The sequence below is a fragment of the Sciurus carolinensis genome, unplaced genomic scaffold, assembly GCF_902686445.1.
Source record: "Sciurus carolinensis unplaced genomic scaffold, mSciCar1.2, whole genome shotgun sequence".
Lineage (NCBI taxonomy): Eukaryota > Metazoa > Chordata > Mammalia > Rodentia > Sciuridae > Sciurus > Sciurus carolinensis.
Window position 1 is genome coordinate 65887 of NW_025920210.1, and position 144179 is coordinate 210065.

A 144179-nucleotide genomic window follows, 5' to 3' on the forward strand; every position below is an offset into this window, starting at 1 on the left:
ATCTATAATCAGATACATTTATATATATATGATCTTACATATATTCACATATACCATCACAAATATGTTCTTATATTTTCATATATGCATTCATGTAAAAACCTAAATTTAAACCAATACTTAAATACTGTTCTAACCAAAAAATGCACCTGCACCATCCATAAAGTATTCACATGTAAAACCACATGTATTTATATAAATAGCCTTTTATATTTTGATAAATATATTTATATTTTCACTTATAATTGTTATATATTTTCATATATATTTCTATATATATTCATAACCTACCTCTAAACCAAATTATAAATATCCATCTGAATGAACACTAACCATATAACAAAACCATATACATTATTATATTCTCATGTATATGTTTACATATACATTCATATTTCTGTGAATATATATGATACAGATGACCAAACCCTAACCCTAACCTTATTTTTAAACTGTTATATCCCAACCACTACACCAAAACAGAAACTTCTATATATACAAACTAATATTTTACATAAATATACCTATATATTTGGGGATATAAATTTATAAATTCACATAAAAATCCAAAGAATTGTTCATATATATTCATTTCCATAGGCATACTGCAGATTTGACATACATCATAAAAATAGCACTTACCTTAAAACTTTTCATAGATAAAAACATATACATTTATATATTTTCATATATAATTTTAGTTATATATTCATATTTGTATTCATATATATTGATATATATATTCATATGGTAACCCTCACCCAAATCTAGTCCATTACTCAGAACTGATCCTATCACTACACATAGCTGTCAGTCATTTATATATAAACTATAAATATTATTGTGAATATTTATAAATTTTCACATATACTTTCACATATATCTGTATATACATTCATATGTATGTGTGTGTGTGTGTGTGTGTGTGGACCCTAACCATAACCATAATCTTAGCCCTAAATGAAACCCAAACCTTAATCCAAAATGAAATCCTAATGCAACAGAAAATTCTAATCATGCTCATGTATATTTATAAGCTTATTATTTTAAAAAAATTTTAGATGCATCAACAAAAGTATTTATATATAAATATATTCATGTGTTTACATATACAAATTACAACCAAAACTCTAAATGTATCCCTAAAATTAAGCACCAAATCATAATCCCTATGACTAAGCCCCCACATTCCCACCCTTAATTATAGATACTAAATTTTAAATGTTATACATACTTTAAAATCCTTCTAATTCTACCCCTAACCTTAAATCTAACCCTACATATCCACAAATATACACTTAAATATGCATATACATACAATTACAGAAATATATATTGAAAATTCAAGTGTGGAATTGCTGTTAAATATATAATTACTTATAAACATAAAAAGTCTAATGCATAGTTATGATTATATATATTATTTTTATTTTTATGCATATAGACACAAATACTTTTACCTTTCTATTCAGGTATCCAATCATATATATTTTTATATACACATACATTATTGTAGCCTAAACTGGAAACTCTTACACTAACACTCTCTCTGAACATATTCATAACTATAATCAGATACAATTATATGCATATATCATATATGCAGTCACATATTCCTTCACAAATATATTCATGTATATTCACATGCATATTCTTGCATATGGTTTGAGTCCTAACCATAACACTACCCCATGCATAAAATATTTACATAAAATGACAGGTTTTATATGAATATTTATATATATTTGACATATAGTTTTTTGTTCAATTATGATTGCTATAAATTTTCATTTATATTAATATATTTATATAAATTTTCATATATATTCATAGCCTATCTCTAAACCAAATTGTCAACATCCATCTGAACAGAAAACTAACCACATACAAAAATATATATTTATATATAAGAATATGTATATACATACTTACATACATATTCCTATTTGTATTCATATACATGACTAGAAATGTTCAAAACCTACCCTAACCCTAACCCTATTTCTAAACTTAGTCCTATCCCTACCACCACAACTAATCAGAAACCCCTATACATATACACCATAACACTTTATGTGAATGTACTTACATATTTGGGGATATAAATTTATAAATTCACATATATATCATTTATATGCATATTAAATATATATTTATTTATATATTCTTTCCCATAGGCATACCCTAGCTTTAACACAAAACATAAGACTCCCCTTTACCATAAACTATTCATAGATAAAAGTATATATGTTTATATATTCACATATAATTTTATTTATACATTCATATTTACTTTCATTTATGACATATATGTTCCACCATTGACCTTCCTCCTAAATCTAGACTGTATCTCAAAACTAAACCTAAAACTACCCATATGTATAAACTATATTATGTTGAATATCCATATATATTCTCAAATATACATTAATATGTTATATAGATATATATATATATATGTATGCACCATAATGATTATAATCCTACCCCTAAATGAAACACAAATTTTAATCAAAATCCAAACCATTTTTATACCTCCTCTCCTAAACAAAAAGATGTACCCCATTTGTGTACAATGAATCAAAATTCTGTAAAAATTTAAAAAGAATTAAAATAAATAAATATGAAATTACAGTAAAAAAAACAACCATCAGGTGTGCCTGTGGCAATCCAAGATGGCGGCCTAGAGGGAGACTGCACCCCCTGTCGCTCCAGAACCCAGGAGTTAAGAAGGGGAGGCATTGAGAGACTCGGACTGAAATAGAGCCACGGGTGAGTCTGCCCACTGGGTAAAGCGCAGCCCGGGTGGCAGGTCCAGATAGAGGTGGCTTATCGGAGCCGGGCAGGGCAGCTAGAGTCATCCACAGGCAGCCCTGCGCACTCCGGCGGTGGGCCCCGCCCACACAGTCAGCTTCTCCAGGTTCTCCGAACGGAACTGGCCCGCTAGTGAGAGCCTTTCTGACCAGAACAAGCTCCGAGTCCCGGAGCCAGCGCATCGCAGCGTACTCCGGCACGCAAGCAGATTCAGGGACCAGATAGGGCAGCCAGAGACTTCCCCAAGTAGTCTGGACCCCTGCGGTGGGAGGTGCCGTTCAAGGCTAGTTTCTCGGAGCTGACCGCCCAGTGAGAGACTTTCTACATAGAACCAGCCAGAAGCCCCCAAACCAACAGAGAGCCTCGATCCGCAAGCAGCCTCTGGGATCAGGGCAGGGCAGCCAGAGACCTCTTCAGGCGGCTCTGCCCACTCCGGCTGCAGGCTCTCTTCACGGGGCGATCCAAGATGGCAGCCTAGAGGGAGACTGCACCCCCAGTCGCTCCAGAACCCAGGAGTTAAGAAGGGGAGGCATTGAGAGACTCGGACTGAAATAGAGCCACGGGTGAGTCTGCCCACTGGGTAAAGCTTGGCCCGGGTGGCAGACCCAGATAGAGGTGGCTTATTGGAGCCGGGCAGGGCAACTAGAGTCTTCCCAAGGTAGCCTTCCACACTCCGGCAGTGGGCTCCTCCCACACGGCCAGCTGCACGGTGCAGGCCCACAGTGAGAGCATTTCAGCACAGAGCCAGTTCCAAATCGTGGAACCAGTAGGGGACTAGGGGCAGTTTTCTTCAGATGCGCTGCTTTATCAGATTCCTCCAAGACATCAGGCTACTGAAGGCTGGGAGGTGATACACTGGAAATCTACTGGGACACTATAAGCCAATAGCGGAAAACTGCAATATCTCAGGGTCCCACTGACAACTGACCAATATGAGAAAACAAGGGAAGAAAATGTCCCAAACAAACCTAGATACTACATCAATAAAACCCAATGACAGCACAGCAGAAGAAATGTCAGAAAGGGAGTTCAGAATGTACATAATTAAAATGATCAGGGAAGCTAATGAGGAGATGAAAGAGCAAATGCAGGCATTGAAGGTGGAGATGAAAGAGCAAATGCAGGCATTACATGATCGCACCAATCAACAGTTAAAAGACCAAATACGGAACGCAAGAGATCTATTCAATAAAGAGTTAGAGATACTGAAAAAAAAAAAACAAACTGAAATGCTTGAAATGAGGAAACAATAAACCAAGTTAAAAACTCCATAGAAAGCATAACCAATAGGATAGAACACCTGGAAGACAGAACCTCAGACATTGAAGACAAATTATTTAATCTTGAAAGCAAAGTTGGCCAAACAGAAAAGATGGTAAGAAATCATGAACAGAATCTACAAGAATTATGGGATATCATGAAAAGGCCAAATTTAAGAATTATTGGGATTGAGGAAGGCTTAGAGAAACAAACCAAAGGAATGAACAATCTATTCAATGAAATAATAACAGAAAATTTCCCAAATCTGAAGAATGAAATGGAAAACCAAGTACAAGAGGCTTATAGAACTCCAAACATACAAAATTACAACAGACCCACACCAAGGCACATTATTATGAAAATACCTAACATACAAAATAAAGACAGAATTTTAAAGGCTGCGAGAGAAAAGAATCAAATTACATTCAGAGGGAAACCATAAGAATATCAGCAGATTTTTCAATCCAGACCCTAAAAGCCAGAAGGGCCTGGAACAACATATACCAAGCCCTGAAAGAAAACGGATGCCAACCAAGAATCTTATACCCAGCAAAACTTACCTTCAAATTTAACGATGAAATAAGATCCTTCCATGATAAACAGAAGCTAAAGGAATTTACAAAAAGAAAGCCAGCATTACAGAACATTCTCAGCAAAATATTCCATGAGGAAGAGATGAAAAACAACGATGCAAATCAGCAACAGGAGGCGCTAGCCTAAAGGAATAGCCAAATAAAGGAGAAACCAAATCATGTCAAAAACAAATATGAGTCAATTGACTGGGAATACAAATCATATCACAATAATAACCCTGAATGTTAATGGCCTGAATTCATCAATCAAAAGACACAGACTGGCAGATTGGATTAAAAAGAAAAATCCAACAATATGCTGCCTGCAAGAGACTCATCTCATAGAAAGAGACACCCATAGACTAAAGGTGAAAAGATGGGGAAAAACATACCATGCACACGGACACAGCAAAAAAGCTGGAGTATCCATCCTCATCTCAGATAATGTGGACTTCAAACCAAAACTAGTCAGAAGGGATAAAGAAGGACATTACATGCTGCTTAAGGGAAGCATAAATCAGCAAGACATAACAATCATAAATATCAATGCCCCGAACATTGGCTCATCCACGTACGTCAAACAAATCCTTCTCAATTCCAGAAATCAAATAGACCACAACACAATCATACTAGGCGATTTTAACACACCTCTCTCACCACTGGATAGATCGTCCAAACAAAAATTGAATAAAGAAACTATAGATCTCAACAACACAATCAGCATGTTAGACTTAACAGACATATATAGAATATACCATCCAACAAAGAACGAATACACTTTCTTCTCAGCAGCACATGGATCCTTCTCTAAAATAGACCATATTTTATGCCACAAAGCTACTGTTAGCAAATACAAGAAGATAGAGATACTACCTTGTACTCTATCAGATCATAATGGATTGAAATTAGAAATAAATGACAGAATAAAAAACAGAAACTTCGCCAATACCTGGAGACTAAATAATACACTATTATATGATGAATGGATAACAGAAGACATCAGGAGGGAAATAAAAAAATTCTTAGAAGTAAACGAGAACAAAGACACATCATATCAAAATCTCTGGGACACTATGAAAGCAGTACTTAGAGGAAGATTTATTTCATGGGATGCATTCAAAAAAAGAAGTAGAAATCAACAAATAAATGACTTAACACTACAGCTCAAAGCACTAGAAAAAGAAGAGCAGACCAATACCAAAAGTAGTAGAAGACAGGAAATAGTTAAAATCAGAGCCGAAATCAACGAAATCGAAACAAAAGAAACAATTGGAAAAATTAACAAAATAAATAGTTGGTTCTTTGAAAAAATAAATAAAATTGATAAACCCTTAGCCACACTAACAAAGAGAAAGAGGGAGGAAAACTCAAATTACTAAAATTCGGAATGAACAAGGAAACATCACAACAGACACGAGTGAAATACAAAACATAATTAGAAGCTATTTCGAAAATCTATACTCCAACAAAAAAGAAAACCTCAAAGACATCAACAAATTTCTAGAGACATATGAATTACCTAAACTGAACGAGGAGGACATACACAATTTAAATAAACCAATTTCAAGCAATGAAATAGAAGAGGTCATCAAAAGCCTACCAACAAAGAAAAGTCCAGGACCAGATGGGTTCTCAGCCGAGTTCTACAAAACCTTTAAAGAAGAGCTCATTCCAATACTCCTCAAACTATTCCATGAAATAGAAGAGGAGGGAACCCTCCCAAACTCATTCTATGAAGCCAATATCACCCTGATACCTAAACCAGACAAAGACACATCAAGGAAAGAAAATTTCAGACCAATATCCTTAATGAACATCGACGCAAAAATTCTCAACAAAATTTTAGCAAATCGCATACAAATATATATTAAAAAGAGAGTGCACCACGATCAAGTGGGTTTTATCCCAGGGATGCAAGGTTGGTTCAACATTCGGAAATCAATAAATGTCATTCACCATATCAACAGACTTAAAGTTAAGAATCACATGATTATTTCAATAGATGCAGAAAAAGCATTCGATAAAATACAGCATCCCTTCATGCTCAAAACACTAGAAAAAATTGGGGTAGTGGGAACATTCCTAAACATTATAAAGGCAATCTATGCTAAACCCATGGCTAATATCATTCTAAATGGTGAAAAACTGAAAGCTTCCCCCTAAAAACTGAAACAAGGCAGGGATGCCCTCTTTCACCGCTTCTATTCAACATCATCCTTGAGACTCTAGCCAGAGCAATCAGACAAACCAAAGAAATTAAAGGGATACGAATAGGAAAAGAAGAACTCAAACTATCCCTGTTCGCTGATGACATGATTATATATTTAGAGGAACCTGGAAATTCCACCAGAAAACTTTTAGAACTCATAAGTGAATTCAGTAAAGTAGCAGGTTACAAGATCAATGCTCATAAATCCAATGCATTTTTATACATAAGTGATGAATCTTCAGAAAGAGAAATTAGGAAAACTACCCCATTCACAATAGCATCGAAAAAAATAAAATACTTGGGAATCAATCCCACAAAAGAGGTGAAAGACCTCTACAATGAGAACTACGGAACACTAAAGAAAGAAATTAAAGAAAACCTTAGAAGATGGAAAGATCTCCCATGTTCCTGGATAGGCAGAATTAATATTGTCAAAATGGCTATACTACCTAAAGTGCTATACAGATTCAATGCAATTCCAATTAAAATCCCAATGATGTACCTTGCAGAAATAGAGCAAGCAATTATGAAATTCATCTGGAAGAATAAAAAACCTAGAATAGCTAAAGCAATCCTCAGTAGCAAGAGCGAAGCAGGGGGTATTGCAATACCAGATCTTCAACTCTACTACAAAGCAATAGTAACAAAAACGGCATGGTATTGGTACCAAAATAGACAGGTAGATCAATGGTACAGAATAGAGGACATGGACACAAACCCAAATAAATACAATTTTCTCATACTAGACAAAGGGGCCAAAAATATGCAATGGAGAAAAGATAGCCTCTTCAACAAATGGTGCTGGGAAAACTCGAAAACCATATGCAATAGAATGAAATTAAACCCCTATCTCTCACCCTACACAAAACTCAACTCAAAATGGATCAAGGACCTCGGAATCAGACCAGAGACCCTGCATCTTATAGAAGAAAAGTAGGTCCAAATCTTCAACTTGTTGGCTTAGGATCAGACTTCCTTAACAGGACTCCCATAGCACAAGAAATAAAAGCAAGCATCAACAACTGGGATAGATTCAAACTAAAAAGCTTTCTTTCAGCAAAGGAAACTATCAGAAATGTGAAGAGAGAGCCTACAGAGTGGGAGAATATTTTTGCCAACCATACCTCAGATAGAGCGCTAATTTCCAGAATCTATAAAGAACTCAAAAAACTCTACACGAAGAATACAAATAATCCAATCAACAAATGGGCTAAGGAAATGAACAGACACTTCACAGAAGAAGATGTACAAGTAATCAACAGATATATGAAAAAATGTTCAACATCCCTAGTAATAAGGGAAATGCAAATCAAAACTACCCTAAGAGTTCATCTCACCCCAATTAGAATGGCGATTATCAAGAACACAAGCAACAATAGGTGTTGGCGAGGATGTGGTGAAAAAGGAACACTCATACATTGCTGGTGGGGTTGCAAATTAGTGCAGCCACTCTGGAAAGCAGTGTGGAGCTTCCTCAGAAAGCTTGGAATGGAAACACCATTTGACCCAGCTATCCCACTCCTTGGCCTATACCCAAAGGACTTAAAATCAGCATACTACAGAGATACAGCCACATCAATGTTCATTGCTGCTCAATTCACCATAGCCAGATTGTGGAACCAACCTAGATGCCCTTCAGTTGATGAATGGATAAAGAAACTGTGGCATATTTATACAATGGAATATTACTCCGCAATGAAGAATGATAAAATTATGGCATTTGTAGGCAAATGGACGAAATTGGAGAATATCATGCTAAGTGAGATAAGCCAATCTCAAAAAACTAAAGGACGAATGATCTCGCTGATAAGCGGATGAGGACATATAATGGGGGTTGGGAGGGGTTAGCATTAGGTTTAGGGTTAGGTTTAGAGTTAGGCTAAGGAGAGCGGTAAGAATGAAGGAAAGAAGGACTGTATAGAGGGAAAAGAGGGGTGGGAGGGGTGGGGGGGAAGGGAAAAAAATAAACATCATTACCCTATGTAAACGTTAAAAATAAATAAATAAACAAACAAAAAAAAAACATAACGATCAAAATCCAAACCAAAAATTCTGTGTATTTATAAATTTATTTTCCTTTTCAATAAGTACTTTATATACACATACAAAATATCAATCTCTCTATATATTCATATGCATTTATATGCAAATTAGTACCATAACTCTCACAGTATCCATAATATGAAACACCAAAACTTAATCCCTATTACTAGAGACAAAGTTCACAGCTCTAACTCTAAATGCTAAATTCTAAAAGTTATACAAGGAATTAAAAGCTATTCTAATTCTACCCCAACCCTAAATGTAACCTGATATTTTATTAAATGTACATATATATGCATATATATTCATTTGCACAAATATATATCCAAACTCAAGGGTAAAATTAAAGTTAAATTGACGCCATCCAGTGGAGTCAATTTGGCGGGGGGGACAAAAGAGTAGCGAGGCTCTTGAATTCAGAACTGTTTATTGATGAATCAGGAAACCTGGGAACTGGAACCTCGAACCTGGAACCTCCAACCTCAAACCTGGGGCCTTGAACTTGAACCCCGGCGCTGGAGGAGAGCTGGCTTATATCCCCTCCAGGAGGTGAAGGGTAGGACTGATGCCAATTATGCAAAGATTAGGCAAGGAGCTAGCTGCCCAATCATGGTAAAGGTCAAAACGAGCAGGCACAAGCAGGAGCACCTGTGCACACGTTGTGTGCTTGGACTTAATTGAATAAGGCCAATGACAAATCACCTGGGTGTGCTTATGTTAATCAACCTCCTCACCACCCATGTGATCAAAGCAACCTCTGACTGGCTGCCAGGCACCATCCTGGCGCAGTCCGCATGGCATAGCCCCCAACATTAAATCTACAATTACTTCTAAACCTAACCAGTCTTATGCATATTTATAAATTTTTTATACATATTCATTCATATTTCCAAGCATACATAGTGACAAATACAATCATGTTTTCATTCATGTATCCAAAAATATATATACTTTGACATATTCATACATTATTGTAACTTAAACCTGAAATAATGTGCTATTAGTACTAACTCTGAACATACTCATATCTATAGTCAGATACACTTACACATATAATTATACATATATTCACATATATCTTCAAAAATATATTCAAGTGTATTCATATATGTATCCTTGTAAAACACTTTACTTAAACCAACAATTAAACATTTTCCTAACATTAACACTCCCTCAGCCATAAAATATGCACCTATAAAACCATGTGTATTTATATGAATATTCACATATATTGACATAAATATTTATATATTCACTTATATTCATACATATTTTATATATTCATTTATGTATATATAAGTTATACCTATATCAAATTATAAACATCCATCTGAACATAACCCTAACCATACACAAAACCCATATGCATTTATATATTTTCATGTATATTTTACATATATATTCATACTTGCATTTATTTATATAGATATAGACATTCAAACCTTAACCCTACCCATAACCGTATTTCTAAACTTAGTCCTATCCCTACCACCACCCCAAGCATACAAAACTTTACATATAAACCATATATGTACATGAATGCACATATATATTGGGATATAATTTTATAAATTCACATAAAAATCCATGTATATTTTTACATATATTCAATTCTACAGACATACCTTATCTTTAACACAGAACATGAAAATCCCCCTTACCATAAACCTATCCATAGATAAAAGCATATATATTTATATATTTTTATATAATTTATGTTCATATAAATTTATATGTTGACATATATGATATATATCTTTACATCCTAACCCTTACCTGAATACTGTTCCTTAAGTCAGAACTAAATATAACACTGTGCTTTAACATAAGTCTGTTATATTTAATCTTTAAATATTATTTGGAATATCCATATATATTTTTACATGTATATTCATATATATCCTTATGGAATTTCATATATTTATATGCACCCTAACATTGACCATAATTCTAGCCCAAAATGAAATTCAAATCCTAATCCAAAATTGAACCCTAACACAACACAAAAACCTAAACTTTCTCATGTATATTTTGTACATATTTTATATTTTTGTTTTATATACATATACATACATTCACATATACTCATATCTATTTATATACAAATCGCTATGTTACTCTAGTTACCATTATTCTAGGCTCAATGTACTCTCCGATATGTGTATTCCACCACATGATAAGGGGCGGGGATGGAAGAATACAATTCACTGTTAGAAAAAGTAGGATGAAGAGAAGCTCGATGGAAGGGGTGTAGAAAAGACAGTAGAATGAATCAGACAGCACTTTCCTGTGTTCATATATGAATACTTGACCAGTGAATCATGTACAACCACAAGAATGGGATCCTAATTAGATAAGTTATACTCCATGTATATATCACATGTCAAATACACTACAATGTCATGTATGCCTAAAATGAAAGAAATGAATTTTTAAAAGCTAGTATATAATGAATTTGAATGTTTTCACCCGAAAGAAGTGATAAACATTTGAGGAGACAAAATATGTTTAACCTTGTTTAAACATTAAACAGTGTACACATGTAAGGAAGGAAGAATTACATGGTACATCATAAATATGTGCTCTCTGCCACATCCTGTGTGGGGAGGGAATAAGTAACTCTCAGAGGTGTGGGCCAGCTGAAAATAAAAGTCTGAAATGCAGTATTAATAAATAAAGCACTGGTGCTCTTAGTGAGAGGATAAAGTAAAATTCATGTTCACACAAAAGGTTCATTGACAAATTGTAAACAGAATGAGTTTTTTCTTGTTTGACAACATGAGGGATTTCTCTGCCTTCATCATTCCTTTGTTGAAAATGAAGACTATGCAGGATATATCATTCCACCAGCACCACCAAGGCCTGATTTTGATGCTTCAAGGGAAAAACTACAGAGGCTTTGAGAAGGGGAAGGATCAATGGCAAAGGAAGAATTCACAGACACGAAACAGGAGCTGGAAGCTGAATATTAGGCACTATTCAAGAAGACAGTTACCGAGCCCGAAGTGTTCCTATGTGTGTGGCAGCACATCCTAGGTTGAGGAAAGATCTAAATTTCCATGTCTTCTTGGAATATAATTGAGATTTTAGTGTGCAAGGAAAAATTTAAAAAGAGAAACTTGAAGATTTCTTTAAGCACATGGTCAAATCAGCAGATGGAGTAATTGTTCCAGGAGTAAGGATGTAGATGATTTCTTTGAGCATGAAGGAACATTGCTTTTAGAATATCATAGCTGAGTTGAGGATGCACCTGCTAAGTCTGATAGGATGACAAGGTCCCACAAAAGTGCTGCAGTTGGTTACGGTAGAATTGGTTCTTCATTATGTGCTTTAGGAACCCAGGATTCTACAGATATATGCAAATTTTTCCTTAAAGTATGACAACTGTTTTATGAAACAAGAAAAACAGAAGCAAGGGCATCTGCTGATGAGGACTTCAAACCTTCTGACCTTCCGAGATATTACTTAAAAGAATCTCAAACAGTTAAGGATCTCCTTTACCAATGATCTCGGTCACTAGTGGATTATTAAAACACTAACAAAGTACTGGATAAAGCAAGAGCAAAAAATAGAGATGTTCTATAAGCTGAAACTTCCCAACAATTATGTTGTCAGAAGTTTGAAAAAATATCTGAATTTGAAAAACAAGAACTTAAAGATTTTCAGACAAGACAAATTGCTGCATTCTGAAAAAAAAAAATAGTGGAACTTGCAGAACTAGAACTGAAGCATGCCAAGGGTAACCTCCAGTTACTGCAGCACTGCCTGCCAGTGTTAAATGGAGACACATAAGCCACATTCTCCTTGCTCTTAAAAAGGGCTGCCTTCCTTTAAATCTTATTTTTGTTTTCTTAATGATTTTAAAGCATTTACACTCACTGGAAACTAAGCAGCTGACAAAGTTCACCTACTTTTCTTTTTCTGAGAAAAGTGGAGCAATGCTGTGCACAGATAATGCCAACCCGTGTGACCTCACTCCGCTCCTCTGGACCCGTCTGTCCTCACACACTTGTTCCACGCAGAAGCCCGACATTGTCTTTTTTTTAAACTAGCCTCTTATAATTGTGTTTATTTTATAAATAGTACTCCTTATGGCTGCCAATCTTATGTACCTTTAAATAATTTCTGAAGTTTAACCTTTCTAAAATATATTGTTCAAATAAGATAAAGATTGCCTTTCTGAATTTTTTTCAGTTTTGTTTTTAAAAAGCATTGTATATTTCAGTCATTCATCTTGTAAAGCTTCTTAATCAAACTTACTTTAAATTAATCAAAATAGAAGGTTTGGGCCAGGTTATGTAATCTTTTAGAAGTATGATTTCTGAAGGAAAACAAATGTTTTCCTTGAACTTGTACACTAAACCAATTTTTGTAAAATAACCAGTGATAACAGTGGGGGGGGGGAATAAAGCACCAGGTGTGGTGGCACACTTGTAATCCCAGTGGCTCAGGAGGCTGAGGCAGGAGGATCGTGAGTTCAAAGCCAGCCTCAGCAAAAGTGAGATGCTAAGCAACTCAGTGAGACTCTGTCTCTAAATAAAATACAAAATAGGGCTGGGGATGTGGCTCTGTGGTTGAGTGCCCATGAGTTCAATCCCTGGCACACACACACACACAGACACACACACCAAAAAAAGTAAAAGAAGAAGAAAAAAATAAAAAAAAAAGAAAAAGAAAGAAAGCAAAAGATACAGAAAATATTTTTTAAAGTGGGTGCTTGACTGGTGGAAAAGACCTGATGGATCTGATCCTAACAAAGGGAAAAGCCCATGCATGCTTGATTTATAAGGAAACACCACAGGAATGCATTGTGAGGAAGGGTTCTTCAAGGCAAAGAAGAAGTCAGAAGCCATGGGGAAGTTGGTCTGGCCACAGACTTAACATGTGCCAGTCATTCTTCCTCCTCCAGGCAGCGGGCACCTCCAGGCTGTTTAGGCACATTGGTATCTCTTTGACCTAAGGCTGGCAGGCATCTGGATTTAAAGCTAAGGAATTCATAAATCCCACACCAGGCACAGAATCTGCCCCATGAACAGCAATCACCTGCAAATGGGCCTTTCAGCACCGTTGTATGAAGAGAAACCCACAAGGGCAGCCTAGCTGTCCAAGGCTATGGAGATCAAAGCAATAAATTTATTTGCTATTCCTGACAATGTACAGCTTTATGATTTTATGAACCACTTAAATAAATTTAAGCAAAAATGGAAATTCTTATAAATATACAAATTCATTCACATATTCTTACTGAATCAAAACCAAACCATAAGCATACAACTCAATATTACCCTAACATATATAAAGTCATATCTTTCTGTGACTTCATATATACTTTCACATATATCCAAATATACACACATATATACATATATATGTTCACATCCAAACACTAAACCTCACCCATACTAACCTTAATAACCCAACCAAGAAATACTCATATATAAAACCATGTATACCTACATGATAGCCATGAATATTTTTATCTATATATTTAGATTTTCACATATATGTTCATAAGCATGTTTATTTATATATTTATACTGTATGCCAAATCCAAATTGTAAATCTACATCTAAACATTAACTTATTCATGCACTAAACCATATTCATTTATAGGTTTTCATATGTATATTTTTAGATATATATGCATATTTATATTTATATATACTGACATACATGTTCGCACATTAATACTAACTCTAATCCTATTTTGAAAGTTATTCCTAACCCTAACACTAGTTCCAAATATTAAAATATTTATATACAAACCATACATATTTACATGAATATTCATACATATATACCATACATATTTACATGAATATTCATACATATATGTATTTATAAATTCACTATAAAATTATATCTATGGTCATATATATTCATTTATATTGCAAGAGCTCTTTAAATCAAAATATAACAATTCCCCTAAATACAAAATCTTCTATATATAAAAGCATATATACTTATATTTATATATAGTAACATATATATTTATAATCATATTCATATATGTGAATCTATATGGATATATATGTGTATATATACATACATACATATTGATACATATGTTCAGTTTTACAAAAGCCTGTACCTTTTCTACCTTAACCCAAAACATAAATTAAAATGTATGTAGACATATATATTATTCATACATATCCATTTTATATATATATGTATATCCAAACAGTAATAGTATCATTATCTTTTTTCTATAATTACCACTAAAATTACCCACATCATATGCCTATTTACATATCTACATATTTGTATTTTCACACATTTTGTTATATACCCATTCGTGTATCTATTCATTTTCTTGTTCATACAAATATTTTTACATATTTATATATAGTACCCAACCTAACTTTAATATTAACCCTAACCCTGCACATAATTGTATTTATAATTATATACACTCATATATAGTCATGTATGTTCACATATACATTCACATATGGTATTCACATGTGGCCATAGTATGGTTATGATAATGGTGATGTCACAGGGCAGCTCCTGCAGTACATTAAGAGGCTGTTGTACACACTCTATTTGTATTTGAGGCCAGCTGGGCCTGGTGGTGCACACTTGTCATCCCAGTGACTTGAGTGACTGAGGCAGGGGGATTGCAAGTTCATGACCAGTCTTGGCAATCCAGCGAGGCCCTAAGCAACTTAATGAGACCTTGTCTTAAATTTTTAAAATTTGAAATTGGGGATTTGATTCAGTGGTTAAATGCCCCAGGTTTCAAACCTGGGTACAAAAAATAAATAAATAAATAAAAAGCTATTAAATCTACAGTTCAGTCATTAAATTAGTTTTATATGCTAAACTGTGTATACCTTATTGGTATAAAGTTATTATATTAGTTTAGATGTCAGTATTTGGATATTATATTGCTATTATATGCCAGATGGCAGCACTTTGGATCATTCACCTCTTAATATTTTAGTAATATTTACCCTGTGAGCAGGGCTATCTTACTTTCTCGTGAAGCCTGACTCAATTTAAAAGAATCCAGTGTTTTATATTGAGGTAATTTCAGGTGAACACTGAGTCAGGAATGGTGCAGACAGACCCATGTGCCCTTGACCCATCCTCCCCTAGTGACCCCATCTTGAAACCCTGTGTTGCAGTCTCATCAGGTCCTGCTAGAAGCAGTTAGGATGCAGAAGCCTCCGGGGCTGAGGGCCCCTCCTGTCTCCTTCTTGCTGTCAGCTCTGCCCCTGCCCAGCCTGTCCACGTCCTTAACCCCTGACAGCCTTGAAATGGTCCTCCACATCTATGACCCAGTCATCTCAGCAATGTCGACTGAGTGAACTCAGGCAGTGTGTAGACTCTTGGATTGCTCAGTGCGAGTCTCTAGGGACTTATCCAAGTTGCTGCTGTGTTAACACTTTACTTTCTCTTTGCTAAGTGGTGTCCCAAGCTCTGGACGTACCCACTCCTCTTAGTTCAGGAACCCATATGGCTAAGGACATTGAATGGCTTCCCTTTGATTCTATTCTCTTTGATCAAAGCCCCTTAAGTCTTCTGCATTTTCTGTAAGAATCACTTGTTTTTGTTTTCTTGTGTTTTGAGACCTTACCCTTGCGAGATAGTAGTTCTTTGCTCAGTGTGTTATGATCGCCCACCGCCCGCGGGGACAATCACAACGCATATGCTCTTCTTGATCACAGGAACCAAAAGGGCTTTATTCCGCAAGTCTCAGACTTATATTGAGAACATCAGCCTATCAGAGAGTAGACTACCAGGAAAGTCAGCCTATCAAGGAACAGTCTCCAGGCAGATACCTGGATTGCCTCACGTACAACAGCCAATCAGAGTTACTTCCTAAAACTTGTATATGAGTGCAGCTATGTCTGGCAAGCTACCAGACGCCATCTTAGAGATCAGGCCACGGTGCGGCTCTGGGGCCCTCAGAGCCCACCCCTGACAGTGTGTGTTTTGAATCTTTCTCTTTTCTTTGAAGGGGGGTTACTGGTTTTTGAACCCAGCATGTGTTACCACTGATCTACTTCCCTGGTCCTATTTATTTATTTTTTTTTTATAGATATGGGTCTCACCAAGTTTCTGAAGCTGGCCTCTAGCTGAGGCTGAGTTGATCTTATCTCAGTCTCTTGAGTCACCAGGATGACAGGTGTGGCCAACACACCCACTTTGCATTTTTCTCTCAGTCTGTAACTTTTTCTCTCCACTGAACAAGGACTTTCACTGAGCAGAATATTATCAGTTTATCAACCTTTCCTTTTCTAGATTGTACTTTTTTGTCAAATCTGAAATGCTTTGCTTAAATCTTTGGTTCCACAGATTTTACTTCTTAGTTTTGTTTTCCTAAATGTTAAGAGCTGAGCAGCCTTCCTCCCTCATGCCCACTCACCATGATGTCTCTGCAGTGCTGTTGGCTGACCACTCTGATTCCATGAGTCAAAATAAACCTCGGCTCCTCCGAGGAGTTCTCGTCAGGCATTCTGGTTCGTGATGAGGAGCTGACCAACACTGTTTTTCATCAGGCCCATGGTCCACTTGGAGTTAACTCCTGTGGGATTTTGTGACTTAGCTCATTTCCTTTCAGACAGTGGTACCTGCACCATTGTTGAAAGACCACCCCTCTTTCTCTGAATTAATCTCTTGACTCTGTTAAGTCAGCTGGCACGTTCCCGTGGGTCTGTTTCTGCTGCTCTCTTCCAGTCTGTTGTCCTTGTCTCTCTCCCTCTGCCAGTTGTAGCAGGCGGTCTTTAGAACTGTGGTCACGTGATGAGTCTGAAAATTTGTTGGACTAACGCCTTCACGTTATTGTTTTTCAAACTGCTTCAGCAGTTATCTTTCTTCTGACTTTCAATGGAGAGTTGACAGTGATCATGTTCGTATCTGAAAAGGCTCACTGTGATTTTGACAGAATTTCCTGGCCCACATGCACTGGTCTTCAGTATTTTCCTACATTAGGTGGTGCCATGCTTTATGCATCAATCATTAAACAAGTGCTACTGACTTGAAGAGGGAGCCTGTCATATCAACATACACTTCTGTTTCTGGGGTGTTTTCTTCTTGCTGATATGCCCTAGCACCTCCTCTCAATGTTCCCTTCTGGGCAGAGACTTCTTGGGTTGTTCCACAGGGCAAGGCTGCTGTCTAAAACCATGTGCTTTTCTTCACCAGGTAATGTGTCGATTTATTCTCCATTCTGAATGGTGTGGCCACCTGATTGAGAATTTTCACAGCTCTTTTCAACCTGATAGTTTTGTGCTGCTCTCCTCTGGCCTTCATCTTTGTGAGGAAAAGTTTATTGTCATTCAAAAAACTGCTGGTGTGGAGAACTCAGATCATGCTGTGATGTGGAATAGAACTGGGACGCAGCTGGAGGGCATGCTGAGCTCAAGTTCTGCCTCTGGGTGCTTTTTCTATGATAGGAGACATCTGGTGTCTTGACCATCTGATTCTCACAGGAAGGGAAATGGCAAAGAGTTCAGAAGGTAAGAGTCATAGTCTTGCTTTTCCTAACAGACAGAGGGTATAGCAGACAGCAGTGGGCTGACTCCTTGGCACTGGTGTGCCACCCCAGAAGCAGGTGTGCTGGTGTGGGGCGGAGCACAGGGACGCTCTTCTGGTTGTTTAGATTTTCTCATGAAATAAGATGCAACAGAATGGAGGTGTTGGAGACTTAAAGAGATAGAGTTCAGGATGCTTGCCACAGGACAGGAGGAAAACATGAACTGGGTCCAGGTGGTGGGCTTCTTGAGCAGCAGGAGGACCCACTTGCAGGTGAAGCAAGGTGGCCAGTTGATGGGAGGGTGTTCTCAGCTGTGCATATTTGATGGGGAACAGAAAGAGCATTAGACCTGTCCAGGTCAGGGTTCTGCAAGATGAAGAGGGAAATGGAGACAGACTCGAGGGGAGGAATGTAGTGAGGGGTCAGAGACAAAGCTGGAAATGAAGTTGGAACAGGGGTGAATGTTGAGAGTGAAGGGGTGGCATTAAAAGCATGTAGGTCCCCTGTTGTCTTCAAAATTGTGGAGACTGTCAGATCTTTGGCATATTCCTTCTTCAGGATTGTTTAGAGAGGGTCTATTTGTTTGGATACTGAAGGGAGCAAGGTGGTTAGCAGGTAGTGGTGCTGCAGAACTCAGTTACAGGTGAGCAGAGAACAGGGGTGAGATCACTCAAGCAAGTTGGTGTTAAGACCTCACCTCAACCTTGGGCTCATGTGGACCTCAGTTCCCTGCAGTCTCAGAGTACAGTAGCTCAGTCCTCAGGCAAGACAGAAGGCATCATGACCAGAGGGCCTACAGGTGAGTTTGGGTTCCACAGTGCAGCACAGTCCCAGGACCTTATTCATGCAGTGGTGCTTGTGGAGGGTTCCATATGCACAGGCACCAGCAGTAGCACTGGGGCTGTGGTGTCCAAAGGGGAAAGAGCCTGAAGTCTCATCTGGGTTTCTCCATGACTCCTTGAGTGTCATAACTGGTGAAAAGCACATGCATCCTGAGCTAGTAAACTTGATGTGCTGCTCAGTGCAGGTCCCCTTGACCAAGAGGAGTGGGTCCCCACCTGTGGACTTAGATGGTCACCCTGGCTTGATGTGCTTGGACCTGTGTTCTGCCTGAGGGAATAGTTTGCTGCAGTGCTTGTTCCTGATCTGTAGAGCAGGCATGACATCTCTTATTGCACAGTGATAAGACTTATGGCCAGAGAGTGCTGCTGTAGTCATGGGATTTCTGAATCATTCCTGACAGTGTGGAGAACCTGGAGAGAGGCCGAGGTGATAAGCAGCCTGCAAGTCCCACACATCCCAGCCTTAATTTTTGTGACCTGTTAGAAGACTTGAAAAGCTGGGTATGGTGTCTACAACTTTTATGCCAGCAACTCAGAAGGCAGAGGCAGGAGGATTGATACCTCCAGGCCAGCTTGTGCCACTTAGGGAGATGCTGTCTTACAACAAAATGTAGAAGATAAAGCTTGGAAATAATATATGAATTTCTTACCTCTTCATGCTCCTTCCTGGTGGAATTTTCACCTGGAGAAAATGCTGGTTCTTTCTGTGGAATAGTCAAAAATGCAGTGACTCAGGTGTCCCAGAATACTACAAGCATGATTGCTCCAAGAAGCCACTGTGGATCATCAGCCTGGCCTGTGTGGGCTGGTGCAGGCAAACATGACCTTCCACAAGAAGGGTTGCTCAGCCTCTTTATGTTGGCATGCAGACCAGCAACCACATTTTTTACCTGGGGGCAGGGATGAAGAGGACATGCCTAAGTGGGTGCAGACCATCTAACAGATCAGCGGCTTTCATCAGTTGGCAGAGAGCTCAGGTATGCAGATGCCAACCTTCTCAGGAGGCTGCAATGGTCCTCAGGTTCCCTTTGTAGGAAGAGCAGACACCAGCAGAGACTAGGTAACTGGAGGATCCCTGACCCTCCCTGTGCTCAAATGGGAAACCAAGGAATGTGGATCATGATGGAGAAAAAGGTGTTCTGTGACAACTCCTCAGAGTCCCCCTCAAGCCCCCTCCACTTCCAAGGACACCACCTTCTTCCTCCCTCTGTGGTCACACCTGCTTCTGAGATGGACTGGCAGATCTGGCTCCATGAGAATGTTATAGGCTAGACTCCAAGGGAAATGACTAAACAGACTCCATTTTGCTCTGAGACTCCATGTTACATAGGAAGTAAGCTTCTCCCATGGGAACACCCCACCTCTGTGCCCATCATCAGTTACTTAGTGTGACATGTTTAACAATACAGAATGACAATTCCTATGTAAAGAAAAATTGCTCTCTTTTGATTTCTATTGCTCCTAGACAATGTACCATGTGAACAGTGATTGCGTGGATGTTAGTAACCATTCTTTAGTTTGTACCTAGGTAAGGGTCATTTTGACCCACTTCCCCCTCTGTTGATGATTTCATGATGTTAGTTTGTAATTTCAAATCATAGCAAAAGACACTTATGATTGATGTGATTTTTGGTATAAAAACTTCTACAACCCTGTGGTCAGGGCTGTTCTCTCAATAACCATTTTTGGGGGCACTATGAGACAGTCACCTGGCCAACTTAATAAAGACTCTCAAATTTGGACTTCTCAGTGGTGATCAGTCTGTTCTTAAGTTGCATCCCATAACATTTGGAGGCCCAAGCAAGATCCTCGCTGCCTGGTGGGCAAACACCACTCACTACTGACCTGGAAACTCCTGTGGAGGGGAGAGGCCACAGCATTGCTCCTAGGAGAAGGCCTCTGAGAGACATTCCTCAGCCCCAGACTGCATGGTTGGTGGAGTTCCACACCAGGACTGAACTAAATTCTCTGAGAGTCACCTGTTTCTGCACCCCTGGGGGACTGGTAAGTCTGTTTCTGGTGGATCCGCATCTGGGGACTCAGAGGAAGGCTGGATGCAGCATTACTTCCTGAGTCTGGGACTGGCAAGATGTTGCCCAGGCCCTCAGGTCAGGAATCAGGAGTGGCCACTTGCCATTGTCTTTGGTGTCTTGCCTGTTCTGTGTTCATCTTTTTCTGTTTTTTGTTGCCTTGAGTGTGGGCGTGGGTCAATCTCCCTCATATTCATCATATACACCCTTCAATGCATATTGACAAATTTCCAGGAATTCCAGAAAAGGGCCACTGATGACAGGACCCACTGTGACATCTTTTCTCTCTCTAAATTCTGTGAGAGAGAATGACCAGCTTTCGAGGTCAGATGGCCTCCTCGGGGGACCACCAAATTGTCTTTGGGCAGCCTGAACAATCTGATCAAATGTTTTATAGTCAAAATTGGAAAAAAATGTCTAAAAAGGTTTTTAAAAATCTTCACCAAAGCTTACATTAAAATATAAACTGCTGCCAACTGGAACTTCTAACTACTGGAGTTGGTCCACCAAAATGTCAGGCTAACATTTTGATGGCTGCTATCCAAGAGACCAGAAAAACCAGTTGAGAACAAGACCCCAACCTGAGGAGGCTTTCCCAGGAGACCATTGGAAGCAGCTCCCTTGCTGTCTCTTTGGGAAACTCCTTCAGGGAGGGATAGGGCATAACCTTGTCTATATTCTCTTAATCCTTTTCATCTCTGATGAGAGAGACCACATCAGGATGGAGGCCAAAAAGACTTTTAAAATTCTATCTTTTTGAGTTCATGATTTTGATCTGGTGTGCCTAGGTTAATTTTTGATCAGACCTATTTTATCCAACTATAAGGTTTTCTTAATGCTCTGTTTCATTCAGAGGTCAGTTTACAAGGGTTAACTGTCAATCTAATGGGTTTTTAAAAATAAGCTATAAGGCCTTTGTCCATCTATTTATTATATGTATATGTAAATTGGTGTATTGTCATGTCTACTTATATTTGGTACCAAAATTGACATGTGAGCTCATAAATTAAAATTTTTAAAAAATGGATCCAAATTCTTTTGATTCACATGATTTAAAAGGTCTCTTAATTGGGTAAACAAAAATATGGCTTTCAAGTTACTAACACAGTTTTGTTTCTAGGTGGTCAAAAATAATAAAAGATTAATTTTATAAAATTCTACTATCCATTGTTTCTTGATTTTTCTTCAAAAGGGAAGAAATGACTGATACAGCCCAATACTTCTCTGATATCTTGGTTTTTAAAAAATAACTAAATTAGATTTAACATATATGGGATTGATCATGTTTGTTAGAGACATCTGATTGGTTTAGAGAGTTAAAATGCTAATTGTTAAATATAACATCAAGTACTCTTAACTCCTTAAATTTCACAGAGTAACATACTTAAAACATTTTTGGTGTTTTCATAAATTGGTAAATAAAAAGAGGATTTAAATTTACTTTGTTTTATCACTGAAAACATGGTTACTAAAATCTTAACAGGTATTATTCTATATAAAGGGTCCAAAAGTTTCAACTATATTTGAGTAGCGTTCTACAACTAACAAAGTATTTTATCTGATTACAATGGAGTCATTTATCTAAATTCAGAAATTTATAAGGGTTGTTTCAGAATGTAAATTTTAAAAAAGGGAATCAACAGATTAAAAATTAAAACATTGCAAGGTTTCAGATATAAAAATATATTTAGTAAAATAATGTTTCTAGGTAAAAAATTCTTTATGTGATAAAATAAAGTTGTAATACAGCAAGAGGGTCTAATTAAGAGATTTTAAAAAGTGTAAATTAAGGATACATTTTAAAAAGTTTATGTGTATATATAAGTAACATAACAGTTAAAACTATTCAAGGTTTTTTTCCAAGTTCAAATATTAATGCACTGATATAAACCAAATTTAAGTCTAGATGCTAAAATGACCAATAATTCTTAAAACATTAATTTACTCTTAACATTGTACCTGTTAAGTTTTACTCTCTAGAGCAACTAGTCTTAAAAATTGGGGGTTTGTACAATTCTGGTTAAACAGCAACTGATATTTTAGAGTATTGTACTACATTACAAAGTCTAAATTTTCTTTAAAAGCTAAACATGGCTAATATAAAAACATCAATACAATTATTAATCTATTACTCTTCTTTATATATTAAATGTGTTCATATCTTCCAGGTATACAAGTCTTTAAAAGGTTTAAAAAAAATGTTTTATCAAGTTGGTGCTCTCCAACCAAAGTTGTAATGGTAATTTTAAACTTATCAGAATAAGAAATTTTATTGGGGATTTATTTATATCATTTAGTGTTCTGCAACTGGACCTGAACCTTATGTTACCTTTTGCACTGGGATAAAAATGTAAATGTATTTCTAAGAGATAATGAGAGCCTGATCTGTTTATAAGTTAATATCATGAATCAGGAAAACATTTTGCCACTTTAATACACAAAAGGAAAGTTAAAAGCTCTCTCAGCTTTCTTTGGTTCATGTTTCAGATGTAATATCCTACTGTGTTAACTAACACATATAAACTTAGAAAACAATATATGTGAATTTTATAAAATGATATTTAAAAAGAAAGATCAGCTTCAGAACTAGACTACTTTACCTAAGATTTATGAAGAGCCCTGCCTTACCTGAGATAAGGCTCTGCCTCCCACCTTACTACATGTTACAGTAGCTCCAAAATAATCCAGACTTCAGCTCATTTAAAGTTATATTAAAAAGATTGGGGTTTTTTTTGTTGTAAAATTACTGTGATCTAAAACAGGGGATATAATATATAGCTCAACCAAAATTTAAGATACCTATTACACAACTAAAAATGTTTTTACTATTGTTAATTCCATTTTGTATTTTCCTTGTAAACTCTACAACTGTTGCTTAATTAATGTTTTGCCAAGGTACTGCTTCAAGAATGATCTGAATTAATTTGAGATAATAAGCCATCACCTATAGGACAGATATATACCCCAATTAAATAAAAGTGAATAAGTAGCTATAAAGTCATAGACATTAAAGTTAAAGCCCAGTACTCTTATTGTGTGCCTGGTGAGATTGACTTGCTAGATACTTAAGATCAAAACTTAAAGACTGAGATTAAAATAAAGGGATCAAGAAAATAAATATTTGACTCTTGCCCTCAGAGTCAGCCTGACACAGGGAACAAGAGAAGTTCTCTAAGGAGATTTGCAGCTCTGGGCCACATGACCTCCCCATCAGGGAGGTTGATGAGACCACTAGAGGATAAAAGGCCAATCAGTGCACCTGCTGCAGAGGAGGGTCCTTGGAAAAGGGAGACATCCCTAATGCTTCCAAAGGAAGCCACCTCATCAAGGAGACCCTGCCTAGTGAATGGCACTAAAGGAGCTAAGAAGCTGCTCTCAAGTTCCCCAAGAGTGACCCCTGTGGGAACGCAGCTGACTCTTAACAGCAGATAGGAACAAGGTCAATTTGATAATCTTCATCTTAAACACCTAGCAAAAACAGTTAAAACCAAAACACAGTCATTCCTGGACATTTAAAAACAAAGCAATAGTTATTTTAATGTAAATTGAGATGTACACTTGTGTTAGCCCGCCCAAAATAAGTAAAACTGAAGGTGGCAAAAAAGATTCTTAGACAAAAATGCCTGATAATTATCAAAAGAAGCTGCCAGAGTTATAAGTTCTTAGTCAGTATAAGGCCTACATATCTTTCTAACCTCTCATACAGGTAGACTTAATCAATGTTTGCTAGTATGATTCTCTAACCCTAAGTAACAAAAACAAAGGGATCTCTACTAAACAAAGAGACATGCCAATAAAAAGATATTTTACAAAAATCGGATGACAGTAAGTAACTTAACTAAATGTTGTGTTTACATTCCTGATAACTCCAACAGAGTTAAGATTTACAATTGAGGGCTTATCCTCTCCAGCCTTGTTAGCCTTTGTTAGGCTTTTTTATGTGAATAACATTCAGCTCTTCCACCTCCTGGTAAGAGATTATTGATTTCTATCATCTTCATGATATTCATTGACATGTTCCAGATGCTATTTATTTTGTACTCATGTTTTTTGTTTCTTTCATAAGACTTTTACCACTAGAAAGACCCAATTTCTAAAAAGAAACTTTTTACTGCTTGCTCCACCCCACATCGCCCCCTCTCAGCTGGAAGCAGCAAGAGCGGCCATCACCCCTTTTCCTTACAGCAGTAAAAAGTCCCTAAAATGAGAGGGGTTATAATAAAAAATTTAAAAGACAGTCAATATAGATAGGTAAATTGGGTTAAATCACAAAAATAAGGGCCAGTTTGGGTCCAGTAATTTGGAGAAAAATGACCTCTGAGAGATTAAAATGTTAATGCTTCCAGAGCCTTCCTCCACCCTTACCAAGAACCTGCTCCTGTTCTAACCTGTTGTTAAGTCTCTCCAACAGGCTCAACTTATGAGAGAATCAGCCCCAAGAGACCACTGATTTCCAACACCCATTTCAGTTAGATTACATTTATGTCAAATGGTTCCAAAAAGGACTAACACCCTGCTGAAATGGAAGGAATCTTACAACATGGACTCATCACATCTGAGTCAAAACAACAGAAAAATGAACAGCCCTCAGAGACCCCAACCACTGTCTAATGATAAAACTGAAAAAATGTTAATCATTGGACTACATCAGGAATAACTCTGTGCTTAACCATTCAACTTTTTGAGATTACCAAATGGAATAAATTCTGTATACTATTATGATGGAAAGAGATAAAAGGAACATATGGGGCTAATATTTAAATGAGTGACCCCTGTTCTAATTTCCCTCCTAGTGGGAATATATATATAGCTGACTCCACAGCTATAGGTACCACTACACTCATTACAGGAAACCCAAATTCCAAAACCTTAAGTAGACAAGTAGATCTGAATTTTAAAAACCCTGTAAGCCACTTAAAAATTCCCTTGATTCACCTGGTGAAGTGGTTTTACAAAACAAAAGAGGGTTAAATTAGCTGTTTTTAAAATAAAAATATTATGTATGGCCTTAGGGGAGACCTATTATTTCTATACTAACCACTCAGGTGTCATTCATGATAGTTTAACTTTAATTTTTAAAAAGGCTCAAAAAAGTTAAAAAAAAAAAAAAGCTAAAAACCTGAGAAAAATTGGTACCAAAATCTGTTCTCTTAGTCCCCCTGGTTAACTACTCTAATAACCACAATGGTGAGACCTCTCATCCTAGTTATGTTGGAACTTTTAATCAGGCCATGCATGATAAACTGTTCAACTAAATATGTTAGAGACAGAATCCAGTCTGTTGAGTTAATGGTGTTGCACACTCACTACAATCACCTAAGAACTGCTAGTGAAGCAATGATTTGATTATGTACAAAAAAAAAAAAGCAGTAGGGAATGTGATGGACTGACAGATCTAACTCCATAAGAATGTTATAGGCTTCTCCCATGGGAACACCCCACCTCTGTACCCATCATCAGTGACTTAGTGTGACATGCTTAACAATATAGAATGACAAAATGTAAAAAAAAATTTGCTCTCTTGATTTCTATTGCTCCTAAATGATGTACCAGGTGAACGGTGATTGTGTGGATGTTAGCAACCATTCTTTAGTTTGTACCTAGGTAAGGGTCATTTTGACCCACTTCCCCCTCTGTTGATGATCTCATGATGTTAGTTTGTAATTTCAAATCATAGCAACAGACACTTATGATTGATGTGATTTTAGTATAAGAACCCCTACAACCCTATGGTTGGGGCTGTTCTCCCAATAGCCATTTTTGGGGGAATTGTGTGAGACAGTCAACAGGCTAGTTTAATAAAGACTCTCAAATTTGGACTTCTCGGTGGTGATCAGTCTGTTCTTAAGTTGTGCCCCCAACACTTCCTATGGGCCATCCTCAGGAGGACCTCCTGCACCTCCTCTGTCTAGCTGCCTCCACTTCCCAGAGTTCCACCTCCCCCTCCCTCAGTTCTCACACCTGCTTCCTGTGGGCATGCTCAGGGAAGACCTCCTGAGGCCTCCTCTGTTCAGCCTCTGCAGTTAGGCTTGGCCCTCTTTTCTATGTGATGACTGGTGATGTACATTCCTGGGCTCCTCTACATCCACCTGGGAGAAGACAGGTGTGAGGGAAGTGGTGATTTATGTTTGGGTTTTGATGACATGTTTCTTTATGGAGTGGACAGGCAATCTGGAGTTAGTGAAAACATTTTTACTGCTGTGTGAGTATACTAAAAAACAGATTTTTATATTTTGAAATGGTTGCATTTGTGGCATGTGATTTATATATCAATTTTTTTAGTTTTACTTGCTTTTTAAAATTTGTTCTTTTTAGTTATAAATGACAGTAAATGCATTTTGACATATCATACATACATGGAGTATAACTTCCCATTCTTGTGGTTGTACATGATGTGGAGTTACACTGGTTGTGTATTCACATATGAACATAGGAAAATTATGTCCAATTCATTCTACTGTCTTTCCCATTCTCAACCCTCATCCCTTCCCCTGACAACCTCTGACCAATCTGGTTAACTTCTACTCCTTTCTGCCCTCCACCAACCTATTGTGAGTCAGCATCCACATATCAGAGAGAATATTCAACCTTTCCATCCATTTACCGCAAAATGCCCTAATTTCATTCTTCTTTATGGCTTAGTAATACTCCATTGTGTATATATATATTAAATTTCTTTATCTATTCATCTGATGAAGGGCACCTAGTTCTGTTCCATAGCTTAGCTATTGTGAATTGAGCTACTGTGAACATTAATGTGCCTGCATTCACTGTAGTATGCTGGTTTTAAGTCCATTGGCTATATCCCAAGGAGTGGGATAACTGGGTCAAAAGGTGGTTCCATTCCAAGTTTTCTGAGGAATCTCCATTCTGCTTCCAGAGTGGTTGAACCAGTTTGCAGCCCCACCAGCAATGTATGGGTATACATGTTCCCCACATCCTTTGCAACATTTACTTTTACTTGTATTTTTGATAATTGACATTCTGACTGGAGTGAGATAAAAATTTCAGTGTAGTTTTAATTTGCATTTCTCTAATAGCTAATGGTGTTGAACATATTTTCGTATATTTATTGATCATTTGTGTTTCTTCTGTGAAGTGTGTGTTCAGTTCCTTTGCCCATTTATCAGTTGGGTTATTTGTTTTTTGGTGTTAAGTCTTTGAATTCTTTATATATCCTGGAGATTAATACTCTATCCTAGGTGCAGGTGGCAAAGATTTTCTCCCATTCTGTAGGGCTCTCTCTTCATGTTCTTGATTGTTCTTTGCTGTGAAGAAGTTTTTAGTTTGATACAATCCCATTTATTGATTCTTGATTTTACTTCTTTCACTTTAGGAGTCTTATTGAGGAAGTCGGTTCCTAAGTCAACGTGATGGAGATTTGGGTCTACTTTTTCTTCTAGTAGGTGCAGAATCTCTGGTCTAATGTATAGGTTCTTCATCCACTTAGAAATGAGTTTTGTGCAGGGTGAGAGATAGGGGTTTAATTTCATTTTGCTGTGTATGGATTTCCAGGTTTCCCTGCACCAATTTTGAAGAGGCTATCTTTTCTCCAATGAGTGTTTTTGGCACCATTGTCTAGTATGAGATAATTGTATTTATGTGGGTTTGTCTCTGTGTCTTCTATTCTGTACCATTGGTCTTTTGTTACTAGAGCCCTGTAGTATAATTTAAGGTCTGGTATTGTGATGCCTCCTGCTTCACTTTTCTTGCAATTATTGCTTTGTCTATTCTGGGTCTCTTATTTTTCCAAATGAATTTCATGACTTTTTCCTATGAAGAACCTTCATAGTAATCTCATTAAATCTGTATAGTGATTATGGTAGTATGGTATTTTGACAATATTAATTCTGCCAATTCAAGAATGTGGGAGATTTTTCCATCTTCTGAAATCTTCTTCAATTTCTTTCTTACTTTTTTCTTTTTTTATTTAAATTTTTATTTTTACAGACTGCATTTTGATTCATTGTACACAAATGGGGTACAACTTTTCTTTTCTATGGTTGTACACAATGTAGATTCACACTATTCATGTAATCATACATATACATAGGGTGATACTGTCTGTCTCATTCTACTGTTTCAATTTCTTTCTTTAGTGTTCTGTAGTTTTCATTGTAGAGATCTTTCATCTCTTTTGTTAGTTTGATTCCCAAATGTTTTATTTTTTCTTTGAGGCTATTGAATGGGATAGTTTTTCTAATTCCTCTTTCATTTGAACCATCAATGATGTATAGGAACCCAGTTGATTTATGGGTGTTAATTTTATATCTTGCTACTTTGTTGAATTGAATTATGAGTTTTAGATGTTTTCTGGTGGAGTTTTTTTGGGTCTTCTAAATATAGAATCAATGTGTCAGCACATAGGGATAGTTGGAGTTCTTTTCCTATTTGTATTCCTTTAATTTATTTCTTCTGTCTAATTGCTCTGGCTAGAGTTTCTAGGACTATGTTGAGTGAAATTGGTGAAGGAGAGCATCCCTGTCTTGTTCCAGTGTTCGGAGGGAATGCTGTCAATGTTCTTTCCATTTAGAATGATGTTGGCCTTCGTTTTAGCATATATACCTATTACAATGTCGAGGTATATTCCTACTATCCCTAGTTTTTCTAGTGTTTTGAACAAGAATGGATGCTGTATTTTGTCAAATGCTTTTTCTGCACCTATTGAGATAATTGTGTGGTTCTTGTTTTTAAGTCTATTGATGTGATGAATTACATTTATTGATTTCCATATGTTGAACTAACCTTACATCACTGGGATGAACTCCACTTGATCATGGTGAACTATCTTTTCAACATGTTTTTGTATGTGATTTGCCATTATTTTATGAAGACTTTTTGCATCTATGTTCATCAGGGATATTGGTCTAAATTTTCTTTCCTTTATGTGTCTTTGTTGGGTTTTGGTATCAGGGTGATATTAGCTTCATAGAATGAGTTTGGAAGAGTTCCCTCCTTTTCTATTTCATGGAGTACTGGAATGAGTTCTTTGAAGGTCTGGTAGAACTCAGCTGAGACTCCATCTGGTCCTGGACTTTTCTTTCTTGGTAGGCTTTTGCTAATGTCTTCAATTTCATTGCTTGAAATTGATCTGTTTAAATTTCTATGTCCTCCTGATTCAATTTGGGTAGGCCATATGTCTCTAGAAATTTGTGGATATCTTCAAGATATCCAAATTTCCAATATCCAAATTTCTTCTATTTTATTAGAGCATAAATTTTCAAATAGTTTGATTATCATCTGTATTTCAGAAGTGTCCATTGTGATATTTCCTCTTTCATCTTAAATTGTAGTAATCTGAGTGTTCTCTCTTTCTCTTTGTTAGCTTTGCTAAGTGTTTACCAATTTTATTGATTTTTTTCAAAGAACAAACTTCTGTTGTTATTTTGGATTGTTTCTTTTGTTTCAATTTCATTGGCTTCAGCTCTGATTTTAATTATTTCCTGTATACTTCTTTTGTTGTTGATTTGTTCTTCTTATTCTAGGGATTTGAGATGTAATTTTAGGTTATTTATTTGTGGAATTTCTATTATTTTAATAAATAAGCTCAATGCAATGAACTTTCCTGTTAGCACCATCTTCATTGTGTCCCAGAGATATGTTGTACTGGTGTTCTCATTTACCTCTAAGTATTTGTTTATTTCATCCCTGATTTCTTCTGCTATCCATTTGTCATTCAGCAGGGTATTATGGGGGCTTGGGTTGTGGATCAGCAGTAGAGTGATTTCCTAGCATGTGTGAGGCACAGGGTTCACTTCTAGCACTGCATATAAATAAAATAAAGGTCCATAAACAACTAAAAAAATTTTAAAGATGACTAACCTTTTAAAAAATAGTCTATTATGTAGTCTCCAGTTGTTAGAGTAGCTTCTAATTTTTATCATTGATTTCTAATATCATTTCTTTATGATCTGATTGAATGCAAGGTGTTATCTCTATTTTTTGTATTTGCTAAGAGTTGCTTCATGACCTGAGGTATGGTATATTTTAGAGAAGGAACCATGTGTTGCTGAGAATAAAGTATATTCAACCATTGATGGATGAAATATTCTATATATGTCTCTTAAGTCTAAATTATTAACTGTATTTTTTAGTTCTGTAGCTCTTTATTTAGTTTTTGTTTGGAGGATCTATCCAGTGATGAGAGGGGTATGTTAAAGTCACCCAGTATTATTGTGTTGTGGCTTATTTGCTTTTCTAGCTTTGATGGTCTGGGTTGAGAGATCTGCTGAGATCTGCATTGATTTCCTTCTAAACGTTACCTGCCATTTTTCTCTGGCAGTCTTTAAAGTTCTATCCTTACTCTGTATGTTAGGCATTTTCAAACAATGTGCCTAGCGGTGGTTCTGTTATAATTTTGTATATTTGGGGTTCCATAAGTCTCCTGTATTTGATTTTCCATTTCATTCTTTAGGTTTGGAAAATCTTTTGATATTATTTCATTGAAAAGATTGTGCATTCCTTTTGTTTGTATCTTTGAGCCTTCATCCATCCCAACAAATCTTACATTTATTTTTTTTTTCAGGTTATCATATATTTCTTGGAAGTTTTGTTCATGGTCTTTTCTCCACAGTCAACTTTGTTTTCAAGAGTATATATTTTGTTTTCATTGTCTGGAACTCTCTGTCTTCCAAATGATCTCATCTGTTGGTGATATTTTCAATTGAATTTTTAATTTGGCTTATTCTTTCATTTTGAGGATTTCTGCTTTTTTTAGAATCTCTATCTCTTTATTGAAGTGATCTTTCACTCTCTGTATTTTTTCTCTGATTTCATTCCTTACATCAACCTAGACTTTACAGATCAGTTTAACTACATACATTCTAGACTCCTCAGACATTTCTTCCACTGTGGATTCTGTTATTGGAGTATCTTGGTTTGTTTGGTGCAATTTGTTTTCTTGCTTTTTCATGTTATTTGTGTGCCTACCCATCTAACAGTATGGATCTGAGGCAGTAGAGTTTCAACCCTGTGGAATTATAGTGTCCCTGAAAGTTTCCAATACCTCACTGTTTAGGGGGATACAAATGATAACAACAACCAATGCAAACTATATACAGCATTAAACCAAATAGTTCCTACTATGATGTCTACAATGTTAATTATCACAATAAACAGAAATGATATGATCAGTTATGCCTATAATAAAAACAGCAAGTTTTCAAAAGGATTTACATTTTCAAATGGTGGACAGGAAGAGAACAAAAGTGATATAGAATGTGATGATAATGATGGAAGAAGAGAGAAGATATAATAAAAAATTAAAGGAAGAGTGAAAGAGAGAACAATAGAGGTTGTTAGTGGAAGAAAAGAGAAAGAATAAAGGGAAACAGGTAAGAGAAAAATATATATGTAAAAATTTTAAAAATTGAAAATAAAAATTAAAGAATACAAAATAAAACTAAAATATATTAATCAAACATCCTAGTCCTCAAAAAACTGATCCATGAAAAATAATTGGTTTCAAAAATGCTATGATAGTGGAGTAAAACAGACATCATTACCTCATGTACATGTATGACTGCATGACCAATGTGATCCTGCAATATGTATAATCATAAAAATGAGAGATTACACTCCATTTATGTATAACCTATAAAAATGTATAAATGCATTCAACTGTCATGTACAACTAATTAGAACAAATAAAATTTTAAAATTATTAAATGCTAGAATGAGAAAAAAATAAATATATGTATAAATGTCCATGTGCCTTTAAGTTCATGATTAAACAGAAAAAAAGGAAAAAAGAAAAAAATCTAGTTGAAAAGTTAAAGAATTATTTTTTTGGAGTTCAAAAGATTCTGAGCTTCTCTTCTCAGCAATTTGAGGTAGGATCATATGGAACATTATGCTCCACCCTCCAGACTGTTGGAGTGAGAGAGGTAATCCTGTAGGCAGAATTCTTGGAGGCAGGGTTTACATTTAGGTGGGCTCCAGGTTCTTTGCTGAATGCCAGTAGATCTGAAGATTTTAAATCAGTACACCTCCAGGGGCCAGACTGCCAGTCCGTACTGGAAGACCACCTCAGGGATCTCCCCTACATTCCATTTATGTGGTAGAAAACAATTCTTAGTCCTCTATGTCACCTTCAGACCCCATTTTCCTGGACTTGGGTTCAGTCTCCAGTCTCTCCTGTCCCTGTCCTTCCAAGTTCGTGGCCAAATGCATCTCTCCCAGAGGGTCGTGCAAACAGCAGGGCTGGAGGGGGAAGGGTAGAATCAGGTGGGTTTCCACGACCACTTGTCCCCTGTGTAAACCTCTTTCCACGTTTGATTTTGTCCTGGTCATATGAACACACTCTATGGCATGCGATGTGTGTTCGGGCCAAACTCAAGTTTGCCATGAATTGGCTCCCTCAGCTGCCGGCCCCAGTGCCATGGATGCAAATGGTTACTTCCTTTGTCCTCTGCACACTTCCTGGAAAGATGGAAGCCTCTTTCCTGAATGAACAAGGATACTGTGCAGAATGCATTTCAGTTTAGTTGGGCAATACTGTTGGTCTCTAAACATTCTGTACACAGGAATGATGATAGAAAAGGAGAAGGGGTTCCTAGAATGAATATGAAGATTCTGTATCCAATTTGGCGTGTGTTTCTGTTTGTTTTTTGGGGGGAACTTTGCTATCTCTAGAGGGCTTGGAGGGCAGGCAGGAGAAGCCTGGGTGTACACACAGCAGGGCACATTCCAGGGCCTGGGTGATGAGACCTAGTCAGCAAAGCTGGCAGCCGGGGTCAAGTCCTCCCTGCCCAGGGGTTGACCATGCCAGTGTCTGGGAGCCTCCTAGACCAGGGTGAGTGTCGTGTCCCTCGCCCACAAGAAAGCACGACACAGGAATCTTCCTTCAGCAGTTTAATAAGGACCTTAATATTATAAAACCATGGTTTTTCTTCTTCTCCCTCTTGAGCCGAATTCATACACTTTTATACTCTTGCAATAGCCAATCTACTCCTGCCACTTGGCCTATGTTCATAGGTGCTCCCATTTGCAACAGTTAGCTCAACCAAATATGGGCTTGTTTACCTAGAAAGCACTTCAGGAAACCAGCGCCATCTTATCATGGTGGCGAGGCGGCTCGCCACAGCTCCCCCTTCTTTATTTTATGAACACAGGTGAAGGTAGAGGCCCTATCCTACTGTGCAAAAGTGGCAAATAGTGAACGTCAGTCCCAGAGTGGCGCCTTCTCTGGGCCTAATATCACCTAAGCCGATGCCTTTTTTCATAGGGTGGGACGTGGACATCAAACCCACATGCAATAGGGCATGCCTTCCTTGAGGTTTAAAAATAAAACTCTCAAGTGCAGTGCTTTGCCTCGCATCCTGTGTCCATGAAGACATAGCGGTATGGAAAACCATACTAGGGGGAGCTTATCCAGCTTACGCAACTGCAAAGGCCTGAGGTAGGAAAACACATTACCCTTCTTGCCAATGCTGCACAATACAGGGGCACCATAATGAACACAAGGCATACAGTAACAGTTCTCTCCTCCAACATTATTGTTATAGCTCAAGATTAAAGGTGGAAGTTACAAGGTAATTGAAGCTTTAATTAGTACAAGAAATCCCCAGGATGTAAATTCACAGTCCTCAAAGAAAAGTACATAGTAATTACAGCAGTACTCTGCAGACACCTAGCGTAAATGATAATTCTAACTCTAACAGAGATATATTAAAAATGTCACTTATTCCCATGCCAGATTAGCCAACCACACAGAAGGTGACACCCCTTGTTCAATGGCTAACACAGCCTGAATTAACACCGCCTTTTCACGTGCTTGACGCACTCTTAGCTTGCAAATAAGCCAAAGGCAAAGGCAAATGCCTGCAAAACAAACACATCCAAAAATCCCCACACCAACCCATTCTTTAAAATAACTAAAGACAGAGGTGAGCCAGCTAGAGAACTGACTCAAAGTAACAGGCTCAACACGGGTGTCATTTAAAATCGCAATCTGCAATAATTGTTGAGTCATCATCTTTTCAGCTTCTAGGGACCAATTGCCTGCAAGAAAGGCGGAAATCAAGTGGCTTGATTTTTTGCTTCTTCATATCTTACTGGAGTTATACACATGTGTTTATGATTCCCGATGCATCCAACTTGTGCAATGTTGAAAAGTTCATCCAACTGTACTTGTAGTAAATCTATCCTTTGATTCGCCGCCAAGATCCCTGATAGGATATGTCTGTTGATGCGGGCCTGGGATTCTAGCACCTGTGCAGTTTGCTGTATGACTTGATTAATGGTTTGTGCTGTTTGAACTTGATTGGTCATGGCTAGAGCAGCGGTAGTGGCTGCAGCAGCAGAGACAGCAATAGCAGTTATTATGGCTGTGGTAATGCCAAAGTCTCTCTTTTCTCTGAAGAGGTTCACCAACGGAAAATTATCTGGATTGACCTCCACTGGGACAGGTACAAAGGTGGGTACTTTTACAATCACAGCAACAGATTCACTACCGTTCCAACACTCTGAAAGCAGGCAGGTAATATTGTCATTAGAACAATTTAAAATCACTTCTGAACTGTTTGATAATAGAAATAGAAAAAGGGGGGGCAGGCGGCGAACAATGTCTGTCAGCCGCAGAATTATCATGTGCACCCAAAGTTAAAAAATTAATGGTAAAAAGAGCCAAAGACAAACGCTCTTTAGGAGTACGGCTTGCTCCTATTCCCCCTTTTTGTCTTTGCAAAAGTTCTTTAATCGTTCTATGAGCTCTCTCCACGATTCCCTGACCTTGGGGGTTGTAAGGTAAGCCATGAGTCAGTTGCACTCCCATAGTGGAGCAGAAAGAGGTGAATTGTTGACCAGTGTACGCCGGCCCATTATCTGTCTTCAAGGAGCATGGAAGGCCCCAGGCGGCCCAAGCCTCTAGGCAATGGGAGATGACATGATGGCCTTTTTCTCCTGCCAAAGCAGAGGCATGCATAATTCCAGAAAAAGTATCTACTGAGACATGAACATATTTTAGGAAACCAAACTCTGCAATATGAGTAACATCCATTTGCCAAATCGTAAGAGGTCGCAAGCCTTGGGGGTTAACACCAAGAGAAGGGAGATGATGAAATGGAACACAATGGGAACAAACTAAGACAATCTGTCTCGCTTCTGCTTGAGGAATAGAGAAGCGCTTACGAAGTGTTTGGGAGTTAACATGAAACTTATTATGAAAGTCTCGAGCACTGTCAAGAGAAGAAAGAAAACAAATTGTGCGGGTAGCGGCATCTGCCCTTGTGTTTCCTTCAACAATAGGTCCAGGGAGAGACGTATGAGCTCTTATATGTACAGGATAAAAGGGTGCAGAACGGCCCAAAATCAAATTTTGTAACTGAGTAAATAAAGATGAAACTTTGTTGTTAGGATTGATGGCACCTACAGTTTCCAACACCTTAAGTGCTCCTTAGAGAAGTCCTCTTATTCCCTGGGTTCAGGCTGACTGAGGGCAAAAGATCCAAATACTGGTGTATCTTGCCTTCTGTACTCCAATCTCTAAGTTTGATCTGAATCATCCAGCAAGCCAGTCTCACTAGTCATAAAGTAAGAGTACTGGGCTTTAACTTTAATGTCCATAACTTTACAGTTATTTACCCTTTTATCTAACTGGAGTCTGCATTAGTTCTGGAAGTTACCACTATTTGTTCTGGTATCTGTTACCACTATTTGTTAGGTGATGGCTTATTATCACAAGTTACCTAGGTTGCATGTTCTTGAAGTAGCTACTTCTGCAAAACATTAATAGGTAACAGTTTTACAAAATGAAATAAGTAAGAGTAAAAATATATTCTGCTTGTATAATAGCTATTTTGAATTTTGACTGAGAACCACATTATATTCCCTATTTGAGATCATAGTAATTTTACAACAACAAAAAAAAAACCAATCTTTTGATTATAACTTTAAATAAGCTGAAGTCTGACTTATTTTGGAGTCACTTTAACATGCAGTAAGGTGGGAGGCAGAGCCTTATCTCAGGTAAGGCGTGGCTCCTTACAAATCTTAAGTGTTCTAATTTTGATGTTGATCTTTGCTTCTTCCTTAAATATCATTAAGTAGTCTACATATACTGTTTCCTGAGTCTATATAAACTTTATAATTAACACAATTTAACATTGTATCTAAAACATGAATTAAAGAAAGGCTGAGAGAGTTTTTAACTCTCCTTTTGTGTGATAAAGTGGCAAAATACCTTTATGTTTCACAAAATTAACCTTTAAACAAGTCAGGCTCTAACTTTTATAAATACATTTATATTTGAAGTTCTTTATCTCAATGTAAAAAGTAACAAATTTTACATGTACCCCATTGATAGCAGGTCCTATAATAGAACATTAAATGATAGAAATAAATCCCTAATTAAAATTTACTCTTTATAAGTTTAAGATTACCATTACAGACAAGTTTAATCTGGAGAATAGCAGAGCTTAATAAATTCCTTGCTTTAAAACTTGTGTACCTGAAAAATATGAACACATTTCATATACAACTAGAAACCATTTCACAATTACCTTGACACTTTTTTCTTACCAAATTTAGTTTCTTAAGAAAAATGTAGACTCTGTAACACAGTACAATACTTTAACAGTTGTTTAACCATAATTGTATACACCCCAATTTTTAAGACTAATTGTTCTAAAGAATAAAACTTAATAGACACAAAGTTAAGAGTAAATTAGTGTTTCTAAGAAATCCTTGCCATTTTACCATGTCATTTTACCATGTAGATTAAACTTTGGTTTATATCAGAACATTAGTATTTCACCTTAGGAAAAACCTTTAATAGCTTTAGCTGTCTCACATACATACAACCAACTTAGTTTCACACAAACATGTTGAAACTTGCCCTTTACTTACATAGACTTTCTTAGCACTTACTTAGACCCTCATGTATTTCATCACACAAGCACTTTCTTACCCAGAAACATTTCCTTTTCCCTTTTACTAAATATATTTCCATACCCAGACCCTTTTATTTTCTCTTTCCTATCTGTTGACCCCTTTTTGTTCACATTCTGAAACAAGTCTTATGAAATTTCTGAATTTAGATAAATTGCTCTATTTTAATAAGATTAAATATTTTGTTGTTTATAGTACTCTAATTGAAACACAGTTGAAACCTTTAGAACCCTTTGTATATAGAATTGTACTTGTTAAGACATAACTCTTAGTAACCTTGTTTTTAGTTTAGTGATGACACAAAGCAAGTTTAAACCCTTTTTATTTACCAACCTATGAAAACACCAATAATGTTTAAGTATGATACTCCATGGAATTTAAGGAGTTAAGAGTACTTGATGTTATTTAACAATTAGCATTTTAACTTTGCAAATTAATCAGATGTCTCTACAAACACATTTGAGTAATCCCATATATGTTAACTCTAATTCACGTATTCTGTAAAAACCAAGAAAGCAGGCAGGTGTCCTGAACAGTATTTGCTGTCTCTTTCCTGTTGAAGAAAAGTCCTAGAAACAATTGATATTAGACATTGTTTAACATCAACATTCCATTAGTTTGACCACCTAGAGACTTGCAAGTTATTTTTAAAGACATTTCACTTTTATTAGTTTACTCAATTAAATTGAACCTTTTTAAATCACGTGAATAAAAGTATTTGGATCCATTTTTAAATTTTAATTTTAGGAGCGCTCAGTTTTGATACAGACAAAACATGACACCAGACAGCACGACATACAAATAACACAAAATCAAAGGCCTTGTAACTTTATAGGTGAATCTCCATTGCAATGTAACAGATGTTCAAAAACTTTAGTTGAATAAAAAATAGAACTGATCAAAAAGAAAAAAAAATCATTAACCTAGGTATGCAGGATGAAAATTATGAGCTCAAAAATACAGCATTAAAGAAAAACAAAACAAAACAAGAATCCTGGAAAATGAGTTAGTTCTGTGTAGCAACCCAGAAGTTTAAAACAGACACCCTTTTGTTTTCTTTTTCTTATCTTCAGGTTACCCCCCTTTCCCGCTGAGACCGTTGCAGTTTACATTCCAATGCAGGCTTCAGCAAGGCCAGGCAGGGGGGAGGGAGGATCACCCAGGACTTTTTAACCCTTTTTCTTCCTGGTTGAGAAATCAGGTTAGGTTTGAATGCAGGAAATCACAAAACATTATTTCTTACTACTTTTGAGGAATGGAGCTGCTGAGATCTCTGCCTAGGGGGAGGACTGCTTCAAGGACATGGGTGTTCCCTCCCTAGGTGGCCATGGAGCTGCGTGGAAGGGATCAGGAGGGGGGCCTTTTTCTGTCTCTTGTGATAGTTTCTCTTGATCCAACAAGCCCTTATCTAAAAACCAAGGGGCTTTGTCTTCTACAGTTTTTAAAAACTTCCTAGCTGAGGAAACCTCTAAAGGTGCTCCATTAGCCTTTAATAAAGCCTTTAATAGTCCTTCCATGCGAAGGAAGGCAGCGGCTAAGCCTGCATTTGTTAATGGGCCACCTATTTCTCTACAAGCTTTCATCCATGCCTCTATGTCTTTGCTTTTAAATGGATTAATAGCATTTCTGCATTCTCTTGTACATTGTTCATATACTAATTGTGTAATTAAAGGCATAGCTACATCAGCATCCCCGAAGATCTTTCCTGCTGCATTTACCATTCTAGTCACGAAATCTGAAAAAGCTTCTGTGGGGCCTTGGACAATTTTTGTTAAGTTACCTCGCACTTCTCCTTTATTAGGGAGTGCTTTCCAGGCAGCAATGCAGATCTTATTAATTTGTTCATAAACCTCTAATGGAAAGCCTGTTTGCTGATTGGCAAATCTACCCTGCCCCAGAAGCATATCCACATCCCAGGCAGGTTTGCCCATAGCTTGGTTGCGTGCAGCCTGTTCATTGGCCCCCTCTAACACGAAGGCTCTCCAGTCTAAATATTTACCCGGGGAAACACAAGCTTTCACTAAACTGGCCCACTCCGAGGGGGTCATGCAGAATCTATTGAGCCCCTCTATTTGGGCAATAGTAAAAGCAGCATCCACACCATAAGTGCGGACAGATTCTGCTATATTCTTTTTTTTTTTTTTTTTTTTTTTTTTGGTGCTGGGGATCGAACCCAGGGCCTTGTGCATGCAAGGCAAGCACTCTACCAACTGAGCTATCTCCCCAGCCCCAAGATGTATTTTTTTTTTTTTTTTTGCAGTACTGGGGATCGAACTCTTTATCGTTTTAAATTCTATGGGTTCCTGATGTCTTCCCCCATCATTGTCCTGGAATACAGGACAAGCAAACCTCAACTCTACATGGGCAGCCCTCCAAGCTGCAGAGTTAAAAGCTCTACCCATGCCTGGAACACCTCCCACATATGGGGGAGGATCATAGGCTAGAGCTGGTTCCTGTTCTTCCTCATAGTCCTTTTGTCTAAAATCTTTTTGCCTCTTAGTTCCCCCTTCTTTTATCTTCACCTTCCGTAAGTGCTGCGTTAGCTCTTTCACTTCCTCATCACCGTCTGATTCTGACTCCCCTGTTTCTTCTGGTGTTCTAAGGGCTTTTAAATCTGGGTATAGTCTCCTCTTTGGAATAGTTCCATAAACCTGCTCTCCTGCACTATGTTTACTGGAAGTACTCATAGAATCCTCGGACTTCTCCTCATGTAGTTGTTCAAGAACTTCCTGTCCTTTATGAATAGCTTCCTGACATCTACCATCAAGAATACATCCTTTTATTAATTTCCATAGCGGTATCACCCCTTTCTCCAATTGTCCCTGCTCCTGAAGGAAATCCAAATCTTTTCCCAACTTATCCCAGCTGGCAGGAGTCAAGCTTCCGGAGACAGCAAACCATGGGGCTGCCTTATCAATTCTTACAAGGAATGTTTCTAAAGTGCTGCTCTTTGGAGCGCAACAAAAAATCTAAAGACTGTACTAATGAACTAGATGGAGAATTGCCCATAATGAAAGCAGCATTCAGAGCAAGCAGAATGAAAGCGAAAACAAAATATTTTTCTTTGTTGATTGACTATGCAAGGTCGATTAAATCTTTGTTGATCGACTATGCAAAGTCGATTAAATCTTTGTTGATCGACTATGCAAAGTCGATTAAATCTTTGTTGATCGACTATGCAAAGTCGATTCCTGCTCTCTCTTTCAGAGAAGCTCCTCAGACCCCACTTACCTGTGGTACTTACCGGTGCACCCCCTGACCACTGAAAGTTCTGATTCCCGGGTTTCGGCACCACTTGTCATGTCCCTCGCCCACAAGAAAGCACGACACAGGAATCTTCCTTCAGCAGTTTAATAAGGACCTTAATATTATAAAACCATGGTTTTTCTTCTTCTCCCTCTTGAGCCGAATTCATACACTTTTATACTCTTGCAATAGCCAATCTACTCCTGCCACTTGGCCTATGTTCATAGGTGCTCCCATTTGCAACAGTTAGCTCAACCAAATATGGGCTTGTTTACCTAGAAAGCACTTCAGGAAACCAGCGCCATCTTATCATGGTGGCGAGGCGGTTCGCCACAGGTGAGCCACACCCTCTGGGGATACTCCAGGGCAGCAAGAGGTGGGTGCTCAGGGGCTCTGCCCTGCTTGCAGGGAGGCAGAGTGAGCAGGGATGTGAGAGGTGGGAAGATGCTGCTGGGCATTGCCTAGATGATTAATACCTGTCCTTTCTCTGACAACCCACTACAGAATGGGCTACTTTCCCACCTGTCCTTCCTTTTCATCTACAGTCTCCCTGAGAAACAGTTCCTCAGACAGTCAGGGGTCCTGCTCCTCCAGAGCTGAGCTGATCCGCTCATGTCGGCAGCACCTCCAAGAACAAAGACAGTCTGCCCTGCTACAGTGCAGTCAGCCTGCACGGCTCACAAGCACCCACTCTGTGGGGGAGGATACACAGCCTCCTGGTCTTCCAGAGCACTTCAGCACCTCCACCTGCACCTCCGTGGATCAAGAGAGTAGAGAGTGCAGGGTAGTGACAAGTGCAGCCCTGTGATCACACCAGGCCAGGGGCTCCTGTAGTCTCTGCTGTAGAGCTGTGAAGATGGGAGTCAAGATCTTCTCAGATAAGCATACAACAGAAGGTGATCTAATGTAACCTCAGTTCCTGGATAGTAGGAAGTGATTGTTGGGTTCAAAACAATGGGTTCCCATTGTCAAAAATCACAGAAATACAACAGGGCCTAGAGTTTCAGAACTGAAAAGAAACCCAGTCGGCCCTCCACTATGGAAACAGTGGCACCTCACTTCTGCTCCAGAGCAGCATGGTTCCTTGTGGTGGCTGCTCTCCACTGCTGGTAGTGGTGAATGAATTGCAGGTTTCTCTATTTAAATCATCCCAAGGCAGAGGTGGGCTCTTCTGGGAACTCAATTGAACTGTGCCAGTTGAGACTACTTAGTTGCTGGCAATGCCCTGTTCAAAGGGAAGATTTTGTGTCTCACAGAATTTATTGGTTCAAATCGCCTTGAGTTCAAATGCCTGCTGCCCGGGGCTAGAAGAGATATGGATGGGCACACTCAATAGCCTTGAGACACCAGATGCCTAGAGGTAGAAGAGGTATTGGTGCAAGCTGATAAACCCCAATTAAACTGCTTTTTGCTCACAATTTTATTTATCTTGAAGAAGCTTTATCACAGTAAATCCTTCTTTTTTGTACTGCAGATTGAACTCAGGGGCACTCCACCACTGAGTCACATCCCCAGCCCTATTTTGTATTTTCTTTAAAACAGGGTCTCACTGAGCTACATAGTGCCTCACTTGCTGGTCTGGCTTTGAGCTTGCTATCTCCCGCCTCAACTTCCAGAGCTGCTGGGATTACACACATGCACCACAGTGCCTGACTCACAGTAAATCCTCTTGAAGTAAAAACTTACATAATAAGCGTGTGGAGCCTCCTCGTGGTGAGTCAGTCTTGCTCTCACCAGGAGCTCTGGTGATCCACTGTGTCCCCTTTTCTCTACATTTGAAAGTTTGTCTTTATTTCCCTTGCTTTCTTTGCTTCTAACCCACTCACAGCCTATATTCAGAGAACTGTCACATGTTGTGCTGGATCGGGACACTGCACAGGTGCTGTTTAAATCGGAATTGGTTAAAATTAAGTGAAATTTGAAATCCAGACTCCCCAGGCACAGTGGTGCACAGGATGCTGAGCCAGGAGGATCATGAGTTGAAAACCAACTTAAGCAACTTAGTGAGGCCCTAAGCAACTTAGCAAGACCCTACCTCAAAAAAAGGAGGGGGGATACAGATGTGACTCAGTGGTTAATACTGCTAGGCTCAATTCCTGGTTGAAATGAAAAAAGGACAGGAAAGGAAAAGAAAGGAAGGGAAAGGATGTGGACACAGAGCACCACTAAACATAACCCCAGAGTCTCAGTTGTACCAGCCACACTTTGAGCACTCCTAGAGATGAATCAGTGGATCAGTCTATTATATCCCAGTGCCTTCCCTGTCTGTGTAGGAATGGAACACCGAGTCCTCCCCAGATGGGGTTGTAGGTCTCCACCCCTCCAACAAGTGAGTGGAGTAGTTCCCCTTTGGGGGTTGGTCCCCATGTCTTTCACCCCTTGAGGGGCACAGGTCCCCATACCTCCATCTGGTGAGGTGGGTAGCACCATGATCTGGGGAGTTTTCTGTACAGTCCTTCTGATGATTTCTCACTCAGATTTTTCCACCTTCAAAGTATGAATGGGGAAAGTATTAATGTGGTCATGAATGTTTATGTGTATGAACCTGAATATGTATATATGAATATGTACATTAAAATGAATGAGGGTATGTACATGAATATGTGAGTACACATGTATATAAATATGAATATGTATATTGGTAAATGTATATTAATATGAACATGAAAATGCATGAACATGAATATAAACATATATATGAACATGTGTGTACTGTTAATATGAATATGAAAAAGGGACCGGTACATGTACATGAATGGGAATATGAATCTATAAATATGAAAATGAGTAAGTGCATGAATGTTCAAGGATATGCACATGAATACATATGCATGCATATATAGGTGTATGTATACTGATATGAATGTAACTGTGGATATATATGAACAGGAATGTGAATATATGCATAAAGAATATGTATATTATACATGAATATTAATATGAAAATGTATATGAATATGAATGTGTACATAATTATGGATATGAATATGCATATGAACTGTGAATAGGTTTGTTAATATGTCCACATACATGAATGTGTACCTAGATATTAATATAAATGTGTATGAATATAAATCTGCCCATGCACATGAAAAAGTAAAACAGGAATATGTACACATGTACATGAATATGATCTTCAATGTGTGTGAATAAGTACATGAACATGTAAGCGAATGTAAATGAGAATATGTACATGTATGAGTACATATGTCTATGAATGTGAATATGTACATAAGTATGTATATGAACATACAAATATGAATACATAAGTGAATTAGAATACACATGTGAATTAGATCCCAGTGTCTTCTGCTCATATGGGGAATGGCTCATTTTTTTTTTTTTTTATTTGTGGTGCTGGGGATTGAACCCAGGGCCTTGTGCTTGGGAGGCGAGCACTCTACTAACTGAGCCATCTCCCCAGCCTGGGAATGGCTCATTCTGACTTCCACTAGATGAGGTGAGTAGATCTCCATACCCTCAGCACCTGAGGGCTTATGGCTCCCATGGGGGAAACCTCACACCATGAGGGAAGTAGATCTCCATCCCCTCCACCTGGTGAATGGATTAGACTCATCTATCCTTGATCTGTTGAGGGAAGTTAATTCCTATACCCTCCATCTGATGAGATCCCACTCCAGAATATTCATTCAAATCCTAAAAGGATGAAACTGGGGCAGATGCTATAGTTGAATCTGTAGGTGAATGATGAGGGAGGGGCGGAGTATGCTGCTATCATTGTTTCTAGTTGTGCACATAGAATGGATGATATTGTGTGAGAAAGATGCTCAGGTAAGGGACTGCAGGAAGAGACACCACAGGAAGTGACCTGACTTCCTTGATGATGGGCCAATCAGAACTCAAAATCCTAGTAGTTGGGCACCCATATCCCAGAGCTGGCCCAACCAGCTCACTTCTCCAGCCCCTAGAGAGAACATTGTTCTCTTGCTCCTTCCCAACTTGATGGGGCTCAGTCCTCAGGAAGCAGAGTGAGGCCTCATTCACATCTGGAGATGTAGGGTCAGCCCTCACCTCTGGGGGCCTTTCTGGAGGACCCCATGGGTGGTCAGCACAGTCCAGCCCACCATTGATTCCCCCATGGACAGCACTAGACCCTTCTCATGTGTGCAATCAAGGAAAAACTTTCCATGGTGTTCTCGCTTCACTGTGCAGTGGAGTCATTTTGCTGTTGGCTGCTGTTTCCATGTTTGATTCTCCCTTCTTAGTCCCACCCCAGAGTGAAATGGGTGAAGTGTGCATATTCTCAGCATAGTTATTCTGCATCTCATCGAGGAAGGTCTCTGATAACATGAAATACCCAAAGGCCTGAGTCACACACACACATGAAAGTCTGCTGTGTGCCTGTCGGCTGTTGAGCAACAGCCCTGGCCTGGACCTATTTGATGGTCAGTAGCTCTTGACCTCTAGTTATGACAACCACAAATGTCCCTGGACACAGCCCATTGCATACTAACAAGAAATCTCATAATCAATATCTACCTACTGGTATATCATAAGACATTTTAAAGTAGTTTCCAATAAGACATTTACATTTCTACCTGAAAATTAATATCCAAATTACACAAATGAATAATTTCCCTTCATTATAAATTTCTAATAGATATATAAGAAGTCATAGAAAGTCAGAAATTTTGTTGAAAGCTTCACACATTCAGCATATTCATAGAGTTCCTTTAGTCTGTGTTTTGTGAAATGTCCCTGTCAGACATGAAATTCTCAATTTATTGCAATTTCGCATTTCTCTTTTTCTCCATAAATTGGCTTGAAAAAGAAAGTTGAGAACAAAGGTTTGTCTCTGTAAGAAATCCCACGAAAACCACACCGGACACAGGAAATCACATAAGGGAGTTTATTAAGCAAACAGAGTGTCTCCCTGCAGGGTAGGTGAGAAAATGAGAGGAAAAGAGAAAGGAAAGAGAAAGGGCACGTGACAGAGAGAGTGGAAAGTGAGGAGGAGAAAGAAAGCAAGTGAGTAGGAGAGAAAAAGCAAGAGAAAAGATGGCGGGGTAGCTACCCTGAAGCAGTTGAATTCTGCTGGGCTAACAGGAGCCCAATATCAGAGAATACTTGCAAGCTGACTGATGAACCAATAGCTAGCTAGGATGTTCACAGACTGACAGTAGTTGGGAGGCGGGGAAATGGCTGCAATGGAAAGGGTGGGGAGAGCAGCTCTGTACATTATAGTCTCCAAAGTGAAGTTTTAAAATAAAAGGACAGGGACAGTCTCAGGTGGTTTATTGAATGAACCAATTCCCCAGGGGTTGCATGTGTTACAAACAGATCATGCAAAATGGTTCCACAGAGTATTTCTCACTCACATGAACCACAAAGAGAAATCTGGGACAGTGGTGGGAAGATTTCTGCTCTCTCCTCTACATTCCATCTGTCCTAAATCACACTGATCTACCCAAAGCTTTCAAGGACACCTGGGGTCACCTGCACTCCAGGCCAGGGGTATGAGGACCCAGGAAGAACAGAGCAAGTTTTGTTGAGGGTCAGGCTGAAAGTACAACCATTATTCATGTTCAAATTACACTACAGTAAGAGACTGGGAAGTGCAGGCTGTGAGTCCCAAAGGAAAGGGATTTGAAGAAGGCAGTTTCTGTGAAACAGGATTTTTTTGCCTCTGTGAGACCCTTGATGCCAACTCAGGAACAATCTGCACAAAAACTTTTCCCATATTCCTGACATTTTTAGGGCATCTCCTCAGCTGATTCTCTGATGGCTGCAGAGGTATGACATTGGTTTAAAGGTTTATCCACATATATGACATTCAGGGCTTCTCACCTGCTTGAGTTCTCTGGTGTATAGTGAGGCCTGACTTATGGTTGAAAGTCTTTCTGCATTCTTTACACTCATAGGGCTTCTCATCTGAGTGAGTTATCTGATGTGTGTGGAGGTTTGACTTCTGGTAAAAGGTTTTCCCACAAATAAAACATGCATAGGGCTTCTCACTTGTGTGAATTCTGTGATGTACACTGAGGCTTGACTTATAGTTGAAACTTTTCCTACATTCTTTACATTCATAGTTTCTGAACCTAGTGAGTTTTCTGATGTTTTTGGAGGTCTGAGTCTGGTAAAAGGTTTTCCCACAAATGTTACACTCATAGGGTTTCTCGCCTGTGTGAATTCTCTGGTGTACAGTAAGGGCTGACTTGTGGTAGAAAGTTTTCCTGCGTTCTTCACACCCATAGGGCTTCTCCCCAGTGTGAGTTCCCTGGTGCCTGCTGAGGTCTGACTTCTGGTAGAAGATTTTTCCCACATACTTTATACTCATGGGGCTTCTCACCTGTATGAGTTCTCTGATGTTTGTGCAGGCTTGACTTTTGGCAAAAGGTTTTTCCACATATGTTACACTCCTATGGCTTCTCACCTGTATGAATTCTGTGATGTATAGCAAAGTCTGACTCATGGGTAAACGTTTACCTACATTCTTTACATACATAGAGCTTCTCCCCTGGGTGAATGCTCTGATCCGTTCTGTGGACTGAATTTTGGCAAAAAGTTTTCCCAGATACATTACACTCACAGTGTTCTTCTCCTCTGTGGGGTCTTGGATGCACAATCAGCTTAGACTTCTGACAGAAGGCTTTCTTACACTCATTATATCCATAGGGCTTTTTTTTCTGTGTGCGAACTCTGGTGTTTTGTAAGATATGATTTCTTAATGAAGGGTATCTCATGGTTACTAAAATGATGACATTTCTTTCCTTTGTGGATTTTCATATGTTTAGAGAGTTTAGATTTTGTATAGAACATATTCCCATACCCTGTATATTCAAAACTTTTCTCCCTTACCTGAGTCATCTCTTGAGCAGTAAGTGCCACCTTATCCAGGACCTTCCCACATTCACTGAGCATGCTGGGGGTCTCTCCCACATGCAGCCTCTTCAGTGTCCACAGTGCCTTCACTGTGAAGGATTTCCCCTGTCCACAATGTTGGAACTGCTGATGCCCACTTAGAACCTTGTGCAGACTAGGCCGCTCAGGAGGCCTGGGGGGCTTCCCAGGGACATCAAGACCACCAGGCTCCTCTCCAGCCTGCACCTCCTCAGGCTCACTAGGGAGAAGCTCCTTCTGCCACACATCAAGCCCCTCTGGCCCACCCGTTGGATCCAGACTTGAAATATGCTTTGAGCTCAAGTTAAACCTTGTTCCTAATGTGAACCTCTCCTCAGTTGGGGTACTGCTGTTGGGGAGTACAACTTGCCAGAAATGTCTCTCTGGCTTTTCCTGGATGGTCTCCTTCAAGCCATTTGCTTTCTGGACATCTAAAATGATATAGAAATCACGGTATTCATGAACAACACATGAAACTTTCTTATGGAATTCTAACACAATGGTAAAGAAACATCTTATCCTGATGACACAAGATTGTGAAATAATTATATTGAATTGTGGGCCTTTGTCCTTACTGAAATAATGGTTAAAAAGTACCTTAATACATAACAACAAATAATGTTTGCCTTTTTTGCTCTAAGTTATTCTATTCTTTTAAAAGATGCAGATACATTTAGTTAAAACATTAACCTACTATCTAGCTGTGAGTTTTAACGGAGTTATTTTCATCTACCATTTCTTTTGCCTATTTGTTTTCTTTAGTTTTTTCTTATGATAACAATGGATGTGCTCTCCTTTGATTTTACTGCTCTTCAGATTTGGAATGGAAGATATCCTGGATTAGCTACTCATAGGACGCAGGCATGGTTCACAAAGGATTGGTATCTGTGTTTGTTTAGTCTTCATTCCTCCCAGGGAAAGGAGATAGATATCTAGGGAGTTGTACAAACACAAATTACCTTCTCTACACTAGAAAATAGCTTCCTCCAAAGTCCTAATTTTACCTGAACTAACCATAAAAGGTACAGAAATCTGCAGTACACTTCCTGACAGAACTAAAGGACTTGGCTCTAAAATTCAAGCTGTGCCCTCCATCTTTGAAATATGTCTTTCTGGTCCTTCAGAATCAGTAGCCCTGGCATTTGCCCTTAGTTTCAGGCACATGCACTCAGCTTGGTAACTCACTGCTTCTGCAGGCTTTTCTTTTGTGCTTGGAGTGTCTTGTACAAATCAATCATGTTCATTGTCTTAGATGATTTCCACAAAGAGAAAGGTAAATGGCCAACTAGAAATAAAACTCCCACACAAAAATCTGAGCCTTTGGCCACCTGGCCTCCAACTGTCAACTCAAGCCTAGGGCCAGCCCTTCTCAGGCTCTGCGCCAGCTCTCCTCAGTACTGTATGTTCTGATGCCACTTGAGGCTTGATTCTGAGTCTCTCTTTGCAGTTTCTTACCAATTTCCAAGGTCCTTACCCTTATTTAAATACTTGTTTTAAGCTGAAATCCAAGTTTATTTCTTCAATACAATGACCACTCTCAAGTCTGGATTTTATATCCATCTATGTAGTATGTACCACATTTATAAAATAGTTATCTCAAAATTAAACTAAAGTGAACAAATAATTATCTCCTTAAAACTGTCTTCTCCTTAGACCTTTCCTAAAATAACACCCTGGAAAACAGTCATCTCAAAAACTCAAGTAAAGAAATAATAACCTCTTTGAAGCTGCCTTCTTTTCAGACCTTCCCTATTTTTTTTTCTTTCTCTCATCCAGGTAAAATATTCTTCATATTCTTAATACCAAATATAAATGTATTTAACTTCTGTTTCAACAAATGTAAGTTCTATTGAGAGATCCATTTGTTTGATTTACTACTGTTGTTCCCACAACTATAAAAAGGCCAGTGCTTACGAGGGATCCAACAAGTGCAGGAGTCAAAACATGAATAAATGCTTGAAAAAAGAGACTACAAAGATGGAGGAAAGAAGAAAAAGTGAGAATTTAGAGGATGTACCTAACCAACAGAAATGTCAAGACGATTCACAGAAGGTTGGATTTTGGCAAATTTAAAGAAGTAGACCTTATGAGAACATAAACATGGATATACATGAGACAGCACTCCTTGGAGACTGTATAAAGGAAGGGTCTGATGCACAGAACCTGCTTCCTCAGGACTGGGACCTGAGGAAACACGGAGGACAGCAGCTCGACGTGGCCGGTGTCTGTGGGGCTCTCCTCATCCTGGTCTCTCTGCGCAGTCTGCACTGACTGACCTGGGAGGCTCTGGTGTGGGGCTCCCTCCACCATCCACGGCCCGGCTCCTTGCTCCAGCCTGAAGATCACCTCAGGTTTTGCAACGCAGTGCCCTGTGAACAGAAAACATTGAAAGACTCGTGCCAAACTGCTAGTCAGGAGCACTTGGGAGCGAAGGCATCTCAGGAGCTGTGCAGTGATGGCACTGGTCTGAACACTCTGTGAGAGCGTTTTCACTCACACTCTTATGGTCTGGAACGAGGCACTGAGGCAGAATTCAACAGCTGGAGAAGGAATTCAAAGGATGATTTTAAAGAAAACCCAGGAGACAGAAGAGAATACAGATGGACAATAAAAAGAAGTTAGAAATGCACTTTATGAAATACAGAAGAAATTGGACAAAGACATCCATGAAATAAAAAAGAACCAATCAGAAATCATGGGAGATAAAGAAAGAACTCAAATAATTAAATAAAAAGTTACAGTTCAAAGCCTCAATAGCAGAACTAACTGGGCAGAAGAATTACTGAGGATGAAGACAGGTATTTTGATATAATCTTGTTAGACAAAAAGAAAATGAATTTAAAAGAAGGGGACATCATAAAGCAAGCTAACATTTAGAGAAAAGATTTTTTTAAATGTATTAAATATCTGCTGGAAACTTTCAAATCATTGTAAAGATATGGACATCTAGGTCTAGGAAGTTCAAAGAACCCTAATAAATTTGACCTAAAGAACTATAACAGCAGGAAGAAAAAAGCATCAAGTCATTTGTAAAATATGCATTAAATAAAAAAATTTGAGATAATCAAATAAATCAAATAACAAAAATGATCAATAAAACAAAGTTGATTTTTAAAAATAAAACAAAATTGACACACCTTTAATTACACTAACCAAGAAAAAAGGAGAAGATCCAAATAAATAAAGCAAAGATGAAAAAAACAGACATTACAACTGATACAACAGCTACATATTCCTAGGGAATATCAGGAACAACGCACTCACAATTGGAAAACCCAGAAATGAATAAATTTCCATACACACATAACAACTAAAATTGAACCATGAGGAGACAGAAACCTTATGAGAACAGGAACATGCAATGAGAGTACATCAGGAACAGACTTCCAACAAACTAAAGCCAGGACGAAATGGCGTCACTCCTGAATTTTATCAAACAATTGCCAATTTTACAGAACAACTGTCAATTCTTCTCAAATTATTTGGAAGTATTGAAAGAAAGGAAAATCTTCCAAATGCATTCTATGAGAACAGCATTGCTCTGATATCAAAACCCAGACAAGGACACAATTACAGACCAATACCCTGATGACCATAGATTTAAAATTCTCAGTAAAACACTAGCAAATCCAAACCATGAGCACATCACAAGGCCTGTAAACTAGTTAACCAGTCCACCAGCATATCAAAAAGCATACAAACTAGTTAACCAGTCCATCAGCATGTCACAAGTTTTAAAAACCATGACCTATCGCGTTCCCTCTGGCCGCAGAGAGAGACACGACAAACGTCTGAAGCTTTGGAAGTTTATTGTGCACAGTCTTCCTTTCTTTCCCTCTTTTCTAATCCCTTTCTCTCTTTTCTTTCTCTCGCTCTCTTTCCCTCTGCTTAACTCTCGCCTGCTCCGGTCGCTCCGCTCCTCCCGCTTGGCTCACGCCTACTTCGGCCGCTCCGCTTCTCCCACTCGGCTCTCGCCCTTGCTTGCACTCTTCTTCCTCGCTTCTTCTCCTACTCTCAGCTTCTTCTTCTCTCAGCTTCTTCTTACTCCCAGCTTCCGCTTCAGCCGCCGCTTACTCCCCCACCCACCAAGCTTATATACACTTCAACCAATCAGGGGAGAGCACACGAGGTAAACGCGCGGACAGCTGCAGGCATAGAATAGGTACACGAGGGGGGCATGCTCTAATCACATCGTTAACTAGCCAATCATTGGAATTTGCTGGTTGTTTACTGTATAGCTGGCCGCTTTTGGCTCAGCGCCAGGCGCCATCTTGACCGTGCTCAAGGCTGGGGGTCCCAGGAACCCCAACAATGACCCTGTGTGGCTAACCCCAGGAACAGAAGATGGCTCAATATATGAGAGCTGATAAATGTAATTTCATCACATAAACAGAATGCAGGATTAAAAACCATCTATCTCTCCAGGCATGGTGACACATGCCTATGATCCCAGCGGCTTGGAAGGCTGAGGCAGAAGGATATTGAGTTCAAAGCCAGCCTCAGCAAATCAGTGAGGATCTAGGCTGGGCATGTGGCTCAGTGGTTAAGTGCTTTAAAAAAAAGCATTCCCAGCAAAATGAATGGAACTGTAGGGTTTTTATGTAAAGTGAAATAAGTCAGGCACATAAAGACAAATACTGCATATTCTAATTTATTACTGGAAGCTAAAATTGACCTCAATGATACAGAGAATTGTGGTTACCAGAGCATGGGAAGGATGTGTGGGAGGGAGGGCGGAGAAATGATGGCAAAGTATGAGGTGGTGCACCTGCACAGGAAGAATGATTTTAATATCCTGCAGCATAGGAGCACAATTATGGTTGATAACAGTTCTTTAAATATTTCAAAATATCTATTAGAGAAGATTTTAAATGTTCCCAGCACAAACCTGCCTAAATTGACCATTATACACTGTGTACATGTACTGAAATGCCACACTCTACCCCATAAATATGTGCAATTACTATGTGTCAATGAAAATATATCATAGTAGTATTGAAACTTTAAAATGATTCCAAGATTTGCTGACAAAGAAAATGCTTCCAATAAGATTACTGGGGCGTTTCACTCACCCAAGGACACCAGGCTGCTGTAGGTCTCCAGCATCACGACCCTGTAGAGGGTCCTCTGAGCATCATCCAGGTCCTGCCACTCCTCCCAGGTGAAGTCCACAGACACGTCCTCGAAGGATACCATCCCCTGTAAGGGAACATGTCTCCTCAGCCCTCCACCTGGGGTCAGAACAGGAATACGGAGCTCACTCTTGTGTGAATGTGTGTCTTACATGCATCTTGTACAAGACACAGCTTGATTTGTATTCTATATTATGGGAGAGGAAAACACCAATAAAAATAAAAATACTTTGTAAGTTGGTAGCCCTACATCACTATTATAGAATTCCCTTTATAGATTTTAATATGTTCTTGTTCACAGCAGAAACAGGGTGAAAAATATTCTGTTCCTAAAAAGAGATAAATCTAGTCTGAAGACTTAAATACAAACACATAATTGAAACACTGTGTTAAATAAACTAAGCCACATGTTTGTAGTAGATTAGGGTGAGAAAGAAGGGGAAAAAGCAGATTGTTCCGTACTCCCAGGGTGTACTTCACTAGGAGGAATGTGTCCCAGCCCTGGAATCAGGCTGTGAAAGCACAAAGGGCCCACACCAGGCTAACGTAACTATGCTGGGGTCAGTCTAGCTGAGGCTGCCTGGGCTGTGACAGCTGTGTGTCTGGGAACTGACAACCTAGTGATAGGAATGTGAATGCTTTGCCTCATTTCGACAATTAAAATCTCACATGTCCACTGTTATTAGAAACTACTATTAAGTTATAAAGTACTCTTGTGGGCAGTCTTGTATTTCCTTTCTAGATTAAATAGAACACTTCCGCATTTTGGAGACAGAGCATTAAGAATGCAGAAGACAAAAAGACAAAAAGAAAGGAAAACATAGAAACAATGTGGTACTGATTTTAGCTTGGAAGTACATGCCTACTGCAAAAACAGGCACTTACTTCCAAGCTCTGCATAAGCAGCTGTGTAGACCCAGATTGGGAAACAACAGTAGCCACGATGGGCAGACTGACCTCAGACAGGCTGTGTTTGAAATCCCTTGATCAGATATGTGGGGACACCACCTGGCAAGTGGATGCATGGTCCACAACTCAGAAGACAGGTCAAAAGTGAAGGTAAGGATTCAGGAAGCAGCAAGCCCTCAGGGACTGCTGAAGTAATCCGAGTGGGCAAAATGCCTTGAGAAAACCTAGATGTTGTTGAAATAAGCATCTGTTGGAAAGATGAAGATATGAGAACTGCATAACTTTTAAAATGTATTCCTGCATCAAAGCAAAGTTCAAAATTAAGAAATCAACTGATGTATTTCATCATACACATAACTCTGTGGAAACCTAAGTGTCACCCATTACAGACTCTGAGGCGGTGTCCTTAAAAATAATATCCCACTTGGAATGAAGATCTGCATGCAATGGAATCCAAGGCATGACCTGACCTGACCATGTGTGTCTTGGAGCCACGGCAGCATGAGAGTGGGAGGACAGGCAGTCTCCATTGCCGTAGCACCGAGCACAACGCGACAGGGAATGATACAAATGAAGAGAAAACAAAAGTGAAGGTTATAATAGAGTCTCCTGAAAAGTGACTCCAAATAGGAATATTCAATGAAGTAGAAAACTATAAATACCACATATTAAGGTCTTTGTGTATGTACAAACATTCACACAGTAACAGAAACATCAAAAAGAAAAATCATCCAGCAAGAGAACAAAAGGTAGGCAAGTATATAAGGGGAGACTAAAAATGAAAGATGAAAAAAAACCAAAACCACATTCATGAACAGCAGAATTGTGCATGAGGACACTGGTGTTCCCTAAGCCAGTCACTGTAATTATCTTTTGCAAACTACATACTTGTAGATGCAAATAAGCTGATCCAAAGTTGCTGTGAGGAAAGAGAACAAGTGAACGTGCACAAGGTGTGGTAGGCAGTCTTTGTGTCCCTCCCTGCATCAGCTGCCGGGATGCCAGGCCAAACACCACACGCTGGACTTGGTTCTGGCAGTTCTACAGGCTGGGAAACTCAGGCCGGGAGCCAGCTGATTCAGCTCCTGGTGCACCTTCTCCTCACATGGAGGAGAAGAGAAGGAGAGAGGATTCCATCTACTTTCAACACCACCAATCCTATAGCTTTAGAGTCCCACCCTCAGGGCTTCATTTTACCATAGTTACCAACTACAAGACATCTCCGTGAAAAATGGAAAGTCTGGTGGTCCCTTTTCAAAATATGGTATTTAGCCTTAAATATAAATTGGGATGTAAGAAAAGCAGCAGGAGGGAACAGAATGGAAAGTTACAAGCAGGAAACACCAGAGTGTGAAAAATTCAGACTCTTGACAAATAGGAGATGAGGGGAACAGGCCTGCCTGACCAACAGAGATAAACTGCAAATGTACCTCAAGAGGGCCTTCCTGCCACAGAGAACAATGGGAGATGGAGACAATGAAATGTGCATTTCTTCAAATAACCCAGTAGGAGAGAGTAAAATGTAGGCAGCTTTTGGAAGACTGTGTATCCCACAGTACTCAAGGAGTGTGTGCGGGGGTGTGGCTTGCTGGCTTGTGCACTAGGGATAAAATGCTAACTGCAACTGCTCTGGGTGTGTGGGCTCCCTCAGACACCAGATCTTGCAAGATTGTCTTTAAAGTCTTGCTTTCTCTACACCTTTGACTCTCTGTCCATTCTTTGGGTTTGGACAGGTAAGCATATTTCCCACAATCTCATTTGAGCTTAGAATAAGCTTCCACATAGATTGGGGGTGGGGGCATAATTTGTCTATAACATCAACTGTGATGGTTTTCTCTGACAAAGGATTATACATCCCCTCACAGTGAAACTCAAGGATGACTTATAACCTTCCATTTGCCTTGGTTGGCCAATGGCATATGAATGGAAGTGATATATGCTGTTATGGTTTAGATGTGAAATGTCCCCTGGGGTTTATCCCTAGTACAGCAGTGTTCAGAGCTGGGGTCTCAGGAAGGTAACAGGATTGTGAGGGTTCTGCCTCATCAAAGGATTAATCCGTACATAGATTCATAATGTGAGAAACAAAGTGTGATGGTCCACGTTCAGAGTACAGTGCCTAGCCTTAATTGTAAGATCCAATTGTAGACATTTCCTTTGCATGCCCCAATTTTAAAATTAGCCAGTCAGTAGAGTGTAACCCCAAGCTCCTCTTATCAGGGCAAGGGGGAGAGCTGTCAGGGATAAAAGCAGGCGCTTGCCAACCAGGTTTGGGGGCACACCCTTCTGGCAGGGTGAAGTTTGCCTGGCCCACCCACTTCCGAGCACATGTCTGATTTCTTGTGTCACCTTGGTATTCTAACAATGACACATGGGCTGTTGGGAAGTCTTGAAACCTTAGCAGGTGGGGTGGCTGAGGTGGTGGGTCACTGCAGGCATGACCATTATGGGTATCTTTTGTCTCTGTGCTTTCCCTCTCTGCTTCCTGGCCACCCTGAGGTGAGCAGCTCTGCTTCAGCATGTACTCCCACTATGACATTCACCACAGGCCTCGTGAACATTGACTCAAACCCTGAAACCATACTGCAAAATGATCCTTTAAGTTGATCTTTTCAGATATTTTATCATAGTAACAGGAAGTTGACTAATGGGAAATTGGCAACTAGAAGTGGGTTTGCTGCTGCCACTATAACTGATGATGTGATTCAGAAGTATAATATAATACAAAGCTGCTCCCCAGCCCTTTACGCCGCAGCCATTTCCCCGCCTCCCACCTTCTTGTCAGTCTGTGAACATCCTGGCTAGCTACTGGCTCATCAGTCAGCTTGCAAGTGTCCTTCTCCATTATTGGTTCCCTGCTAAACCGCGGAATTCCACTGCTTAAGGATAGTTACCCTGCCATTTTCTCTCCCTCTCTCCTCCTTACTTTCACGCTCTCTCCTCCATTTCACTCTCTCTCTTGCACACTCCCTCTCTCTCTTTTCCTCTCACTTTCTCTTACCCTGCAGGGAGACACTCTGCCTGTCTGCTTAATAAACCCTCTTATGTGAGTTCCCGTGTCCAGAGTGGTTTCTGGGTTCTTACATTGGTGCCATGACTCGGATGGGCTCTTCCACTGTCTCTTAAGCAAGTGGAACCCCATCTGACGCCCTAGTGACCCCTAGACATGGCCTCACCTTCCATTAGCCCGGATGCTCTGCTCTGCATCCATCACTGGACTTCAGATTGGTGAGTTCCCTAGGTGGGTTCCCCTAGGCTGACTTAAACACTCCTCTACCGACCTAAGAAGCAACCGTTGAGTGTCTGGGGCCCTCGAGGTGGCTGCGGGGTGGGGGTACCCCCAGCCACGACTTTTATAGTTACTGCTGGTCCCCTTAGTCAGTCTTATCTGCCGGGTGGGTTCCTGATTTTATGGTGGAGATTCTGTCTCAGGGTTGAGGCCCCTCTTCACACTCACTTTCTCTCGAAAACCCTGATGTCAGTTCCTCAACTCTCTTGGCTTTTGCCCAGCACACAGACTGATGCTTGTGTGATGACACCATTGATGTGCTGCCTTCTCATCTCCAGTCAAAAAGTCTCTGACCCGGAACGCCGGGGCATAGACTTGGCTGTTATCCGTCTCCACCATGGGATCTGGGTCCTCCATTCCGGCAGATTCACCCCTGGGATGTCTATTAGACAACTTTAGAACCTTTCGCCTGACCCCCGGCTTAAAACCATCAAAACTTAATGATATTTGGCCACAGTACCTTTTAGAATAATCAATCCCAAACGGCCACATAATGGCACATAGCTTCTGTGAGCGAGCGGGCAGATGGAAAGGGATTCCTTATCTTCAAGTCTTTTCTTTATTGCACTTCTTTGCTCTTTCTGCAAACTTGAACGCCTCCTTTTGGCTTCTTCTCCCCTCTTAATCCCTCCTCCTCCTCTGACATCAACTCAGCTAACAAACCATCCTGATACCGGTCCAGTGTGACAGAGGCCCCTCAGGGGCCTTTAACAGACAGGAACAGGTCAATTTGACCCGCTTCATCTTAGACACCTAGAGAAACAGTTAAAACCAAAATATAGCCATTATTGGGCATTTATAAGAAACAATAGTTAAATGTAACTTAAAATATACACTTGTGTTAGCCCATTAGAATAAAGACTAGAAGTTACAAAAGAGATTCTTAGACAAATGTGCCTGATAACTATCAAGAGAAACTGCCAAAGTCAGAAGTTTTTTAGTCAGTTTAAGGACTACAGACACAGGTAGACTTAATCTATGTTTGCTAGTAATAGAAATATAGACATCTCTACTAAACGTTGTGTTTACAATAAGATGTGTACAAGACATCTCTTGATATAGTGGGTGATGTATATATGTTCTCCTAATTTTTATTTTTTTGCTTTCTTACATCATTATCAATTTTCCACCAATGTTGCCAAGTCAAATGGATATATATGTAGAAAAATAAAATTATGTCCCTATATCATACCTTACACACAATCATAATTTGAAAGAAAATATTAAATTTGGAGAAAGCATTCATGTTTTTGTTATTGGGAAATTTCTTACATTAGATTCTTTTAGAAGCATAAACTCTAAAGACAAAAATGTAATAAAGGGCTATGTGCGGTGGCACATACCTGTAATCCCAGTGGTTCAGGAGGCTGAGGCAGGAGGATTGCAAGTTCAAAGTCAGCCTCAGCAACTTAGCAAGGCCCTAAGCAACTCAGTGAGACCTTGTCTCTAAATAAATTTTTAAAAAAAGGGCTGGGGATGTGGCCAGGGGTTAAGTGCCCCTAGGTTCAATACCCCATACCAAAAAATATTTAAAATAAATAAATAAATAAAGGTTCTATGACAGTTCATTAGAATTGGGGATTTGTGTTCATCACATCTTAAGAGTCTACAAAAGTCAGTCATGAGTGGGAACAGATCTGCAGTGTACACTTTCAGTAAAGGGCTTGTAGTGCAGAACACATGAGGTATTACACATCTGTGAGGGAAAGCCAAACATTGCACCAGAAAAAGAACGGCCAAGAGAATTCAACAAGCACTTCAAAAGGAGGAGACATTCCAAAGATAGGTAAGTATGTTAATAGGGCTGAGGATGGAGCTCAATGGTACAACTCTTGCTAGCATGCAGGAAACCCTGGGTTTGATCACCAACACCACAAAAACAAAACAAACATATCAATATGTGTACAAATCAAAGAAGTTAACATGAAGATCAGCAGATACTATGCATAATCACCAGACAGGTAAAAATGGTAACAATGGAAGAATAAATAAATGAATAAATGACCAACAGTCATAAAGACATGAAGTTACCGGAATTGTTAAACGCAGCTGGTGACAATGTAAATTGGTAAAGTCATTTTAGAAAATGGTTTGGTAGGAACTGCTCAGGCATACCCTAAAAACCATCATCTCAACTCCCAGACAGAACATAAATGCACTAAAAGACTCTACAAGAATGCTATAACAGTACTAGATGGAAGAGAAAAATAGTAGTTACTTCTAGGGAGAATAAAGGGATTACTGGCATATTTAGGGCATAAAGGGGTTTTCTGGGGCCTCGCTAATGCTCCATTTCTTGACCTAAGTAGTGATGTAGGACAGATGACACTGGGCACCTGAGGAATTAGTAAGAAGCAGCAGGTTTATTTAAGTTGCATAGGTCCAGAGGGGCTAATGCCTAAAAATCTCTGGAGCTGGGGTCTGGAAATTCTTGGAGATTTATACCCAGTGGGGGCAGGGAATAGGGAGGCTTACATAATAAGTACTCTTTGTTCCATATTCTTAGGCTAGACAGAGGTTTCACAAGTTTTTACCACAGAAAACCAAGAGTACAACAAGCTCTCTTGAGACAGACTCTATCACAGCTTTTGCTTGCAAACCTGGCATTTACAAGAAAGAGGAAGGTTCAAACCACACCAAACTCTATGTAGAAATCCTGTGAAATCCTGTTGACACTCTTTGTAAAATCTTACTGACAAGAAGCTTAATTATGGTGGGGGGTCCTGGAGAAGCTTAATTATGGTGGGTCTTTTTGGTGGGGGTACCTGGTGGTTGCATGAGTAGTTACATGTGTGTGCCTTGTGATAACTCATGAACCTACATAATTTTAGCATTTGTCTTGTTTTTGTTTTGCTCAATAAAATCAAATTGATTAAATAAATGATGATGGGGAAGAAAAGAAGGGAAGAATTATAGAAAGACACCGGGAAACACATTGGGATAACAGATAAGCCAATGGTAGCACTGGTTCCATGAATATGTACATATTTCAAAATTAAACATATGCACCTTAAATACATGCAGACTATTATATGTCAAGTATAGCTCAATAAAGTTGAAAATAAAAAAGGAGGATGCATCCAAAGTTGAGGGTAAAAAGGAAACTTAAAGTCTGAGGTAGTTAAAATACAAAAGACACTAAGATTTCATTAGTTATCCATCAATCTGAATAATTAGAAAGGCTAACTTTACAAAATGAAAGAAAATCCGAAGTAAAAGAGCAAAGAGTAGAAGATACTGAAAATGAACAAACCACAGAGAGTTAACAAGTAAATCAAATGTTTGTTCTTTTGCAGGACTAGTGAAATTGAAAGCACTCTGGTTTATTTGTTAAGGAAAAATTACATATTAAGTATATATCACATATATATCAATGACCAAAGAGTTTTAACAAGAAAGGGTAAGACAGGAACCCCAGAAGAAAAATAGGCAAGAGACTCAACAGCCACTTTAAACAGGTGATATTTAAGTGTTCAATAATCATAACAAGGATCAACATCTTTAGAAATTAGAGAAGTGTAAAATAAAACAGCAGATAGACAAAGAATACTGATGAAGACATGGACAACTGAACCCTCATGATCTTAAGATGGAGCATAAGTTAACCACTTGGGACGCTGGCTATGGAAGAGATATGATACTCCCACCACAGGTACAGACTTGTAGAAATCACTGCACATGTGTACCATAACACACAAGGACACAGCAGCAGTGGTTTAAACCAGGGGGTCGGGGCAAGAGGAGGTACATTCAGAGGCCAGTACTCTCTAGGAGCCAGTCACACTGTAGGTCTTATATGTCCACTTTCACAAATAGTATAAAATACCACATAAGTTTTATAAACATATCATATACATGTGATAGTTTGCAAATTTTCAAAATCTGTATACATATTTATGAAAACCTAAAAATTTAGAGAGGCACATAAAAAGACTTGATTACACACATCACATGTGTGTATATATACATATGTATGATATTAGTTAAGAAACTTCTGAATTATAAGAACAAGGAGTAATTATCATTTCCTATCACTAATACTTATTATAAAATGATAATATTGCAATAATAAAGACCAAGAAATAATTTTACAAACAAAATCCATAGATGAATCCACATGAACTTAAGAAATGTTTGTACTGTTAAAGCAGAAAGGCCTTTATAAATCCAACTACATCAAGAATAACATTAAGTGTAAATGAATTAAAAATCAAAAGGCAGATGTTGGGCCTGGGGACATTGCTCAGTGGCAGAGTGTGTGCCCAGAATGTATGAGGGCCTGGGTTCACTCCTCAGCACCAAAAATAAAGGTAGATGGTAAGAGGATTGATGTTGCAAACACAGAAGAATTGGAGGCTCCGAACTCTCTCTCCATCCACGAACAACTAATCACCTACTCTTGTTTCAAGTACCGCCATGTGAAAATTATATGAGTTGAGAGACTTCTGTACACTGGGCAACTAAGAAAAACATCTACAGCAAATGACTAGGAAAAACTGAGACACACTTGGCATGGATTTTTCCTTCAGCAGTGAGCCATATAATTAGCAAAAAATCCCAACATCCCATTACACTGAGAAGAGGAAGTCTAGGACCATAGTTGCTATGCTCTAGCGCTAAACTTCCCTGCGATTTGGATCTTAGTTCACCTAGCATCAGGAGAGGAAGGGACTAGGTATACACAAATCTCATGTCCACTGAAAAAAGTGGTGGTTTTCTATGGTCATTGAAGTACTTTCACAGGCTTTATCCCCTGGGATTTGGGCAGAGAAGACTTTAAACTTCAAAAGTCCCAGTTTCTGCCAGGAAGGAATTTGCCCCTTATTGTGCCAATTGTTGTTGCTGACAGATGCTACCTACTCTCATCAGCAATAGGGCAAAAAACAGTCTGCAGCCTCCTGCATCCTCTCCCCCAGCTCGTCCTATAATAACTCCAGTTCTACCAATTCTCCTAGGAGTCTGTCCATGCACTGAGAGTCGCAACTTGAACACCTACTGTTCAAGGGACTACATCTTAAATACCCAAGCTCTGGAAACAAAGGTGACTGGGTATGAGAAAACCGCCCTAGATTCCAAACAGGTGGCTTTACATTGTTGTGCAACTGCTTCCATGGACTTCAATCCCAAAGTGCAAAGCAAAGGTGCTAAGAAGCACAGGTCCCTGATTATTTGCAGAAAAGGTTTACAACACCCTCTTCCAGGGGCTATTTGACAGCCTAGATTCTAACAAACTTGCATCAGTAAAATGGCAGACCACCCCATAGCCCAAGTACAGCCGTAGAATGGCTATTGTCAAAAAGTTACAAGATAGCAAGTGTTTCAGAGCACAAGCATATGGAAAAAGGGAATCTTGATACACTGTTCATGAAAATATAAACTTATCACAGCCATTTCTGAAATATATGAAGACTCTTCAAAATAACTAAAAATATAAACACCCGATATAGCAAACACAGTTCTGGGTATGCATCCAAAGGAATTAAAATCAAAATGTCAAAGAAAGAGGTCCACTCCATGTTCACTATAGCACTAATCACCATAGCTGAGGCATGGAAACACCTGAAGTACCTTTTAGATGAGGGTATTCCAGTAGATTCCTCCAAGCCCCAGGGGGGCTTTACTCCATACCTCAGGCTGCCCTCTGGGACAAGACCCAGGGGTTGATTTTACACTTTAAGAGACCAGAGACAGGGCAGCCATGGACACCTGAGGTCAGGTCCTGTATCAGGGTCCTGAAAGCAGGACCTGGAAAAAAAGGAGGGTAGGGTGAGGATATATCACCCTATAATATGTCCGCAAGTGGGAATCTTGACCCAAAGACATTTCCTATCTAGGGCAGAAAAAAAGAAAGGCACAATGATTTTTCTTACGAGGGGTTAAGTGATTCTAATCTACTTTGCTCTCAAATGAAATGTTCACAAACACAATATGAATCCTTTAAAATGCCATCCACTACCTGGGGGGCGGGGAGTGAGAAAATATTGTGTCCATTTCAAATGAAGTATGGGAAGCATAGAGCTGATAATGTTGTGCACAGGGTAACTGGTTTTGACATTGGCTAGGCTACCAATGTCTGTTTTTCCTGTGGCATGGGGTATTGTGTGAGCTTAAACCCAGTCACATGCATGCATGTCTACATGTATGTCTGTATAATTCAACAGCATCTACCAAGAGATTTAACTTTCCTGAAAGCAGGAAATAACCTTGGTAATGTGCTTTTAACTGCTGCTTCCATCAAAAGACAGAGTCTATTTCCCAAACCTTAGGTTTGGACAGGACTTATTTGTTATAACTCATACAAAGCTGTGATGACAGTTTGGTACCAAAAGGTCTTGAATGCTTTTTCTTTTTCTTTCAGAATACTGCAATGCATGAGAACAAGCCCACATTAGTCTACTGGAGGATGAGCTGTCAAGGAGAGGAGAATAAGTATCCCAGATGACAGCCAGTTCACACTCTAAAGCTGAGTCATTTAGCCAACTGTCAGTCAATCACATGCCAGAGGAAGAGCCCAGTTGAGTCCAGAATAAATTGCTGACTACCAGTTAAAAGCTAATATATTTTGGAGTGATCTGTTATCTAGTGACAGACAAATAGCCAGAGATAGGCAAGATGCTAGAATTCAATGACATATTGATTACAAGTTGCCTGGCAAACAGTAGGGGCCTTATAGATTTTCTGCTCCCTCACCTGTGGTATGAAATGGATGCTCAAGCCCTCCACCTTCCTGAAGTCAGGGAAGTCATAGCTCTCAAAGCTGGAATGTAGGCTCTGCTGCATGTGCTGGAACCTTAAAACAGAGTGTGCTTTGAGGATTTAGTAGCAAAAGTATATATATACTTCAAAATAATTTTATATTAATAACAATGATAATATTTTGGATTAAAATATGACAATTCCATTTAACATAGATCTTTTAAAATTATTTGTATTGAACATTGTTGCCTTAAGTAACTGTATTCTCCAAGTTCAAAGCTAAGGCTTCTTCCTCACAAGGCTAGAGACCAAAAGTTACAGGAAATTTAAAAATTACTTTAATTATATTCTGTCCACTTGTAAATAACATATTCATACACACATACAATTGATAAGTGGTAATGATCTTACATACAAGGTTAAAAATGCAAATATAGGGGCTGGGGAGATAGCTCAGTTGGTACAGTGCTTGCCTCGCAAGCACAAGGCCCTGGGTTAGATCCCCAGCACCACAAAAAAAAAAAAAAAAAAAAAAAGCAAATATACTTACTGTCCCTCAGGGGATAAAAAGGCGGGGGGGGGGGGTCTCAGGGTCTGTCCAATCAGGAACACGTGCGTGAGAACTGTCCAATCAAGCGTCGTTCTAGAAAGGAGAAGGCGGGATTTCCTACTCTCGCGGACTTTGGTTCCGGGATTCCGCCATATTGGGATTCGTTCTTCCGCCCGGGAGGCTTCAGAGGCTCTGCCCGGCCTCTCTCGCCCTGTCATCCACACGCAGGGCCGAGCCTCCCCGGAAGCCGGATGTGGTGAGTGTGCGGCGGAGGTCTGGAACCGCGCGCCCGCTGTAGCGGGACCCGCCTTCGGGCGGAGGGTCCAGCAGCCTGCAGGCCGAGTCCTCCGGGCAGCCGGCCTCGGCTCCCTGTGACCGTGGATGGGCTGAGCGGCAGCCGGGACCCAGGGCTCCTGTCCCGCTCTGCGTGGCGACCTGGGCCGCGCTGGAGCCCTCTCTGTGCAGCTGTGCGTGGGCTGGGCAGCAGCTTGCACCCAGGGCTCCTGTCCCGCTCTGCGTGGCGACCTGGGCCGCGCTGGAGCCCTCTCTGTGCAGCTGTGCGTGGGCTGGGCAGCAGCTTGCACCCAGGGCTCCTGTCCGGCTCTGCGTGGCGACCTGGGCCGCGCTGGAGCCCTCTCTGTGCAGCTGTGCGTGGGCTGGGCAGCAGCTTGCACCCAGGGCTCCTGTCCCACTCTGCGTGGTGACCTCGGCCCCGCTGGAGCCCTCTCTGTGCAGCTCTGCGTGGGCTGGGCAGCAGCTTGCACCCAGGGCTCCTGTCCCACTCTGCGTGGCGACCTCGGCCCCGCTGGAGCCCTCTCTGTGCAGCTGTGCGTGGGCTGGGCAGCAACTTGCACCCAGGGCTCCTGTCCCACTCTGCGTGGCGACCTCGGCCCCGCTGGAGCCCCCTCAGGTGGATGTGTGCTCGCAGCCCCTTTTGTCTCCCTCTGTATCCTATGGGAGGACAGGATGAGGGAGAATCTTGACTTCGTGTGTGGGGTTCTTGTGTTAGAAAAACGGTGGTCTTCAGGGTTCCCTTCTTTCCCCCTGAGAGATCATTCTTCTCTCCTGAACTTGAAAATACTGCCAGTGGTATGTTTACTTTCCATATCTTTAAATTTGCATAATGACTTTGTTTCTTTACTCTCCTTTTGTAAAATTTGCCTGTTTTTTTTTTTTTTTTTTTCTTTCTTTCTTTTTTGTTTTTATTTTTGTTTTTGGTACTGGTGATTATTGAATTCGGCCCTTTACCACTGAGCCACATTCCTAGCCCCCTCCCTTTTTAATTATTTAAAATTTTTGAAAATTGTCCTGCTTTTTGTTGTTTGTTTTGTTTTGTTTTATTTTTGGGGGTTTTGTTTTTTGTTTTTGTTTTTGTTTTTTGAGTCTTAAGTTGCTTGGGGCCTTGCTGAGTTACTGAGGCTGGCCTGGAATTTGCAGTCTTCAACCTACTGAGTTGCTGGGGTTATAGGGGACACTGCTAGGCTACATTTTACTTTTAAATCTGTGAATCTTTTGTGTTATGATATAGGGAACCAAGTATTATTATTTTTTTCTTTTATTGGCCGTGCTGAGAAATGTTGAGGTATAACAGAAAGCTACCTTCCAGGACTTCTGAAATAACATTGGCTTCCAAATAAAATTCTCAGATGGATTAAATGCAAATTTGTTGTAAAGTAGGAGAGTAACTCTTAGGCCAGCAAGATTAAACTCTGCCACTGGATACAAGGGATCTGTTTGGAAATCAAAGCAATTGGTACCAAAGTGGGAAAATGTCTCAGAGGAAAATGTCACATTGCCCATCCCAACACTAGAAGATGGGCTGACTTATTGAGTTCTTCATGTGGAACTGAGGCAGGGGAAGGTGGAAGAGCAGTACCTGACCATTGAATGCATTGTTCTTCTAACTCAGCATTTTTTAATTGCAGGTAGAGTTGACTCTGGGTAGCTGGACGGAATTACTTATAATTGAAATAGACAACGATGTAAAATAATACATCAGAGAATATCACACATTGCAAAGATAAGCTTTATTTTATTTTAATTTCTTTGAAATTTTCAAGGATGTATAGGTGTATACTGGGATATAATATAAAATCTATTTCTTACCGTGGGCTGCCTTCCAAAAATGCCTTAAGCTCACATTTCTACTTACTTGTTTTCCCTATGAACCGCCTTCATTGTGTTGTCCCTTGTTTATAATACACACATCTACCTACTCAAAGGAAAGTGCTGGTCATGATGAGTCTCATTTCTTCCTATGCCTGTGTGTGTATTTGACATCTTCTTGTGTGTCCTGTGCTGCAGTAGCCCACTGTTTCACAGCCCCAGGCCTAGATTAAGATCTGAGCACCAGTGTACCTGCCCATAGTATTCCAGCAGAATTGGTGGGGTGGAATTACCATGAATTAAAAGTTGAAGATGTGTTGAATGAAGAGGAGACTAGGGTACCTGACAGTACAGGGGCAACTAAGGGCAATTCAGGTGTCCAACCAAAAGTGCTGGCTCCAACTACAGCAGGAACTTTTTGTTCTCCTATTCCAGAGCTTGCTATTTCATCAGTTTCTCCCCACCTCTCGCTGTGCCTCTCTTCTGGACATTAAACCTTTCCTCCCTCCTGCTTTGACCACTCATGTGTGGTTCACATGCAGCATTGGAACTCCAGGAATTGCAGGCTGGGATCTGAATCTCTCAGTCTATTCAGTACCTAGATACTGGCTCCTTGTCCTCACTTTGGGGTGTCAGACTGTCTCCAATCTCCTTCGCTTCCACATTCAGCTTTTCTGCTTGTCATATGGCCCTTAGTTTGGTGACTCAAGGTAGAGCTGTTGATCACTTTAGAACAGACATAAGAAGGCACTAAGCAGTTAAGAAGGAAATGTTGATAAAGCAGGGGTTAGAGTTTGCCTGTTTTTAAAAGTTTGGAGGGGGCACTTTCATGCTTTCTTATAAAACCACCTTTGTATAAATTGAAGTTGAATTTACATGACTCTTTTTCCTAGTGCAACAGTATATTACAGATTAAAACCATTCCTTGTCAATTTAATGATGTCTGGCTTTATCTTTCACAGGGGATTATTTTATCACCTGTTTACAGGTTGGGAGAAGAGACAATTGGATTGCTTTGAAAATGCAGAGGTTTCCTGATGTGGGTTGAGACTATGCTAACTATTGAAACTATTATGTTAATCATTCCATCCAGTTTCCACATTTCCAAAATCCCAGTTTGGCAGGACCAGAGGACTAGCTATGACCAGTGAATCACTTCCAAGCAAAGGATGAAAGTATCAGTGTCCAAGCTGGATTATGTCCCAATGTCATAGGCTGGGACCTTCTGCAAAACTGAGGCAAGGCCAGGGTCCCCTCCTTCAAAACCTGATTCTTGGGATCAAGTCAAGAAAGGTTTCAGACATGTCACTCAGAGTAACAGGCATGAGTTTATTAACAGGGAAAAAGTAACAGGGACACACTCAAGGGAGAGACTGGGTCCTCTCAGAGAGGAAAGGGACAACATACCTCTCCTTCCCTCCAGTTTTATTGGTGGTTCCAGGTAAGTTTCCAGAGAATCCCACCTTCCCAGGTTGACCTCTTGACTTTTGACTGAACAAGATGACAGCAGACTTTCAAATCCCCACTGCCATGATGGTTCTGGTCACTTTGGCCCATGCCGACCAGTTCTAATTGGCACCATTCTTACAGATTTTATGGTTAGGGGCAGTTATTTTTATCTCCCTGATTTCTGGGATGTGGTCTGTGTGTGGGTCAAAAAAACCTCCCCCTTCAGGGTAACTTGCATTCTTACAGCATTGGGAGGCCTGCATATAACAGGTAGTTTGCTGACAAATGTAGTAATATTCTGTCAACTTGAGCCAGGCAGGGCCACAGGTAAATTGCTTTGTAGAAAAGAAAGCATGGGGGTCAGTGGGCCCAGCTTATAGAATTATTCCCTTCACTTCATATTCCCACTGCTCATGTCTGTCTGTTCCCTATCAACACCACTACCAGCATGGGTTCCTCTGTCACTCTGGAAAGCACCATGCACCCCAAGTTGCTCTACCAGAGAAGTCAGTCCTCTGAAGCCACTGAGAAGGTCATTATTTTTTAATGGATACTAATTTGGTCAAGTCATGGTGGCCTTGTAATTGGTTCAGCTTTGCAGATCACGTGGAATAGAGCATGGAGACATGCTGACTTGAATTGACAAAAGTGTTTCACAGAGATTACCACAAAAACTTGCAGTGCAGTTTTTGATAACCAACATGTATATACCCTGGGGCTGAAAGTCAATACAGTGTTCCACATGGGTTGTTGGGGAAGAACATGGGCACGTAAAAGATGAAGAGAGTAATAATTGAGATGATCCAGGGCTCAGTGGAACTGGGGAAAGTTCCAGGGGTCTAGTTAGAAACAAAAGTATGGCCCTCAGTCTGCTCTGTTTTTTGGGTTTGCCCATGTCCAAGGAGCTCATCTGGTTCGTGATCTCTTGGATTTTCCCTTTGCAGGATATCGGAGGCAGTGTCTGTGGCTGTCCTCTCCCCGCGTCTCACTCTTGGTTCTTGCACACCTACTCTAGTCTACAGTCCCAGGGTCCCCTCCCTTTCTTCATTCCCCTGTGCATGGAGCTGCCTTTTGCCATTTCTCGAAAGCACTATGTGAGGACAGGTCCACTGGAGGCTTCATCATCTATGTGGGTTTTGGGAGGGCTTGCCTATCTTCACACTTGAGGGCTCCCCCAAAACTTAGAGAAAGCAAGCATTGGTGACCTACAGTCGCCATAAGCTAGACTGAGCTCTCCTAGAGCCTCTGGAGAGAGTGCAGTTGTGTTAACACTGATTGTTAACACAACTCATCCAGATGAACATCAGCCACTACCATGAGAGTGTAAGTTCCTATTACTTTAATTGTGTGTTTGTGATGATTTCTCTCAACAGCAGAAGGAAACGCAGCTTCTTTACAACTTAAATCTGTGTAACCAAATTTGCAGCATGCCAACGTAGCCAACATTAAGTGGTAGCTATCAAAGCTGTGCAAATCTTCTGGAAAACTTTCTTGTCAGCAGCAGCTTGACCAGGTGACATATTCAGCTTGGATGAATATGTGATTCTTTCCTCATTAGCAGCAATCTTTGCATGTAAGGTACATGGTGTGTCTTGTGGCTAGACATAGAATACTCTTTAAGTACTTCTGATAACTGATGCCTTAACAAATCTTTTCTAAAGCTAATTGGCATGTATTATTATCTGCGGTTAAACAACCCTGATTTATACATGGGGAAGACTCTTACTATCAGAAATTTTCTATTCTGAATTAGTTTTGGAGATGAGGTGATCTTTATAGCTCCTATCTCCTTTGTTGAGAACTAGACAGTTTGTTGGTTTTTCTGTCATCTCTTGTGTTGGGTAAATTTAGTTGTGTTAGACTTGGGGTCCTGTCCTTCCTTTTTCTGACTTGTAGAGGCTAGTGTCTGACTGAGATTTCTACCAATACCTTTGAGGAATCCAGGCTCTGGATAGTCCCTGAAGGTCCAGGTTGCATGCATCTCAGTGATCCACTGGCGGGGGGGGGACCTGACACCTCTTCCTCATGTGTCAGTTGCCATCAGCCACATTGATCTCCCTGTGAATGAGCTGAGTGAGCTCTCTTGAATTGGGGAAATACTTGTATCAGAAGAATTGAGGGTGAGGTTTAAATTGGTTGGGGCTGTGTCCCCGTGTAAGGGTCTGTCCTTGGAATCAGCAGCTGGGCTGAGGGGCAGAGCCAGGTCCATCAGAGGACCTGTGCACTCTAAAAGTGGCATTCAAACCCCAGGATAAGCCTTCCTTTCCTCTTAACTCCTCAAGGCTGGCAGCACCCTCTCAACTAGAAGTGAAGCTGGAATGGTTAGTAGAAGTCATGGTCCTGCTGCTGTAGCTGGTGCTGAGGCTGCACCTGATGTTACGTCTTCATACAGATCTTCAGTTTTTAAATTGGCACAACTGAAAACTTGCACTTAGGACTACGTGGCACACAGGGAAGAGGCACTTCTAGAAAGCACACGTATGCACATGCACATAGTATTTTAGAAATACTACTTTCTAATTTCTCCGTATTTTCTACTAACTACATGGTGTATCAACTAGCAGTTTCATACCCTTTGCAGAATTTTATGATACTTAACAGTTTTGTGAATTATTTTCAGACATAATTTCAGCATTTGCCCTCTTTTTACCAGGTTAGTGGACTTGAGAATGACAATTTGGGAACTTAAAACAAAAAACTTAGTTTCAGTCACCCAGATCATCATAGCATTTGCAAAGCCCACTAAACTCATAGGTAATAATATGACTATTCAGAGGATACCATCACTTGGTTCAGTTTAAGTTTGTTCACTAGTTAATGCGTCACTGTGCAGTGTCCTTTACAGGCAGCTCCCAAGTCAGTCAGTTCTAGGACTTCCAGCACGCCCTGTGAAGAGCTCTATGCATCTACCCGAATCCTCCAGCAAAATCACAGGAAATGGCTAAACAGAACAACAGCAGCAACAGCCAGTCCATGTGTGTTCACTGGGAATGGTTCTAGGGATGTATGAAGATGTAAAAGGCAGTGTAAATGCACAGTTGCTATCTTTTTTCTCTTAAGGGAGGTAGAAAGCAATAATATGAAACTACAAGAACAACATATTCTTCTTCCTACACCGTACAGAAACGTAACATATTTGCCAGGAGTGAAGGAAGGGGAGGGGGTGTGGGGGCAGGGAGAATAGTAGAATGAATCAGACATTATTACCCTATGTACACATGACTACCCGACCGTCACTTACGACCCACCACCCACCGGAAGAGTGAGAAATGGGACTCCTTTTGTGTATGACATATCAAAGTGCATTCTACTGTCATGTGTAACTAGTTAGAACACATTTTTAAAAAAGAATACAAAGAGGTTGGTGGCAGTGAAGCTGTAATGGGTTAAGAACACCATCCACGTGGTAAATCAGAAAAAAAGAAAGAAAGAGAAAAAATTCAAATTAAGAGAATAATGAATAAAAATAAGGTTAAGATGACAAAATTTATAAGTACATACCTTTTCCCTCTCAGCTCTTTCAAAAGGCAAAACACCAGGAAAAAATAGAAGACTCAACTACATTCAGATATTACACAGGAAACATTTCTACCTCCCTTAGGAAAAAAAAATAATACTTAGAGAAAAGTAGTATGAACAGTGATTATGTCAGTTTATTAGGTAATTCACACAAAATGGGCCAGTATCTAGAAACACAAACTAGACACAAAAAGAAAATAATGTGAAGAGACCTATCACAAATGAAGAGGTTATATCAGCGATAAATACCAGCTACACACCAAGAAAGTCTCATGTGCCTATAATTCACCGGAGAATGCTACCAAACACTTGGAGATATAAATAATCAGTTCTTCCCCAGAGCTCCAAAATGTGAATAGCAGAGTCACTTCCCATCTCATTTTGTGAGTCAGAACTGCAGGGATGCACAAAGTACAAAACCACCACAAAAAAGTTCAGAGTATATCTTAAAATGTAGACGCAGCTGGGCTCTGGCACACACACACCTGTAATTCTATTGACTGGGAAGGCTGAGGCGTGAGGATTGCAAGTTTGAGGCCAGCCTTGGCAGCTTAGTGAGACACTATCTCAAAAACATTAAGGACTGAGAATGTAGCTCTGTGGTAGACCTCCTTTGGGTTCAATCCCCAGAATGAAAGGGGTTGGGAAGAGGTAGAGAAGGAGAAAGAAAGGGAGTGGGAGAAGGGGTGAAAGAGAGAGGGAGAGAGAGAGAAATATGAAAATACTTCAAAAATATAAATAAGCAGAACCCATCAATATATAAAGATAAGTATGTGCTCTCACGTAGTTTGTTTATCCCTGGAATATAAGATGGATTAGTAGCCAAAAATCATTTAATATAATATAGCATATCAGTACAGTTTTTAAAACATCACCTCAATAGATGGAGACAACAGGCTGACAAAATCCAAAACCTTTCATGATGAAGATTCAATAATATGGGGACTACTCAGGCTGAAAATGGGCTCATAAGATCCCATAATTACTATTAGACTTTATGATAAAATTTATTTTCTAAGATTACAAAGAAGATAAACACATGCTATCTCATATATCTGTCCTTACTTGTACTGGAGGTAGTAGTCAGGACAAGTGGAAAAAGAATTCTAAGATACATAGATTGGAAGAAGAGGACTAGGATCACATATTTGCAGGTACATGATGTATTTAGAAAATTAGAGAGAAATTCACTAAAGAACTTAGAACTAATAAAAAGTTTTGCAAAGTAACAAGACATAATCAATGTATAATATCACTTGTTTCTATACACAAGTAAAGAACAACACAAAAATGAAGTTTGGGGAATAATTGCTATTATAATAATGAAAACAAAACACTGCTAACTTTTTAAAATACTTTTTTAGTTGTAGATGGACACAATACCATTGTTTTAAAGATTTTTACGTGGTGCTGAGGGTGGAACCCAGTGCTACATGTGCCAGGCAGGCACTCTACCGCTGAGCTACAACCACAGTCCAGGAGTAACTTTTAAAAGATGTGAAAACTTGAACTTGAGTAACAGAACCTAGACTTGTGCTGAGAACACCTGGCGTCCTCCCTGAGCCACCTCTTCTTGCCTCTGAGGACTTCTCTTCTGTAGAGGGAGGAGAGGCGTGCGTTCCCGTCCTGTGTGGTGTAAGCTGGCTCAGAGCGAGGTCTGCACACCTAAGTGTATCGCTACCTCCAGTTCTGTGGGCAGAAGAGCCAGGCCCACTAGGTGAAGGAATGGCATCCCATATCCCAGAGGTGCTGCCAGCTCCCCTCACCAACTGCCAATTACCTGTTTAAAGGATCCCCAGTAGATGCTTAAGAAAGCATGGTCCCAGATGTACAAAATCTGGCTCAGAAGCTCTGGAAATAGTGTGGTTGAGTTCAAGATGAAGATGATGATGGGGTAGGTCTTGAGCCTGCAAAGTGTGCAGTGTGAGTTCACTTTCTAGCTCTGTCCCTGCAGGGTCTTCTCATTACCTGACTGACACTCAGTTCACCCATGTGTAAGATGTGTGTGTTTATATTACTAGTGAATTCCACCGAATTCCCAGAGAAAGAGTTGTGAAGTGGGTGCTGAGCAGAGTTAGTATTTGTGGGATTTTTGTTGTTGTACTAGGGATCAGACCCAAGGCCTCATACATGCCAGGCAAACGCTCTACCACTGAACTACATTCTAACCCATCATACGATTTCTTGATGTCTCTTTGTCAAGAAAACTTTGAATCCCGTCCTGCAGTTCATAGCCTGCCTATGCCAGTGCCTGGCACTCCTGGTTTGAGTTTAGGGAGTTCATACAAGACCTCCCTTTCCAGGGACAGGGAGTTCTACAAGGCATATTGGGGTACTGGATGGTGGTTCTTTTTTGCTTTGAAACAAAGTAGTCCTTATGGAGTATGAGACAGGAGGCTCCATGACTAGGAATTCCATCCTAAAGAATATCTGAACATCTGCATCTGAATCCTCTCTCTAACAGCCCAGACCAGAGGCATAGGAGTCTCAGAAAGAAGAAGGTCTTGCTTTGAATGGACCAAATAATTACTGACAGTCCCACCCAATGTAATCAAGATTTGAGTGATACTCCAGAGGCTATCAAGCACGGGATGCTGCTTGGAAATTCTAGATCAACTTTGAGAAGGGCGATATGAGGTGGGCTGTGACCATTAGGGAAGGGCCTAGCAGGTATTGCTTATTCTTGGTACAGCGAGGGTGTGGCTGGGCTGGAGGGACAGATCCAATCTACATTGCCCCCTTTCACACTCCCATAACCTCACTCTGTCCTCTTTATTTCCAGAATTAAGCTCCCAAACCTTGTCTTCACCACATTGTTCTCTAGACCTAGTGGTGCTCCCTGTATCCTGGTGGTTCTTCCTAGTAATTCAGGAAGTTTGCCAGCATCTTTCTGGCTAACAAGAAAGGTAGAAAGTTGGATTTGTGGAAGTCAGCGAGTAGTACCAGGTCATGTGTTTTGTATGTGTTAGGCATCGTGGCTTTTTGACGAGTGTTAACTATTTTGCCACAATGAAGTCAAAACTGTTGTTTTTTGAGATCAGTTTCAGAAATTGCAGTCAATTCAGAACAAATATTGTTTTAGAAGATTTCACTTTGAACATGCTTTTCCTTTTATTCCCAGAGTTTTTTGTGAATTGTATGAGCTCAGGGAGATAATACAAATTTTTTCTCACTTAATGTCTGTAATCAGTTCTTGAAAATCATGATTGCTACAGCCAATAAGAGCCTATTTTTCCATTATTTAAAATGGGAAATTAAGCTCAATTGCTTTTACTTCTAGTTTCTTAAAACAATACAGTGGCAACACATAAGTGGTAGAATCATGATATAAAACTTTAGACATAGTTTTATGATTGCCAGACAGTTTCTTTGTTTGATTCCCATGGCCTCAGTGCCTGCAGTCTTGCTGAGGCCTATCTGGTTGATATTTATTATGCTTATGAAAACTCATAGGTGTGATTGTGAGGTTCTGTTGATTGTGTTTGGTATACCATTAAGTTATTTCTCCACTGCTTTACCAGTATGTTAAAAACATTGAATACTGTAAGGTTACACAGGTATCTGTTTGTTACATAATGTATCACCAAAATTTTTCTGGGCTTAAAAAAATGAAAACATTTCTTTGTTCATGATTCTATGCACCAGCATTTTGTACTGGATGCATCTGGGCAATTCTTTTGCTGGTGTTGACTGGAATCACAAATGAAGCATTAGTCATCTTGTCCCTTGACCGGCTGACTCCTTGAAGATGGCTTCACTCTTGTCTGCTGGTTTGTGCTGGCCTTGTGTATCCAAAGATTAGCTCCAGACTCCTTCACAAAATGTTAGGCAGGATTCCAAGAAGGCAAATTGCAATGGGCAAATTCTTTTCAAAAACTATTTTCACCACATTTATTAGTGTTCCATTGGCCAGAGCAATTGAAATGGTGAAGCGCAGGGTCACTGTGGAAAATGAAGATGCAGGGAGACACACGCTCGGGAGCCGTACTCAAAAGTGTTGGTCTGTCAATGCATGTTATTCCTGTGCAGTCTTGGGGCAAAAGTGTTAGGTCGTAAGATGCATGCTGTCTACAAAATTTAAATATGCAAAATCAAGAGATGTTCTAGTAGAAACACTAGTACAGAGTGCTACACATCCATCTGTATTGTCAGGAAAACAGTTAACACTGCCCAGGTTTCATTGTACAACTTAAATTTTAGCAATTACATAGTGTTTCTTCCTTCACTTTAGTTTCATTAAACAACCTTAAAATTTTACATTTTTTTCTTCATGTTAACATTATTACAAATCAGTGGCAAATAAGTATTTTCATTAACCTAAGGATAAATTATATTTTTAATCTCTACCAATTAATAGAATTGTTAGTGTTCCTTCAACAAAACATGTTCAACAATTCTCACGTATAAGGAACTATATCCATATGGGACACTTTCTTGTTGGTTTCTAGCTTTTTTTTTTCTTTTTTCTTTTCCACCAGCTCCTGTGTAGAGATCTTTGCACAGTAGAACCTAGGAGCAAGGCACACCAACTCTCATGATTCCCTCCATTCACCTTGTCTTCCAGCTGAAATTCCACAGTCCTCTCTGTGTCTCCTAGAACAAAGAAAATGAATACCATTGTGGTAAGTTATTTATTCCTCAGCTTGTTTTAGTGTATTTTAGGAACTTTTACTCCTTAATTCAAATGGGATTGGAATTAAATAAATCTAACAGAAGAGAAAAATGCACAAGCAAGATAAAGTTGGCATGTTGATAGAGCCAGGTTATAAAACCTTGGAGCAATCTGAGCTGCATGCAACTTGGTTTCTGGTCTTTCTGATTGGGTGGCCAAAAGACCTAGTTTATATGACTGGCATCGACACTAAGAAGAGAACATGCTAAGTTCTCCTGGCATATGTAGTCTAAAACAGAGGCTGCCAGACTGCAGACACACAGCATTCTGCCGTGTTAAGGAATCTAATGCTAAAACAAATCAGTTAAAACAGTTTTCTAGCGTTGCTAAAACAGTGTGGTCCCACAGAGCTTTTGGAAGACCTGGAATGTGTGGAGGATAGTCTGGTACAGGATCTTAAATAACTGTCCATACATTTCTACATTTTTTGTATGCTAGTCAAAACACAGAGTGTCCAAAGTTAATCTTTTCTGAAAAATATGTCTAGTGCTCATCTGCACTCTAATGTGCCCTCCTTAGTCTTAGTTCAGTTTTCAAACATTCTCCAGGAATTTAAATGGTAGTCACCTTCAAAACCGTTCTCGTCGTATCTGCCTTATTCAAGTCTTCTGTCTATCTGAAATTCCATGATATTCACCTTAAAGTTCTTTTGTTAATTTCTGTCATGAATTTACTCATACTTTTTTCTCTTTTTCCCTGAATTCTACTTTTTTCTCCTTAATAAAGATTATCCAGGTGTTTTGGCCTGTTCCCCACTCATCCCACTCTGCCCTTCTTGTCTGATTGATCTTGTGGTGTTAGAGGTACCAGGGTGCCTCAAGGAATCAGACACGTGCTCGGAAGTAGCTGGGCAAGGCAAACTTAACTTCTGCAGAGGGGTATGCTACTGAACACAGTCTGACAAGCAAGCATACCTGGGCGGGCAGTCCACCTGTTTTTATCCCTAACACAGCACTGCCCCTTACTCTGACAGGAGGAGCTCGGGGTCATGATCTACGGAATTGTGGTTAATTTTAAAATTGGGGAGGGCAAAGGGAAGTGGTAAGTTAAAATGGCTATGATTGGATACAGATTGGGAAGCTCCAGGTATTTAGATAAATAGGCCGTAGGTCGCCTTTCTTACATCAGTTTTACATTTAAGGCTAAATACTATATTCTAAAAATGGACCACTGGACTTCTCTTTCACACAGTGGTTTGAGACTCCTACATATTTCTCTGTTGTATGGACATCTTCCCCAGCCTTTAAAGCAATGGTTCACCTCCCCTGTAGCTCTTCAGAGGATACCTCAGACTCCACAAATCCTAAGTGAAAACTACAACTACATCCTCAGTTCTTCCCCTCATATGGTATTTCTACCAACTACACCCAAACCACCAAAGGGAACTTTGCCCTGGTACCTCCTGCCCCTCTTTGATCTTGAAGTCATCATTTGTCAAATCTGACTGTTTTTGTTTCTTTTTTATTTTAGTACCTGTAATGCATTAAATTATAGGCACTAAAATAGTGAGAATCCCTTGGTCTAAACAGATAGAGTAGTAGTATTTTTAACATTGGAAATGTCAAGTTGGCAAGACATGAAGGGTGTGTTTGCTTAACAAAGATTTTCATCCTTTCATTAAGGGAAAAAGAAAAAAGTATGAGTAAGTTCATGACAGAAACTAACAAAAGAACCTCCTGAGCTGTGCTTCTAGCAAGCAGGTGTGATGAGGCCTAGGAGTAAGCACTCAGTAGGTGCAGTTTCAGTGAGAGTCGAGAAGGATACACAGAGAATAAACAGGGAGCAGTTCTTAATACCTTCCTTTTGCTTAAATATGATTAGGTTAGTTATCTTACAGAAAATTATTTCTATCAAAACTGTCTTGACTCTTAAAGATTGTATCTAATTTAGTCATTTCAACCAGTCACTTGAAAATCTGTAGAGAAAACAGATTTGTTATCACACAGACCTGTGGCTAAAATTGGGTTAAAAACAAAGTTCATTTTTTCCTTTTAAAATTTTTTTTAATCAATTCAGGAAAAAGTAAGAAGTTCTTTCTTGTAGCTTTTTTAGATGCCATTGTTACCTGTTGTCACCCAGGTGTCCGGTAGAGAGATTCCTGCTGTTTGACTGAAGTAGTGCACATTGCTCAGCCTTTCCCTGCTCTCCCCAGCCTCTGGGAAACTGCCACCTACCCTCCACTTCATGAGATCATGGTTTTGAATTCTACATAAGCATGGTCGTGCAGTACCTTTGTGTGCACCTGGCTTATGCATGATTTCCACTTCCAGCCATGATGACACAGAGGACAGTGTCCTGTTCTCTTCTGTGGCTGAATAGATCCATTGTGTATGTACCACATTATCTTTATCCATTCATCTGTTGGTAGACACCTGATTCCATTTGTTGTTGGTGAACATGGAGCTGCTGGTGTGTCTGGCATATTGACCTCATTTCCTTTGGATATATATACTCAAGTAGTGGAACTGCTAGATCAGCTGGTAGTTCATTTTTCCCCTTTTGAAGAGCTGCTGTACTGTTTTCTGTAATGTCGGTTCTAATGTATGTTTTCACATTAGTGTGCAAGTGTTCCCTTGTCTCCCCATCCTCACCAGTGCCTGTTATCCTTATTGGTTTATATAGTAGCCATCTTTACTGATGTAAAGTGATATCTGATTGCACTCTGCTGATTATTTTGTTTACTTTTAAAAAGCTTTTTAGTTTGTTTCCATTTTGTTTTATGTGCTTTTAGGGGGTCACAAACAAAAAAAATCTGCACCTATTTCAATGTCCTGAAGCATTTTCCCTGTGATTTCTTCTAGTGGTTTCACAGTTTCAGGTCTTACAATTAAATCTGTAGTCCAGTTGGAGTTGGTTTTTGTAACTGGTAAAAGACAAGGGTCTAGTTTCATTTTTCTGTATGTGGATATCCAGTTTTCCCAGCACCATTTGTTGAAAAGACCATCCTTTCTCCAACACATGTTCTTAACACCTTTGTCAAAAATCGGGTGGCTGTGGCTGAGTGGATTTTCTTCTGGACTGACCATTCTTTTCCTGTGTTCATGTCAGTGCCCTATTGCTTAGATTACTGCAGCCTGTAGTATATTTTGACACCGGGTAGTGTAATGCCTCCTGCTTTGTTCTTTGTACTCACGTGGCTTTGGCCATCAAACATTTTTGTGGTTCCTTACAGGTTTTAGAATTGTGTTTTCTAGTTTCATGAGGAATGTCTTTGATATTTTCATAGGGATTGCATTGAATCTGTGAATTATTTTTAGTACTATGGTCATTTTAACAACATTGAGTCTTCCAAACCATGTACACAGGGTGTCTTTCCACTTTGTGTCCCCTTCAGTTTCTTTCATCAGTGCTTTATAATTTTAATTGTATTTTGTTCATTGCATTTGTTTTACTTCATTGTATTTCATATAATTTTCATAGGTATCTTATTTGTTTTGTAGCTATTGTAAATATATTGCTTTCTTGATTTTTATTTCAGATCATTATTAGCAGGTGGTAGTGTTACTGTTTTGGTATTTTGTTTTTTGTATCTGCAACATTGCTGAATTCATTTATTGGTGGAGTTCATAGGATTTTTATAAAAAGATCTAGTCACGTGGAACCAGGGATAATTTGACTTCTTTTTTTCCAATTTGTATGTCTTTCTCCTACCTGATTGATTGCTCAGACTAGGACTTCCATAACTGTTTAATGCAAGGATAAAGTGTACACATTTGTCTTATTCCAATCTTAGAAAGTTCTCAGCCTTTGTTGGCTTCTTATAAATTGCCTTTATTATGTTGAGGTACATTCCATTCTTGCGTTAAATTTTTTTTATATCATTATTGTTTTGGGGTTTGTTTTTTTTTCTGATTCCTTGAAATGCAATGATAAGTTGTTTAGTTGAGGTCTTTCCACTTTTTGCTGTGGGCATTGATTCCTATAAACTTTCCTCTTAGCACTGCTTTTCCTGTACCCCATAGGTTTTGTTATGTTGTGTCTCCATTTTAATTTGTTTCTGGAAACTTAAATTTCCTTCTTAATTTATACCTTGAGCCAATGTGTATTCTGAAGTAAGTGGTATAATTTCCATGTATTTACATAGTTTCCCAAGTTTTTCTTATTATTTCTTTATAGTTTTATTGCATTGTGGTTACTTGGTATAATTCTAGTGTTTAAAAATGTGCAGAGGGCTGGAGATATAACTCAGATGGTAGAGTCCTTGCCTTGCATGCACAAAGTCCTGGGTTTGATCCCCAGCACCACAAAAAATAAATAAATAAAAATGTGCTGAGACTTGTTTTGTGGACTGTGATGTAATCGGTCCTTGAAAATATTCCAGTGCACTGCTGAGAAAATGTTTTTTCTGCAGCTTTTGGGAGGAATGATCTGTAGATGCTTAGTATGTGCATTTGGTTCTGCACTTTATGCAGGCACCACCTTAAGTGGACAGCTGCAGCAATACAACCCCTTTCGGTTACATCCCTGTGGACAGCGATGGAGGGAAGTTTTGTAGAGTGCAGAGCTTTTGGCACTGTGCCTGGTGGTACATTTGCTTGGAAGGAAGCAAGGCCATATGTGCAGCTATTTACCAATTCATGAGCTGCAGCTAGTGGTTTGGCTGCATGGTCAGGGACTTGGAAGCAACATGTTTCGGTCATATGTTCATCACTGTGACAGAATCTCTGAGAAGCCAACTCCATGGTTTTAGAGGTTTCAGTCCATGTTTGACTGGTTCCTTCATTCCTGAGCATGAGGTGATGCAGTGCAAGGGTGTGGTACGAGGGTGTGGTAGAGCAAAGCTGTTCAACCCATGGGACCTGGGAAACAGTGAGAGAGGACAGGGCCAGGGACAAGTTAGAGTCCCCAAGGGCACTCCCTCAAGGACTCACTTCCTTCAGCCAAGTCCTACCCACCTCCTGTCCTTTACACAATTTGTTTACATTGAACCACTTCCAGCATGAAAGGGTCAGCACTTACTTAGTCACATTGTACGCATGGACTGTCCATGTGTCCAAAGGCTTAAGGTGAACACACATTCATACCAGGCAAGACACTCAGGGACAGAGAGAAACTCCCCAGATATGGGCAAAGGCAGAACCTTTCTTTGGGAAGAGTTCACATATAGTTTGTGATCTGTAGACGAGGCTTCTTGATTGAACGGGTTCTTAATTTTCATCACATTTAGAAAGTGCTTCCTGTGGTTGAATCCATGGGTGCAAGACACAGACACAGAGAGCTCCCTCTTTGAAAGTGCAACCATGAAGTTGGTCATGTTCTCCCTGCTTCACAAACTGTGACCTTTTTAAGCTGCTGGAATTTTGTTAATTCTTTTAGGTGAAAAAAAAATGCATTGCAGCGTATTTTAAATTTGTGTTTTTCAGTTTTTGTCATATTTTCAAAACTTCAGATCTGTGGAGGGTGGGGAGTACCATGTCATTTTTGGCTCACTTTTCATTGGGATGCTCTGTTTTTCTTATTACTATAATACTTTATGGGGAAGGTAGGTTTTTTTGTGATGTGACTTGTTTTTCTTTTGACTTTGCTATGTGTTTTTTCTTTGTTCATAAGAAGAAATGTTTTTATATATGCACTCAGGTTTCTCAATTTTTAGTTATATACTGAAAACATGTCCTTTCCTAACTGATAAAAAGCAGAGTAGTCCCATCATGTAATTCTTTACTTTTTATGCACTTACTAAATAGAGGCACCATTATTCAAGTGCTCATCTGTCCATCCCATGGATTCCCTGTAGGTTTGGGTTGTCATCTGTACACTGGAATGGTCTTCTCCGGATGATGCTTTTTGTGGGTTTTTAGAATGTCAGGTGTAGTGGTCTAGGTTGTGTTTTGGTAACTGCACACATTCCAGGTGTGCATCAAATCTCAGTAGCTATGGCAGCTTGACAGGTCGTTCTGGAGCATTCTGACCATGGCAACTGGAAGGAAAAGAGCAAAGGCTCAAACACCAGCTTTTACTGCTTATCAGAAGTGACAGTTCACTTCTGACATTTCCTTTGGCCCAGTGTGAGTTACCTCCCCTTTCCAGAGTTCCTTTGTTGTGGGAGTGACAGATATGGTCTTCTCTCAAAAACATAAACAGCAATTCAAACATGTGGGCTGGCATTGCTACATCTGGAATTCCTCTTTCATGTTTCTCACTTCCTCTCTCCTCATAGATACCCCTATGTCCCAACTGTTCAGCACTTTGCACTGTAATTCCAGGATCTCTGAACAGTGCCAGGAGCTCATGTCACCCACACGTAAGCCCTCATGTTCCAGGGACTTGTGACCTACAAAGAGAAGGTTCAACTCACTATGTACCCAGTATAGAAGGGTGATGTGTGAACAGGGCAGCAATAAACTGGGGGAATGGGGAGGACACTAGAGTCATATCTTCATGGCATTTGAAACCCTCGGTAGGTGTTGAATCCCCTCTACCAAGAGTGGACGCCTTCCTTCATTAGCCTGGGTTCTGCACCCAGGGGCTCCTAGCCACTCTTCTTTACAGCAGTTCTCTCTGCTTTTGGAACTCTTTTCCTGTCACCCAGGTTGGTCTGTCTTGATAAGTGCCTTTCAATCTGTTATGTTCAAGGGTAGGGGGCCCTTTGTTTTTTGTTTTGTTCTGTTTTTTTTTATTTGTTTTGTTTCTTTTTGTTGGTCGGTACTGGGTTTGGAAACCCAGAGGCACTTTACTACTGAGCTGCATCCCCAGCCCTTTTTAATTTTATTTCGAAACAGGGTCTCGCTAAGTTACCTAGGCTGGCCTTGAACTTGCATCTTCCTGCCTCAACTACTCCTCAGAGTAACTAGGTCTACACGCATGCTCCCCCATGCCAGGTTGATTGTTTTTATGATGGTATGACTCTTAACAAGTATAGATAGATTGATAGATTTATGTCTTTATCATTCTACCTATCTCTGTTTTTTTGTTTTTTTGTTTTTTTGAGATATGCCTTTGTGGGGTTTATCCCCAAAGTTTTTTTCTACCTCAATTTTCTTAGGAAGACTCCATTCTAAATCTCTAAATCTTTCCTCTATTCCATTTTACCTGTGGAGGTAAATTTAATCTATTCACAGGTCTTAACAATATCATAAAATTAATTTTTTTACTTGTCATTTGTTGCTTTTTGAAGGCTTTTTTGTATTTTTTTTCTGTGAGAGCTATGAGAGACAACTTTAAAAATTTTAAATAGTAAAATAAGAAATGAAAAATGCTTTCAGAGTTTTAGAATCCTACATGTTCTTAGATTTCTAGTAGTTTCTTATTCTCTTTTATTCTTACTTCAACATTGCTTTTTCTCTCATGAATTCAGCATTATGACATTTTACTAAACAGTGAAAGTAACTGAAATATACTGCTCTCATTCTGCTTTTCAGCCTCTTTTCCTTTTGCTGTAAGTGCATGAGGCAAACACATGACTTAGTAACACATTGCATAGTTGCTGTTATTCTAAGTAGTGCATGAGTGACAGCTGCCTTAGGTAGCACTGTGGACAGGCAGTGAGTCACTTGGTACTGTTTTAGCCCTTCATTTAGCATTGATAGCATGGATCACCAGCTTTGCACTGATCATTGTCATTGCTTGTGGTGTTGGTTTTGTTGTTATGGTGCTAATTAATTTTCCAGGTAGATCAGAAGCATATTTATTTTTGACTTAAACAGTTCCTATGCTTGAAGGGTCAGAGAAGGGTTTGTTGCTCTTTGCTTCAGAGTACCAGAGAGAAGATTATTTCTGTATGTAGCATTGTTAGCTCTCAGGAAAAAAGGAAGACCATGGATCCAGAGCTGTGTGTATGACTCCTACAACTTCTGAGATCACCTCACCTCATCCAAATGCCTTCGATCAGCTAAAAGCAAGTGGGGAAATATAAACCTACTTGAGTTTCACTGAAAGAGGGTACTTAAACTTTCTTCAGAGAAAGGTGTAACAACAAATGCAATGGATAAACTGTGTCTCCAAGGAATTTATATTTTGAAGTCTATTGTTAAAGCCAAATGTTACTTCATTGGAGATGAGGCTTTTAGGAGGTAACTGTGGCTAAATGAGGCCCTCAGTGCTGGTCCTAACCTCAAAGGATTGGTGGCCTCCACTGTGTGACTGCACATCAAGAAGGCAGCCATGTAAAGCCAGGACTGGATAGGGGTACTTCCTCAGGACTAAACAGCTGGCCCTTGGATCCTGGGCTTTTTGAGGGCGCAATGACTCAGAGAACCTAAGAGAGGCTAGGGAAAAGATGAAGATGTTAACAGCAGCAGGACCTCAGGGCAGCTGAAGCCACCTGAGTGGGTGAAATGGCTCAGGGAGAACCTGAGAGACTGAAAGAAGAATGGAGACCTGATGGAATCCAAGGGAACGTGAACAGCGAGGGAGGGAGAGAAACAGGCCATGAAAGCTGATGATTCATAAATGTGTGTTCTAGGAATTAAGGAAAGGACAATATTAAGAAGTCAGTGTACTTAATTATATTCATAGTTCTATAGAAAAAATCCTATGATCATCCACGTAGGTATGCAGAAGGTATCTAAAAATTAAGATCCCTCAGTAACAGAGAACTCAGGACATTCTTGTTCACACGATGAGTACATGTCTCCGGGCCTAAGAGGCAGCATGACCAGGGAAACAAGAAAGGCTAAAGATGCCGCCTCGCTGCGACTGTTTCCCACTGTAGGAAAAGTACTAGTTAATTTAAATAAAGAGAAACTCAAAAATGAGAAAGATTATGATACCCATGTAATTTATACCTAAAACCACAAGAGAGTATCCTCAAAATTATTCTAATAAGAACATTCAATAAATTAACATTCAACAAAATAACAACAACAAAAAAAGAATAGAACCTGGGATCAGATAACCAGATAGCTGGACTTGGAAGATGGGATCAAGTAACTATGTAACTTGGTTTAGGGAGATGGGATCAGGTAATCATATATCTTGTTGGAAAACTTAAGCATAATTTTGAAAAGTTCAGTTGGAATTCTGGCATAAACCTTTTATTTATTTGTTTGTTTGTTTACTTGCACTGGGGATTGAACCCAGGGTCTTATGCTAGGCCAGTGCTCTACCCTGGCCTCTAAATCTTTTTAAAATAAATTTGCTGTTTTTGAAAATTACACAAGAAAAATATGTTCCATGTTTAAAAAAGAAATGAAAATATAATTGAACTTTTTAAAATTTATTTTTATTTTTTTAATTTGTTCTGATTAGTTACACATGACAGCAGAATACATTTGGACTCATTGTATACAAATGGAATACAACTTTTCATTTCTGGGGTTGTACCTGATTCAGAGTCACGCCATTTGTGCAGTCATACATGTACACAGGGTAATAATGTTTGTCTCATTCCACCATCTTTCCCACCCTCCTCCCTCCCCTCTGCCCTATCCAAAGTTTCTCATTCTTCCCTTGCTCCCCTCCCCCCATTATGGATTGGCATCCACTTATCAGAGAAAACATTTGGTCTTTGGTTTTTTGGGATTGGCTTACTTCACTTAGCATGATATTCTCCAACTTCATCCATTACCTGCAAATGCCATAATTTTATTTTTCTTTAAGACTGAGCAGTATTCCATTGTGTATATATGTACCACAGTTTCTTTATCCATTCATCTATTGAAGGGCATCTAGATTGGTTCCACAGTTTATCTATTATGAATTGAGCTGCTGTAAACATTGATGTGACTGTGTTACTGTAGTATGCTGACTTTAAGTCCTTTGGGTATAGACTGAGGAGCAGGATAGCTGGGTCAAATGGTGGTTCCGTTCGTTTTTCTAAGGAATCTCCATGCTGCTTTTCAGAGTGGTTGCACCAATTTGCAGTCCCACCTGCAACATGTGCATGTACCTCCTTCCCCACATCCTTGCCAACACTAATTGTTGCTTATTCGTGATAATTGCCATTCTGATGGGCATAAGAGGAAATCTTAAAGTAGTTTTGATTTGCATTTCTCTAATTGTTAGAGATGTTGAACATTTTTTCATATATTTGTGATTGTGTTATCTTCTTCTGTGAAGTGTTTGCTCAGTTCCTTAGCCCATTTATTGATTGGGTCATTTGATTTTTTTGGTATTAAGTTGTTTTAGTTTTTTATATATCCTGGAGATTAGTGCTCTATCTGATGTGCTTGTGGTAAAGATTTTCTCCCATTCTGTAGGCTCACTCTTCCAATTATTGTTTTTTTGTTTGTTTGTTTGTTTTGCTGAGAAGCAGCTTTTTAGTTTGAATGCATCCCATTTCTGATTCTTAATTTTATTTCTTGCACTTTAGGAGTCTTGTTAAGGAAGTCAGGTCCTAAGCCAACATGATGAAGATTTGGGCCTGCTTTTTCTTCTATTAGGTGCAGGGTCTCTGGTCTAATTCTAGGTCCTTGATCCACTTTGAGTTGAACTTTGTGCAGGGTGAGATTTAGAAATTTAATTTCATTTTGCTGCATTTGGATTTCCAATTTTCCCAGCATCATTTGTTGAATAGACCATCTTTTCTCCTGTATGTTTTTGGCACCTTTCTCTACTATGAGATAACCATATTTATGTGGGTTTGTCTCTGTGTCTTCTATTTTGTACCATTGGTCTACATGTCTATTTTGGTGCCAGTACCATGTCATTTTTGTTACTATTGCTCTGTAGTGTAGTTTAAGGTCTGATAGTTTGATGCTTCCTTCTTCACTCTTGTTGCTAAGTATTGCTTTGACTATTCTGGGTCTCTTATTTTTCCAAATGAATTCCATGATTGCTTTTTCTATTTTATGAGGAATGTCATTGGGATTTTAATTGGAAATGTATTAAATCAGTATAACACTTTTGGTAGTATGGCCATTTTGACAATATTAATTCTGCCTATTCAAGAACAAGGGAGATCTTTCCATCTTCTAAGGTCTTCTTTAGTTTCTAGTTTCTCTTTTTAGTGTTCTATAGTTTTTATTGTAGAGGTCTTTCACCCTTTTGTTAGGTTGATTCCCAAGGTTTTTGCTTGTTTGTTTGTTCATTTGTTTGTTTGTTTTGAGTCTATTGTGAGTGGGATAGTTTTCCTAATTTCTCTTTCAGAAATGCATTTGATTTATGGGTGTTAATTTTATATTCTGCTACTTTACTGAATTTATTTATTAGTTCTAGAAGTTTTCTGGTGAATTTTTTTGGATCCTCTAAGTATAGAATCATGTTGCTGGCAAATAGTGATAGTTTGAGTTCTTCTTCTCCTATTTGTATCCCTTTAATTTCTTTTGTCTGTCTGATTGCTCTGGCTAGAGTTTCAAGGACTATATTGAATAGAAGTGGTGAAAGAGGGCATCCCTGTCTTGTTCCAGTTTTTAGAGAGAATACTGTCAATTTTTCTCCATTTAGAATGATGTTGGTGTTGGGTTTAGCATACATAGTTTTTAATAATGTTGAGTTATGTTCCTATTATCTCTATTTTTTCTAGTGTTTTGAACATGAAGTGGTGCTGTATTTTGTCACATGCTTTTTCTGCATCTATTGAGATGATCATATGGTTCTTATCTTTAAGTCTATTGATGTACTGAATTATGTTTATTGATTTCTGTATGTTGAACCAAACTTGCATCCCTGGGATATGTTTTTGTATGTGATTTTCCAGAATTTTGTTGAGAAATTTTGCATCTGTGTTCATCAGAGATATTGATATGAAGTTTTCTTTCCTTGATGTGTCTTTGTCTGGTTTGAGTATCAGGGTGATATTAGCCTCATAGAATGAGTTTGGAAGGGTTCCTTCCTTTTCTATTTCATGGAATACTTTGAGGAGTATTGGAATGAGTTCTTCTTTGAAGGTCTTATAGAACTCAGCTGAGAATCCATCTGGTCCTAGACTTTTCTTAGTTTGTAGGCTTTTGATGGCATCTTCTATTTCATTGCTTGAAATTGATCTGTTTAAATTGTGTATGTCCTCCTAATCCAGTTTGGGTAGGTTTTATGTCTCTAGAAATTTGTTGATGGTCCTTGAGATTTTCTGTTTTATTGGAGTATAAATTTTCAAAAGTTTCTAATTATCTTCTGTATTTCAATAGTGTCTGTCATTGTATTTCCTTTCTCATCATGAATTTTAGTAATTTGAGTTTTCTCACTCCTTCTCATTAGTGTGGCTAAGGGTTTATCAATTTTATTTATGTTTTTCAAAGAACGAACTTTTTGTTTGGTCTTTTTTTTAATTGTTTCTTTTGGTTTGGTTTCATTGACTTCAGCATTGATTTTAATTATTTCCTGTCTTCTACTACTTTTGTTATTGATTTGTTCTTCTTTTTCTAGGACTTTGAGATGTAATATTAGGTCATTTGTTTGTTTACTTTTTATTCTTTTAATAAATGAACTCAATGCAGTGAACTTTCCTCTTAACACTGCCTTCACAGTGTCCCAGAGATTTTGATATGTTGTATTGGTATTCTCATTTACCTCTGGGAATTTTTTTTATCTCCTCACTGATGTCTTCCACTATCCATTGTTCATTCAATAGCATATTATTTAATCTCCAGGTGTTGGAGTAGTTCCTATTTTTAATTTTATCATTGATTTCTAATTTCAATCTATTATAATTAGATAGAATAAAGGGTAGTATCTCTTTTTTTCATATTTGCTAAGAGTTGCTTTGTGGTATAATATATGGTCTATTTTAGAGAAGGATCCATATGCTGCTGAGAAGAAAGTGTATTTGCTCATTGATGGATGAAATATTCTATATATGTCTGTGAAGTCTAAATTATTGATTAATTGACTTCTATAGTTTCTTTGTTTAGTTTTTGGAAGATCCATCCAGTGGTGAGAGCGGTATGTTAAAGTCACCCAGTATTATTGTGTTGTGGTCTATTTGAAATTGAGAAGAATTTGTTTGATGTTTGTAGATGCTCCATTGTTTGGGGCATAGATATTTATGATGGTTATGCCTTGTTGATGTATGTTTCCCTTAAGCAATATGAAATGTCCCTCTTTATCCCTTCTGACTAACTTTGGCTTGAAGTCCACTTTATCTGATATGAGGATGGAAACCCCTTGACTATTGCTTCATACTCATGAGATACGTTCAGGTAGAAGATCTAACAGTGAAGTGCCTGTTCTATGCTGAACATGTGACTTAGGTTATCTAACACATTATCCCTAGTATGTGTTTATGTCTTCAGACTGGATAATCAGCTCTTTTCAGGAGCAGAATTGTATTCATCCTGTTCTTGCCAGGAAAAATTCTGTAATAGTATATTTTGAATTACTAAATTTCTATGAGGTAGTATATTTTTATTGACTTTCTTCTCTTATGATACAGAATGTAAGTCAAATTGCTTTTTTTTTTTTTTTTTTTTTTAATTTGGTCCTAGAGACTGAACCCAGGGGCATTTAACCAGTGAGCCACATCCCCAGCCCTTTTTATATTTTTTATTTTGAGGCAGGGTCTCACTAAGTTGCTTAGGGCTTTGATAAGTTGCTGAGACTGGCTTTGAACTTGGCAGTTCTCCTGCCTCAGCCTCCCAAGTTGCTAGGATTACAGGTGTGCGCCACCACACATGGCATGAGTTGCCTCTTACCTAAAACACATGTTCACCCACAAGAGTGAGCTCCGTATTCCTGTTCTGACCCCAGGTGGAGGGCTTGGACTGAGGAGACATGTTCCCTTACAGGGGATGGTGTCCTTCGAGGACGTGTCTGTGGACTTCACCTGGGAGGAGTGGCAGGACCTGGATGATGCTCAGAGGACCCTCTACAGGGACGTGATGCTGGAGACCTACAGCAGCCTGGTGTCCTTGGGTGAGTGAAACGCCCCAGTAATCTTATTGGAAGCATTTTCTTTGTCAGCAAATCTTGGAATCATTTTAAAGTTTCAATACTACTATGATATATTTTCATTGACACATAGTAATTGCACATATTTATGGGGTAGAGTGTGGCATTTCAGTACATGTATACAGATCAGGGTAATTGGCAAGTCCATCATTCACATATGTATCACTTCTTTGTACTGGGAACATTTAAAATTCTCTTTACTAGCTATTTTGAAATGTTCAATGAATCATTGTCAACCATAGTTGTTCTACTATGCTATGGAATATTAGAAGTTGTTCCTCCTATCCAAAAGCACCCCTGAACATAGTAGTCACCGTGTTTCCCCTGTACCCTTCCCATGCTCTGGTAAACACTGTTTTCTCCACGTATGTGGGAATATGCAGGATTTGTCTTTCTCTACCTGATTTATTTCAGTTAATATAGTGTTCTTCAGTTACATTCATGTTGCTACAAATGACGGAATTTTGTTTTTTAAACGTGCATGTGTACCATGCTTTCTTTATCCTTTTATCTGTCCGTGCACACTGAGGTTGAGCCATATTGTGGCTTTTGTGAACAGTGCTACAGTAAATGTGCTAGCACAGCTTTCTCTTCAAAGATCTGGGTTGGTATCATATGGTGAGTTCTATTTTTAATTTTTGAGGAAACTTCTTTCTGGTTTCCATAGTGGCTCTCTTTCCCACCCACATCTTGGGAGGGCACTTCTTCCCTGAATCCTTCATGGCCTGTGTTACATTGAGTCACTTTGATAATAGCCATTCTACCTGCAGTGCATTAGTGCCTCATCCTGGCTAATCAGAGATGTGGAGGTTTAGTCATATAATTGTGGGTTGTTCGTGTCCTCTTGAGAAATGCATATTCCCGGTCATCTATCCAGTTTTTAATTGTATTATTTGTTTCTCTGTGGTTGAGTTGAGTTCCTCATAGATTCCAGAAGTTAATGTTTATTGGGTAAACAGCGAAGATTTTCTGCATAATGTACCTTGACTGTTCACTCTGCTTTTTTGTACAGAAGCTTTTTAGTTTGATATAATCTCATTTATTAGTTTTTGCTATTCTTGTCTGTACTTTTGGGGTCATGTCAAAAAAAATCTTTGCATAGGGCTTGGTGGTGCATGCCTTAGTCCCTTGCATTTGGGGGGCTAAAGTAGAAGGATCACTCTAGCCCAGGAATTTGAGACCAGCCTGTGCAAACATAACAAGACCCCATATTTAAAAAAAAAAAAAGTGTTGCCTGGATCAATGTCCTGAAGTGCTTCCCCTCTGTTCCTTCTGTTTTCCCCTAGCAGTCATGATTTCAGGTCTTAATATTGAAGTTTTTAGTGCATTTTGTGTTGATTTCTGCGTGTGGTGAGAGATGGGGTCTAATATCTTTTTTCTGCATATGGATGTCCAGTTTCTGAGCATTTACTGAAGAAAACTCTTTTTCTCAATGTATGCTCATGCTGCCATTGGTGAAAATCTGTTGGCTGTAAATATATATTACTGGTTTCTCTCGCATGATCCATTGGTCTATTTGTCTTTTCTTATGCCAGTAGCCTGCTGTATTTTTGTCACTTGTGGTATGTTTTGAAGACAGCTTTTGTACTAATTCCAGATTTGTTCATTGTGTCCAGAATTGCTTTTACCGTTCAGGATCTTTTGTGCATCCACACCAAGTTTAGAACTCTTTTTTTCTAGTTCATTGGTATTTAAGTGAGTATTGTACTATATGTAAGTAATTTGGGGTAGTGTGGACATTTTAAATGCTCTCCCAATTCATGACAGTGGGTTATTCTCTCTCTCTCTGTGTGTGTGTGTGTGTGTGTGTGTGTGTATTTGATTTCTTTTAGTATTTCTCTTAATTTCTTTTAGTATTTCATAATTTTCATGTAGAGATTTGTCACTTGTTTGGCAAAATTTATTCTAAGATATTTTATTTTTCAGTAGCTATTATGAATGAGATTGTTTTCTTTTTTCAGCAACTTCATTATTGATGTATAAGAAAACCTACAGATTTTCTTTTTTTTTTACAATTTACAAAATGTGTTATTACTGCAGTCTTTGATTTCTGATAAGCTGTAATCCTGGCTGCATGAATCCAGTTCATGTTGATTTTGTTTCCTGAAACCTTACTGAATTCATTTATCTCTCTTCACAATTTGTTGTTGTTGTTGTAATCTTTAGGTTTTCCTTCATACACAATCATGTTCTTTTTAAATAAGGACAGTTTGACCTCCTTTCTGACCTGGATGCCCTTTATTTTGTTTGCTTGTCTTATTTCTATGGCTAAGACTTCCAATACTATATTGCATAATTGTGGTAAAAGTGGACATCCTTTTCTTACTACAGATTTTAGAGGGAACAATTTCATGTTTCCCCCATTCGTTAAGATGTTGACTGGAACTGGGTTATAGCTCAGGGACAGAGCACTTGGCTACCACATGTGAGGCACTGGGTGTGATCCTCAGCACCACATAAAAATAACTAACTAAATAAATAAATAGAGGTATTGTGTCCATTAAAAATTTAAAAGGATGTAGACTGTGGGTTTGTCATATGTGGCATTGAGGTACACTCTTTCTGGGTTTTTGAGAGTTCTTATAATAAAAGGATGTTGAATTTTATCATCTTCCTTTTTGTGTCTGTTGAGATATTCATGTATTTATTCTGTTGATATGATGAATTACATTTATTGATTTGCATGTATTGAGCCAGTATTGCATGCTTGGGACAGGTCACTCATGCTCATGGTGTATGATACTATGTGCTCTTGAATTTTGTTGAGCATTGCATTTATGTTCATCTCCTTGGATTATTGGTCTTTATTTTTTGTTGTTGTCATTTTGTCTGTTTTTATATCAGGGTAATGCTGGTCTCACTTATTGAGTTTGGAGGGTTCCTCCCTTTCAGGACTTTTGAATAATTTTAGAATTCATGTTAATTCTTTAAAAGTTGGCCCAATTTACCAGTGAAGCTCTCCAGTCCTGGGCTTTACTTCGTTGGGAGCTTTTTCCTTCCTGATTCATTCTCATTATGAATTATTAGTCTGTTCTGATTTTCTTAGTCCTCATGGTTCCATTTTGGTAGGTTATGTGTCCAGCAATTTATCCATATTTTCCAGATTTTCAGTTGGCGTGTAGTTGCTAATGGTCCTTCGTGTTTCTGTGATTTCACTTTTAATGTGTTCTTTGTCATGTCTAATGTAATTTATTTGAGTCTTCTGTTTTCCCCTGGTTAGCCTAGCTAAAAGTTTGTTTCATTTATCTTAAAAAAAATTATGTTTTATTAGTTCTTTGTATTTGTTTTTTTGTTTTGTTTTGTTTTCAGTCTCAGTTTCCTTCATTTTTGCTGAGACCTTTCTTCCTACTTAATTTGGATTTGGTTTGTTTTTCCTTTTCTAATTTCTTACATTGCAAATTTATGTTGTTAATTTGAAATTTTTGTTTTGTTCTGTTTGTATGTAGGTACTTATTGCTATAAAATTCCACTTTAGTAATGTTTTTGCTCCATAGTACTGATTTTGTATCCATAGGTTTTGTCATACTGTGTTTTCAACTTCATTTGTCTCAATAAATTCTAAAGTTTGCATTGTAATTTCTTTCTTACCAATCAATCACTTAGAGGACATTTAGTTTCCATGTATCTGTACAGTTTCTAATGTTCCTCATATTGTCAATGTCTAGTTTTTTCTGTTGTGGTCAGAGAAAACACATAGTATGATTTCATTTTTTTCGATTTGTAGAGACTGATTTTGTGCCCTGACATTGGATCTATCCTAGAGAGTATTCAGTATGCTGATGAGAAGGACGTGCACCCTTCAGCCATCGAGTGAGATGCTCTGTCAGTGTCTGTGGTCTGGGTGAGCACCAGTGTCTCTCTGCTCACTGTTGCTAAGACTACCTGTCTGTTGAAGTCCCCATGCGTACTGAATTGACATCTGCCCTCCTTTAGACCTGGTAACTGTGCTCCAGCATCCGTGTGTGTCTCCTTGCAGTTACTGCTTACTCCCCGAACTCATGCCCTCACCATTGTGCAGTGCCTTCTGTGATGCAGATTGGATCTCATATGCTTTATGTGATGCAAATGCAGTCCTTGTAGTCCTGTTGGCAGGGTGTGTTCTTTTCTCCCCTTCACTCCCGGTCCCACTGGTGAAGTGTTTGCTTTCAGGCAGCATATCATTGTGTCTAGATTTCTTTTTATCCCTTCAGTCATCCCTTGGGAAATCCCATCTGTTTACACATTCAGGGTTATCACTGATAAGTACAGATGTTCTCCGGTCTTTGTTATTTTCTTTCCTGGTTGTTTTGAATATCTGTTTCATTTCTTCTTCTCTGGTTAATTCTCATTTAGTGGTTTTCTGTATTGATTGGGGTTCATTCTGTTTCTGTAAGAAACCCATGAAAACCAAGTCAAACACGGGAAATCACATAAGGGAGTTTATTAAGCAAACAGAGTGTCTCCCTGCAGGGTAAGAGAGAAAATGAGAGGAAAAGAGAAAGGGCACGTGCGAGAGAGTGTGAAAAGCAAGGAGGAGAGAGAAAGAAAGTGAGTAGGAGAGAGAAAGCAAGAGAAAAGATGGCGGGAAGCTATCCTTAAGCAGTTGAATTCCTCCGGGCTAACAGGGGACCAATAATGGAGAAGGACACTTGCAAGCCGACTGATAAACCAATAGCTAACTAGGATGTTCACAGACTGACAAGTAGTTGGGAGGCAGGGAAATGACTGCAACGTAAAGGGTAGGGGAGCAGCTTTATATTACATTACAGTTTCTCTCTCTAATCTGCACTTTTGTGTGTCTTGATGGTAGTTATCATCCTTTCAACTCTAGCGTAGGACTCCTCCTCCCTAAGGCACTGTTGTAGGGCTGATCTAATTGGTGAAGAATTCTCTCAGCTTTTGCTTGTCCTGAAAACTCTTCTTTATTTCTGAAGGATAGCTTTTCTGGGTACACATTGAAGGGTTATGGAAAATAATATTCCTATAAGGTGGCTTCCCAAGAAAAATGGAGGGGTGGTGTGGCTCAGGAGGAGGGAGGAGAAATTGGCCAAACATTAAACCTCTCTAAGAGCATTCTTTCCTGATAACAATAGGCCCTGGGGGGAAAGAGGCAGATACTGAATGCTGGGCCCTAAACCTTGACCTTCCCTGGTGGCCAATTAGTCCTAAATAACAATGGGCAGGATTTGAGTACTCATCCCTCAGGGTCTGGTTTTACCCTGTACAACTAGCCTCTGATGGTCAAAACTGCATGTGGAGTTTCCAATGATTACATTATTCTCATTATACCCTATAAAACCAAAATCCCCTCTGTAACCCACGACTATTTTCCTATCCGGAAAGTTGACGCCAGTGATACCGCCGTTTACCGGTGACAAGTTCTGCTTCTTCTAATGTTGAAGATTAAGCACTAGAGAAGCAGCCAAGGCAAGCATATTAAGCAGGTTTATTTAAAGGGAATAATACAGACTTCTCCTGGCAGGGAGAAGGGGGCCATGGCTGATGTTCTAAAAGTCCCAAGAAGTGAGCGCACCCTACATCTTTTATAGGTTAAAGTCTCTTTTGTTCTCCAGTTTTCTCCCCCCTTATCTCTCCTTCCTGCCTTCGTGACTAGGCCTGGTTTTGCATTAGGTGAGAAGCCATGGGCAGGGGGAGGGCCAAGGTGATTCAGGCAGATAAGGGCCCAGGGGGCATTAATTAGCAGCTCCTTGTTTGCAGTCCTTGATAAAGGCAGGTAAATTTGGTAATCAATGGGCTCCGGAGATCTTTGACATTCCATTCTTCCAGGGGCAGTCTCCAACTTCCAAAGGCAGATGGCTTCATGGCTTCATTTCCTCGAATTGACCCGATTCCCTATTTCTACACTAACTACCTGTCCTTAATTCTGGCTTCATTCCCCCCTTTAGCTATAGGAACTCCTAACTGCTTTAAGGAAAAGGGGGCGTCGGTCGTTCTGGCTGCTTCGAAGCTGAAAGGGGGCAGCGAGGGGTAAAGCAGTTTGGAGTTCCTTTTTTAAAAATCGGGTCAATCGAGGGGTCCAAGGTAGAAGTCTGGTTGGGGAAGAGCAGGTTGTAAAGTCATCTGGGGGTGGGTGCTTCTATGATAGAAGAACAAAAAGACATGAGTACTCAAATGAGATTAGTACTAAGTAAATGTTGCAGCATCTGGAACATGCCACTGAGTATCATGAAAATGACAGAAGTCCACCTCTCACCAGGAGGTGGAAGAACTGAGAAATTGTTCCCATAACTAGGCCTAGCAAAGGCTGGAGAGGACAAGGCCTTTATTTGGGGGCTTTAACATTATCCAGGTTATCAGGAATGTAAACACAACATTTAACTCTTAATGTCATAGATGTCCCAAAAAAATATAGTTAAGCTATACTTAATGTCATCTGATTTTTGTAAAATATCCCTTTATTGGTATAACCTGTGTTTAATAGAGAGCTCTATACTTCTGTTACTTAGGGCTAGATAATCATACGAGCAAACATAGATTAAATCTACCTGTGTAGCTTAGGAAGGTCTGCAGGCCTTAAACTGACTAAAAACTTCTGACTCTGGCAGTTTCTCTTGATAGTTATCAGGCACATTTGCTGAAGAATCTTTCTTTCATTTGTAGCTTCCAGTCTTTATTCTAGTGGGCTAATACAAGTGTACATCTTAAGTTACATTTAACTATTATTTCTTTTAAATGCCCAAGAATGGTTATATTTTGGTTTTCACTGTTTTGCTGGGTGTCTAAGATCAAGCTGGTCAAATTGACCTGGTTCCTGTCTTGTTAAAGAGTCAGCTGAGTTCCCACAGGGGCCACTTGTAGAGAACTTAAGAGCAGCTTCTTAACTCCACCAGTGCCATTGGTTAGGTAGGGTCTCCTTGATGAGGTGACTTCCTTTGGAAGCATTAAGGGATGTCTCCCTTTTTCCATGACCCTCCTCTGCAGCAGATGCACTGAGTGATTTTTCATCCTCTTGTCTCAACAATCTCCTTGATCAGGAGGTTGTGTGACCCAGAGTTGCAGCGCTCCTTAGGGAAGTCCTCTTGTTCGTGGGTTCAGGCTGACTGAGGACAAAAGTTCCAAATATGGCCAATCTTGCCTTCTGTATTTAATTCCAATCTCGAAGTTTGATCTTAACCATCCAGCAAGCCAGTCTCACCAGTCATAAAGTAAGAGTACTGGGCTTTAACTTCAATGTCCATAACTTTACAGTTATTTACCCTTTTATCTAACTGGAGTCTGCATTAGAACTGGAAGTTACCACTATCTGTTCTGGTATCTATTACCACTATCTGTTAGGTGATGGCTTATTATCATGTTACCTAGGTTGCGTGTTCTTGAAGCACCTACTTCTGTAAAACATTAACAGGTAACAGTTTTACAAAATGAAATTAGCAAGAGTAAAAATATATTCAGCTTGTATAATAGCTATCATGAATTTTGACTAAGAACCACATTATATTCCCTATTTGAGATCACACTACTTTTTAACAAGAATCAATCTTTAGACTATAACTTTAAATAAGCTGAAGTCTGACTAACAAATAAATAAGCTGGAGTCACTCTAACATGCAGTAAGGTGGGAGGCAGAGCCTTATCTCAGGTAAGGCGTGGCTCTTTACAAATCTTAAGTGTTCTAATTCTGATGTTGATCTTTGCTTCTTTCTTAAATATCATTAAGTAGTTTACATATACTGTTTCCTGAGTCTATATAAACTTTATAATTAACATAATTTAACATTGTATCTAAAACATGAATCAACGAAAGGCTGAGAGAGCTTTTAACTTTCCTTTTGTGTGATAAAGTGGCAAAATGCCTTCATGTTTCACAAAAATCAACCCTTAAACAAGTCAGGCTCTAATTTTTATAAATACATTTATATTTGAAATTCTTTATCTCAGTATAAAAAGTAACCAATTTTACATGTACCCTATTGATAACAGGTCCTATAATAGAACATTAAATGATAGAAATTAATCCCCAATAAAATTTACTCTTTATAAGCTTAAAATTACCATTACAGACAAGATTAATCTGGTGAATAGCAGCTGGATAAATTCCCTGCTTTAAAACTTGTATACCTGAAAAATATGAACACATTTAATATACAACTAGTGACCACTTCACAATTACCTTGACACTTTTATCTTACCAAATTTAGTTTTTAAAGAAAAATGTAGACTTCGTAACACAGTACAATACTCTAACAGTTGTTTAACCATAATTGTATACACCAAAATTTTTAAGACTAATTGTTCAGAACATTAGTATTTCACCTTAGGAAAAACCTTAAATAGCTTTAGCTGTTTCACATACATACAACCAACTTAGTTACACGCAAACTTGTTGAAACTTGCCCTTTACTTACACAGACTTTCTTAGCACTTACTTAGACCCTCGTGTATTTCATCACACAAGCACTTTCTTACCCAGAAACATTTCCTTTTTCCTTTTACTAAATATATTTCCATACCCAGAACCTTTTATTTTCTCTTTCCTATTTGTTGACCCCTTTTTGTTCACATTCTGAAACAACTCTTATGAAATTTCTGAATTTAGATAAATTGCTCTATTTTAATAAGATTAAATATTTTGTTGTTTATAGTACTCTAATTGGAACACAGTTAAACTTTTGGGACCCTTTGTATATAGAATTGCACTTGTTAGGACATAACTCTTAGTAACATTATTTTTAGGTTAGTGATGACACAAATCAAGTTTAAACCCTTTTATTTACCAACCTATGAAAACACCAATAATGTTTAAGTATGATACCCCATGGAATTTAAGGAGTTAAGAGTACTTGATGCTATTTAACAATTAGCATTTTAACTTTGCAAATTAATCAGATGTCTCTACAAACACATTTGAGTAATCCCATACATGTTAACTCTAATTCACTTGTTCTGTAAAAACCAAGAAATCAGACAAGTGTCCTGAACAGTATTTCCTCTTTCCTGTTGAAGAAAAGTCCTAGAAACAATTGATATTAGACATTTTATTAACATCAATATTTTATTAGCTTGACCACCTAGAGACTTGCGAGTTATTTTCAAAGACATTTTACTTTCATTAGTTTACCCAGTTTGAATTGAATCTTTAAATCATGTGAATTAAAAGTATTTGGATCCATTTTTAAATTTTAATTTTAGGAGCGCTCAGTTTTGATACAGACAAACATGACATCACACAGCATGACATACAAATAACACAAAATCAAAGGCCTTGTAACTTTATAGGTGAATCTCCATTGCAATGTAACAGATGTTCAAAAACTCTAGTTGAATAAAAAATAGAACTGATCAAAAAATCATGAGCTCAAAAAAATATAGAATTAAAAAAAAACAAGAGTCCTGGAAAAATGATACGGCCGTTAATTACTTCAGTAAAGCACCATAAAATTTACTTTTGCTGGAGTTTAGGTAAGGCTCTTTTACCTTTTTTTTCTTTGGGTTTGAGACCGGTCTCCTACTGAGCCTTTAGGCTTCCTATTTACATTTCAATGTAAGCCTTGACTGAGATCTGGAAGGATCTAACAGGTTTTAACAGAAACCTTGTGCCTAGGGCATTTTAGTCATTTCATTAGGACAGTTGGATATCAAAGAAAATTATGAGACCTTATTTTCCATTTCTTTTGAGAATGAAGCTACTTTGCTAAGTTCCTCACTGAGATATGCCATTGGTTATTGAATTGCCTATGGCTGCCTATCCAGGATATATTTTCCCCTTTGTGACAAACAGGTTAAATCTTGCTTCATAGGTAAGTTGAGGACAGGAGCTTGAAGTAAGGCCCCTTCCTGGGGCAGAATATTGTTCTATGGTGGCTATTTCCTGTAGTATTGAACCTGTTGATGACATAATTAAGCTTTATTTTTTGAGATCTTATAATTCCTATTAGCTAATAAGTTTAGGAGTTCTGCAATGGCCTTTTGATATTCCTCCTGGGTGGAGACACATAAAGGATGTCATTTACTTATTGGAGAACAATCACAGATGTTTTATCTCTGAATTTTGCTAAGTCCTTAGCTAAGGTTTGTCCGGAACAGGTGAGGGCCATCTAAATCCTAAGGCAATACTGTCTAGGTTAGTTGAGATACAGTATCTGGTTCCTCAAAGGCTAACAGAAATTGCCATTCAGAGTCTAGCATAAACAGGAAAAGCCATCTTTTAAATCTAACTTAGTAAACCAAGCAGCAGTTGGAATCCAAGATAAAAGTGTATGAATTAAGAACTACAGGATGGGGGAAATTACTGCTTCATTATTCTAAGGTCTTGGACTAGGTAGTTTGCTTTTTAACTCCTAAAATGGGCAAATTGCATGGACTATTGCAAGGCATTAAAAGTTTCTATCAGTTTGAATGATCTTTAATAAGTCCTTTTTCTTGCCTATATGTTCCCTTTTCTTTCCTTTGATGTCTATTAAAAATGGAAGATGCAAGCTGGAGAAGATCATCTGAGGATTGATCAGGGCCACGTGCCAATTTTGTAATTTCCTCTAAATATTTGGGGCTGACTAAATGATAAATTTATACTTTAAAAGTAGGTGGCCCTTTATGGATTCAGGATTCAGAGTGGTGTGTTTTCTTATTGCTTTTCTAAGTCTCTCCATGAAAATAGCAGGACTTTCCTGAAGGCTATATAATAGTTTTTTTGGCATCCTACTCATTATTTGAATCCCAGTTAGGATGGTTTCTGGGAACTACCTGTGCTCTAAATGGTCAATAGCATAATTTTCCAGGTGAGGTCAAATACCTGGCATAAGTTTTGAAACATCTCAATATTTATTAGGATCCTCCAAAAGCCTCCTTAAATTTATTTTTGCCTATCTTAAGTTGGGAGGGTTCCCTCAATTTTCCTCCCTTAGTGGGCGATTCCTCAAGGCTTTCTCCTCTTATGGTAGAGATTATTGCTGTCAAGCATGGTAACATATGAAAAGCACTTTTCTTGATCATTTGCAATTTAGCAGTATGCAGGCTAGTGGTGAACCTGGCAATACTGTTGAGAGAGAAGCTCCCTTCTGAGTTAGAAGTATTAGGGACGTCTCCCTAACTTTGAGCTTCCTTACGGTCCAGAAAAACCCGTCTCTCACCACCTGGCTTTGCCAAAGTTATTTCTGGCCTTCTTTGGCAAAGTGCGAGGGTCCTAGTTTGCCCTGTGCTAGAGACCCTGGGAGGATTCAGACTTAAGGGCATTACTGCTTTCCTCCTGCCACTATAAACTCCTAATTATGAAAAACAATGACAAAAGTAAAAAGTGTGCCTTTTACCTATCTTCTTGCCCTGTAGACTAAAGGAATCTCCGGAGGGTGAGGGGACATCTATTGGTTGTTAGGCGTATAATGCCCTTTGCTTGGAGGATCTCACGGGAGGGGCTTTTAAATGCCTCCCTCTTGCAGCTTAAAGAGAACACAGTGAGCACATTTAAGCACAGGAACAGTAATGGGGAGACTCTAGATGTCTAGACTAGTGAAGGCTAACTATGGGAACAAAGGGAACCTGGGCATTTTCATACTAATCATCCCAGGCCTTAATCCTACAGCTTGAATTCCTAATGTCTGACCGGCAAGGGAAGGGGAGCATCCAGGAGGGAGTGGATGTGTGGGAGTGTTGTGCACTGTATGGCCCATACGGAGGCAAAGGTGATTGGCACTTTCCCTCAGTGCCGTTGTCTACCGATCAGCCTGGATACCCTTCAGGGCTGTCGGGTGGGGGAGTCTGGAGAAGGAACCTTTGGGGTCCACCCGAGAGTAGCCCGGGCCGAGAACCCCGCAGTTGCTCCAACCCTTCCTCCACCTCCACGCATCCTGGGCAGATCAGGACTAGGGACACTGTGTACTGGCGGCAATTGCGCTCCGGGCCTGGACAGAAAAGTAGGAAACGGCTTCAGCACAGTCCAACATGCCTACAGAGCAGGTGATTGGAAACTTGCCTGGGCCGGGAAACCTCTCACCCGAGTCTTAAGGATGGCAGCTGCGCTAACTGCATTTAAGTAGCCGACGGGTGCTCATTTTGCCCTCCAAAAATAAAGAGACAGAAAGAAAGATGCACCTCAAACAGATGTGGGGTGTGTGGAGAGAGAAGCTTACTTACCTTGGCGTAAATCTCGGTGGGACCTCCAAATCTGATACCGCCGTTTACCGGTGACGAGTTCTGCTTCTTCTAATGTTGAAGATTAAGCACTAGAGAAGCACGCCAAGGCAAGCATATTAAGCAGGTTTATTTAAAGGGAATAATACAGACTTCTCCCAGCAGGAAGAAGGGGGCCATGGCTGATGTTCTAAAAGTCCCAAGAAGTGAGCGCACCCTACATCTTTTATAGGTTAAAGTCTCTTTTGTTCTCCAGTTTTCTCCCCCCTTATCTCTCCTTCCTGCCTTCGTGACTAGGCCTGGTTTTGCATTAGGTGAGAAGCCATGGGCAGGGGGAGGGCCAAGGTGATTCAGGCAGATAAGGGCCCAGGGGGCATTAATTAGCAGCTCCTTGTTTGCAGTCCTTGATAAAGGCAGGTAAATTTGGTAATCAATGGACTCCGGAGATCTTTGACATTCCATTCTTCCAGGGGCAGTCTCCAACTTCCAGAGGCAGATGGCTTCATGGCTTCATTTCCTCGAATTGACCCGATTCCCTATTTCTACACTAACTACCTGTCCTTAATTCTGGCTTCACCAGTGGCGCCCGAGTCCACAAATAAATAAAGGCTTCTCTGAATCCGTTGAGGTCTGCTTCTCATCCTTTTGTGCTTGCACGCATTCTTGGCCCGCATTTCCCCCCCCAGAGCTTCCACTGTTAACCTGTGAAGTTTCTGTTAAGAATCTACTGCTCCTCTAATGGGGGTCTCTTTTTTTGTAGGTGACTTGATATTTTTCTCTTGCAGTTTGCACAGTTCCCTTTGGCTTGTAGTTTTGACAGTTTGACTCCAACATGATTCAGAGGAACATGCTTTGCTAAAATTCATAAGGAATCTTCCTGGACCAAATGCCCATATATTTCCCAGATTTAAAAGTTTCACAAGTTATTTCATCACATATGTTTTTTGTCTATTCTCTGTCTGAAATGTCTGCAATGCAAATGTTTGCTTGCTTTATGATGACCACAAGTCTTAAAGTCTTAAAGGCTTTTTTCATTCCTCTTTTTTTTTTTTTTTTTTTTTTTTGATATCAGGGATTGAACTCAGGGGCACTCAGCCACTGAACCACATTCCCCAGCCCTTTTATGTATTTTATTTAGAGACAGGGTCACCTGAGTTGCTTAGGGCCTTGCTAAGTTGCTGAGGCTGGTTTTGAACTCATGATTCTCCTACCTCAGGCTCCTGAGTGCTGGGAATACAGGTATGTGCCGCTGTGTCCAGCTTTCTTCATTCTTAATTTTTCTCTTTTTAAGATCTGACAAGATTATTTTAACATATCTGTCTTCAAGGTCAGAAACTTGGTTCTTCTACCTGATCAATTATGCCATTGAGGCTTTTAGCTGACTTGCTTGCTTACTTTTTTTCCTTCCTTCTTTTTTTTTTAATTTTATTGTTTGTAAGCTCAGGGGCACAGTTAGCGGCCAAATAAAATCGGACAGAAAGCGGCAGAAGCAAGCTTTATTGGAATTTGACTCTCGGGCAAAATTCCCAGCCCTCTGGGGTACAGGAGCCAGAGAAAATCACACATGGCCCCAGCTGCCCAGGGTCTTACAGGCCGGAATGGGCGGAGGTCCTGCTGAGTGACAGGTGGATGTTAAGGACCAGTGGAGTTTTCCTGTCCGCTTGGATGGGTCACTGGCGCTGCCCTTTGTCTCCGTTGCTCCGCTCTGCCTCCTACAGTCGCCCAAATGCTGACCCAACAGAGTTCATTATCTCCCATGATTTCTGATTGGTTCTTTTTTATTTCATGGATGTCTTGTCCAATTTCTTCTGTATTTCATAAAGTGCATTTCTAACTTCTTTTTATTGTCCATCTGTATTCTCTTCTGTCTCCTGGGTTTTCTTTAAAATCATCCTTTGAATTCCTTCTCCAGCTGTTGAATTCTGCCTCAGTGCCTCGTTCCAGACCATAAGAGTGTGAGTGAAAACGCTCTCACAGAGTGTTCAGACCAGTGCCATCACTGCACAGCTCCTGAGATGCCTTCGCTCCCAAGTGCTCCTGACTAGCAGTTTGGCACGAGTCTTTCAATGTTTTCTGTTCACAGGGCACTGCGTTGCAAAACCTGAGGTGATCTTCAGGCTGGAGCAAGGAGCCGGGCCGTGGATGGTGGAGGGAGCCCCACACCAGAGCCTCCCAGGTCAGTCAGTGCAGACTGCGCAGAGAGACCAGGATGAGGAGAGCCCCACAGACACCGGCCACGTCGAGCTGCTGTCCTCCGTGTTTCCTCAGGTCCCAGTCCTGAGGAAGCAGGTCCTGTGCATCAGACCCTTCCTTTATACAGTCTCCAAGGAGTGCTGTCTCATGTATATCCATGTTTATGTTCTCATAAGGTCTACTTCTTTAAATTTGCCAAAATCCAACCTTCTATGAATCGTCTTGACATTTCTGTTGGTTGCTCTCTTTCCTTTGGTTTCATAACCTGTTGTTCCAGGCATGTATTCACATAAGTTCCTTCAGCACTTGCTGGTTGATCGCTTCATAGGCAGCAGTTTTTTAAATTGTGTGGATATCAACATTAATAAAACAAATGCATCTTCTCTTAAAATACTTACATTTTGTTGAGGGAAAAAATAGAACCTACACACACACACACACACACACACACGTGCACACACACATATACACATGTTTATGTATATAATATTTGGCAGTAACATAGGAGCCAAAAAGAATATTTTATCAGGATGAGAGAAAGAAAAACATGTTTTATTTTAAGAAAGGTAAAGGAAAGGAAGTTTTAAGGAGATTGTAATTTAGGTTCATTTTGAGATGATGTTTTCTAAGTTTGGTATATAAAACACAGGTAGATATAAAATCTAGACTTGAGAATGGACATGATTATAATGGAGATACAAATTTGGAAGTCAGTAGCCTATGCTAGTATTTAAGTCATAGTTATTCAGGTTGTCACCTAAGGAACTGATAGAAAATGAGAAGAGAGGTACACGCTAGAGCCTTGTGCACTCTATCAGGACTCATGAGGTGAGGAACACCCAGCATAGGTGCATGAGAATGGGCAGTCCTGAACTGGGTAGGACAAGCAGGAGACCTTGGGTCTATAGGCCAAGGAAACCAAGAATTTCATGCTGAAAGGCTTTAATTTCTGTTCAGAAGTGGAATTTGTACTTAGCATTTACCCTTCATGCTGTGGAAGTCATTCAAAGACAGGAGATTTGTTTTCTGTGAAAACAGAAGACAGGTGAATTCCAAACACAAAAGCCTGCAGACGCAGTGAGCTGCAACCAGGGTACCTGTGTCTGGGATTGGGAAAGAACGCCAGGAGTGTTAAGCCAGAGAGACACATTTCAAAGATGGCAGCAAGAAGGTGGATTGGAGATTCCTGAGAACCATAAGATACTTTAGATTAGGAATTTAGTGGACGCTGTCTCTAGGGTAGGTTTGTAAATCCCCAAAGGTTTCTACTACATTTCCTCAGGGAAAAGTGAAAACTAAAACATGTAGATAACAGTCCTTTCCTAAACTATATTCCTGCTCTGGTGAGAGACAGATCAGCCATGCCTGAATGGTGTAAGTAGCTAACCTACGAAAACTTGGCCACTACAAACCTGTAAGAGAAGCAGAACAGGGTGGAATTTTACCCACAAATGTTCTAAGAAAGAACTAGAGAAAAAGAAGAGACAGAACAAGTAGTAGATGAAAACCACTGAAACCTTCAGCGAGGTACTCAGTGTTTTAACCAAACGTCTTCCTACATTTTAGAAGAATAACCTCAAGCAACAAAGTAATGTGATTTGATACTAAAATTACTAATTATAATTTTTTACATTCATTAGGGACAAAACACTCATAAATCAACACAACTCTCTTGCAGTTTCATGTCATTTGGATAAGAAAGCATTTCTTTATGTTTGAATTCTGTAAGAAATGCCCATGTATGTTTCATGGATATTATTCTTTTTTGTATCATTTTAGATGTCCAGAAAGCAAATGGCTTGAAGGAGACCATCCAGGAAAAGCCAGAGAGACATTTCTGGCAAGTTGTACTCCCCAACAGCAGTACCCCAACTGAGGAGAGGTTCACATTAGGAACAAGGTTTAACTTGAGCTCAAAGCATGTTTCAAGTCTGGATCCAACGGGTGGGCCAGAGGGGCTTGATGTGTGGCAGAAGGAGCTTCTCCCTAGTGAGCCTGAGGAGGTGCAGGCTGGAGAGGAGCCTGTTGGTCTTGATGTCCCTAGGAAGCCCCCCAGGCCTCCTGAGCGGCCTAGTCTGCACAAGGTTCTAAATGGGCATCAGCAGTTCCAACATTGTGGACAGGGGAAATCCTTCACAGTGAAGGCACTGTGGACACTGAAGAGGCTGCATGTGGGAGAGACCCCCAGCATGCTCAGTGAATGTGGGAAGGTCCTGGATAAGGTGGCACTTACTGCTCAAGAGATGACTCAGGTAAGGGAGAAAACTTCTGCATATAATATATGTGGAGAAACTTTCTGTAAAAACTCTAAATTCACTACGCTTAAGAAAATACAGAGAATACAGAAGTGTTACGAATGTTGCAATGGTAAGAAACCATTGATTAAGAAGCCATACCTTGCAAAACTTCAGAGGTCCCAGTCAGAGGAAAAGCCCCATATGTGTAAAGAATGTGAGAACTTCTGTCAGAAGACACAGCTTACTGAGAGAACCCACAGAAGAGCAGAACCCTTTGGAAGTCACGAATGTAGAAGGCACTTTCACCAGAAGTCCCACCGCAGCGGGCACCGGGGAACTCCCTCAGGCGAGAAGCCCTTCGGGTGCAGTGTGTGTGGGAAATCCTTTTCCCGGAAGTCGCACCTCAGCAGGCACCAGGGCACGCACACAGGCGAGAAGCCCTATGGGTGTAAGGAGTGCAGGAAGACTTTCTACCATAAGTCATCCCTCACAATTCACCAGAGAACTCACACAGGTGAGAAGCCCTACGAGTGTAAGAAGTGTAGGAAAAGTTTCTACTGTAAGTCAGACCTCACTGTGCATCAGAGGACTCACACAGGTGAGAAGCCCTATGCCTGTGAGGAATGCAGGAAGACTTTCTACTCTAAGTCACACCTCACCGTGCACCAGAGAATTCACACGGGCGACAAGCCCTATGCCTGTGAGGAATGCAGGAAGACTTTCAACCGCAAGTCTAACCTCACTGTGCACCAGAGAACCCACACAGGTGAGAAGCCCTACGAGTGTGATGTGTGTGGGAAGACCTTCTACCAGAAGTCACACCTCAGCACACACCAGGGAACTCACACAGATGAAAAGCCCTACGAGTGCGAGCACTGCAGGAAGGCTTTCCTCCATAAGTCATCCCTCACTGTGCATCAGAAGACGCACTCAGGCAACAAGCCGTACACCTGTGATGCGTGCAGGAAGACTTTCCTGCACAAGTCTTCCCTCACCGTCCATCAGAGGGCTCACGCAGGCCACAAGCCCTATGTCTGCGAGGACTGCAGGAAGGCTTTCTACTGCAAGTCACACCTCACTGTGCATCGGAGAACTCATACGGGTGAGAAGCCCTACGAGTGTCACAAGTGTGAAAAAGCCTTTCACCAGAAGTCGTACCTCAGCAGGCATCAGATGACTCACCAGAATGAGAAGCAGTATCAATGTCAAGAATGCAGGAAAACTTTCTACCGTAAGTCATCCTTCACTGTCCATCAGAGAACACACCTGGGTAAAACAGCACGAGTATGATATGTTGGACAACTCTTCCACCAGGCACCAGAGAATGCCACAGGGATCCTCCCAAAGTGAGCGAGTGTGGGGAGAGTGTTTGTGAGTGGGCGTGTCAGCAGACTCCAGGGAACCCAGAGAGAGAGGCCCAGGCAGGAGGCTCCCAGAGGCCAGTCTTCTCTGGGGTGCTCAGCCTCCAGGGAGCGCATCTCTGCGTGGGCCCTGGAGCTGAGCTGCACAGCAGAATATGCACCGGTGGCAGTCATTCTCCTCAGCCCAGCCCAGAACCTTCATCAGGTTCTGCTCCCTGAGTTCTCATGCATTCTGGGCCTCAAGGGAGCATGACATACTAGGTGGCCTTGAGAGCCAGAGATAGTCACTGGGACTTGAGACAAACTAATTGACTGGAGAGAGCAGAGGTCTTCTGACTTGTATCCCAGAGTGCTCCCTTCTTAGTTCACATGAGTGAGAAGTACTCTGGTGGAGCAGTGCATGATCTGTTTGCATTTCCTTGCAAACTGTAACTGATACACTTTATAAAGTTTCTGAGATAAGTTACATCTCTTTTAATATTTCAAAAATTCCCACGTGAGAGAAACCTGTACTGTCACCTTTGATTCCCAAGTCAGTTTATGGAAAATAGAAGCAATCAAAAGTAACAGGAAGTTGAGAATGCCTTATCAGGCAGGTACCTTTCATTAACATTTTGAATAGAGTAAATATTCATACATTCCTTTAACTTGCCAAAACTTTTAACACAACTTCTGACGTTTTATGTATAAACTTTGTAAAGAGAGAAAATCATCAATTTATGTAATTTGGATGTTAATTTTCCAATGAAAGTGTTAAATATAGTATTGGAGATTATTTTAAAATATTTGACTATATGCCAGTAAATACTTCCTGTCAGAGGACATTGTCCATCTTGTGACATTTGTTGTCATGCTGGGGGTTGGTGGTTGCTACTGGTATATAGTGGGTAGAGGCTAGGCATGCTTTTCAATGCAATGCACTAAACATGCTGTCTTATGCAGTTTGTATATGGGAGTATTTGTAGACTTTCCTCTATGGAATACAGCTTGGCTGTGCAGTGAACATGGGCACTTGTCATTATAGTGACTGAGGCTCAAGTGCACCAGGTGTAGGTCATGTGAGTATTATAATACATGAGGCCCTGCTTTCAGTCCCAGCATGCAGGAATACATACATATATAAGTACATAAGTATTATAGATCACACTGAAATTTTTCACATTAAATGACATCCTAGCTCATGTACACCTATTTGTATCTGTTATCTCAAAATTCTGCACTGTGTGCTATACCCTTTCTCCTGATACATCACTGTGTAAAGGTTGTTACAAAGCTATCCTTAAGTAAAGAAGCAGCTCACAGTCCCAGCTTGGGTCTGTAAGTGCCCAGATCAAGCAGGTACTGTGCACAGCTGGCACCTGAAGGAATGTGGTCTGTGAGTGAGAGTTCTTATTTCTTCCCCTCAGTGAAGAGCAGTCTCTGGAAGAATGTTCCCCTTTGTTCTCACTCCTCACACCTGTGAGTGTGCACCTTCCTTCTCCAGGACTGAGTGTTCTATAGGTACCTGCCACTGACCTGGTGCAGGTTGTGAATTGGCAGTGTAGTACCTTCTGTCTCTGCTTGTCATGTGTTGAATCCCCAGATATAGGGTACACATTCATGCCCTGAGCTCACAGGGCTCCCACGTCTCCATGTGCATTCATAGTAAACAAGGGTATCATAAACCAGCCTGCAAAGGACCATCATGAGTATTTAGATTGAATGCTCTGGATACCACCCAACAGGGAGTGCACACATATCGTGGATAACTGCAGTAATGAGGGTCCTTATCAGTATGTACAGAGTCACTGAAGTTGGCAGGAGCCTGCAACAGAACATAGCAAGATCCCATCTCAAAACACAGAAGCAGATGGGTGCTAACAGGGCTTGCATTAGGAATGCCATAGGGGCTGCTCAGGGCCTCACTGAGTTCCTGAGGCTGGCTTTGAACTTGCAATCTTCCTGCCTGTGCCTCCTGAGCCACTGGGATTACAGGCCTGTGTTACTGTGCCCAGCCAGGTGGTCTCTGACTCACATTTCCACTGCCCCTGAAACTGTAGGCCCCAACTGCTCTCCTTTATTTTCTAGAAGTTAATAAGATTGCTCTGGGAGGAAGACAGTCCATCAGAGAGCCCCCCCCCCGAAGCATTCCTAGTGAAAGAATCTCATTCCTTAGATAGATGAGTGTCTCCCACCTGTGCAGGCTCTGCCTTTCCTCTACCTACCCAACACCTGGGAGCCTGGCTGCTTCTAGCTCTGGCTGCCATGGACAGGGCTGCAGGGAGCATGGCAACCTGGTATCTCTTGAGCATGCTGACTGTGTCCTCTGCATCTAAGCCCAATGGGTTGCTGGATCTCTGGTGTTTCCACTTGAAGGTTCTTGAAGAATCTCCCTACTAAGTTTCCTAATGGCTGCACTGGAGCACTCTAGGTGGTCAGAACCCAAGCCTTCCTTCCCGACTCCTAAAGACAAACCAGAAGGGTTATAGGTGATGCGATTGCCTGGCTAGAGCGACTCACAGGACCACATAAACAGATGATCCTTGTGTTTCTACCTAAGAGGGGACAACTGACTTAAAGAGGATGCCTGTCCTGAGGAGGCCTTGGGGGCTTGGACTTTCTGAGCAGCTGGTGAGCACCACAGAGCCCCCAGCACCTCTACTGGATGAAACCAGACACTCCCCCCTCCAAGATGCCCAGGCAGCCTTCCCTGTCACTCTTCTCCCACCAAACCCTTCAGGGGTGCGTGCAGGCTCGAGGGGAGAACAGGTGAGAACAAAGGGGCCCAGGCCTTATTGGGATGCAGGGAACCCAGTGAAGGATCTGAGAGCAGCCCAGGGAGGATGGACTCCAGGACCCAGAGTCACAGGGAAGCAACAAGGAAGGGCATCTCCAGGGACAGTGTCAGAATTTGACCAAGGTCACCATGATCTGGAGAACTTTCCCAAAGGAACTGCAGCCCCTGGCAGCTCTGAGTGTCTCTAGATAACCATGGAGCTTTATCTGAACTCTCTGGCTCCTGAGGTTGGCTGGGGTCCCCACCCTGGCGATCTGAGCCCCTCCTTAGGGCTCCTGGTGGCCCCAAGCTGGTCCTGCTGGCCTTCTTCCCAGGGGCCACCACACTTGATCTAAGACTCTCCCCTTATCTCCTGCTACCAGCATCTTCATCCACCTTCAGGACTTGTGGCCACACCCCGCCTGTTTGAATCTGTTGTAGCTGCCAAAAAGGCACAGTTGGTTATGTTCGCAAAAAGTAGTGAGGGCTCTGTAGAAGCTCCAGAGCGTGTCTGCTCCCTGGGGATTGCCAGGCTCCCTCTCTGATTACTATCTGAAGACAATTGTCCCTGTCTGGAATTCACCAAGAACCAGTCTAATTCCCTCCAAGTCACCAAGATGTCCCCAGGAAGCAGGGCAGCTGCTTCAGAGCGAGGTGAGTGTCTTCTGTGTAAGACCCTGTGGTGTCTTTGCCTCCTCCTTCTCTCCCCATGCTCAGGGGGCAGGAAGCCCCATGGACTTTCCTTCAAGGCAAGAACCGACCTTTGCCAGCCTGCCTGCTCATCCAAGCATAAGAGCAGAACCTGTGAGGCTGTGCTGGAACTTACTCAGGCCAGCAGAAGGCTTCCATACCCCTGCTCTCCCAGTCAGTCCATAGCTAGCAACAGTGGCCAAGCTCCTGCCAGGAGGAGCCCCATCCTGCACCCCAGCTGTAGAAGTCCTCTAGGACAGCAGACTGGAGGCCTTGGGGAAACTGTTGATGTCGTTCTGACCTCAGATTTGCCTGATGGGAGTTTGGGTTTTCTCCACGCACATTCTGGTGTTTGGTGGGTGTCAAGGGTTACTCTCTGGGTGAAAACCCTCATTGAGCAGGAGAATAAGACTGAGGATATCTCCATGGCATTCTTCAGAGGGTGACATAAGAGGAAGGTGATCTCCAGAAGGCAGACTTGAGAAAAGAGGGTGATTGGCCTGCTTACAGAATGCACATGGGCCTGGTGAACCACCTTTCTCTGCCAGGGAAGTTTCCCCTTCTCTCCTGTGAGAAGATGACTTCTCTCCTCCTTGTCTGATGCACGTCCCACCCTGTGTATCCCTGTCCCCAACAGGGATGGCAAAGATACACTATGGAGATGGGTCTCTGCTGAGCTGTGCCATCGCCTTCCTCTTCCTTCAGCTCCCACCTCCTGGAAATGGTAGGAAGTCTCCCTTTCCAGCCCTGGAGGGCCCCAGGAGGGACAATCCCTGGTGGGGGCCAAATGAGGCCCCACTGAGGCCCAGGATTGGAGGGACAGGAGAGCTGAGACCCCATGAAGGCCCGTGGTTAGAGAGACAGGACAGCTGAGGCCCCATGAAGGCCCAGGGATGGAGGGAGAGGAGAACTGAGGCCCCGTCAGGTTCACAGTTGGAGGGACAGGACAGCTAAGGCCCCATGAATGTCCAGGGTTGGAGAGAAAGGAGCTGAGGCCCCATGAAGACCCAGAATTGGAGGGACAGGAGACCTGAGGCCCCATGAAGGTCCAGGGTTGGAGGGACAGGAGAGCTGAGGTCCCAGGAGGCACAGGGTTGGAGGGACAGGAGAACTGAGCCTCTAAGAGGCATAGGGTTGGAGGGACAGGAGACCTGAGACCCCATGAAGGTCCAGGGTTGGAGAAAAAGGAGCTGAGGCCCCATAAAGACCCAGGATTGGAGGGACAGGAGACCTGAGGCCCCATGAAGATCCAGGGTTGGAGGGGCAGGTGAGCTGAGACACCATCAGGTCCACAGTTGGAGGGACAGGAGAGCTGAGGCCCCATGAAGGTTCAGGGTTGGAGACAGGAGCTGAGGCCCCATGAAGACCCAGGGTTGGAGGAATAGGTGAGCTGAGGCCTCACTGCAGTTCAGGGTTCGGTGGACACTCATGCTCCAAGGGGAGGTGGGGTGAGGAGCATCATCTCCCTACACATCCCTGACCCAGTCCTCATGGATCTGCCTCCCTAAGGGAAAGCTGATTTCCAAGTCCAAGGGCCTGGCACCCCCGTGCTGGCCATGGTGGGGGAAGACGCAGAGCTGCCGTGTGTACTGGCCCCCAACATCAGTGCTGAGGGCATGGAGCTGCGGTGGTACAAGGACCAGCTCAGCCCAGCTGTGCTCGTGCACAGGGATGGGGAGGACGTACACCAAGAGCAGATGGTGGAGTATCAGGGGAGGACGAGCTTTGTGAGTGACCACCTGGACAGGGGCAAGGCCGCGGTGAGGATTCACAACATCACTGCATTTGACAATGGCACCTATCACTGCCGATTCAAGGAGCACACTTCCTTCAGCCAGGCCACACTGTGGCTGAAGGTAGCAGGTAAGGGCGGCACATGGCATCTGCCCTGCTGGGAGCTTCCCCACAGCATGGCCCCAATTTCAGACACTGGCCACTGTGACCAGAGTCCTGAGCTTGAGAACCTGCAGGACACACACTCCCAAGCAAGGCCATCCCCAAGGGTCAGGAACAGAGCTCAGAAGCACAGCTGTTCTCCTCTTCTTCCCCTTCATTATATGATACCACTAGAAAGCAGAGACAGGGAGACCTGAGGCGGGCTGAGAAGGAGGGTGTGGAGCTACAAGGGTGTTGGGGTTGGCAGTTCTCCTGGGTTCCTCAGGCTCTTCTTTGGAGTCAGGCCAGCTCAGGTCCTTCCTGTCCCCTGCATGCACTCACCATGTGACAGTCTTCCTGAACCTTCCCTGCCTCACTCTGCTGTGTTATCTCAGACAGAACTGTAGCTTAGGGAGGTGCTGATTTCACCATGGTGGCCTGTGAGCATTTGCTAGTACCCACTAAAGTCTTCAAGACATGGCACCGTCCCAGCTGATGCCTCCTCCTCCAGGGCTGGGCTCAGAGCCCAGAGTCCAAGTGGTGGACGGCCAGGACAAAGGTGTCCGAGTGGAATGCACCTCGGCAGGCTGGTACCCAGAGCCTGTGGTGGAGTGGAGAGACCTCAGAGGACAACCAGTGCCTGCCGTGACCAACTTCTCAGTGTCAGCTACCACCGGCCTGGTGGCCATGGTGTCCAGCGTGAGCCTCCAGAATGGGACTGTGCGGGGTCTGTCCTGCTCCCTCTCCAACCCCCTTCTCCCTGAGAAGAAGGGGGCCAAGAGCCTGCCGCCTGGTGAGTGTTCTGTTCAGCTCTGGTGGCACAGCACTGAGCACAGGGCCCCTGTCCCAGGATGCCAGGGCATCAGGAGACCACTGTGGGGCTCCAAGCAAGAGCGGTGGGAGCTGGTCCCTGTGCACAGCCTGACCGGGCTCAGGGCACAGATGTGAGTATTGCTGAGGTGGGACCGAGGGAGATGGGGGACGGGGGAGGCACCAGGGGAGCTTTGCATTATGGGGAAGTAAAAGTGCACCCCATAGACGTTTTTCTGACTTTTGCTTTTTATAAAATAGACTATTTTTAGAGCAGTTTTAGTTCACAGCAAAGTTGATCAGAAAGCACGTGCATTTCCCATATATCCCCAACGTGCATAGCTTTCCCAGGATAAAACCTGCCCCGAAGCAGATCTCACTGTCACCCAGCACCACAGTTCACTCTGGGCTCACTCCTGGTGAGCCCCACCATTCTGACCAAGCACGACGCACACAAATACAGACAGGGCTCTTAGGCAGATTGTGCAAGCGTGTGACCCAGGAGCAGACACTCTCACCTGCTCTTCTCGGTCCCTGTGCCCTCAGCTCCCGTCTCCAGGCCTCCGTTCACAGAATGGCAACTAGCTCTGCCTCTGGTCCTCACTGCACTGGGACTCCTGGCAGCTGGAGGCCTCTGCCTCTTCGGGAAGCATCAGAGGGAAGAGCAGCTTACCCTGCTGGAAGGAGAGACAGCACTAGCAGAAATGGCACAGAGGCCACAAGCCAGCAGCGCCAAGATTGAGCCATCCCATGGTGAGTAGGGGGTTCAGCAGGCAGGACCTCAATGCCCAGCCTGGAGCACAGCCTGACTTCCTCAAATCCAGCAGGAATGGAATGGCCAGTGGGAATTCCAACTCTGGAGCTATCCATGATGATCCACTCTTTATCTCTGAAGGGTTGCCTGACCGGTTTTTCTTCTCTAGATAATTCCAGGCAGTCTGGTTGACCTCCTTTCAGAATGGACAGATCTGAGTTTGAACCCTTGTTAGTTCTTTTTTTATTGTTGTTTTTACTGTAACAAAATACCCAAGGTTGGATAATGTATGAAGAAAAGAGGTTTATTTACTCACAGTTCTCGAGGCTAAAAGATGAGGAGGTTCTGTCAGTCAGCCTGTGACGGGACCTTTGGCTGTGTCATTTCATGGTGTGGGAGATTACACAGTAAGACAGGAAGAAAGAAGGATTTGGGTTCAGGCTTTATAACAACTCACTTCTGTGGGCACTAACCAGGGTGGAGGTCACACCCTCCTCTTTCAGGGTGACACCCCTTGACCTGCTTACCTGCTCCAGGCCCTGCCTCTTCAAGGTCCCTCCTGCCAACACTGCACACTGGATCACACACCCAACAGTGAGCCCTGGGGACACTCTCAAGTCAGATCCACATCACAGCAAAGCCGCGGTCCGAAGGTGCTGCCTTGGGTCTGCGTGGACCCGTCTGTCTAGGTGCCGTGTGACTGCCACCCTGAGGGACTGCTGTGGTGGCCAGCAAGCACAGCAGGGGCCAGCATGGGGCTCCTCTCTGTGCCAGTCACCCATTGTCTCCAGCATCCCCTCCATCACTCTGCTTACGCCCTCCTGTGTCACTTGGGGCTGGGGACCTGTCCCTCGCTTCAGGCTCCTGTGTTGGAAGTAGAGATAGTCCCCTTGGCTGCTGGGGAAGAGCACAGTCTCTCCTCAGGAAGGAGAGAGGCCCTTGGAGAGCTGCCGCTGCAGGGTGACAGTGCTAGACCCCCCAGCCGGGGCGAGGACCTGGAATCACGGGAGAAAACAGCAGCACCAGGGCTGCAGACAGAGCAGAAAGGAGGCTGTGGGAGGGCAGGCGCCTCTGGTCTGCCTGGCTGCTCTCCTTCAGCAGCTGGAGCATACAGTGCCTCTGCAGCCCTGCCACACCCTGCAGGCCAGGAGACCTGCAGGCAGGTGGGATGGAGGTCAGAGGCCACATGATGGGAGTAGGGGTCCAGGGCATGGGGAGGGGAGGGAAGGCCTCCTCCAGATGTGGTCTCAGCATCTGGCAGCTGCAGGCCCTTTGGGGATTTTCCAGGCCAGACTGGCAGGTCAGGGGCTTAACAGCTGCCAGTTTCCAGGTTGATGAACACACTATGCACCACGTAGTCCCGCCAGCTCAGCCTGACGCTGTCTCAGTCTCTCTCACTGTCTGTCTCTCTCTCCAGCGCTGTCATGCACACATGCAGACACCAGCTGTGACAGCAGCCTATGCACATGTTGGGAGCCAGCCAGGCCATGCTGGGCACCCTGACGCCCACAGTTCCCCGGGGACCCTCTAGCCCTGCCTCCCAGCCTGGTGTGCCCCACTGCTGGAGAAAAGGCTACTTGGACAGGCTTTGGCACAGGACGTGGGACAGTAACGGGATTCCAGGAACCCTGGCACCCCTGGTCTGCGCAGGAACACAGGGGTGTAGACCCTACTGACCCTTTCCTCTTTCCACAGTGAGCCCCTGTCTAGACCCTGACACTGCAAGTCCCAAACTCATGGTGTCTGAGGATCAGAAAAGTGTGAAGAGGCTGCCCTTCGACCAGCACTTGCCTCCCAACTCCAAGAGATTCGACCAGGACCCCTGTGTCCTGGCCCAAGAGCAGTTCTCTGCTGGGAGATACTACTGGGCAGTTGAGGTGGGGGACAGGAAGGCCTGGATTCTGGGCGTGTGTCTGGAGAGCATAGGGCGAGAGGGAAGGATCCCCAAGTCCCCCCAGCATGGACTCTGGGCAGTGGAGTTGTACAGGAAGAGATTCTGGGCGCTCTCCTACCCACGGACTCGCCTCTCTCCTTCCCAGCCCCTCCGACGGCTGGGCATCCTCCTGGACTGGGATGCTGGGGAGATTTCCTTCTACAATGCCACTGACGGGTCCCTGGTCCACAGCTTCTCTGGACTGTCTTTTTCTGGCCCCCTGCTGCCATTCCTCTGCCTCTGGACCCATGACCCCAGGCCCCTGACCATCTGCTCAGTGGCCAGAGAGACCCAGGAGGACACAAGCTCCCCTGGAAGCCTCTACTTTCCCCCAGGGAACCCCAGGACTTCTGCTGAGGGAGAACAGCATCCGTGAGCCCTGGCTCCTGCCTCCTGGTGACACTGGTCCTGTTGCGTGTGCATGACGGCAGTGTCGGGGGCTGGCTGTCGCCTGCCTAAGTCCTGCGCTGAAGTCCTAAGCCCAGGGCCTCAGACCTTGGAGGAGTCAGTGCGTCCATGTGAGTGGCCCTGATGCCACAGACCTGGTGTCCCTGTGAGAAGAGACCAGGACACAGGCACATGCAGGGGAAAGCCCATGAGGACTCAGGTGCCCTCACAAGACACAGAGAGGGCCTCAGAAGGAACCAGTCTGCCCACACCTGGGCTCAGACCTCACCTCCAGAGTGAGGAAAGCACTTCCTGTGTGTGAGTCACTCCATCTGCACAACTTTGTTATGGCGGCTCTATTGTGATAAAACTACACAATTATAAGCACAGCCCTGGGCTACTTTTGCCATGTCCTTGGGGGGCATATGTAAAATGTCCAGCTCATGTGGGACATGTAGTCATCACATATTAAATGGCAGCTCTGCCATCCCCCCTCTCCCTCCTCCTACTCCATCATCTTGGTCATTTTTCTCTCCTGCCTCTCCTCCGCTCTCTTCCACCTCTCCCCCTCCCCCTCCTCCCTACAGCAAGCACTCAGACTTCTAGCTGGAGTCCCTCTCTCCCTCCTCCTCCTCCTCCTCCTCCTCCTCCTCCTCCCCTCTCTTCCACCTCTCCCCTTCCCCTTCCTCCCTACAGCAAGCACTCGGACTTCTAGCTGGAGTCCCTCTCTCCCTCCTCCTCCTCCTCCTCCTGCTCCTCCTCCCACTGCTCCCCTCTCTTCCACCTCTCCCCCTCCCCCTCCTCCCTACAGCAAGCACTCAGACTTCTAGCTGGGTCCCTCTCTCCCTCCTCCTCCGCCTCCTGCTCCTCCTCCCACTGCTCCCCTCTCTTCCACCTCTCCCCCTCCCCCTCCTCCCTACAGCAAGCACTCAGACTTCGAGCTGAAGTCCCTCTCTCCCTCCTCCTCCTGCTCCTCCCACTGCTCCCCTCTCTTCTACCTCTCCCCCTCCCCCTCCTCCCTACACCAAGCACTCAGACTTCTAGCTGGAGTCCCTCTCTCCCTAGCTGGGGTCCCTCTCTCCCTCCTCCTCCTCCTCCTGCTCCTCCTCCCACTGCTCCCCTCTCTTCCACCTCTCCCCCTCCCCCTCCTCCCTACAGCAAGCACTCAGACTTCTAGCTGAAGTCCCTCTCTCCCTCCTCCTCCTGCTCCTCCCACTGCTCCCCTCTCTTCTACCTCTCCCCCTCCCCCTCCTCCCTACACCAAGCACTCAGACTTCTAGCTGGAGTCCCACTCTCCCTCCTCCTCCTCCTCCTGCTCCCACTACTCCCCTCTCTTCCACTTCTCCCCCTCCCCCTCCTCCCTACAGCAAGCACTCAGACATCTAGCTGGAGTCCCTCTCTCCCTCCTCCTCCTCCTGCTCCTCCTCCCACTGCTCCCCTCTCTTCCACCTCTCCCCCTCCCCCTCCTCCCTACAGCAAGCACTCAGACTTCTAGCTAGAGTCCCTCTCTCCCTCCTCCTCCTCCTGCTCCTCCTCCCACTGCTCCCCTCTCTTCTACCTCTCCCCCTCCCCCTCCTCCCTACAGCAAGCACTCAGACTTCTAGCTGGAGTCCCTCTCTCCCTCCTCCTCCTCCTCCTCCTCCCACTGCTCCCCTCTCTTCTACCTCTCCCCCTCCCCCTCCTCCCTACAGCAAGCACTCAGACATCTAGCTGGAGTCCCTCTCTCCCTCCTCCTCCTCCTGCTCCTCCTCCCACTGCTCCCCTCTCTTCCACCTCTCCCCCTCCCCCTCCTCCCTACAGCAAGCACTCAGACTTCTAGCTGGAGTCCCTCTCTCCCTCCTCCTCCTCCTCCTCCTCCCACTGCTCCCCTCTCTTCTACCTCTCCCCCTCCCCCTCCTCCCTACAGCAAGCACTCAGACTTCCAGCTGGAGTCCTCTCTCCCTCCTCCTCCTCCTCCTGCTCCTCATACTGCTCCCCTCTCTTCCACCTCTCCCCCTCCCCCTCCTCCCTACAGCAAGCACTCAGACATCTAGCTGGAGTCCCTCTCTCCCTCCGCCTCCTCCTCCTGCTCCTCCTCCCACTGCTCCCCTCTCTTCCACCTCTCCCCCTCCCCCTCCTCCCTACAGCAAGCACTCAGACTTCTAGCTAGAGTCCCTCTCTCCCTCCTCCTCCTCCTGCTCCTCCTCCCACTGCTCCCCTCTCTTCTACCTCTCCCCCTCCCCCTCCTCCCTACAGCAAGCACTCAGACTTCTAGCTGGAGTCCCTCTCTCCCTCCTCCTCCTCCTGCTCCTCCCACTGCTCCCCTCTCTTCCACTTCTCCCCCTCCCCCTCCTCCCTACAGCAAGCACTCAGACTTCTAGCTGGAGTCCTTCTCTCCCTCCTCCTCCTCATGCTCCTCCCCTCTCTTCCACCTCTCCCCCTCCCCCTCCTCCCTACAGCAAGCACTCAGACTTCTAGCTAGAGTCCCCTCTCTCCCTCCTCGTCCTCCTCCTCCTGCTCCTCCCCTCTCTTCTACCTCTCCCACTCCCCCTCCTCCCTACAGCAAGCACTCAGACATCTAGCTGGAGTCCCTCGCTCCCTCCTCCTCCTCCTCCTCCTGCTCCTTCTCCCACTGCTCCCCTCTCTTCCACCTCTGCCCCTCCCACTCCTCCCTGCGGCAAGCACTCAGACTTCTAGCTGGAGTCCCTCTATCCCTCCTCCTCCTCCTCCTCCTGCTCCCATGCTCCCCTCTCTTCCACCTCTCCCCCTCCCCCTCCTCCCTACAGCAAGCACTCAGACATCTAGCTAGAGTCCCTCTCTCCCTCCTCCTCCTCCTCCTCCTCCTCCCACTGCTCCCCTCTCTTCCACCTCTCCCCCTCCCCCTCTTCCCTACAGCAAACACTCAGACAACTAGCTAGAGTCCCTCTCTCCCTCCTCCTCCTCCTCCTGCTCCCACTGCTCCCCTCTCTTCCACCTCTCCCCCTCCCCCTCCTCCCTACAGCAAGCTTTCAGACTTCTAGCTGGAGTCCTCTCTCCTCCTCCTCCTCCTCCCACTGCTCCCCTCTCTTCCACATCTCCCCCTCCCCCTCCTCCCTACAGCAAGCACTCAGACATCTAGCTGGAGTCCCTCTCTCCCTCCTCCTCCTCCTGCTCCTCCGCTCTCTTCTACCTCTCCCCCTCCCCCTCCTCCCTACAGCAAGCACTCTGACATCTAGCTGGAGTCCCTCTCTCCCTCTCTCCCTCCTCCTCCTTCTCCTACTCCCACTGCTCCCCTCTCTTCTACCTCTCCCCCTCCCCCTCCTCCCTACAGCAAGCACTCAGACATCTAGCTGGAGTCCTCTCTCCCTCCTCCCCCTCCCCCTGCTCCTCCCCTCTCTTCCACCTCTCCCCCTCCCCCTCCTCCCTACAGCAAGCCTCAGACATCTAGCTGGAGTCCCTCTCTCCCTCCTCCTCCTCCTCCTCCTCCTCCCACTGCTCCCCTCTCTTCCACCTCTCCCCCTCCCCTCCTCCCTACAGCAAGCACTCAGACATCTAGCTGGAGTCCCTCTCTCCCTCCTCCTGCTCCCACTGCTCCCCTCTCTTCCACCTCTCCCCCTCCCCCTCCTCCCTACAGCAAGCACTCAGACTTCTAGCTGGAGTCCCTCTCTCCCTCCTCCTCCTTCTCCTCCCACTGCTCCTCCCCTCTCTTCCACCTCTCCCCCTCCCCCTCTTCCCTACAGCAATCACTCAGACATCTAGCTGGAGTCCCTCTCTCCCTCCTCCTCCTCCTCCTCCTCCTCCCACTGCTCCCTCTCTTCTACCTCTCCCCCTCCCCCTCCTCCCTACAGCAAGCACTCAGACATCTAGCTAGAGTCCCTCTCTCCCTCCTCCTCCTCCTCCTCCTGCTCCTCCCCTCTCTTCCTACCTCTCCCCCTCCCCCTCCTCCCTACAGCAAGCACTCAGACATCTAGCTAGAGTCCCTCTCTCCCTCCTCCACCTCCTCCTACTCCCACTGCTCCCCTCTCTTCTACCTCTCCCCCTCCCCCTCCTCCCTACAGCAAGCACTCAGACATCTAGCTGGAGTCCCTCTCTCCCTCCTCCTCCTCCCCCTGCTCCTCCCCTCTCTTCCACCTCTCCCCCTCCCCCTCCTCCCTACAACAAGCACTCAGACATCTAGCTGGAGTCCCTCTCTCCCTCCTCCTCCTCCTCCTCCTCCCACTGCTCCCCTCTCTTCCACCTCTCCCCCTCCCCCTCCTCCCTACAGGAATAACTCAGACATCTAGCTAGAGTCCCTCTCTCCCTCCTCCTCCTCCTGCTCCTCCTCCCACTGCTCCCCTCTCTTCCACCTCTCCCCCTCCCCTCCTCCCAGCAGCAAGCACTCAGACATCTAGCTGGAGTCCCCTCTCTCCCTCCTCCTCCTCCTCCTCCCACTGCTCCTCGCCTCTCTTCCACCTCTCCCCCTCCCCCTCCTCCCTACAGCAAGCACTCAGACATCTAGCTGGAGTCCCTCTCTCCCTCCTCCTCCTCCCCCTGCTCCTCCCCTCTCTTCCACCTCTCCCCCTCCCCCTCCTCCCTACAGCAAGCACTCAGACATCTAGCTGGAGTTCCTCTCTCCCTCCTCCTCCTCCTCCTCCTCCCACTGCTCTCCTCTCTTCCACCTCTCCCCCTCCCCCTCCTCCCTACAGGAATAACTCAGACATCTAGCTAGAGTCCCTCTCTCCCTCCTCCTCCTCCTGCTCCTCCTCCCACTGCTCCCCTCTCTTCCACCTCTCCCCTCCCCCTCCTCCCAGCAGCAAGCACTCAGACATCTAGCTGGAGTCCCTCTCTCCCTCCTCCTCCTCCTCCTCCCACTGCTCCTCGCCTCTCTTCCACCTCTCCCCCTCCCCCTCCTCCCTACAGCAAGCACTCAGACATCTAGCTGGAGTCCCTCTCTCCCTCCTCCTCCTCCTGCTGCTCTCCTCTCTTCCACCTCTCCCCCTCCCCCTCCTCCCTACAGCAAGCACTCAGACATCTACCTGGAGTCCCTCTCTCCCTCCTCCTCCTCCTCCTCCTGCTCCTCCCCTCTCTTCCAACTCTCCCCTTCCCCCTCCTCCCTACAGCAAGCACTCAGACTTCTAGCTGGAGTCCCTCTCTCCCTCCTCCTCCTCCTGCTCCTCCCCTCTCTTCCACCTCTCCCCCTCCCCCTCCTCCCTACAGCAAGCACTCAGACATCTACCTGGAGTCCCTCTCTCCCTCCTCCTCCTCCTCCTCCTGCTCCTCCCTTCTCTTCCACCTCTCCCCCTCCCCCTCGTCCCTACAGCAAGCACTCAGACATCTAGCTGGAGTCCCTCTCTCCCTCCTCTCCTCCTGCCTCCTCCCACTGCTCCCCTCTCTTCCACATCTCCCCCTCCCCCTCCTCCCTACAGGGAAGAACTCAGACATTCTAGCTAGGAGGCCCCTCACTCCCTCCTCCTCCTCCTGCTCCTGCTCCCACTGCTCCCCTCTCTTCTACCTCTCCCCCTCCCCCTCCTCCCTACAGCAAGCACTCAGACTTCTAGCTGGAGTCCCTCTCTCCCTCCTCCTCCTCCTGCTCCTCCCCTCTCTTCCACCTCTCCCCCTCCCCTCCTCCCTACAGCAAGCACTCAGACATCTAGCTGGAGCCCCTCTCTCTCCCTCCTCCTCCTCCTGCTCCTGCTCCCACTGCTCCCCTCTCTACTACCTCTCCCCCTCCCCCTCCTCCCTACAGCAAGCACTCAGACATCTAGCTGGAGTCCCTCTCTCCCTCCTCCTCCTCCTGCTCCTCCCCTGCTCCCCTCTCTTCCACATCTCCCCCTCCCCCTCCTCCCTACAGCAAGCACTCAGACATCTAGCTGGAGTCCCTCTCTCCTCCTCCTCCTCCTCCTCCTGCTCCTCCCCTCTCTTCTAACTCTCCCCCTCCCCCCTCCTCCCTACAGCAAGCACTCAGACATCTAGCTGGAGTCCCTCTCTCCCTCCTCCTCCCCCTGCTCCTCCCCTCTCTTCCACCTCTCCCCCTCCCCCTCCTCCCTACAACAAGCACTCAGACATCTAGCTGGAGTCCCTCTCTCCCTCCTCCTCCTCCTCCTCCTCCTCCCACTGCTCCTCTCTCTTCCACCTCTCCCCCTCCCCCTCCTCCCTACACCAAGCACTCAGACTTCTAGCTGGAGTCCCTCTCTCCCTCCTCCTCCTCCTGCTCCTCCTCCCACTGCTCCCCTCTCTTCCACCTCTCCCCCTCCCCCTCCTCCCAGCAGCAAGCACTCAGACATCTAGCTGGAGTCCCTCTCTCCCTCCTCCTCCTCCTCCTCCCACTGCTCCTCCCCTCTCTTCCACCTCTCCCCCTCCCCTTCCTCCCTACAGCAATCACTCAGACATATAGCTGGAGTCCCTCTCTCCCTCCTCCTCCTCCTCCTGCTCCCACTGCTCCCTCTCTTCCACCTCTCCCCCTCCCCCTCCTCCCTACAGCAAGCACTCAGACTTCTAGCTGGAGTCCCTCTCTCCCTCCTCCTCCTCCTGCTGCTCCCCTCTCTTCCACCTCTCCCCCTCCCCCTCCTCCCTACAGCAAGCACTCAGACATCTAGCTGGAGTCCCTCTCTCCCTCCTCCTCCTCCTCCTCCTGCTCCTCCCCTCTCTTCCAACTCTCCCCCTCCCCCTCCTCCGTACAGCAAGCACTCAGACTTCTAGCTGGAGTCCCTCTCTCCCTCCTCCTCCTCCTGCTCTTCCCCTCTCTTCCACCTCTCCCCCTCCCCCTCCTCCCTACAGGAAGCACTCAGACATCTAGCTGGAGTCCCTCTCTCCCTCCTCCTCCTCCTCCTGCTCCTCCCCTCTCTTCCACCTCTCCCCTTCCCCCTCCTCCCTACAGCAAGCACTCAGACTTCTAGCTGGAGTCCCTCTCTCCCTCCTCCTCCTCCTGCTCCTCCCCTCTCTTCCACCTCTCCCCCTCCCCATCCTCCCTACAGCAAGCACTCAGACATCTGGTCTAATTGGAGTCCCTCTCTCCCTTCTCCTCCTCCTCCTCCTGCTCCTCCCCTCTCTTCCACCTCTCCCCTTCCCCCTCCTCCCTACAGCAAGCACTCAGACTTCTAGCTGGAGTCCCTCTCTCCCTCCTCCTCCTCCTGCTCCTCCCCTCTCTTCCACCTCTCCCCCTCCCCCTCCTCCCTACAGCAAGCACTCAGACATCTAGCTGGAGTCCCTCTCTCCCTTCTCCTCCTCCTCCTCCCACTGCTCCCCTCTCTTCTACCCCTCCCCCTTCCCCTCCTCCCTACAGCAAGCACTCAGACTTCTAGCTGGAGCCCCTCTCTCCCTCCTCCTCCTCCTCCTCCTGCTCCCACTGCTCCCCTCTCTTCTACCTCTCCCCCTCCCCCTCCTCCCTACAGCAAGCACTCAGACTTCTAGCTGGAGTCCCTCTCTCCCTCCTCCTCCTCCTGCTCCTCCCACTGCTCCCCTCTCTTCCACATCTCCCCCTCCCCCTCCTCCCTACAGCAAGCACTCAGACATCTAACTGGAGTCCCTCTCTCCCTCCTCCTCCTCCTCCTCCTGCTCCTCCCCTCTCTTCCACCTCTCCCCCTCCCCCTCCTCCCTACAGCAAGCACTCAGACATCTAGCTGGAGTCCCTCTCTCCCTCCTCCTCCTCCTCCTCCTGCTCCTCCCCTCTCTTCCACCTCTCCCCCTCCCCCTCCTCCCTACAGCAAGCACTCAGACATCTAGCTAGAGTCCCTCTCTCCCTCCTCCTCCTCCTCCTGCTCCTCCCCTCTCTTCCACCTCTCCCCCTCCCCCTCCTCCCTACAACAAGCACTCAGACATCTAGCTGAAGTCCCTCTCTCCCTCCTCCTCCTCCTCCTCCTGCTACTCCCCTCTCTTCCACCTCTCCCCCTCCCCCTCCTCCCTACAGCAAGCACTCAGACTTCTAGCTGGAGTCCCTCTCTCCCTCCTCCTCCTACTCCTCCTCCTGCTCCCACTGCTCCCCTCTCTTCCACCTCTCCCCCTCCCCCTCCTCCCTACAGCAAGCACTCAGACATCTGGTCTAATTGGAGTCCCTCTCTCCCTCCTCCTCCTCCTCCTCCTCCTGCTCCTCCCCTCTCTTCCAACTCTCCCCCTCCCCCTCCTCCCTACAGCAAGCACTCAGACATCTAGCTAGAGTCCCTCTCTCCCTCCTCCTCCTCCTCCTGCTCCTCCCCTCTCTTCCACCTCTCTCCCTCCCCCTCCTCCCTACAACAAGCACTCAGACATCTAGCTGAAGTCCCTCTCTCCCTCTTCCTCCTCCTCCTCCTCCTCCTCCCCTCTCTTCCACCTCTCCCCCTCCCCCTCCTCCCTACAGCAAGCACTCAGACATCTGGTCTAATTGGAGTCCCTCTCTCCCTCCCTCCCAGAACAGACCAGCTCAAGCCAAAGATTCCTGGGCATTGGCCGGGGTTCATCCACAACTGGAACAACACCAGCAATTTGACAGAGAGAATAGACTAGAAGCAAGTGTCAGTGAGGCATTGAAGAGCCCAGTAGACCATGGAAGGAACTAGCAGCCAACTACCACAAACATTCTGCCTGTGGCTGACGGCAGAGGGGAGCGCAGAGGAAGGCTCGGGGGTATTGCTCAGGGCATTCAGGGCAGCAGGTTCCAGGGGCTGAGGAAAGGCAGTCTGTCCAGGTGCCATGCTGCTGGGTGGCCCTGGGGGACAGGGCTCAACTGTGCCCTGCCATGACTCTCCTCTTGCTGCCAGTTGTAAGATCCATGGGGCTGCAGGGGTGTGAGCTCTGTGGAGCCCAGCCCCCTCCAGGAGGCCTGCCCTGGGGCACCTGCTGTAGCCAAGTGTCACACGCTGGTGTCTCAGAACAGCGCTCTTCTCCAGTTCTGAAGTCCACTCTGAAATGGAGGGTCAGCAGGGCTGGTTCCTCCTGCAGGCTCTGAAGAGAATCCAGCCATGCTCTCCTGCAGCTCCTGGTGGCTGCCAGTCTTCCTTGGCTCACAGAAGCATTGCTGCAAGTGCCGTGTCCGAGGCCACACGGCTGAATTCTCCCTGGCCTTTCTCTGTGAGTGTGCTGCCTTTGTGCAGTGAATGTGCTCCTGGGAGCAGGCACGTGGGAGCAGATTCTGGTCACTGCATGCTCTCGTGCTGTGGCACCATCAAGAGACGACGTTTCCTCAAGCCTGGGGAATGAAGCCCCTCTCCCACTCCCACCCTGCCAGCCCCTGTTCTGCCCTCCACAGCTCCTGTGGTCTTTACTTATACCTGGTCTCACTTTGCAATATACATTTACATTTGGTGACATCACTGAACCATCCTTTTTCCTGATTTTCCATCTGACACAGCTACAGGATGTCCTTCTTCCTCATGTGGAATGTCATGGAAGCTCATGGTGCTCTGTGCATTGCCTTTCATGTAGCCCACTCTCCCTTGTCGTTCAGAAGCCCTGTGGCTGGGAGACTTGTCAATCAAGGGCTTGTGCAGCTCTCAGACCCTCACCCCCGCCCATGTGCTGATTATGGCTTAGAATCACTGTCTCCAGATTTACTGAGAAGGCAAAGTAGAGAGAGTTGATTGGCTGCCTTTCTGAATCCTAAATCCCATCAATCACCTACAAGAACAGATAAAGTCCAGAAAACCATAGACAGCAGACATCCATGGACACCCTGTCTTGGGACCCCTCCCCTGAGGGAGCCCTGCTTGCTTTCCATTACTCTACTAAATCCTGTACCTTTGCTCTCAGCCATAGGTCCATGGATTTCATTGTTCAAATTCATGAGATGAAGAACCCACCTGACATCCACACTCCATGTTAGAGCATCGTACCAGGAGCCCATGGGAGAGGGGAGACGGCTCAAGACACAGGCAGCCAGAGGGCTAGAGGGCAGGGCAGGCTGGCACCTCTCCAGTGGCAGTTCACGGCAAGCCTTGCATTTCCCCTTCTGAGAGCTTAGCCTAAGGACCTCAGCATCTTCCACCTGGACCTGCCTCTCCAGGGACCTGCCACCTCCTGGCTCCCACCCTGGAGCCAAGCTCCTGGCACGTGACCCCTGGGTTCACACTCAAATCCTGTCAACACCTTAACAACTTCCTTCGCTCAACACAGCAGCTGAGACTCATCCACACTGTTGACTGTCACAGAATAAAGTCCACTCCATTCTTCACTGAGTAGTGTTCTGTGTGCAGTCTGTTTATTCACCAACTCTGGGACATGTGGGTTGCATCCACCACTGGGTATGGTAAGTAATCCTGCCACAAGCTACATACACATTTCTGTGCAGATTCATGCTTCCCTTCTCTCAGATAACTACTTGGGAGATGAAAGTTGACACTTAACTTGGTAAGAGATCCCCATGTTGTCTTCCAGCACCTGGCTTCTCACTAGCCAGCACAGGGTGTGCATGCGGGGTTCCCACTGCTCGGCGGTCGTGGTGGCACAGATGTCAGCCCTAGCTTTACCTGTGACGCTGCACGTGTGAGTCGGTACTCCCTGGGAATGCGATCTGCATCTCTGTTGACAGCAGGACTGAGTGCTGTGCCTGTGCTCGCCCGAAACCCACCTCTTCTTTGGCAAAACGTCTGTTTCAGTCTTCTGCCCATGGCTTAATACTGGGTTCAGTCTTCTCATGACTGAGTCATAAGAACTTAAGAGCGTCTCACAGGCTCTGTGCATGCGTCCTTTACTGGTGTGTGTTTCATAAAAACGTCCTGCCAGACTCTGACTTGCCTCTCTGTGTTCTTGATTATATATCTGTAAAGGCAGGTGGGGTGGGGGAAAGGGAAGGTGTTGGGCCAAGAGTATCAACTTTCAGTTATAAAATGATCTTGTCGTGGTTTGTACCTGGACACTTCCCCAAAGTCCTGTGTGAAAGATGGACCTCACCTGCAGTTCTGTGGATGGCCACCTGATCATGGCCTGCTGGGGTGTGGCCCTGCAGGAGATGGCCTCCCCAGAGCCAGCAAGCCCCAGGCATGCCTGGAAGGTTGCATCTTGTCCAGATGATCTGAGGTCAGCAGCTAGAAGTCCTGCCTCACCACAGGCCAAAAGAGACGAGGGCACTGCCCATGATGGAAACCTCCTACACCACGACCGAAGCTCTTCTCCTTTGAATTCTCTCTCAGGTATTTTGTTAAAGCAAGGAAAGCTGACCAGCAGCTCTGGTGGCCAGTTAGTAACAATGTATCTATCGAGTACTCAAAGTTTGCCAAGACACTTATCCTAAGAATTTTTGCCACAGAAAAGTGAACTGTGTGATGTGATAGATATGATAATTAGCTTCTTTATGAGTCATTTCATGACTATACTTACAGAATTTTTATGTATAAAACAAATCATAAGTTTGAGTATATAAGTATATACAATTTTCATTGCCAATCGAACCCAAATATCTCTAGACAAATAAAATAAAATTACACCAAATTTTTAAAAAATGGCAAAAGTTCTTTTGTTACCAAATTCACCCCACTGAAAAACCAATGTATCAGACACCAGCAATGGGAGGAGAAAGGGTGCTATTCAGTGCCCAAGAGTGGAGTGGAAAGCACCCTACCCGCAAAACAGCTATTCAGCTCCAGGTTGAAAGGGCAGAGGTCCAGGGCAGGACTGGCAGGAGGAACAGGCAGGAGCTCAATGTGTGGAGGGCCACAATGCAAGACAGGAATGACAAGAGGTACAGGTACAGGCAGGAGATACATTCTAGTGGATGCAGGTGTGAGGGCCGCAGTGTAGGACGGGATGGTAGGAGGGACAGGCTTGTGGCTCCATCTGTGAGGACAACAGTGCAGAAGAAGATTGGAAATAGGGACAGGCTGGTGGCTCCTTGTGTGGACTGCCATAGGGCAGGACACAAATGACAGGAGAGAAAGGATGGTGGCTGCAAGAGTGAGGGCCACAGACTAGGTCAGGAATGGAAGGAGGGACAGGATGGTGGCTGTAGGTGTGAGGGTCACAGTGCAGGACAGGAATGGCAGGAGGGACAGGATGGAGGTAGGTGTGAGGGTCACAGTGCAGGACAGGAATGGAAGGAGGGACAGGATGGAGCTGCAGGTGTGAGGGCCACAGTGCAGGACAGGATTGGCAGGAGGGACAAGATGGAGGTGCAGGTGTGAGGGTCACAGTGCAGGAGGGGAATAGAGGAGGGACAGGATGAAGGTGCAGGTGTGAGGGTCACAGTGCAGGACAGGAATGGTATTAGGGACAGGATGGAGGTGTAGGTGTGAGGGTCACAGTGCAGGACAGGAATGGAAGGAGGGACAGGATGAAGGTGCAGGTGTGAGGGCCACACTGCAGGAGAGGAATGGAAGGAGGGACAGGATGGAGGCTGCAGGTGTGAGGGCCACAGTGCAGGAGAAGAATGGAAGGAGGGACAGGAAGGAGGTGCAGGTGTGAGGGCCACAGTGCAGGAGAAGAATTGAAGGAAGGACAGGATGGAGGCTGCAGTGGTGAGGGTCACAGTGCAGGAGAGGAATGGAAGGAGGGATAGGATGGAGGCTGCAGGTGTGAGGGCCACACTGCAGGAGAGGAATGGAAGGAGGGACAGGAAGGAGGTGCAGGTGTGAGGGTCACAGTGCAGGAGAAGAATTGAAGGAAGGACAGGATGGAGGCTGCAGTGGTGAGGGCCACACTGCAGGAGAGGAATGGAGGGAGGGATAGGATGGAGGCTGCAGGTGTGAGGGCCACACTGCAGGAGAGGAATGGCAGGAAGACAGGCTGGTGGGTCCTGATATGAGGCCCTGAGGTGCAGGATTGGCAGGCAGAGGCCCCTAGGTGAAGGGGCCTTCTCTCCTGCATCTCAGCACCTCCTCCTGCTCCCTTTTGTGGTCTCGTAAATGGGGTCATGTTGGTCTTGAAACTTGCAGTGGGAGAGAGAGCCTGGGCGGTGCCTGCAGAACATTGTGGACAGCTCCAGGGGTCTACCTGCCGAGTCATGCAGAGCCTACCAAGCAGACACCAGGAAAGCAGATGCTGATTCCTTTCCTCAGGCTTCAGCTGCCCATCTGCCAGGCGTACCAGTGACGTGTTAGGCTGTTAGCAAAGAGGCCTCAGCCCCCCAAGTAACCATGGCAACCATTATCACGTGTACCCACACACCAGTGGTGTGTCCTACAGCACAGCGGAGGAGGCCGGTGGGGTGCTGCCCAGCCCTGCAGCCCCCAAACACAGCACCTCTCAGGTCAGCCAAGAGGCGTGACCCAGTGTGTTTTCCATGTTTTTCCTCGCAATACTGACCCCCTTGCTTCTGTTGAGTTACCTGCTTTTGATGCTCTCTTTAAAACTTATTTAATCTGATGTCACCAAGGTTTCCTCCTGTGTTTTCTTCAAGGTATGTCTTAGTTTGGGATCTTACATTTAGGCCTGTGGTTCATTTTGATTTGATTTTCATGTGTAGCACAAAGTAAATGTCAAGGTATGTGTTTTAAATACAGCTGTGCACGTCTTCTTTGCTGGAAAGATTGTGGGTTTTGCCATTGTAATCAGAGGGGACGTTTAAAACTAAAACTCTGTATGTTGAGGTCATACAGATTCACTTGCAGTGTAAGAAATAGTGCAGAGATCCCTTGTGTCCTTCAGTGTCTTGCAGAACTACACAGCAATGCCCCAAGTGAGGATGTCCACATTCCACTGTCGTGAAGACACCTCCCATCTCTCATTCTCTAAGACTTGAAGAGCAGTTTTAGGTTTGCAGCAAGGAGAGAGAAAGGTGCAGACAGCCAGGCACTCCAGCTCCCCACATGGACTCAGCTCCTCGGTGTTAACTGTAAGCTCGAGGGCAGGTAGCCAAGTAGGAGTCAGACAGAAGTGGCAGAACCAAGCTTTATGGATTTTGGCTCTTGAGCGAAATTCCCAGCCCTCCAGGGTAAAGATCAGGGTGGAGAGCTGGAGAAAATTGCACATGGCCCCAGTTGCCTAGGGTCTTTATAGGCTGGAATAGGTGGGGGGAAGGCTTGAGGGTTTCGTCCACTGGGGCTGTCTCGAACTCTGTTGATTGGCAGGCGGTTGTAAGACGCCACTGAGATTTATCTGCCTGCGTCTGACTGGTTGTTCTTTGGTGAGCGGGGCTGCCTGATATCCCCACTCTCCGCGCTTGCAGTGGGTCGCCAGGGTCCTCCTCCTTCCCATGCAGCTGCTCAAATCCAACCTACATTAACAACCCGCAGCGTCCACCTGTCAGGGTCCATGAGCCTGCACTGCACGTGGCCCACGACTGGCAGCAGAGCTCCCTCCAGGTGCTGGTCATTCTGTGGCCTTGGGTACACACGGTGCCCGCACCACAGGGCACCAGCAGCATCACCCACTCTCATCTCTCTACCCCACCAGGCCCTGGCAACCACTCACCTCCGGCCACTCTGTGGCTCTTGGCCTGACGCTGGCACTGGGCAGGATGCAGTCTCTCTGGTGGCTTATCCTTGGCACATGCCTTAGGTGCCCCCGCCCCATCTCTTCATGCTCCACAGGCCACTCTTTTGAGTGCTGATAACACTCTGTTATCAGATGCACCCCATCTTAACCATCCCCTACTCAAGGACATCCTGGTTGTGTCAAATTTGACAATTATTTAAAAAGCTTCTATGAACATCGGTGCACAGATTTCTGTCTGGGAAGGTTTTCAGGTCATCTGGGTAATCACCAAGGACAATGGTGCCTGGCACTGTAAAAAATGGCCAAACTTCCCCCCATGGGAGCTGCACCATTTTAATTCCCTCCAGCAATGGATGAGGGTCCCTGGAGTCCCCATCCTCCCCAGCACAGGGTGGTGTTGGTGTCCAGATGTGGGCCACTCTAACACAGGCACAAGCTCGCTCTCTCTCCTTTCAATCTGCACTTCCCAGGAAGTAATGTTTTGAACTGACAAACCCAACACTTCTTCACCTGCCCTGGCCTCCTCTCCCACCCCATGCTGCCCAGCATCTTCTCAAAGGTCCCTCCATCAACACACACCCTGCTCCAGCTCTGAGGACGCTCCTCACCTACCCGCCTCAGGACATTTTCAGGGGCTGCATACCAAGAGGCTCTGACCTCAGCCCTCAGGGAGTCCTTCTGGGCTATGGGCTTCACCATGGGCCACTGTCCCCTTAGGTCCTGGAGTCACCAACGTGACACACATCTGTGCAAACCCTTGGTGGGGATCCCCCATTATGTCGAGAAGATGTTCACCATGCTGGCAGGAAGTTGGAGTTTGGCCAATGCTTGGGATGGTGTAGACACAGTGGAAGCGGTGCTGCCCCTGTGAGCATCAGACACGTGGGGCTGGGAAGTGGACCAGATGACAACTCACCAGCACAGATGGGTGTTCCTCCTTGTTCTTCACCACGATTGCTCATCATCCTTCTGCACACCTCTCTGTGCAATTGTGTGGGCAGGAAGGTGTGTCAGCAATGGAGCCAGGCCTTGCTCCTGGTGGGGAAGTGCTCCAATCCTGCACCAACACACAGTCCGGACAGTGCAGTGTTCCCGTGAATGTCCACTGGGGCAGCAGCATCCTGGGAATCCCTGGGAATGGGCCTGTCACTCAGCCCCTGTCCACCCTGTGAGTGATGCTCGCTCCAGACCCTCAAATCAACCACCCTACCCATCCTGCAGAGTTGGGTGCAACCCAACTCTTGTTGAGATGGTCAGGCATCTTGGACCTAAGACTCAGAACACTGAAGATCTTTCTGTCTGCAGGAACTGCAGATCACCGAGGTGGAGCTTCTGCTCTGGAGGTGTGCCTGGGCTTCTTCAGCAGTCACAGATGGCTCCCAAGGTGGAGAGCAGTCCAGTGAGGAATCTCCAGTCCCGCTAAGCCTGGGCGGGCCCAGGGCAGCTCCCTCAGTGAGGCATCTCCAACCCGCCTCAGCCCAGGCAGGCCAAGGGCAGCCACTGCCCAGAGCCACTTAGTGACTTCAGCTCAACTTCCCGGGCCCCTGCCTAGAGACCTCGAGGCTCCTTCCAGTCATGCCTCCCAGCAGCCCAGCCCCAGGCAGTGACCCGCTGGCTCTCCCAGACCCGGCAAAGACAGGTCCTCTGACTGATGGGGAATCTGATCTCAGTCCTGGCTTCAAGCGCAGCTCCCACATCAAGTGCACAATCTCTTGCCTCCTTATATTGTCCAATCTGGACTTTGAACAAATCATTCATAACAACAGACACAAACTCCCAAAATCTGCCTCTTAGAGTTCCCATCCATTCGTCCCTGACAACTCACAAAATGATAAAAATTTTCTATTCTTTTTATTTAAAACACTTTATTGAGACATGATTGACAGTTGTGCATATTTACTGCACACAGCTTGCTGTGACTGGGGATAAGTACGCACCCATGGAACCATCCCCACCATCAGAGTCGCAAGCATGTCCCTCCTGCAGAAGTGTCCGCGTGCCTGTCATCATTATTATTAGGACTTGTCTGGTTTTTGATTTCTCTTGTGTAGAAACTGAACATAAGACTCCCTTATTAGAAACTCTAAGCACACTGTAGAGTACGTAGCTATCAGCAGCATGCTGTGCAGTCTTCAGGACTGACTGGTCCATACAACTGAACGGGTCCCCTTGGCCTTCACCTCCCCACTTCCCTAGCCACCAGCCCCTGGAAGCCACCACTCTGCTCAACTCTTCCTTAGGTCCATGTGTAAATTAAGTAAAGCATTTGTTTCTCTGTGCCTGGCTTATCTCACTTAGCACAATGCCTTCCAAGTGCACTGCTGCTGGAGATGACAGATTTCCTTCTTTATCATCAGAACACGTCTGCGAGTATTCACTGTCCAGGAGGAAGAACCTTCTCCAGTGGGTAGGGGGCTCTTTCACAGGTTTCTCACCAATGGGAGGGTCCCCGGTACGTTTGGAACCCAGTGGAGGCTACTGGTTCAGCCCCACACCCTCCTCTGAGTGAGGTTTGGGGTATCCCCTGTTTGGGTTCAAAATCCCACAGGAGGAGAGGCTTCCAACCCATGGACACTCACAGATGTGCATGTGAGGCATGACAGACCCCAATGGTCACTTTGGTATCTCCAGGCCCTGACCTGCTCTGGTACAGGTGTCAGACTGTCAGCCAGGACCCCTGAAGGTCACTTGATAGAAGTGGTTATCTTCTACCAAGGCTGAGTTGGCAGAAGTCTCCTCATCTGCAGCACAGCAGCCAACATGGGCTTAACTGTGCCCCCAATTCACATGATCAAGTTCCATCCACCGTGAGACCAGCCAAGGCCTGGACACACCCAACAAGAATTCCTTCAGTAGCAAAGCGCCTCCAATACCCACTCAAAGATGGAGTGGAACCAAATTTTCAAGAATGGACAGACACAGAAGACAGCTTGCCCAGTTGATGACCTTAGGACCTCACAAGCTCACAATTCCCAGTGTGGACTGTAAGCTTGAGGGCCAGGGCTGGTGACCAAACAAAAGCAGACAGAAACAGCCAAAGCAAACTTTACTGGAATTTGGCTTTTGGGCGAAATTCCCAGCCGCCCAGGATACAGGTCAGAGTGGAGAGCGAGATAAAATCGCATGTGGCCCCAGTTACCCAGAGTCTTTATAGGCTGGAATAGGCAGGGGTCCTGCTGAGTGATAGGTGGACCTAAGGGTCAGTGGGGATTATCTGTCTGCGTTTGACTGGTCGCTCTTTGGCGTGCTGCCTGCTTCCTTAGTTGTTCTGCTCCCTGCCATGCAGGCACTGACCTGATCTAACACGGAACGTGATACCTGCCCCAGGATATACATGCGGACTGTGAAGAGACGAGACCAAGAAGCAAGAGTACCTGAAACCTCCCTTTCTGGTCTCCCGTCCACAAGCAGTTTCTCCTCTCCCCCTTCCTATAAACTCCCCAGATACCAGTTGACAGGGAGGCAGAGCAGTTGAGCTTTTGGCTCCTGGCCTCTTTGCCAGTCAATCTTGCAAGGAATTCCTTCTTTCTGCAAGAACCAGTGCCATAGTGTGGGCTTCTGTGCACACTGGGCCAAGCCCTAGCTCAATGTCACCAGTACCTGAGAAAGTGACTGTATTGGAGACAGGCCCCTGGAGTAGTCAGCATTCTCCAGAGACAGAGATGAGGACACACACGAGGATATTTTTATGACATGGGCTCACACAGTTATGGAGCAGATAGGTCTTACCACCTGCTGGCTGCAAGTTGGAGAACTGTAACAGCAGGTGACACTTGTGACAGCTGAGAACCAGGAGTCCTGCTGGAGTAAGGCCCTGGAGTCCAAAAGCAGGAGAAAGTGCTCTCTGGTGACCTGGTTAGCAGGCGGACTCCCCACCCGAGACGAGAGAGAGCTTTGTCTTCCCAGTGTCCTCGGCTCTGCTAAGCCCTTCACAGACTGGATGGGTGTCTGCCCTTGGTGAGGAAGGGTCTTTATCTGTCCACTGATACTTCTCCCCAAAACACTTTCACAGATGCCCCCAGCAACAGTGCTTCACCAGCTCTCTGGGCACCCCACCCCCAGTCAAACTGACACAAAAAGTCAATTGTCACAGCCCTGGGAGAAACGGTGGTGACCATTTTGAGAATGAAGGTGACACCACGTGAGCGTAGCGCGATTTCGCTGTGTCACCGCAGCGGTGCTCCCGTTGCTCTCGCACACGTCCTCCACTAAATCTGCAGGTTTCTAAAGCTCCCCCAAGGCGGGCAAACCCGGGGAGGGGCGAGGTCGGGCCAAGAGGCCTCCCTGGGAGGGTAGGGGGCCGCATCCACACTGCCAGCAAGCAAGTCCAGAGGGGGCCCAGGGGACCCACCCTCTCCCTGCTGCTTCTGGCAAAGTTTCACTTGCCTGTCTCTATGGAGCCCTCCTGGCCCCTCCTACTCCCTTATTCTGGGTTACAATGACCAGTGACCTCTGTGCACCCCCGAGGTAAGTCCAGTGCACAAGCGACTCTTTCCTACTGCAACAGAACGCTCCACTGTGGGTCTTTATCTTCAGCAGGAGCATCGACCCCCACGCCTTACCAGGCACTCATTCCAGGAGTCCTCTGATTTATGCCCCTAGAAGGTGACGGTGTCTCTTGTGACCCCATGACTACTGGGGTCCATCTCACAGGCAGGATTCTGAAGCAGGCGGGGCGCATGGCCCTTGTGATCTTGGGCGCAGAGAGTTGGACACGAGAGGAAGGGCCGCTGGTGCCAGCCTGGGAAGCGCTCGGTGGGACTGCAGGGCGGTCCAGGGCCTGCCGGCCCTGGGGAGCTTTAGAAACCTGCAGGTTTAGTGGAGGACCTGTGCGAGAGCAACAGGAGCACCGCTGCGGTGACACAGAGAAAACGCGCTACGCTCACGTGGTGTCACCTTCATTCTCAAAATGGTCACCACCGTTTTCCCCGAAACCTGAACGGGCAGTTCGGTACTAATAACATCCGTAAGGACTTGAGAAAGTCCCCAGGCATGGGCGCAAACTCAGCAGGGGCGGCGAGCGGTGGAAAACGGCGGAGCGTCTGCCTTCAGAAGGGCCCAGCCGCGCTGCCGCGCCCCTTCCCGCCGGGGAGGGCGCTGCGAGCCGGGCGCAGCTGGAGGGCCGCGGACCTGGAGCGTGTGCTCTCAATCTGGTCCGCCGGCTGCTCATAAAAGGAGGTGACCACGCCCGGGCCTGGCCTTCCGGGGAGTCCTGGTGGGTGCCCCTGGCCGGGCTGTGAGCCCCGTGTGCGGGGTTGGGAATGCTGACCAGGCTGGCCGCAGTCTGGTTCCGCGCGGAGACGACCGGCGGGCCCCGGCGCAGCGCAGAGAAGGGCCCTTGTCAGGGCCACTGCACCCGCGGCGCTCGGCGCGGGCAGCGCCCCGCCCTGGCGCCCCAGGTGCCTTCTTCCGCAGTTGCCCCAGTTGGGACGCTGGACCTTGGGGGTCTCCGCATATTAGGATTGGGCACCCTACTAAGCAGGACTTCCCAGTTCAGATACCGAAACAACGTGGTTTGGGTTGGAGCGGTTTTTAAACTGTGTAGATTCCGCACCAGATTGGATTTCTCGGTGTAGGGTTTGTCACCAAGGTGCCAGCACCACCTATGGGCTCGCCTACCCTGGCCAATAGGGATGGCCAGCACACGTGCTCTGAACATTGTCCAGTCACGCGGGTTAAGCCGTGCTTGGGCCTATTCGGGGATTTTCAATCCTGACAAAATGGAAGTGACTCCAAGGGGCCATCCCCCAAAGAAGAATGCTCATTAAGTGTGTCACCTAGTAAGGTGGGTGGAGACTAATGCGTTAACAAGTGGAGTTGGCTTCATCACCCGGGACCACCCACAGGTGGAGCTGTTGCTAGCCTAGATAGGAACTTTAAGAGGAGGGCCTGGGCTGATCCTTACTGTTCTCTTGGCCAGGTGTGCAGAAGACAGAACCCCAGGTATGGGATTCACTGGGCTAAGCAGTGGGAGAAGCAGGAGGGGTAAAGCAAACCACATGTTCTGGCTGGGTCCGACCTTAATCAGTCACAGAAAAGGGCACTGTGGTGACATTTCTCTCTTCTGAAACACTTGCAGTCTCTGATCTGAGAACTAGGTATTCCCCTGGTTATACAGCAACCCTGGGAAAGCTGGAAGAGAAACATCTGGGGTCAAGAGGTGGTATGTGGGGACACCATGTCCCGATAAGAAACCAGGAAGAAATTACAGCATGGGGAAAATAGGAATGCACAGCCTGGGTGATGGTTGTCAAGCACATTGTGCAGACGTTTCTGGACCACCAGGAATGAGGGCCACCCAAGGGTTCAGGTAATCAAGGAGACAGTCACAGCTAAAATACGGCAAATACTTGGAAACTTCCTGTGCTGTTTTTTATTACTGAAATACTTCTCCCCATTTATCCTCACAGTTCTTCTTTGTTGAAATCTTTCCCTATGTTTCTAGTGATGAGCCAGCCGCCTCTCTTCTGAACCCTGAAAATTTCATGCTCTGCTGGAAACCACACAGTGGCTATTAACTGTTTTTAAGTTTCGCCTGTTGCTGAGTGACTGTTTGCACCCCACCCTCCCATTTGGACTGAAATTATCAGTGTAGATAATGTTTCACTGAGGGTTTTTACCCATAGTGCTGAGAAACCTCCTGGGCACAGAGCCAGGATGCTCAGTATTGATAATTCTGAGTGGAGGCAGGCAAGGCCAGAGAGCACTTGTACACTTCCTGACACCGGTGCTTCTGCCCTCTCACTCTGCCCATGCAGGAACCCAATGGGCATCCAAGGGTCCTGACAGCAGATACCAGCTTTTAAAGACTCCAAATCAATTGCATTAGTAATGTAGGGCTCTTGCCTTGTAGTCAGCAATAGTGCTGATTTGCATAATTCCTCCTCCCTGTAGGCAGCAAATCAAAGGGTTTATCTGTTCTCTAGCTATTTGGAGTGAAGCACTGAAACAAATACCAAATTGATGGTATTTATTGTTTCTAGCTTCCCACCATTTCAAACACACAGTAAAATATGAACTGATTTTTTGTCTTTGTTACGATTATTGGTATCATCACAGTGCACATTATAATTGTACATACCCAGGACAAGAGGTGTAATGTTGAGTAGTACCTTTCCTGTTTTTGTGTGGCAGGCTAATTTGCTAGTGTAAAAACAAAATTTCTTGGGCTGGGGATGCAAAATAGCAGTAGATCACACTTGCCTGACATGCAGGAGGCCAAGGTTCAATCCTCAATAATGGGGAAGAAAACCATGTCAATCACAGCCTATGGCACAGAGAGTGTGGTACCGTCAAAACAACCAGAAGGGTTTAAATGTTCCTATCAGTGAGAGAGGGCATGGCACGGAGGGGTGATAGAACTGGAAGCTGGATGCTTATAAAAGCAGCTAATTGAAAAGAAAGGCAGCAGCAAATCAGATGAAAATGGCAGTGTTTTATATGGTGAGCTCAAAATAAGCTTGTCCTCTCAGTTGAGAGGACACCTAGAGCAAGCAAAGCGTTTTGAGAAGCTGGGCATGGTGGTCCTCACCAAGAAAACAACTACATACATAAATGTAAGAGGAACATATTCGGTCAGTGCCCAGTGTCCTCGGGGATGAGTCCTAGAACCCAACTCCTTGTATAACATGGCACAGTACTTTTATGTTATCTATACAATCCTTGAAACATCTCTAGATGACTTAATACCTGAGACAATGGAAATGCCAAGTATACAGTTGTTATACTGTATTGTTTGGAGAACAGTAGTAAGATGTGTATGTGTTCAGTACAAATGCATTTCCCCCACTATTATTTTTCAGTTGTCAATGGACCTTTATTTTATTTATTTATATGCGGTGCTGAGAATCTAAACTCAGTACCTCACACATGCTAGGCAAGTGCTCTACCACTGAACCACAACTGAGCCTCATCCCCCCAATATTTTTGATCCATGAATAGTCAGATCTGAGGATGGAGAATTCAAATATGGAAAGCCAGCTGTGTGTGTGAGAGAGAGAGAGTGAGAGAGAGAATACGAATGAATGAATGATGGTTGTCTCGGAGGCTGCTGACCTGGGATGGGTCTCCTTCCTAACTGAAGAGGTCTTTGCAGGCAAGTGTGAGTAGGGAAAGGTGCTTCGCTCCCAGCATAAGCTCGGGTTTGAACGGGCCTCTGCCACTGATGCTCCTCAGGTGTCAAGCCATGGTGCACAATAGTTTGCTCAGTTGGTATGTTGGAACGAGTTTGTTTTCCCTAACACTGCTTCATCCAGGAACCCTTTCAGCACACCAGGAAGTGAGCTCACCTATTTCAGCATGAACCCAGTATAGATGGGTAGCCCCTTTTTGTCCTTAGTCACAGAGTAAACCAATTCTGTGAGAATTGTTGTGAGAATCCAGCCCATGGCTTCATCTCCAGTCCCTCTTGCAGTGTAGGAGGTGCACCTTCCAACTTCTAATGGACCAGCCCTTGGGGTGTTACAATACCTTGAAGGAGGCTAATATAAAGCCACCCCTATGAAATCCTATTTAGTAACTCCATGGTGGTTTCACACAATTCTCTCACCATGTGATAACCCAATGGGATCAGTAACTTTATTCCATTTTTACTAAGACCTGGAAATTTGGTGGAGAGGGGCTTGGGTGAGATTGGCCATGGGCAGAGAACCTAAATCTGGAGGGACTGTCTTCCAGTCTTGTGCAAGACCAAGGAGTGAAGCTGTCACAGGGTAGCATCCCCTGAAACATATCTGGGAGCTCCCTGTTTCATCATGACAGATATGGGTTAGTCAAATGAAGTCCAATCTTAAATTATTTGAGTATGAAATCCCTTTGAGTAGATTTTTGTACAAGGCGAAAGGTAGGGGGTCCAGTTTTGGTTTTCCCAGCACCACTTATTGGAAGGCCGTCCTTTCTGCAATATGCTTTAGCAGCTTTGTCAAGAATCAGTCGGCTGTAGATGTGTGGGTTGGTATCTTTATTCTGTCCCCATTTGGTTTGTCTGTTTTTATTATAACACTATGCTGTTTTAGTTACTGTAGTTTAATCATATATTTTGAAGTCAGATAGGGTAATACTTCCTACTCTGTTCTTGTTCTGGATAGTTTTGGCTTTTAGAGGTTTTATTTTTTATATTTTTACAATTCTATACAAATTTTAAGATCACACATCTCACTCATATGGAATCTAAAAAAGTTAATCTCAGAGAGTTGTGAACAGCATAGTGATTAACAGGGGCCAGGAAGAGTAGTGGGGAGGGAGGGATAGGGAAAGGCTGATCAATGGGTACTAAGTTACAGTTCGGTAGGAGCAGCAAGGGAGCACAGTAGGGTGACTATTGGCAACCACAGTACTATATATTTCAAGAAAACTAGAAAGATTATCAGTGCTTTTAAATCACAAATTATGTGTTTGAGACAGATACTTACTCTGACCTCAACACAATGTATACATGGATCAAAACATTATAGGATACCCTAGAAATATGTAAACTTTTGCCCATTAAAAAATAATTTTTAAAACAAGTCCTAAATTGCCCTTGAGCATGTCTTTAGAAAATCTCTCCATCTTTCTGAGCCTTCACTTCCTTATCTATAAACTATGGGATTTTGCCAATATCACCTCAAAGACCCCTGGCATTTCATTTCATTTATTAATTAAGCATCTTCTAAATGCCAAGTGTTATTCTGGCACCAAGGATACAGCAGCAAACAAAACAGGCCAAAAAACAAAAAAACAAAAAAAAAGAGTCCTGTTCTTGTTCCGTAGGTGGGAACGGTAATAATTAAATCAAAGGTTCATAAAAGGGTTTACTGCCATAGACCCTCTGGGAGAGGAGAGGTTTTAGGCTGAGCTCCAGGAAGTCTTCGCAGATGGCACCTGGCCACCCCACTGCAGTTGATGGCAAAGTAAGCCAGAGCAGCAGACAGAAGAGACCTGAGGGGCAGGGACTCCACAGGCTTTCAGGTGATGGGAGTGCCACAGGTGCCCGTGGCTATGAAACACGTTGGCATCTTCCACCATCTTCACCAGTTACCGGCCTTGCCATTCTGGAACCCGTCACAGTCTTGCTGGGCCTTTCGCTGTCCCAGGCATGTTGACACACCTCACCTGTTCAGAAGCCTGCTCGTTTGCCCTCGGTTGTTAAGGTGTGTGAGCTAATTCCCAGGACCAGCTAACACGTATCTAGAGACTTCTCAGCCACTGGACCTGTGCTGAGCTGGTCAACGGGCATCCTAAAGGAGAGGAACATTCTGGAGGACTTCAGAGATTTTCTTGGCCAGAGATCAGAGGTCATCACAAAGAAGTTTGCCTGAACAGCAAATTCCATGTCCTGCTAGAAACACCATGACGCTTTTGTGCTCATGTATGCATGTGAACACACCACACACACACACACACACACCCTGAAACTGGCAGCACATGCCTACAGCACACTTACAACTAACATCCAGCACACGCCTACAGCACAACTACAGCTAACTCCCAACATACCTGCAGCACACCTACAGCTAACTCCCAGCTCACACCCACAGCACACCTACAGCAAACTCCCAGCTCACACCCACAGCACATCTACAGCTCCCAGCATACCTGCAGCACACCTGCAGCTAACTCCCAGCTCACACACACAGCACATCTACAGCTCCCAGCATACCTGCAGCACACCTGCAGCTAACTCCCAGCTCACACCCACAGCACATCTACAGCTCCCAGCATACCTGCAGCACACCTGCAGCTAACTCCCAACACACCTACAGCACACCTACAGCTAACTCCCAGCACACACCTACAGCACACCTGCAGCTAACTCCCAGCACACCTACAGCTAACTCCCAGTAGACGCCTACAGACTTCGCACTTGGCCTTCCCAGGGGAGGACATCTGCTCAGGAAAGGACTCCCTCCGCAGGCGAGTGCTGGAGGCCGTCCAGAACACCCGGGGACTCCCCCTTGCCGCCAGCACCACAGGGGAAGACTGGTAATCACCAACCACGCCTGTCAGTCCGGCCAACAGCGCTTCCATTCTGCACCTGAACGCCCAGGCAAGCGTCTCCAGATCGACCTCCACGGACTGTAGGCCCGTGACACAAAGGGCTAGGCTGGGAGAAAGGGCATATCGGTGACCTCACTCGTGCCTGGGTGGCTCTGAAAAGAGCCTCTGGTATCTCTCAGGGGCGCCCAGGACCCGCACGACTCAGCAGCCCTTGTGTGGCTCTCCGTGTTCTCTCAGCTGAGACGTCGGGCCGCACAGGACGGCAGGCGGCAGGACGGTCACGCGGCCTGCAGCTCGAGGCCGGGCGACAAAGACGTCCTTGTGGCCGCTGAGTGGTTAGGTGCCGGCACCCGGCCCAAGGGCCGCGCCGCCCGCCGCGACCCAACCCAGCGCTGCAGCAGAGCCCAGGGAGGCTGAGCGGCCAGGCGCAGCTTACACCGCCGCAGGCCCGCCGCCCAACTTTTGTACGGGGCTGTGGATGCTGCGCCCACCAATGGGCTGAAGGGGCTTGCAGCCCGGGAGCCCCATTGGCTGCTCCGTGACCTCTTTGTCCAATTGAACGAGGTCTGGAAAGTCGCCTCTTTTGCATACGGCCCGGAGGGCTTGAGCGCCGGCCCACAGCGAGGCCTACTCCGCGCTGGCCTGGGTGCGTGTCACTCTTGGGATAGCTCGCTTCCGGGCCTCGGGAATCTCCCTGTCGCCTCTGCTGGTTGGATGGCCGAGGAAGCCTCAGCCCGCTCCTTACGAGGCTAGGACAGGGAACTACCGCTACCCGCTGAGGATTGGAACAGGCAGAGCCTGGGCAAAGGTGCACAGAGGTGTTGCGTGCCAGGGTCTTACGGGGAAAAGTGAATGCTCCCCCACAAACGCGGAGATGCCAGCTCCTTAGGGGAAAGCAGAGGGGCCAATTCAAGGCAGAGGACAGGACTTCTAGGAAAGGCGAGCAGGCCCTTAGAAGAATGGTTTGTGACGTCTGCATTACTACAGTGTTGGCATTATGGCCTCTGTGGTCAGAATTCACTTCACCTTCGAGGAAACTCTGAAGAGGATTAATGCTGTGATGCGGAGTCTCCTCAGGCAGATATGAGGCGTTTGGGGAAAGCCTCTGCCTGCATTTGCGGTTTTCCAAGGGCCTGTTAGCTCAAAACAACCACTCTCCCAAGGTGGGGTAGGTGGGGAGGGGCATCCTGGACTCCTCCTGGTTCACACTCCCAAGTTTTGCGTTTTGTTTTGTGTTTTGTTGTTTTGTTGTTACTGGGGATTGAACCCAGGGGAACTTAACCATTGAGCAACATTCCCATCCCTTTTTATATTTTATTTAAAGACAGAGCCTCCATCAGTTGCTGAGGCTAACTTTGAACTGCAGTTCTCCTGCCTTAACCTCCCAAGCTGCTGGGGTTACAGGTGTGCACCTGTAAGTTTTACAAGGTCTGTCAAGCCTCAGTTTGGCCACATCCCTTTAGGACTGCAGGTGGGTGCTGTCAGCCCCAACCCTATGGGTGGGAGGAACCCAGAAGTGCTGGGTCCAAGGCAGGT

General features: G+C 43.3%; 2 protein-coding genes and 2 pseudogenes across 9 annotated transcripts; 2 read left to right on the forward strand and 2 right to left on the reverse strand.

The window, feature by feature from the left end:
- The first annotated feature begins 3824 nt into the window (after window positions 1-3824).
- LOC124975095 (sorting nexin-6-like) lies at window positions 3825-12690 on the forward strand (annotated as a pseudogene).
- A 34475-nt stretch (window positions 12691-47165) lies between these two features.
- On the reverse strand, window positions 47166-48013 carry LOC124975074 (zinc finger protein 25-like; annotated as a pseudogene).
- On the reverse strand, window positions 47616-64838 carry LOC124975084 (zinc finger protein 39-like). Of its 2 annotated transcripts, XM_047537975.1 has the most exons (6): window positions 64828-64838; window positions 64272-64371; window positions 63150-63326; window positions 53324-53450; window positions 50528-50620; window positions 47616-48682 (listed from the first exon to the last, which is right to left on the reverse strand). In XM_047537975.1, the coding sequence occupies exons 4-6, from the start codon at window positions 53445-53447 to the stop codon at window positions 48015-48017; spliced, it is 885 nt and encodes a 294-aa protein (XP_047393931.1). In that variant the 5' UTR covers window positions 53448-53450; window positions 63150-63326; window positions 64272-64371; window positions 64828-64838; the 3' UTR covers window positions 47616-48014. The 2 variants fall into 2 exon arrangements, with proteins under 2 accessions (XP_047393931.1, XP_047393932.1); XM_047537976.1 differs by lacking the exons at window positions 63150-63326; window positions 64828-64838 and having other exon boundaries at window positions 53324-53482.
- Window positions 64839-64969: 131 nt separating this feature from the next.
- On the forward strand, window positions 64970-118034 carry LOC124975081 (zinc finger protein 39-like). 7 transcript variants are annotated; one of them, XM_047537968.1, is made up of 10 exons: window positions 64974-65083; window positions 76380-76523; window positions 90134-90298; window positions 104481-104573; window positions 106370-108058; window positions 112271-112357; window positions 113143-113496; window positions 114020-114301; window positions 114865-115071; window positions 116768-118034. In XM_047537968.1, exons 3-10 carry the CDS (start codon window positions 90175-90177, stop codon window positions 117379-117381), a joined length of 3450 nt encoding a protein of 1149 aa, XP_047393924.1. In that variant the 5' UTR covers window positions 64974-65083; window positions 76380-76523; window positions 90134-90174; the 3' UTR covers window positions 117382-118034. The 7 variants fall into 7 exon arrangements, with proteins under 7 accessions (XP_047393925.1, XP_047393924.1, XP_047393922.1 ...); XM_047537966.1 differs by having other exon boundaries at window positions 90172-90298; XM_047537967.1 differs by having other exon boundaries at window positions 64996-65083; window positions 76466-76523; window positions 90172-90298.
- Window positions 118035-144179: the final 26145 nt, after the last annotated feature.

Excerpts from the sequence above, each read along its gene's own strand:
- LOC124975084 (XM_047537975.1), bottom strand. The coding sequence starts at position 53,447 with ATGGTATCCTTCGAGGACGTGTCTGTGGACTTCACCTGGGAGGAGTGG. Across the intron at positions 50,621-53,323 it reads CAGCAGCCTGGTGTCCTTGG|GGCACTGCGTTGCAAAACCT; the intron begins GTGAGTGAAACG and ends TTCTGTTCACAG. Across the intron at positions 48,683-50,527 it reads CCCACACCAGAGCCTCCCAG|ATGTCCAGAAAGCAAATGGC; the intron begins GTCAGTCAGTGC and ends ATATCATTTTAG.
- LOC124975081 (XM_047537966.1), top strand. Across the intron at positions 104,574-106,369 it reads CCCACACCAGAGCCTCCCAG|ATGTCCAGAAAGCAAATGGC; the intron begins GTCAGTCAGTGC and ends GTATCATTTTAG. Across the intron at positions 115,072-116,767 it reads CAAGATTGAGCCATCCCATG|TGAGCCCCTGTCTAGACCCT; the intron begins GTGAGTAGGGGG and ends CTCTTTCCACAG.